Below are 144,179 nucleotides of genomic sequence, written 5' to 3' on the forward strand. Positions count from 1 at the left end.
TTCTTCGCTCATCTGTCAAATGCCTTCTGAAAATTCAAATACACCATTCCCATTGGTTCTCATTTGTCGATGTCACAATCCACATCCTACAAAAACTCATCCTAGTTTATCAAAAACGACTTTCCCTTACCTGAATCTAAGCTGACTCTGCAAATCATATCATCATTCTCCAAATATCTAGTTGTTATTAATGACCAAAAATTATAATATTTTCCTCATAACTGACATCAATTTATCCATCAGTTTATATTTTGTTGTCCCCCCCACCGACCCCTCTCTCTCTCACATGTTTTAACTATTTGCGATAACCGTTGCTACTTTCAAATCTACAGGACCCTTTCCATAATATAAAGCACTTTGACCAACTTTGACCTCCGTCATAGAGTTACGGAATTGACAGTACAGAAGGAGGCCACTGACCCATTGTGTCCATTCCTGCTCCGGACAGATCTATCCAGCAAACGCAATTCTCCAGCCCTAAATCTGTGACCCTCTCAACTCATCACTCATCTGGTCCAAAAACTTACCAAGCTTCAATACAATGAGTTTATCCCCCAGTATTTCCAGGTTAATAAATCTAATTTCTTGCAGTGCCTCATTTTCCCCAGTCACTCTGCTCCTTAATATTTCAGGAGGATGTCCTGTTGCTTCCTCGGGGGAGACAAAACCAACATATTTACCTCGCCAGACAGAGAGAGCCTCGGTCACCTCATGAATACACGAGAGGATGGCACTCTGGCATAATGGGTATGTCACCTACTCCTGCCTGGAATGTTCCAGAACAAAACCATTGTTGGAGGTTTTGAGAACAGTCCTCTCCCTGGTGTGAGACTATTGGATATGCTGAAGGATGTTCACAGCTCTGTGACCTCCACCTTTTTGAAATAAACTGGCTTCACACTTTGCATCTGGAAAAGTATTTCATTGGGAAATATTTGTAGACATTTCAGAAAACATAGTGCAGTGTCCTGCTCCTCCCTGTAGACTCAGACACTCTATAAATGCTCTGCTGACACCTTGTCCCGAGTGGGAACACTAGACACTAGAATCTCCCTGAATGATCGCAGCAGCTGACACCACAAATCCGAGAATATCATCCACAGAGCCTCCACTGACTGTCCACGACAGGAACAAGTCAAAACGCTGTAGACAGGCACAGCCACTCAATGTTAAAAAAGCTTTTCACTTCAGTTTCTATTATGGTCTGAAAATCCATAGGATCTCTGCACAGTCGCTGTACCTGAAATATTAACAGCTTTTTTCTCCAATGAAGTAATTGACAATATAACTGCACAATTTTCTTTACCTGTCATGATAATAGCATCACTGCAATTTCTGAGGGAGTTGTTGGGGAGGTGATGGTCTTGTGTTATTTTCTTCAGACTATACATCCAGCGACCCAGGTAATGACCCAAACCCGACCTTCAATCTCCCCACTGCAGATGGTAGAATTTGAATTCAATAAAATGTTTGGATGTAACAATTTAATAAAAGATTGATGGTTGTTAAAACTAAAAACCCCGGCTCACTCGTGTCACACAGGGAACGAAACTAGCTACCATCACTGGTTTGACCTCCATATTACTCCAGAACCTCAGCAATGTAGATTCTAAAATGCCCTTTGACATGGCCAAGTTAACCATTCAGTTATAACACGACAAGATGTCAAAGAAGTGAAACGAAATAGACCTGAGTACTGGCAGCCTACAACACATCGAAGTATCAGTTGTTCAGAAAGGCAGTTCCCCAACAGCTTCTCAAGAGCAAATAGGAAAGATAAATAAACTCTGGCCTAGCCAACATCAAACATGTCCCATTCATAAAGGAAAGAAGATGGCCATACTGAGGAAAGAGATCGAGGGGACTGAAGTCACTTCAAACAGGGACATGGATATATGCCCACACGTGCATGAAACTCGGAAATATGGGAGGAGGTAAAAAATAAATTAAAATAATGTCACGTTTTATTTCCAACCCAGCTGATTATCAAGAATCATTTTATTTATATATTCTATCTCTCTATTTCTCCCGTATATTTATCTCACCTCACGAACACACATTGCATTAATTCCCAGCTGCTTTCGGATCTGATACATGGTAAGTCGACTCAAAATGTCAACTGTGTTTTTCTCTCGACATAGGCTGCTCCACTTCCCCTGCACTCTGTTTCTTTTTGGTTCAGGCTTCCAGTATCTTCCATTGTTTGATTTAACATTTGTTTCCTTATTTTATGGGACGTCGGTCCTTTGAATCCACACTGACCCACTGAAAAGCATTGCACCCAGACCCACCTCATGCCCTACTCCTGCATTTCCCATGGCTAAGCTGACTACTAATCTACCCCTGCATCTCATATAGCTAATACACCGAGCTGCACATGATTGGTGGGACTGTGGGAGGAACCTGGAGGACCTGGAAGAAACACTTGCAGACCCGGGGAGAATGTGAAAATTCAATAGAAAAAGTCCTGAGGGCGGAAGCAAACTGGGTCCCTGCTACTATGACACAGCCATAACCACTGAGACACCATGCCCCCCTCCCCCATCCCCAAACCGGGTACCCAATACTGTGAGACAGCCGTGCTAATCACTGAGACACCATGCCTCCTCTCCCCCTCACACCCAAACCGGCTACCCGATACTTTGAGACAGCCGTGCTAACCACTGAGACAACATTTCCCCTCCGCCTTTCCCCAAACGGTTCCCTGGTACTGTGAGACAGCCGTGCTAACCACTGAGACATCATGCCCCTCTCCCCCTCCCCAAAAACCGGGTCTCTGGCACTTTGAGACAGCCGTGCTAACCACTGACACCCATGTCCCAATTCCCCAACCCCCAACCCGGGTCCCTGCTACTGAGAGCCAACCGTGCTAACCACTGAGACACCGTGCACCCTCCCCATCCCACTGTCCCCCAATCCGGGTCCCTGGTACTGTGAAACAGCCATGCTAATCACTGAGACACCATGCCCCCTCCCCGCCCCCTCCGCCAAAACGGAGTCACTGTGCTCTGTAACACTGGGGAAAATGTGAATAAAAGTGATGATCTTCGAGCTATGATGTTGTGGCCATAACAGAGACGTGGGTTTCTCAGGGGCAGGAATAGTTGCTGGATGTTCCAGGGTTTAGAACATTTCAAAATAATAGGGAGGAGATAAAAGGAGGAGGGGGTGTAGCACTGCTAATCAGAGAGGGTATCGCAGCTACAGAAGTTACCATTATCGAGGAGGATCTGCCTACTGAGTCAGTATGGGTGGAAATTAAGAACAGTAAGGCAGTAACCACCTCATTAGGGGTTTGCTACAGGTCCCCCAATCGAAGCAGGGAGATTAAATAAAGCATGGGTCGGCAGATTTTGGAAAAGTGTGAATGGAATATGGTAGTTGTAATGGGTGACTAACTTTCCCAATATTGATTGGAACCTCCTTACAGAAGATGGTTTGGAAGGAGCTGTTTTTGTAAGGTGTGTTCAGGAGGGTTTCCTAACTCAGTACGTTGACAGTCCGACGAGGGGAGAGGACATTTTGGATTTGGTGCTCGGTCATGAGCTGAGGCAGGCGTCAGATCTTGCGGTGGGATAGCATTTTAGTGATAGTGACCACAACTGCCTCACATTCTACATAGCCACGGAGAAGGAGATAAGCAGGCACAATGGGAGGATATTAAGTTGGGAAAAAGGAAACTATGCTATTATCAGACTGCGTTGCGAAGCACGGACTGGGAGCAATTGTTCCATGGAAAGGCACTATAGACATGTGGAGACTGTTTAAGGAGCAGTTGTTCCGACTGATGCATAAGTGTGTTCCTCTGAGACAGGCAAGAAGGGGTAAGATAAAGGAACCTCGGATAACGAGAGCGGAGGAGCTTCGCATTAAAAGAAATGAGGTAGCAAACGTAAGGTGGAGGAAGCAAGTGTCTTGCTCAGCTCTAGAGGATTACAGGCAGGCGAGGAAGGAGCTCAAACATGGTCTGAGGAGAGGCAGGAGGGGGCACGAGAAAGGTTTGGCTGGAAGGATTAGGGAGAATCTAAAGGCATTTTACACGTATGTGAGGTATAAGAGAATGGTCAAAGAAACAATAGGGCCGATCAGGGATAGCATAGGGAACTTGTGTATAGAGTCTGAGAAGGTAGGGAAGCCCTAAATTAGTTTTTAGCTTCTGTCTTTACGAAAGAAAAGGCAATGTAGTGAATGAAACCATTGAGGAGCAGGTAAGCATGCTGGTACGGATGGAGATTGAGGAAGCTGATGTGCTGATAATTTTGACAAACATTAAGATTGACAAGTCGCCAGAGCCAGACCAGATTTGTCCTCGGCTGCTTTGGGAAGTGAGAAATGTGATTGCTTCGCCGCTTTCGAAGATCTTTGCATCCTCGCTGTCCACTGGAGTCCTACCTGAGGACTGCAGGGAGGCAAATGTAATTCCTCTCTTCAAGAAAGGAAATAGGGAAATCCCGGGCAATTACAGACCAGTCAGTCTCACGTCTGTCGTCAGCAAGATGTTAGAAAGGATTCTGAGGGATAGGATTTATGACCATCTGGAAGAGCATGGCTTGATTAAATGCAGTAAGCCCGGCTTTGTGATGGGCAGGTCATGCCTCACAAATCTTATTGAGTTTTTTGAGGATGTTACTAGATAGGTTGATGATGGTCGAGCGGTGGATGTTGTGTATCTGGACTTCAGTAAGGCATTTGATAAGGTTCCCCATGGTAGGCTCGTTCAGAAGGTCAGGAGGAATGGGATAAAAGGACATTTACCTGTCTGGATACAGAATTGGCAGGTCGACAGAGACAGTGTTAGTGGAAGGAAAATATTCTGCCTGTAATTCAGTGGTGAGTGGTGTTCCACAGGGCTCTGTTCTTGGGCCTCTACACTTTGTAATTTTTATTAATGACTTAGATGAGGAGATTAAAGGATTGGTCAGCAAGTTTGCAGACGACACAAAGGTCGGAGGTGTCGTTGACAGTATAGAAGGCTGTCGTAGGCTGCAGTGTGACATTGCCAGGATGCAGACATGGGCTGAGAGTTGGCAGATGGAGTTCAACCTGGATAAATGCGAAGTGAAGCATTTTGGAAGGTCGAACATGAAAGTTGAGTACAGGATTAAAGGCAGGATTCTTGGCAGTGTGGAGGAACAGCGGGATCTTGCTGGGCAGGTACATATATCCCTTAAAATGTCCACCCAGGTGGACAGGGTTGTTAAGAAATCATATAGTGTTTTGGATTTCAATAACAGAAGATTGAGTTTAAGTGCCGTAAGATCTTGTTGCAGCTCTATAAAATTTTGGTTAGACCGCACTTGGAAAACTGTACCCTATTATCGGAAAGATGTGAATAGTCCACCTATTATAGGAAAGATGTGAATGCTTTGGAGAGGGTTCAGAGGTGGTTTACCAGGATGCTGCCTGGAATGCAGGGCTTATCTTAAGAAGAGAGGTTGACTGAGCTCGGACTTTTTTCGTTGGAAAAAAAAGCAGGAAGAGAGGGGACCTAATTGAAGTGTACAAGATAATGAGAGGCATAGATAGAGTTGATAGCCAGAAATATTTTCCCAGGGCAGAAACTGTTAACACGAGGGGTCATCGTTTTAAGCTGTTTGGCAGAAAGTTTCGAGCGGATGTTAGAGGCGAGTTGTTTACACAGGGATTTGTGAGAGCTTGGAATGCGTTACCAGCAGCAGTTGTGGAAGCCGGGTCATTAGGGATACTTAAGAGACTGCTGGACATGCATATGGTCACAGAAATTTGAGAGTTCGTACATTAGGTTTACCTCACATGAGGATCAATGGTCGGCACAACATCGTGAGTTGAAGGGCCTGTTCTATGCTGTACTATTCTATGTTCTAAACAGTAAACAGTGACAAAACATCACAGATGAGTCAGGATATGAAGGTAGAAAGAGGGCAGCATATTGAGCGTGATATGATCCTCTTCTGAAAAACTTACATTGGACTCAAACAGTTAATTTTGTTTCTGTCTGTTCAGAACCTGTACATATTTTCCTGCACTTTCAACTTAGTTACTCTATTGGACATTGGATATTTGGCTGATCTGAAAGAGAACAGTGAAGCTGCCATTTCTGTTGACGCTCAAGAATTTGGTTATGGCTTTTGAATGAAAAAATGAAAAACTATGTGCCTGACAGCTCCCCAAATACCGATAATTTATTGCCACTGTCATAATGCATTATGAAAATGTTGAACTCGGTGGTCATGGCATCACATGATCAGTGCTCTGAAAGTAACTTATTGAAGTACTGATACCAATCGTTATCAATGTCTTATCATGCTCCTGATGTCACTGGCATCATACTCATCCAGCAAGGTCTTACCTTTCCGAGAGTTTACATACAACGATGAAAACATAAAATATCTTTGAATTTTTAACAGGACATATTCATCCAGGGTTTTGGAAGGCACTAGCAAGGGCAGAGTTTATTTGTCCTCCCCAATGACTCTGGAATAAGCGATACAGAGTCGCCCAGTTTTACCTCTTCAATCCAAAGTGATGCAGATCCAGACAGAGCTGTTTGTCGGGGCATTCCCAGATTTTTAACAAATACTTGTGAAGGAACAGCAAATGAGTCCCTAGTCAGGATGACATGCAGTTTGGAAGATAACTTGCAGAGACTGATTTTTCTATTGCTCCCATTCCCAGTGCAAAATGTTCTCTAATTCCCATTAATCACAGTTTTGCTCAGGGTCCTTGATGCCACTCTCAGTCAAGTCCTGCTTCGATTGAAAGGGATGTTACTCTGATCTCACCTCAAATTACACGGGCAGATCAGTTGAAAGAATAAGGAGCAAAAGACAAGAACACTACTTGTTTGAACAATGTTCTCGCGATATTCAAAAGCAAAATTATGCATAGTCTTCCTGCATGCATTATTTCAACATGACACCACTTTTTAAACAATATTCAGAACGGTGATATTTTAATTTGCTTCCAATTCAACGGAGAAATGAGAACGTGAATTGATCATCTATAGTGTTTTTATAATCCAGAATTTGATTCAATCTTTATCATCATTGCTCTAGCTCTTTCAAACAAAATTAATGAAAAAGCCTGGGTCCACCCTGCTGATGAAAAAAAGTTCTTTCAGCTCTGACTATTGCAGCGAATGTTGTAAAGAATAAGCTGCAGGCCCACGTAAAATGAAAATGCTGCAGGGCAAGGTGCCAAACGCTGGTCCAAGATTAATTATGTCCAAGCATTATGAATAATACATGCAGAGGGGCGGGATATAAAAGCAGAATTCAGCTCCATGTCCAAAATACTGTTTGTGGCTCCCTCACAAAAGACCACAACTGATTCACGGTGTAAATTCACCAAAATAGGAAAAACAAGAGACTGGAATTCCCAATTCTGCAACCACATCGGTAGAACAGGAAGAAAATCAAGGCTTGTTTCTGAAATTCATAAATTGTGATGATAAGAATGTGGTATATGGGGGGAGGGGGGATGTTAGAGGATGATAAACAATGTTGGACGATGATAAACAATGTTGTAGATGACACAATGATTATCACAGTGAGCAGGAACGTGTTGGTTACAGGAGGGTACAAACACATTTTCAGATGGCCAGATCAATGACTGATAAAAGATAACACTGAAATGTGTCAGATGCTGCACTTTGGAAGATGTAACAAGACAAGGGAGAACACAAACTATGAAGATAGGTTAGATTTGCTTTTGGAGCAGAGAAAGGTGTGGGGTGAACCTGACAGAGGTGTATTATAGCATAAGAGGTATGGGACGAGTGAACAGACAACAACTATTCCCCGTAGTCAAAGGGGCAAAAACAATGGGAAATACGTTTGAAGTCAAAGAGAATATACTAACAGAGGATTTGTGAAATATGTTTCGAACCCAGAGCATGATGTGTCAAAAATGCATTGCCTGGGAGGATGGTTCACAAACATTATAAAACACTTGTATCAGCACTGGGTGGTGCAGACTCGACGGGCCTTGTCTTTATTACATGATTCCATGTGGTGGCAGCCATGAAATGTCTGATATATTCTGAAGCAGCAACCAATTGGACTTGGTTTGTTCCAACGAACTGTGCTCAGTAAGTGGTGAGATTACAAACAAGCATCATCTCATGGAGTCTCAGCACTTACTCAACCGACGACAGCCCAGCCATCTCTGAAATCATCCATTTTAATTCACATGCTCAGCGTAAGAATCGTCCAACGACAGCATCAAAATTATTCCAGCTGTTTGACACCATTATTTACGTTCACCAATAACATAGAAACAGACTTCGCTTCATTATTATGTAGACTTCTCATGTAAGGTTGTTATTTCTCTGAAGACTAACAAATTCCTTCCCATATATTCATATTGACAAAGAGTCTGTTATCCTGCGAGCTGTTCCTCACCAGTAATACTTACTCCCAGTTAAACCGACACATGAGATGCACTGCTGGCACTCCCTCCCAACAACCACTTGGATGGACCAACATCAACTGGAGTGGAACATCTCAAGGGCAATTAATGCTGGTCTGGCTCCATTAACATCCCAAATGAACTAAAAAGACAATCCGATTTTCTAATAATTATTAAACAACAAGGGCATTTTGTTGTTCTGAAGAGTTTGTCGCTGTTTTGAAATTGTGAGAACTGTGTTATTTTATTTTCAGTATCTAAAGACAACAGAAATGTAAAACCGAGCATCAGGAGTAAGGAATCAAAACAACTCCATCATGTGATAAGGTCGTGGATTATCTGATTGTGACCTCAATCTCACATTCCTCATTTGCCCTGACAATGTTCGTGCATCATTCTTAGTCAAAGATCTGCCTACCTCTGCCTTAGGAATATTCAATGCCTTATCCCCCATCGCTATCTGGGAAGAGAATTGTACAAAGACACAACACTCTGAGAGGATGACACCAAATCGCCATCTTCTTAATAGAGACATTTTTATGTTTTAGTCACCATCCACTCATGGTAATCTCTCACACAAGCTGATATATTGTTTTAGAATTCAACTTGAAAGACTACTTGGAATATTTTGAGGTTAAGCAAGACCACATGTTGTTCGCCTAAACCCCAGCAGATCCAGAGCCAGTCATTTGTCCTACTATGTTCCATACACCAATACTTGCCTGTTCACTTGACCCACCTTAATCTCCTTATAGACTCATGTCCTCTTCATATCTTCCTTCTCGAACAGTTTCAAGTTTTGTTTTTAGATTAGTTACAGTGTGAAGACAGGCCCTTCGGCCCAAAACGTCCACACTGACCCGCCGAAGCGCAACTCACCCAGACCCATTCCCCTACATTTACCCCTTCACCTAACACTACGGGCAATTTAGCATGGCCAATTCACCAAACCTGCACATTTTTGGACTGTGGGAGGAAACCGGAGCACCAGGAGGAAACCCACGCTGAAGTTTGTATTCTTCCGTAATAAAGACAGAATATTTGGCCAAAGAAATACACTGTGGCCATATTGCAAAGTAACTGACAATGAAATATTGTTACTTCATGTCTAAACTATAAATTTGAGACAATGCTAAAGAGTTTTGCAGTCGCATCACTCAGTTCCGTTACTTAAAATAGAGTCAGAAGGTGCGGAATGTGTCTGGGTAGAATTGAGGAACCATAAAGGTGAAAACCCGTAGTTGGAGTTATGTACAGATCGACAAATCATAGTCAGAAGCTGGGGCGTATGATAGACGAGGAGATAGAAACGATATGTAGAAAAGGCAAAGTTACAGTGTCTGGGGGGATTTCAATATGCAGGTGGACTGGGAAAATCAGTGGTAGTGGTTTGCAAGGAAAGGAATTTGTGGAATGTCTACAAGATGGCTTTTTGGAGCAGTTTATGGTGCAGGCAACAAGGGAACAGGCAATACTGGATTTAGAGCTGTGCAGTGAGACAGACTTGATAAGGAAGGTTAAGGTGAAGGAACCTTCGGAGGCAGTGATCTTACTATGATTGAACCTACTCTTCAATTTTAGAGGGAGAACGTAGAATCGGAGTTAATATTACAGCGAACTAAAGACACCTTCAAAGACACAAGGGAGGAGCTGAATAGAATTGACTGGGAGAGGAGCCGAGCAGGAAAGACAGTGGAACAATAATGGCGGGAGTTTCTCAGAGCAAGTTTGGAGTCACAGCAGAGATTTATCCCGAGGTAAAAGATGCATTGCACAGCGAGGTGGAGGCAACAATAGATGACTGGGACAGTCATGGCTGGCGGAAAAGGAAAATAGAAAGTAGATAACATAGCAAATAGCAGTGCGCAACCAGAAGATTTGGAAGCTTCAAAGATGAACAGATGGCAACAAAATAAGAAATAAGGACGGAGAAGATTAAATATAAGGTTAAGCTATCCAGTGATATAAAGGACAACTGTAAGAGTTTCTTTAGACATATAAAAGGCAAAAGAGAAGCAGACGTGGATATTGGGGCACTGGAAAATGACGTTGGAGAGATAGTCGTGTGGAACAAATAATAGATGAGAAACTGAATAACTATTACGAGAGTGGGCAAAGAAGTGAGAGATGGAGTACAACTTGAGAAAGCGCGAGATGATGCACATTAGTAGGAATAATACAGGCATAGACTACTTTGTAAGTGGAGAGAAAAATCAGAAGGCTGAATACAAAGAGAGTTGCGAGTTTCAGTTCAGGATTGTCTCTAGATAAATTTGCAGGTTAAGTCAGCAATTAGGAAGGTGTTGTATCTGGTGCACAGTGTGATTGAAATCTTATATTCAGCAAAAGAACCGAGTTAACTCTTACAAACAATATTTGTTTATTGATCACAATTAATATAGAACAATAAAACGTATTATAACGCAATGATAAACGTTACACATTATCTTATGCTTTAACGTATCTTTGGATGATCACAAACCACCCCACGAGACGTTTACCGGGCTCGACTTGGTGATGTCTTCTTGTTCTTCTGATGATCTTGGAGGTGTCTTCTCTTTCCCTGGTTATTCTCCAGTTACTGCACTGTGTGGGGATTTGTGGTGATTCTTATCCTTCCAAGTCTTCACACCCTTTTTGGAAGGTAAGGAGGATCTGTCAATGGAATGATCAGGTTCATTTACCCTGATCAATCAGACCCAACCATGGGTTGGCTCAAGGGCAACATTCCATTGTCCTATTCAGGTCCAACTTCAGGTGAGTATTAGAGGATCTGTAGTTTCAGGTTTGTTTGCAAACCGTCTGTGAGTATCTGCAGCCTGTCTGTATTCTGCACCATGTGGATTAGCACGGAGACTTTAGTCAAAGCTGGGGTTCATTTCACAGCATGCTTTAATAATTGTTCATTTTTGTAACTCCATGGTAAATTTATTATTGCCCGTTGTAAGATTATTCTTTCATGTGGCCCGTCCGGTCAGAAAGGCATTCAGCCTGAGAGTGGTTAATCTCTAGTAAGGATGGCAGTTTCCTTACCTAAAGGACATTAGTGAACCAGGTGGGTTTTTCTTGGCAATCGATTCATAACCACTATCAGTCTCTTAATTCCAGATTTGAATTCAAGCTCCCCGACTTGCTGTGGCAGGATTTGGATCCAGGTCACCAGAACATTATCTGGGCTTATCACATAAGAATTCAGTTATAACACCATGAGGCCACTGACTTGCCCAATCCTCCATAGTGTGACTAACGTGTGCAGTATGACATGCACTAGGATTAGCCTTCATTTTATCCTTGACTTCCTTATCAAGATATGGATGATTTTTTTTTGTTCTGTTATGCAACTCCTGTTCGGCCTTCAGTATCTCCCTAATTATTTGCCAAATTTCTTCATCTGCCTGCCTTTGACTATTCTTTTCTCCCACCTCCACCCACCCCCCAGTCCACCCAGGCCAAATCCTTCCTTAGGCCAGTATAATTACCATTGCCTAACACTAAAACTCTCATGTATGACTCAGTCTTCACTCTTTCAATATGAATGTGAAACTCCAGCATGTTGTGTTTACTCCTTCCAAGGCAAAGCTAATCCACCAATCCTTTCTTGTTACATAATATCACTAATTAGCCCATTCTCTGGTTGGTTCCATGCCATCCTGCTCTCAGAAATAATCTCATGCACTCCATGAATTTTAATTCGAGGATATCACTGTCAAGTTGATTAATTGAGTCAATTTGCATGTTCAAAACACCCATAGTTAAAATTGTGCCCCTGTTACAAGCCCTCACAATATTCTATCTCAGAAGTACTTTGGGGGGACAGTGGCTGAAAATTCCTCTTCCCAAGATGTTTCTTCTCTTGCTTTTTATTTGCACCGAGATGGATTTCAAATATTTTTTGGCACAAAAAAGTTTTAAAAGGTCTGAGTTCCCACTCGCACGAACAAATGTTTATTTTCTTTACACGAACCACATTTCACAGTAAATATTGAGGAATTAAGAGGCCTAAAAGTGGTCATGAGATATCTTTAGCAAACAGGGTTAAGGAAAATCCCAAAGGCTACGTTTCATATATAAGCAACAAGAGGGTAACTCGAGAACTATTTGGCCCACACAAGACAAAGGAAGAAAGTTATGCATGGAGTCAGAGAAAATGGGTGAGATTCTTAGCGAATACTTTGCATCTGTATTCACCAAGGAGAGGGAAATGATGGATGTTGAGGTTAGGGATAGATCTTTGCTTACTCTGGGTCAAGTCGAGATAAAGAGGGCGGAAGTGTTGGATATTCTAAAAGGTAGAAATGTAGACAAGCTCCCAGGTCTGGATGAGATCTACCACAGGTTACTGAGCGATGTGAGCGAGGAAATAACTGGGGCTTTAACAAATATCTTTGCAGGACCCTTGTACATGGGTGAGGTCCCGGAGGACTGGAGCATTGCTAATGCTGTCTCCTGGTTTAAGAAGGATAGCGAGAACTATCCAGGTATTTATAGACTTCAAAGTTTGTGCGAAGATTTGTAGCTCGGGTGCTCGTTGTTGTGGTTCTGTTCGCCGAGCTGGAAGTTTTTGTTGCAAACGTTTCGTCCCCTGGCTAGGCGACATCATCAGTGCTTGGGAGCCTCCTGCGAAGCGCTTCTTTGATGTTTCCTCCGGTGTTTATAGTGGTCTGTCCCTGCCGTTTCTGGTTGTCAGTTTCAGCTGTCCGCTGTAGTGGTTGGTATATTTGGTCCAGGTCGATGTGTTTGTTGATGGAGTTTTTGGATGAATGCAATGCCTCTAGGAATTCCCTGGCTGTTCTCTGTCTGGTTTGCCCTATGATAGTAGTGTTGTCCCAGTCGAATTCATGTTGCTTGTTGTCTGCCTGTGTGGCCACTAAGGATAGCTGGTCGTGTCGTTTCGTGGCTAGTTGATGTTCATGTATGCGGATTGTTAGCTGTCTTCCTGTTTGTCCTATATAGTGTTTAGTGCAGTCCTTGCATGGTATTTTGTACACTACATTCGTCTTGCTCATGTTGGGTATCGGGTCCTTCGTTCTGGTGAGTTGTTGTCTGAGCGTGGCTGTTGGTTTGTGGGCCGTTATGAGTCCAAGGGGTCTCAGTAGTCTGGCAGTCAGTAACGAGATGCTCCTGATGTATGGTAGTGTGGCTAGTCCTTTTGGTTGTGGTATGTCCTCGTTCCGTGGTCTTTCTCTTAGGCATCTGCTGATGAAGTTGCGCGGGTATCTGTTTTTAGCGAATACCTTGTATAGGTGTTCCTCTTCTTCTTTTTGCAGTCCTGGTGTACTGCAGTGTGTTGTGGCCCTTTTGAATAGTGTCCTGATGCAGCTTCGTTTGTGTGTGTTGGGGTGGTTACTTTCATAGTTTAGGACTTGGTCTGTGTGTGTGGCTTTCCTGTATACTCTTGTAGTGAATTCTCCGTCTGGTGTTCTCTGTACCAGCCACACACACAGACCAAGTCCTAAACTATGAAAGTAACCACCCCAACACACACAAACGAAGCTGCATCGCCGCTCTTAAACACAATCCCACATAATGAAAGCCAACACATCATACACCTCATTAACAACCTTATCAATGTCGGTGGCAACACTGAGGAAACTACGGACATGTACCCCAAGATCCCTGTTGCTCCACACTGCCAAGAATTCTGCCTTTAACCCTGTATGCAAATGCAACCTTTCCAAATTAAATCAGTTCACACTTTTAACGGTTAAACTCTATCTGCCACTTATCAGCCCAGCTCTGTATCCTGTCAATGTCCCGTTGCAAACTACAACAACTCACCACACTATCCAGAACTCCATCAACCTTCATGTCATCGGCAAACTTTCTAACCCACCATTCCACTTCCTCATCAAAGTCATTTGTAAAAATCACAAACAGCACAGGCCCCAGAACCGATCCCTGTGGAACGCCACTGCTCACTGACCTCCAGGCTGAAAACTTTCCATCTGCTACCACCCTCTGTCTTCTATGGGCCAGCCACGCCCGTATCCAGAGAGCCAAATTTCCCTGCACCCCATGCCTCCTTAACTTCTGAATGAGCCCACAAAGGGGAACCTTATCAAACGCCTTCTAAAATTCGTGTTCACCACATCTACTGGTCTATCTTCATCAACATGTTTTTTCACATCTTCAAACAATTCAATAAGGTTTGTGAGGCATGACCTGCTCTTCAAAAAGCCATGCTGACCATACTATGTTTTTTTTTAAGTAATTGTAAATCCTGTCTCTCAGAATCGTCTCCAATACTTTGCCCTCCACTGGTGTAAGACTGACTGTTCTATCATTCCCAGGGTTATCCCTATTCCCTTCCCTGAACAAGGGGATAACATTTGCCACCCCCCAAACATCTGGCACTACTCCAGTGAACAGTAAAGACGCATATATTATTACCAAAGTCATACCAATCTCTTCCATCACCTCCTGGAGTAACCTTGTGTATACCTCCTCTGGCCCAGGGGATTTATCCATCCTTATGTTTGTAATTCAATCAGTCTGTATTTCCCCTCAACCTGTCTACACCCTGTCCAACCAATTGATTGACTGCTTTCGTTTTCAGTGCGATATACAGTGCTGCCTTGCTGAGCACGTATGGTTCGCAACGTCCTGCAAATCACAGAATCAAAAAACGAAATGCACCAATGCCTTCCTGATAAAGAGCTCATGCCAGAACTATCGACTCTCCTGCTCCTCGGATGTTGCCTGACATGCTGTGCTTTTCCAATACCACACTGTTCGACTCTGATCTGCATCAACTGCAGTCATCACTTTCTCCATTACTGAGGGCTGTCCCCTCTGCACACTGGGGGGGGGGGGGGGGGGGAATTAACCATCAGATACTCATTGTATGTGGGGCTGACTGCTCTGTTCTGGAAAGTTGCACTTGATGAATACATTCATTTTTTTAAAAAAAATTACAATTCAACAAATATTCATTCAGTCCCAGAGTTACAATTTTGGTTCATGGTTTGGGCAGCCTGATAACAAATAGTGAATGATTGAGGAACTCCGATACACAGAGTATTCCAGGTGTTATATTCCAGCTTACATTAATGCTGGGAGTATTATCAGACAGACTGTTGTGACAATGGCATGAGTCGACATGTGGAGGTGGAATATTTTTTGCCATCATAGAGACGTGTTTGAGGGAGGTCAGGGCTAACAACTCAGTATTCTGTTGTACTGGATCTATAGTCAGGAGAGGAGAGGGTGTTAAAGAGGAGGTGGTGTTGCATTATTAATTAAAGAACAGTTACTGCAGTAAGGAGGGACGATATCTTGGACGTGTCTTCAAATGAGTCATTATGGGTCGAGGTGAGGTTCCAAACGATGACAGGCACACTGCTGAGGATATTTTATGGAGCCCCAGAAAGATGAAAATGCAGGAGCAAATATATAACCATTGCACTGAGATGTGTAAAGACCAATTCACTGAGGTGTGAAGGAAACCAGGCTGGAGATGTTACAGAGATAGGAAAGCAAAGCCGGAGATGTTACAGGGAGAGAGGAACGCAAGGCTGGAGATGATACAGAGAGAGGAAAACAAGGCAGGAGGTGTTACAGAGAGATAGGAAAGCAAAGCTGGAGATGTTACAGGGAGAAAGGAAAGCAATGTTTGAGATGTTACAGGGAGAGAGGAAAGTAAGGCTGGAGATATTACAGAGAAAAGGAAAGCAAGTCCAGAGATGTCACAGAGAGATAGGAAAACAATGTTGGAGATGTTACAGAGAGAGGAAAGCAAGGCTAGAGATGTTACAGAGAGATAAGAAAACAATGTTGGAGATGTTACAGAGAGAGGAAAGCAAGGCTAGAGATGTTACAGAGAGATAGGAAAACAATGTTGGAGATGTTACAGAGAGAGGAAAGCAAGTCCAGAAATGTTACAGAGAGATAGGAAAACAATGTTGGAGATGTTACAGAGAGAGGAAAGTAAGTCTAGAGATGTAACAAAGAGAGGAAAACAAGGCAGGAGGTGTTACAGAGAGAGGAAAGCAAGGTTAGAGATGTTTCAAAGAGAGGAAAACAATGCATGAGGTGTTACAGAGAGTGGAAAGCAAGGCTGGAGATTTTACAGAGAGAGGAAAGCAAGGCTGGAGATGTTACAGAGAGAGGAAAGCAAGGCTGGAGATGTTACAGAGAGAGGAAAGCAAGGCTGGAGATGTTAAAGAGAGATAGGAAAGCAAGGCAGGAGATGTTACCGAGATAGAAAAGCAAGGCTGGAGATGTTACAGAGAGAGGAAAGCAAGGCAGGAGATGTTACAGAGAGAGAGGAAAGCAAGGCTGGAGATTTTACAGATATAGAGGAAAGCAAGGCTGGAGATGTTACAGATAGAGAGGAAAGCAAAGCTGGAGATTTTACAGATAGAGAGGAAAGCAAGGCTGGAGATGTTACAGAGAGAGGAAAGCAAGTTTGGAGATATTATAGGGAGAGGAAAGCAAGGCTGGAGATGTTACAGCGATAGGAAAGCAAGGCTGGAGATGTTACAGATAGAGAGGAAAGCAAGTTTGGAGATGTTACAGAGAGAGGAAAGCAAGGTTGGAGACGTTATAGAGAGAAGGAAATAAGGCTGGCGATGTTACAGTGATAGGAAAGCAAGGCTGGAGATGTTACAGAGAGAAGAAAATAAGGATGGCGATGTTACAGAGAGAGCAAAGCAAGGCTGGACATGTTACAGAGATGCGAAAGCAAGGCTGGCGATGTTAGAGAGAGAGGGAAGCAAGGCTGGCGATGTTACAGAGAGAGGCAAGCAAGACTGGAGATGTTACAGAGAGAGGAAAGCAAGGCTGGAGGTGGTCGAGAGATAGCGTGGCCTGTGCATGCTAGAACATGTTATTGAGATATTTTATAATTCATTCAAAATATATGGGGAGAGGTGTAGCAGCTAGATATTAGAGAGATAGAGAGGCGTGCAGGGGCTGGCGGAATTTATAGTGAGAGGTGGGGCTGGAGTATGAGATAAAGATTGTGGAGATACGGAGTGTTACTGAGATACAAATGGATGTAGCGGCTGGAGGAGATGACAGGGAAAGATATAGAGATACACGTAGATATTTTAAAAACGGAATTATGCAATGTCTTAATAGAGAAAATATTGTAGAAATCTGTGGAATAGACAAGGCACTTGGAGGAACTGAAGGAGTGAGACCTTGGACTGTCCAATCACATGAGTCATAGAGTGAGTGTCATACAGTACAGAAGAGGCCATTCGATTGATAGTGACAAAAATTAAAAGCAGTGCAGACACTGGAAATCCCTCCTTCCAATGTCTGGGGACTAGGGCGAGATGTGGGAAAGGCATTCAACAGACTCCTCAAGCAACAATGTGACATAACGAAACCTCATGGTGTCAGATCAAACACTGAAATGGAAACCACCTGATGACTCCACTGCCTGAGCTGGTGGATCAGTGTCCCACTACATTGAACAACACTTGGATAACGCACTGACAGAGTGAATGAGCTGGGGAATGTATACTTGGTGGGCCATTTCAAACCCCACCATGAAGAGGGGCTCAGCAGCAGCATTGCTGATCGAGATGGTCGGGTCCAAAAGGACATAGCGGCTGGACTGGGGCTGCACCGAATCGGGAGGGAACGACTGACAGGCAGAAACATGCTTGACCTCATTCGCACCAAACAACCGGCTGCAGGCACATTGATCGAGGACCATATTGGGAATGGTGACAGGGCAAACAGTATTTCTACAGAGAAAGTCCCACTGTTACATTGTCAATAGTGTGTGTGCGTGTGTGTGTACACACATGCATGAGCGCACAAGTGAGAAATACTATCATCATGCTAAATGGTAAAGATTTCAAAGAGATCTAGAACACAGCACTGGCATGTGTGAGGTGATTCTGGTCATTACCAACAGCAGCAGAATTGTACTCCCGCACAATTTTCACTGTCACTGCCTGGCATATGCCCCACTTTACCCTGACCATCAGGTCAGGGGTTAAACCCTTGTTTTATGAGGAACACAGGAGGACCGGTCAAGAGCGGCACCAGGTATACCTCAAATGAAGTGACGTTACCAAACAGGACCACTTACTCACCAAGTAGCGTAAACAGCCAGTGACAGACAGATCTAACCAACAAATTATACCTAATTTCTGCAATCCTGATGCATGCAATCAGCGTGAATTGTGTGGTCAATCAACCAACTCACTGGAAGAGTAGGATCCACAAATATCACCCTTCTCAACGATGAAAGGGCCCAGTACAACAATAGAAAAGCGAAGGCTGAAACATTCACAAAAATGTTCAGACCAAAGTGTCGATGGGATGATCTATTTTAGTCTTCTCCAGATGGCAGTCATCAGCCAAGTCTATTCACTGTGTGTGGTAACTCCAAACGGCTGAAGGGATGGGGAATGCAAAGGCTGTGTGCCCTGAGAACATTCCATTCAAGCTTTTCCTGCAGGGATACAGCACTGGCACCAACCTGACAATGTGGGAACTATCAGGGTGTGTCCTGTACACACACAGACAAAACATCAGACAATAAATGAATGCCCCATTGCTCTAATTCCCAACATTAATAAAGTGATGGAAGATGTCATCTACAGTGGGATCAAGCAGCACTGCCTCAGCACCAACCTGCTCGCTGAAGCTCAGTTTGGGCTCTCATTCTTTGGGCACATTGACGCCTTGGTTTATCGATGTACAACAAGAGGACACACAGCTGAATTCACGAGTTGAGGTGACAGTGACTGCACTTAACATCATCATAACTGTATTTGACCAAGTGTCGTATTCTGGATTAACAGCAAAACTGGAGCAAAAACGAATCGTCTGCACTGGCTGAAGTTATACCTGGTACAAAGAAAAGTGGCTGGGGTTGGTGGGGAGCAGCCATCTCAGCTCCGCCGCAGGTCCCCAGGGGAGGGGTTTCCGAGTAAACCTGTAGATCAGAAATGGAAAGGCAGGGCACCATAGACCAACAGGATGATAGGGTTGTTCTCTTATTAGATAGATGCAACTAGCGGCAGTTTAACTGAACAGTCATCATGCCTCAAGCAAGGGAGAGGTTGAGTAAGACAGCCCTTTTCAGGCACCTCATTCAGTGCTGGAACTGAACCCACACTATTGGCATTAATCTGCATTACAAACTAGCCGTCCAACTGATTGAGCTAACCAAGTCCTCGCACAGCTCCTTTGGGAAGATACTGCAACATTATTCTGTTTAGCTATGTTGTTAGACAGCTTTGGAGCAGGTGGAACTGGAAGCAGGCTTCCTAGCTCAGAGAGAGGGACAGCATCAGTGAGCTGTAACAGTTCTCTCTGCCCTAGGCCCAATAATTTTCAGCTGCTTCATAAATGACCACCCTTACTCAAGTCAAGTCACAACTGGGGATGTTTGCCAATGATTGGACAATGTTCAACACCATTTGTGATTTACTCAGATACTGGAGCAGTCCTTGTTCAAATGCAACAGGTCCTGGAACTATGCAGGTGTGTGCTTAACAGTGACAAGTACCATACACATGCCAGACAACGATTACCTCTGACAGTAGAAAAGTGTACCATCTCATTTAATGTTCAATGCCACCACCATCACTGAACACCCACCTAGCAATATCCCGGGGATTACCGTTAACCAGAACTGGACAGACCATATAATTTCATTACCCAGTCCTGTGAAGGGCTTATGCTAAAACGTCGACTCTCCTGTACCTCAGGTGCTGCCTGACCTGTTGTGCTTTTCCAGCCCCACACTTTGACACATATTAATTCATTGGCGACAAGAATATGTCAGGGGCAAGAAATCCTATAGGATTGACTCACCTCAAAATTTCGGAAAGCCTGTCTCCCATCAAAAAGACTCATGTTGAATGTGTGTGTGATTGAATACCTCCATTTGCGTGTGTGAGTGCAGCTTCACCCCTCATCCACTGACACTGAGTAGCAGCAACATCTGCCATCTAAACGGTGCTCTGTCGAAATTTGCCAAGGCTCCTTACAACGTACCTCTGAACCCCCGACCATCACGAAGGACAAGGGAAGCAAATACATGGGACCACCATGTGCGCGTTCCAATCCAAGCCATTCACCGAGCTGATTGGGAAGCATATTGCCGTTCTTTCAGTATCACTGTATCAAATTCATCCCTTATGGTGTTGTAAGTCTACCTACAGCACAGGGGCTGCAGCGGGTCAATATGACAGCTCACGCCCACCTTTTCAAGGGCAACAAGGGACAGGCAATCATATTCCATGAATAAATTAGCATGAAAAATATTGTCCAGACCTGCCCAATTCTGGACACTGTACTTTGGGTTTTGTGACATACCTCCCACTGTACTGGCTGGTTGGGTCCAGGCAGTAACCTATTTGTTGGAAACACCTGAAGGAATATGCTGTTTCAAACAATCGGACAGTCTCTCAGAGGCATGGCCTGCATACCGAGCATCACACAGACACTGACAGTTACATCCCACATTACTGAGCTCCGGGACAGACAGAGGCAATTGAAAATATACTCATATCTGACTAACATGTTTAATCACACAGTGATATTGTTGCCACGAAGATGATTATGAGTGAATATTAGCAGGGGGAAAGTGAGGACTGCAGATACTGGAGATCAGATCAAAAAGTGTGGTTCTGAAAAAGCACAGCCGTTCAGGCAGCATCTGGGGAGCAAGAGAGTCGACTATTAGTTCAAAATATTAATACAAGAGAAAATAATTGTATATTTTCAAAGTCCTTGTACTTAATAATAATTTGGTCTTGGGTGTGGGAATAAGATTTATCATTTCAATGCTCCTTACTGTGAGTTGTGCACTGTTTTCATATAATGCTGTTATAAAAGTGAACGGAATAAATGGGTGGATTTTAGATTAGATTACATTACAGTGAGGAAACGTAATCTAATCTAAAATCCACCCATTTATTCCGTTCACTTTTACAACAACATTATGATGAAAACCGTGCACAACTCACAGTAAGGAGCACTGAAATGATAAATCTCATTCCCACACCCAAGACCAAATTATTATTAAGTACAAGGACTTTTGTGCTTATTGGACAATCTAAAAGTTGGTATTATGAAAAGCTATCGAAACTTCAGTAAAGGCACTTTGCTGTTAACGGTTAGAACAATGCTGCAAACATTTACACAGAGATTTCCAACTCAATTCACACACAAGATCATTGGGCTGGGATGATGCTGGCCATCAATGGAGCTGCACAATTCTGTTTGGATACTGACATTGTTGGGGCTAACATATACTGGATATGGTTTATGAGGGATTCAATGTATGATGCCATGTGCTGAAGGAGCCCATCACCTTTATAACACCTTCATTCAGGATTAGGTCCAAGGTGCAGAATTACAGAGTTTAGGTGCCATACCACAAGAGATATACTTGCAGGACATGACTATTTACAGGTCATTGTTACAAATGTTGAACTGCATCTGGATCAGCGCCATGTGCTAGTCCATTGATTAGTTTTCCCCACGCACATCTCTCCATTGTTCAGGTATGTCTCTAACTAGTCTATTGTGAGGGATTATGTCGGTAACTGCCCAGCTCCAGTTTGGAAACTCACTGGACAGATTCTGGAGATGGCCAGTGTTTTGGAGGTCATGGTGAGGGCCAGTAACACTGTGTCTGAATTCAGGATTTTCCTCAAAGTCATTTTCAACAGCTTTGCTGCCTGAAAGATGGTGTGTTCATTCATCTGAACATCAATCAGCTGTTTACTATAGTCACTGAATTGTGTAATAGTTAGGTGTGCACTCTGGTATTTCAATTATTGTTCACTTCAATGGTTTTCAACTAAAAAAACGATGTTTGGTTTATTTTAAAATATGTAAGAAACAAAGTGATATTAACTCTTCATTATACAAAATGTAAAAGTGACCTGTTGTATATATCCCACAGACTAATCAAGCAACGGTCAGATATTATCTGTAGAGAAGGAGTCTGTGAATAGGACTAATACCAGGTAACATCACCACCCTCTCTGTTAGGGTATGCCAAACTGACGGGACAAGCCAGGCAGAGGGGGACAGCTCCTTGGTATATAGTCAGTATCGTGCCCAGCATTGATGCTGCATCCTGTGGCTGCTGGACTGCTCTGCGGCAGGTTATGGGGGAATCAAAAAAAGGGAAACATATAATTGACCACATTGTCACCGATCTGCCTACTGCAGATAGACCTCTCCGTTTCATATATCGGTAGAAATGGTCACTGCACAGTCCTTATGGGGAACAGGTGCTACCTTCACATTTTACAGACTCCCCTCACCATGATATGTAGCCCCCTGGGCTTGATCAGATTGAGAAACTAATGATGATGCATCCATGAGGTGCAGTGGGCCACAGTCAGGAGCAGAATCATACTCTGTACAACAGACACAGTCTGCAACCTCACAGCACAACATAACCCCCACTGTACATTAACCATCACGGCCCAACATATCGCCCACTGTACAGTAACCATCACACCCCGACATACCTCCCACTGAACAGTAACCATCACGTTCAGACATACCTCCCAATTTCGAGTAACCAACACGGCCTGACATACCCCCCACTGTACAGTAACCATCACGGCCCAACATAACTCTCAATTTCGAGTAGCCATCACGGCCTGACAAACCTCCCACTGTACAGTAACCATCACACCACGACATAACTCCCAATGTACAGTAACCATCACGGTCCAACATACCTCCCACTGTATAGTAACCATCACGGCCCAACATACCTCCCACTGTACAGTAACCATCACGGCCCAACATACCTCCCACTGTACAGTAACCATCACGGCCCAACATACCTCCCACTGTACAGTAACCATCACACCCCGACATACCTCCCACTGTACAGTAACCATCACAGCCCGACATTCCTCCCACTGTACAGTAACCATCACGGCCCAACATACCTCCCACTGTACAGTAACCATCACACCCCGACATACCTCCCACTGTACAGTAACCATCACAGCCCGACATTCCTCCCACTGTACAGTAACCATCACACCCCAACATACCTCCCACTGTACAGTAATCATCACGGCCCAACATACCTCCCACTGTACAGTAACCATCACGGCCCAACATACCTGCCACTGTACAGTACCCATCATACCCCGAAATACCTCCCACTGTACAGTAACCATCACGGCCCAACATACCTCCCACTGTACAGTAACCATCACACCCAGCTGTACCTCCCACTGTACAGTAACCATCACACCCCGACATTCCCCCCACTGTACAGTAACCATCACGGCCCAACATACCTCCCACTGTACAGTAACCATCACACCCAGACATACCTCCCACTGTACAGTAACCATCACGGCCCGACATACCTCCCACTGTACAGTAACCATCACACCCCGACATACCTCCCACTGTACAGTAACCATCACACCCCGACATACCTCCCACTGTACAGTAACCATCACAGCCCGACATTCCTCCCACTGTACAGTAACCATCACACCCCAACATACCTCCCACTGTACAGTAATTATCACGGCCCAACATACCTCCCACTGTACAGTAACCATCACGGCCCAACATACCTGCCACTGTACAGTACCCATCACACCCCGACATACCTCCCACTGTACAGTAACCATCACGGCCAAACATACCTCCCACTGTACAGTAACCATCACACCCCGACATTCCTCCCACTGTACAGTAAACCATCACGGTCCAACATACCTCCCACTGTACAGTAACCATCACACCCCGACATTCCTCCCACTGTACAGTAAACCATCACGGTCCAACATACCTCCCACTTTACAATAACCGTCAACGGCGACACTGTGGCTCAGTGGTTAGCACTGCTGCCTCACAGCGCCAGCCTCATGTGACAGTCTGTATGGAGTTTGCACTTCCCCCCCCGTGTCTGTGTGCGTTTCCTCCGGGTGCTCCGATTTCCTCCCACAGTCCAACAGTGGATTGGCCATACTAAATTGCCCATAGTGTTAGGTGCTTTAGTCAGAGGAAAATGGGTCTGGGTAGGTTACACTTCGGAGGGTTGGTGTGGACTGGTTGGGCCAAACGGCATGTTTCCACACTGTAGGGAATCTAATCTAACCTCCAAGGTTCAAGTCATAGTTATGATGGAATAATCAATTGTCTGAATGAGTGCAGCTCCAACAGTACTCTAGTATGGACTTACCAGCGACAGGCAACACAGTTGTGTGGGGAAGATAATGTTCACAAATTTGATTGATTATTTTGAGGAAGTGACAAAATTGATTGATGAGGGCACGGGGCTGGATGCTGGCCGTCTGGACCTTAGCAAGGCCTTTGATATGGTTCCTTATGGCAGAGCCGTACGGAAGGTGAAGTGAAATGGGCTCCGCCGTCAGTTAGCAAGATGGATAGAGAACTGCTTGGTCATAGAAGACAGAATAGTCGTGGAACAGTGTTTTTGTGACTGGAGGTCTGTAAATAGATTGGTGGACTTGCAGATTGTGAGGCTGATTGCCAGAAGATACAGCAGGACAAAGAAAACACAGATGTAACTTTATCTGGACAATTGTGACGTGATGCATTTTAGAAGGTCTAATGCAGGAGAGAAGTATACAGTAGATGGAAAAACTACTGATTGCATCAACACCCGAAGGGATAAAGGTGTACAGCTCCACGGTTCCCTGAAATTTGTAATACGGGTGGATAGGATGATCAAGAAGACGGACGGCAAACTTGCAGAGAGGCATCCGAACATGCAGTATGAAAATTAGCAGGCCATATTGCAGCTGTAGAGAAACTTAGTTCGGGAACATTTGGAATATTGTATACAGTACTGATTGCCACACGATGTGGAAGTGTTGGAGAGGGTATGGAAAAGGTTTACCAGAGTGTTGTCTGGTTTGGAGGGTATTAGCCAGAAGGAGAAATTGAACACACATGGTTTGTTTGCAACTGGGCTTCATTGACTATGGGGCTACCTGATAGATATTTAAAAAAACTGTCAGAGGCATAGATAGAAGACAGTTGGAGGCTTTTTCTCAGAGTAGAAATATCAATTACTAGGGACCATAGGTTTTAGGTAAAAGGGAGAAAGTATGATAGGTAAGTTTATTTTTGCTTTTCCAGACAGAATGTGAAAGTGCCTGGAATACACTGATAGAGGGGAAAAGCTAATATAGCAAGGTTAAAGAGGGATCTTGGCACAGAGACGAAACAGCAGCGAACAGAATGACATAGAATGTGTAGAAGCATAAACCTTTGTTTTAACTTTCAAAGGGCATCATGTGTCAGTGCGGACTTGCTGGGCTGAAGGGCCTGTTCCTGTGCCGGACTGTTTTTAAGACAAGATTTGAGCGCAGCAGTGGCGAGATGCTGAATGAATGATTCCTGATGATTAACAACCACATTCATGGAGGTCGCTCTTCATCAATTTTCAGCTTCATACCCTCCGTCCCATTGCGGGGAACCTCAATATGGAGAATTTGACATGAAAGTCAGAGCTGGTTACTGGTGACTCCATCTCGCCCCTCGATCCTGCGGCCTCCTATCTTGGGCATCAACGTCTTGGGGAACACTGCACTGACAGAAGCTGCATGTAATCCACACCCACCAATGCTGGCATCTGTCACATGCCAGCCTCACCATGCAATCCCAGCACATCTCCAACCCACTACAATACACTTCTGTGCTTCAATGCTGCAGCTCAGGGTGCACTGACAACTCTCGTTGCAATGCTGCTGCAAGGACACTGTGCTCAGGGACACACACCCAGCTCATGGCCTGTCCCTCTGGGCTGTTCACTCCGTGTTTGTACACACTCAATGCTGCTGCAAGGACTCTGTGCTCAGGGACACACACCCAGCTCATGGCCTGTCCCTCTGGGCTGTTCATTCCGTGTTTGTACACACTCAATGTTGCTGCAAGGACACTGTGCTCAGGGACACACACCCAGATCATGGACTGTCCCTCTTGGCAGCGCACTCCGTGTTTGTACACACTCACTTTGATATGACTTGCATGTTCACAGAATTATTGCCTTGCCTTACTCTGCCCTCAGGAGTTTTTATCCTCAGCCAGAGCTACCAGGCTCAGCCGCCTGCTATATTGTCTTGGTGTTTAGCACAGACACAAACCCAAGAAGCTTGATATCATCGTCACGGTGCCCAGTAGTGAGACAAGTGGACTCTCAGATCCCAGTCCGGAGTTTGGACACGGTCAGGGAGCCTCTTGTGGTTTTTAGTGTTAGGATCTTTCTCCTGTGAGGGGGTGAGGAGCTGAATGTTGGGGAGATCCACGCCTCTCTTGACTCTTTCTCTCCTATTGTGGGATTGGTCCTTATGGGATGTGAAAATTAGCAAGAGGTATTAAGGCAGATGGAAACGGTTGGTGCAGTTGTTAGAGCTGGCACAGCTGGGGGAAAGGTGGCAAGGTGTCCTGAGTGAGTGAGTGGGCAGCACAGACACCAGGCAGAGTTGGGTAGAGGGGCAGAGATGAGGCTGGAGAGACAGAGAGAAGGTTCTGCATTCAGTGAGGGTGGGTAAGTTCACATGCAGTTACAGGGGTGAGGGTGGGAGAACATGAGCCTTGTTGGGAGGTGGGTGCAGTAACAGAGAGAGTGAGAGTGAGCTCACGAAGTGCAGATGGTGGCACTTACCCTGGTGGAGGGGAGAAGGTCACTGACCTCCTTTCTACACTGCTGGGCATTCACCCAGAAGGCTGGCACCTCACTGACCCAGGGGTCATCCTCGGACCAAGCTGGCATAGTCTGGTTTCATGGCCTCCCCTGCCAGTCCTGGAGGAAGGTAATGCCCCTCTCCTGCACCATGCCATCCACCAGAACCTCAGGGGCTTGTCCACAAAGTGAAGCCCCAGATGTACCCCCTCTGCCATGCCCAGGGTAGTTTCGGAGTGGCAATCCTAGAGTGTAATGAATTTTTAAAGATGGCCCTTGTAACAGGGAGATTCTGGATCAGTGGTGCTGGAAGAGCACAGCAATTCAGGCAGCATCCGAGGACAGGCAAAATCGACGTTTCGGGCAAAAGCCCTTCATCAGGAATAAAGGCAGAGAGCCTGAAGCATGGAGAGATAAGCTAGAGGAGGGTGGGGGTGGGAGAGAGTGGCATAGAGTACAATAGGTCAGTGGGGAAGGAGATGAAGGTGATAGGTCAGGGAGGAGAGGGTGGAGTGGATAGGTGGAAAAGGAGCTGGGCAGGTCGGACAAGTCCGGACAGGTCAGGGGATCGAGTTTCTGGAGGTTAGAAGCTAGGATGAGGTGGGGGAAGGGGAAATGAGGAAACTGTTAAAATCCACATTGATGCCCTGGGGTTGAAGTGTTCCAAGGCGGAAGATGAGGCGTTCTTCCTCCAGGCGTCTGGTGGTGAGGGAGCGGCGGTGGAGGAGGCCCAGCACCTCCATATCCTCGGCAGAGTGGGAGGGGGAGTTGAAATGTTGAGCCACTGGGCGATGTGGTTGATTGGTGCGGGTGTCTCGGAGATGTTCCCTAAAGCGCTCTGCTAGGAGGCGTCCAGTCTCCCCAATGTAGAGGAGACCGCATCGGGAGCAACGGATACAATAGATGATATTAGTGGATGTGCAGGTAAAACTTTGATGGATGTGGAAAGCTCCTTTGGGGCCTTGGATGGAGGTGAGGGAGGAGGTGTGGGCGCAGGTTTTACAGTTCCTGCGGTGGCAGGGGAAAGTGCCAGGATGGGAGGGTGGGTCGTAGGGGGGCGTGGACCTGACCAGGTAGTCACGGAGGGAACGGTCTTTGCGGAAGGCGGAGAGGGGTGGGGAGGGAAATATATCCCTGGTGGTGGGGTCTGTTTGGAGGTGGCGGAAATGTCGGCGGATGATTTGGTTTATGCGAAGGTTGGTAGGGTGGAAGGTGAGCACCAGGGGCGTTCTGTCCTTGTTGCGGTTGGAGGGGTTGGGTCTGAGGGCGGAGGTGCGGGATGTGGATGAGATGCGTTGGAGGGCATCTTTAACCACGTGGGAAGGGAAATTGCGGTCTCTAAAGAAGGAGGCCATCTGGTGTGTTCTATGGTGGAACCGCTCCTCCTGGGAGCAGATACGGCGGAGGCGGAGGAATTGGGAATACGGGATGGCATTTTTGCAAGAGGTAGGGTGGGAAGAGGTGTAATCCAGGTAGCTGTGGGAGTCGGTGGGTTTGTAGAAGATGTCAGTGTCAAGTCGGTCGTCACTGATGGAGATGGAGAGGTCCAGGAAGGGGAGGGAGGTGTCAGAGATGGTCCAGGTAAATTTAAGGTCAGGGTGGAATGTGTTGGTGAAGTTGATGAATTGCTCAACCTCCTCGCGGGAGCACGAGGTGGCGCCAATGCAGTCATCAATGTAGCGGAGGAAGAGGTGGGGAGTGGTGCCGGTGTAATTACGGAAGATCAACTGCTCTACGTAGCCAACAAAGAGACAGGCATAGCTGGGGCCCATACGTGTTTACCTCGTTGATTTTTACCTTGTAACAGGGAGGCCGCTTCATTCTGGGATATGCAGGCATCGTGTTAGAATCAGATGAGAAGACAACCACATGGGCAGGGAGGGTAGTTAATGAAGCAGATTGGGGATGGTGTCATGAGAAAATACACTTTACCTTGTGGAGAGAAACCCTCCATGAAACTCGACTAAAATGAGACTCGACCAAATCATAAGATGGTGTAGGCCTCTGTCTGTCTGAATCAAAATGGGTATGCAGTGTGAAATATTGGGAGCGACAAAATTGGAGCAGAGAATTATACAGGAGATTCAAATCCTGATAAAGGGGTAATACAATGTTCCAGACTGTTAAAAGGAGCTGGGGGAAATCCCCGGCCTTACAGTTACCCACATTATCCAATCCTCACTCGATGCAGGGATGGTGCCAGATGACTGGAGAATGCCGAACACTGCAGCTTTGTTTAATGTGGAGCAAGGGACTGACTGGATAGGTCGAGGCTCGAATTCTGAGACAGTGGATAAACGGTCACTGAGGAAGTCCCAGGGACTCCAGGACAGTTGGTCTGGATTTGTTCAAGGAACGTCGGGTGTAATTAATCTGACTATGTCGGTTTGAGGCAGTAATTTCTAACTGCATGTGACTTCCTTGTATTTGACGAGAGATCCCATGGCAGGTTGTTTAAAAATAGAAACTATGGGGTCCAGGTGAATGCAGCAAACAACCCAGAGAAGTGCAAGACAAGGCATTTGGGGACATCACCAATAGAGAGGAATGTACAATAAAATGAGAGTATGGTCAGTGTGGGCAGACAAATGAAGGTAGCTGAAAACATCAATAAACTTGTTATTGTAGCAAGTGGCGTTATTTCCTTTCTCAGACAAAATACTCTTCAGAGCAGGAAGCTTATGCAGGAACTATGTAAATAATAAGCTCAGGCACAGCTTGGGGACTGTGTGCAGTTCTAGTCACCCCACTACATGGAAGGATGGAATTGGACTGGAGATGGTACAGAGGAGATTCTCCACCCTGTGACAGTGGAAGTGCAGTTATGGGGAAAGATTAGAACTGAGGATGCTGACAGGAGATTTAATTGGGGTGCACATATTATCAGGACCCTGGGTAGAAAGAGAGAGGACATCTTGTTCCTATTGGACAGCTCAGTTACCAGTGGTGAATGTTTAATGTAATTCGTTGAAATATTAGTGAAGTGGTGAGGAAAGCTGTTATTTTACCCAGAGTATTGTCGGGATCTGGGAGTCACACATGGAAGCAGAGTAGAGACAGAAGCCCTCAAACAATTTTAAAAAGGTGCCAGGTTCTGTGCCCGAAGTCCTACAGCATCCGGGAAGGCAGAACTCGGGCTTTAAAAAAACAATGTTACATCTTGTCCAATGCAGACAGTGGACAGAGTAATCTCCTCTATACTGCTATTTTCTGAAGCTTTCAAAGGCTATTAATATCTAATTTGATCAATATCTTGTAGGACACAGAGATGAGGGGTGAGGGCAGGGGGAGCAGTGTGTGAATTGATTAACATCACAATAACACTGATCCCGTCCTTAATACACAATGCTACTTCACTGTGTTGGCCTGGTAATCCTTCCTGTATAAATGGGAAAAACCTTTGATTATTCTGTTCTCAGTCGTGGTCACACTGTAGCCCCATCTCCATAATCCCAGCTCCATATGACCTGGTTCACACTATTTAAAGCTACCATTTCACTGGTCTTGTTGAAACGTTCCCAATCTTGCCCCATTGAAGGCTGCTCTCAGTCAGCTAATGTTTCTCATTCTCAATTATTGCACATCATTCTCTACCATTATCCTGAACTTTACAATAAAATGATCGCTGCACCCCAAAACGCTCCTCTACTGACACTGGATCCACTTGCCCCACCTCTTTCCCAAGGACCATGTCCAATAGTACATGCTCTCTTGGGCTGGACACATACTCCTGAAGTGATCTCTCCTCCACGTAATCCAGGGACACTCGCCCCTCATGACTCTGCACCAACAGTAACCCAGTCAATATCTGGATAAATTAAGTTTCTCAGTATAACTTATCTGTAGTATTATCATCGATCTCAAATGATCCTGCATTTTTATTCTCTACATCATTTCTTTGGCTATTGGCCGACAGACTGTACCTCACAGTTTAATTGCATACTTTTTGTTCTGTAGCTCCAGCCAAATTTATTCTGTCCTTGGCGGATCCTCTTTCTCTTGGACACCTTAACGAACGCTAATCTCAGCCAATGCTTCTACCTTCATCCTTTCCCTTTACTTCGATCATTTTGGAATCCTTTATCCTCAGCAATATTTAATACCCAGTCGTGCCATTCCCTGAGCCAGCTCTCGGTGATTGGTACATCAGATTACCACACACCAATCTGCATCTGGAACTCCCCACACTCCAAGTATTTATGTCCGTGCAGAGTACCTCAGATTAAGGCTTTCTTTCTTACTCCATCTTTCACTGTTAAACTTGTTGTTGTAAATTAGTACCAACTTTATCTGCCATTATTTTGAGAATCCTGGTAGTCTCCTCTACTATTCCTTTTGGATCCTAATCACACGCCAAGCTATTTTTAATACCTCCCACACACCCCGTAAGAAATTCTGTCATGTTAGCCCATCCAGCTTGCACAGTTGCTGCCTTCCCCAGAACCAGTCCCAATGTCCCAGTAATCTGAAGCCCTTCCTGCTGCACCATCGTTCCTGTCACACTCATCTACCTAAAACTCAGAATCCTGTTCTCACTAGGACACGGCACTGGGAGTATTCCAGGGATTGCTACATTTGAGGTCCCGCTTGCTAACCATCCACCTAGCTCCCTAAATTCTGACTCCCAGACCACTTCACCCTTCGTACCCTGGTCATTCCTACCAACATGGACATGACGTTTGACTGCTCAATGTCCCCCAGACGAATGCCCTGCAGACACGGTGACATTCTTAACCAAACTATCCTAGAATTACAGACACGCTGACACCTTCTTCACTTTCCTGACTCCCTTGTGCCTATTGCTTCTCCTTCCTTCTCCCTTCCCTCCTGTACAGTCAGGCTGCTTGTGGGGCCACAGACATGGCTCTGACTGCCCTCCCCTGAGCAGCCAGTACCTTCATCAGCTTCCAAACTGGGGAACTAAATTGGGAGGGAAACATCAGGATATTCTTGAATTCCCTGACTGTTCTCTCCGATTGCCTAGTCCCCCAGACCCTTCCTTCTTCCAGGCCGTCATGTCTGCAGGGTGGTCTGCCCTGCCTGTGCCGTATCGACCTAACTCTCAGCATCACAGGTGTCCCATAGAATCTCCAGTCACTGTTTGAGCTCCAAGTCCCAGTGTCCATCTAGGACACGAGCAGGGGCTATGACTTCCCAATGTAACAGAATGTATTTTCGATCTGACAAATATGTCTTGCCACGTCCTAAAATGCATCATGTCTAGAGTAACTTAATGAATTACTTAGAATGAAGTTAACATCAGGGACATCATAATATGGTTAAGTCCCTTATTCAACTGTGGCTTACTGAGGTTAATTTATTATATTGCCTCAGAATTTCACTTCTCCCTCTTATTTCTGATTTCAATCCTTACTTCAGAAGTTAAAATATAAATTTTCTGACTTACAGCAATTAACTGACAGTCACTAAAAATTGTTTATTAATCAGCCAATGAACTTATAGTCTTTTCTGTGATGGATCTTGAACTTCTTTCAAACTCAGTGCAGGCAGGTCCCAGCAGGAGAAGGTTATTTCTGTGACTCTAATGGACGTGTAATCCTTCAGCTCCCACTCTATTCTGCTCCCTCACAGGGTCACCGTCTCTGTGATTCCCAGGTACGTCTAATTCTCCAGCTCCCACCCCACTCTGCCCCCTCACAGGGTCACTGTCTCTGTGACTCCCAGGGACGTGTATTCCTCCTGATCCCACTACACTCTGCTCCCTCACAGGGTCACCATCTCTGTGACTCCCAGGTACGACTAGGCCTCGATCCTCAGTGCTGATTTATATCCTCCCAAATTTGGTGTTTCCACCTCCTAGGTGTGAGTGAGCCTCAAGCCCCTGCTCCACGTTGCCCCCTCACATGGTCACTCCCTCTATGACTCGGTGCTGATTCCGAGCCTTCTGCTCTGCTGTTTCCCCGACTCCAAGTCTCAGTCGGCCTCGACCCTCAGTGATTTATATTCTCCCGTACTGTTCTGTTCGCTCTCAGGTTCTCTCACTTTGTGACTCCCAGGTAATGGTAGGCATCAACCCTCAGCTGAGATTTATAACAAACCGTTCCGCATTACTCTCTTGCAGGATCGCTGTTGTGCCTGGAAGACAGTGGAAAAGAGGAGGATGAGACAGAGCAGAGGGTGTTACAGTGATTGGGCGATCTATATTGGATGGAACAGGTTACCTGGGGAGCTTGGCAGACCTGTAGTGTCTAAAGCAGGTTATTGGAAGACACAGTAAGAGTTGCAAATTAACAGCCAGCAAGTGTTGTATGGTAGTGGAGACTGTTGGATGTTACACAGTTAGAAGACTTGCAGTAACTGGGGGGACGATGAACTTTTGGAGCACTGGTGGTGTTCAAGGTGCCTCAGGACATGAGGAGGTGCAGAGAATGGGAGCATTCCAAATAGTGTGTTTGTAGGGATTGGAAGTCCTGAGATGGATAAGGAGGAAAAAAAGTGCCAATTTAACAAATGCAACCATTGTAATTATAGAGATTTAAGGAAGGGAATCTGTGCTGTCATTGATTATAGTTATATGGAGAGTAACAGAAATTGAAGGGGTTAAAAATGGAGAGGTTTTAGGTAATCAGAAGTTTAAACAAGAATAACGAGATTTTACCGATCTCTAGCACTGATGGGACTGGAGGAGGTGAGACATTGTGAGGAACTATAAGAGGTATAAGTCGGGTAGGGTGTCAGATATAAAAGGGTGAGCTGCATTGTCTGTATGCAGTTACAGACGTGAGGAGTGTTGTAGCGCCTTCTGGAGGGGATACAGATAACAACAGTTCCAACAGCTGGTGCAGGGGCTCAGGAAGGGAGGGTTGTCGGGACTGGATATTACACAGATAGGGGAGAAAATGGAGCTGCAGGAGTTTATGGAGAAAGGGAGGATTGGAGGGACCGGAGATTGGGGTAGTAGCTGGAGCTGCAGGAGTTAGTGGAGGATTGTTGGTGCTGAGAATTACATGAACACGGACAATAATTGGAGCTGCAGAAGAGAGTGAGATAGGAAAGGTTGAAGCGGCTGGATCAGTTCACACTGCCAGGGAGAAGTGTAGGGATTGGACGAGCAAGAGATACTAAGGGTTGTAGGGCTGCAGGCGTTAAGAGAGTTAGTGGGGACTGTGAATGCAGGTTTGCAGCATTCCCATCAGTTACACAGAGATGTGGAGTGCTGTTCTGGAGGAGGTTACAATATTCAACAGCGTTGCAGATACTGGAAGATATTACAAAGACTGTAATATTACAAGCTGTAGTATTTGAGAAGGTTACAGCGAAAGGATGCATTGAGGAGTTGGAGGCTGATACACGTATTAAACATGCAGCAGGGGAAAAATAACCTTACATCGATCAGGGGGATTGGAAGCGCTGGAGTTAAAGAATCATAATTGAAGCAACTGGAGAATATCACAGAGATGGGGAGTAACATATGAGTTAGAGGAGTTATAACATGAGATGAGCTGTATTCAATGGAGTCAGTGAAATTACAGGGAGATCTGAAGGGACTACAGGTGATCAAAAGGACAGTGAGGATTCTCAGTGTAGGATTGGGGCGGTTTACAAAGATGGAAATATTTTATGGAATGGTGTTATTTACGGAGGTTATGAAATTGTATAGAATTGAGGAAGGAACAGAGATATAGAAGGCTGTAGTTAATGAAGACATTTGTTGATGTCGGATGCAGAGGTTATGGAAATTATATGGACCGGAAAGCTGGACAATCCGTCAGAGCTTCCAGAGACAGGAACAGCAAAAGAGCCTGGAGACACTAACACACCATTGCACACACTGGAGGGGGTTTCTGCTTCAGGGATGGTTGTAGTGGAGTGTAACGTTTACACAGATCGGGGTCTAAGAGCTGGAGAAGGTTATGGAGACGATTAGATTGATGGGGAATCTGGAGGAGCTTACATTCACAGGTCTGGTGATAGTGAAGGGAAAATGTCACATAGATAGAAAGTCTTGTAGAAACTGATCGGGAGAGTCACAAGCATTGGAGTTGTTTCCACAGATCGGGGGTGTTGCATGGACCTGAGAGGATTACGCAGATACGGAGGATTATAGGATGCTCACATTTTCAGAGTGTTCCAGGACTGGAAAAGGTTACCCAATTAAGGAGGGATGCTGGAGCTGTGGGAGTTCACAGAGACTCGGAGGTTTGAAGGATTTGGACTGTTTATGGATAGAGGGATATATTTAGGGATAGTAATATGGAATGCAGAGAGAGAATTTAGATTAGGTTCCCTACAGCATGGGAACGGGTACTTCGGACCAACCGACCCTCCAAAGGGTAAGCCACCCAGACCCACTTCTCTCCGACAATGCACCTAACACTATGGGCAATTTAGAATGGCCAATTCACCTGACCTGCATATCTTTGGACTGTGGAAGGAAACCAGAACACCCGGAGGAAACCCACGCAGACACGGGGAGAATGTGCAAACTCCACACAGACAGTCACCAAACGCTGGAATCGAACCTGGGTCGCTGGCGCTGTGATGCACCATTGCTCACCACTGAGCCACCGTGCTGCCCCAAATTGCAGAATTACACAAAGATAGAGTTTTTGGGGTGCTGGGAGGAGTGTTGGGTGTGGACGAGCAAACAGAGATGTGGACGAGCAGACAGAGATGTGGACGAGCAAACAGAGATGTGGAGTGCTGTTGTGGTTTGAAAAGGGTCTGGAGGTGTTTATACAGGTAAGGAACTCGGAAGGGATGGGAGAAGGTTATGTGGTCGTGTGGTGATATAGGCCAGGAGGCAGAAGTGTGATCGGACCTGCAGAAGGTTTCAGTGTTTTCATGTTTTCTTGGGGCTTGAGGAAGGTACACAGGTGGATAATTTGGTCCAGGCTGGAGGATTTTACAGAGATGGGTGCACTGTAAGTATTGTGCAAAACTACAGAAATGGGAATTATTGTACTGGGTGCAGGATGGAATTATTGAGATTGGGCATGTTATCCAGGCTGGAGCAATTTACACAGAGAGTCGTCAGTATTGGAGTAGGTTTCAAATATACAGCGGAAATATGGGAGGGGTGGAGGTTACAGAAATAGGAATTTTTTTGGGAATTACAAGCATTCAAGACATTGGCACAAACAAGTTGGACCGAAATACATGTTTCCTTGCTGTCTGACTCTATCACATCACAAGAGACAGTCTGAGGAGGGAATATAGAACAGAAAGATCCCAGGTTTCAATACCATCTCCTTGAGGGAGGCGTGCTTTCCTCTTTGTTGTACTAATCCTCACTAAGACAGCACAAGCCTGGATTGATAACTGTCAACTTACTGTATTTACAAGGAATGCTCAGTACAACAGAGATGAAAATTAACATGAGGGTGGGGTTTGAGCCTGGGACCATCGTGCACTGTGTTCGTTCTTCAATACTGTATCTATGTCATGTCTTCTGGACCAAAGTTCGATCCCTTAAATACACTCTGCTCTGTTAACTGTGAGCGATCTTACTGATCTGCGGGATTTACTGAAGGCTCCAGACCTCTTTCTCCATCTCTCTGACTGACCGACTGTCTTCAATGAGGTGATGAACGAAACAGGAATTAGGAATTCTGTCGAGTCAGGAGCATCCTGAGTACCTACAGGAGACAGAGAAATGAACAGAATGGGTAATTAGACTGATGTAGTGAGGGTTACACATGGAGAATGGAACTGAGTCCCACAGAGATCTGGAAAATCCCAGTCTCCATTCCTGGCCTGTCCTGCCCGTCTCACTGGAATGGAGAATTCTGTTGGCTCAGGATCTGGAGCTGCTGCAAAAGGTGCAGTCACCCGCATCAATTAATTCCTCACAGCGACAGATCTCACATGGAGATATCCTGAGTGATATCACCAGAGTGCAGGAAGGTATCAGGAGAAGCCACGGTCAGGAAGAAGGTGCACTAGAAGCAGCACTCAGGGATGAGGGAGCAATCACTGGGCCAGGCAATGGCCTAGTGTTACTCTCAGTTGACTGTTCATCCAGAATTTAATGCCAGTAGCAGGAATACCCATCTGACTGTTTAATATCTATTAAGTAAGGAAATCTTTTATGGGCTGCCGGTCTGGCCTACGTATGAATCCAGACCCAGAGCAAGGGGGTTGCCTCTCAACTGCCCCCTGAAATGATCCGGCAAGCTACTCAGCTCAAGGGCAGCTCAGGGGTGGGCAGGAAATGCTGGCCAGTCGGAGACAGCAATATCCCACGACTGAATTAAAAACAACCCTGCTGGGAGCAATGTCCTGGCCAATCATATCGGTGGGTTTATGGACAGGACTTTGAACTGATTGAGAGGATGCAGAGACAGGGTTCAGGTGAAAGGAGCTTTCCAAATCCAAATGAAAATGTGATGCATCAGAACAGCACGGGGATGTGACTGAACACAAACAGAAACGAACAGGAAGGCATAGAGTTTAACTAAAACTGTACTTCATTGAATTAGGCTGTGACAGGAAATTCTGGGAAAAAGTCAATTACAGTTTTATTTGGAATGTACAAAGTACCCGCAATAACTTGTGACACAGGGATAAATAAGATTTGCTCACCAGAAAGATGTGGTTACAGGAGAAACTGTGCTGTACTCTTCTGTGTTCTAAACAGGGGAGGGTTGCAAAGGCAGGAAGAGGTTTCCGGAGGCTGGAGATGATGGGATCTGAATGAATAGACACAATTAGGATGGTTTACTCTGAGTGCCAGAGGTAATAGAAACACCGATGGCCTGATCTGAAGCAGACGACCCAGACTGGGATGGGCGTGGGGTTTAGAGGTTTCACGGGGATGAAGGATCAGAGAGCCATAGGAGAGAACAGAAATGCGGAGGGCTGTGTGGCCTGCAGGAGTTCATGGAAATGGGGAGGTTGGGAGGGATGAGCCAGTTGACAGGGATAAGAATGTTGGTCAGATGGAGTAGTTTACACAGTCAGAAATGCTTCAGGCGAATCGAGCAGATTATAGAGATAAAGTGGGTTGTATTGACTGGAGGAACAGAGATATGGACAGTTGTCATGGCTAAAGATGTTTATAGATACAGGAAGGTTTAGGCTCTGCAGATGAGCAAGAGATGGAGGGTGTGGAGTCTGACAGATTTCCCAGAAGGGAAGTAATTTTGGTTGGAGACAGTTTCACAGATAAGGGAGCATTAGTAACCTCCTCCAGAATGGTCAAAGTGGGAAGGGTTGTATGGGATTTCCCTTCACACTAACAGTGACATACTGGATTCTTGAGATCACACTTTTAAAAGCCTCCCAATTGCCAGTTATTCATTTTCCTTCAAACAGACTCACCCATGATTTCCCCTTGCCGGTGTTGGACTGGGATGGGCAAAGTTAAAAATCACAACACCAGCTTCCAGGTGCAATAGGTCTATTTGGAGGCACTAGCTTTCAAAGTGCTACTGGAGCACAGTCATAGGACACAGAATGTATAGCAACAGGATGGCAGTGTCATGGAATATTAAACAAGTTTTGATTAAGTCTTTCATCTTTTAGAATAATCAACAGAACTTCTAAATCTAGCGCTTCCAAACACAGATGGTCCTTGATTATCCAAATATCAATTATCCGAATATCGGTTTATCCAAAGGAGAACGCGAGGTCCCGATTGAAACATTACAGCAAAGAGCTGTTTCAATCCTGATTGTGTCTTTTTTTGTTCACACTGATGAAAACTGATCTCGGCTCACTGAAATGCTGCCGAGAACAGTCCTGAACATCGAGCCCAGGTACCATCTCCAAATGACTGACCTCCCACCCTCTCTGGTTCTCCCCAGGCTTAGCCTGGAGTTCTACATAGGAGTAAATCCTAACCACCCCTTCCCTAGATATTCTCTCGAACATTGTCCTGTACAGTGCAGACGTGGAACTTTTCGCAATTTTGCAGTAAAAGGATGTGTGTGGCCATATGTACGTGTGTCTGTGTGTGTGGCTATGTGTGCGCATGTGTGTACATGTGTGCATGTGAGTGTGCACTATTTGGAGACGGAACCACCAAAGGCAGCAGTTGTCTTACTGTTGGTGTCCGCTCCGGCTGCCCAGGAGGGGGAGGGGATGATGGGGGCAGGGGTGCACAGGGGGCCAGGCAGCCGGGGGTATGGGCGCGAACGGTGGGTGGGGCGGGCGGGGGGCAGTGTTGGACGGGTTATGGACTGGACAGGGGTCACTGCTGTAGGCAGGCGGGGGCAGTGTTTGACAGGTTTGGGGGAGGGCTGAAGGTGATGTTGGAGGGTTTTAGGGGCGGGGTGGTTGGCGAGTGGAGAGTGGCGTAGCACGGTTTTGTTGGCGGGGAAGGCGTGGGTCGGTGTTGGATGGGTTTGGGGGCTGGCAGGGGCGCGATGTTGAGGGTTGGGTGGGGGCGGTGTTGGAAGGGTTTGGGGGCGAGCAGCGGGGCATTTTTGGGGGCTGGAGGGGCGTGTATTTTCCCTGACTAGTTGTTGGCCCCTCTTCTTATTCAGAGTCTGAAATCCCTGCCAAAATAGCTTAAATCCAGCCACATAACACTAGCAAATCTCCTTCCAGGTATACTGGTGCCCCTCTGCTTCCAGTGCAAACCATCCCCCTGGTGCAGGTCACCTCTAAGCCAGAAGAGATCCCAATGACCGAAGAACTGAAAACCCTGCCCCCGATACCAGCGCCTCAGCCACATATCCATCTGGCCAATCTTTCTACTTCTATCCTCACTGGCAGGTGACACTGGGAGTAATCTGGAGATCATTAACCTCAATATCCTGTTTTTTTTTACTTCTTACCTGACTCCCTGTACTCATTTTACTGGACCCCATCCCTTTGTCTACCTCTGTCATGTGGGCCGATGTGCACAATGACGTCTGGCTGTTCACCCTCCCCCTTCAGAATGTTCAGTAACCGCTCAGAGACATCCTTGACCCTGGTACCCGGGAGGCAGCACACTATCCTGGGGTCACTTCTGCAGCCACACAGTCTCCTGTCTGCTCCCCACCAGCCCCCCACAACGGTGCCTCCTATCAATATTGCGATCATTAGAGAGGATCTGGCAAACAGAGACAGGGAGAAACTACCTGTAGTTGGGTCGATATTAGGAAAGTGAGAGTAAGTAAAAGTGATGTTGCGAAAACTCGGGGCCAGTGTGGTCCTTGAAGAGTGAATACTAAGGGCAGCAAGTCCAGCGAATACTGATCAAGTGATATCGTGAGTTTGATAAAGAAAATACAGTGCAATAAAATCAGGTGAAGCCCTTCACAAGTATAGAGAGTGCAAGGGGATTGTGAAAAATGAGGGACAAACAATAGTCATGAAATATATTTGAGAGATACAACTGACGAAAAATCACAAGGTATTTCATCACCATCGTTAATATAAGAGTCTTTCCAGAGAAACAGCGAGGCCTGTTAGAAACCAAAGGGATAATCTATGCATGGAGCCAGAGGATGTAGGTGAGGTCTTCAATGAATACTTCCCACCTGTATTCACACAGGAGAAAGTCATTGTAGCCGGGGATTTCAGTTGAGATGGTGAGTTTCCAGAACATGTTAAGACCAATAAAGAGCAAGTATTAAATGTATTCACAGGCATAAAGGTGGAGCAATCCCCAGAGCCCAAGGAAATGTTTCCCAGGCTGCTATGGGAGGTAAGGGAGGAGATTGCTGGATCTCTGGTGGATATATTTACTACTTTGCTGGCCACAGGTGAAGTGTCGTCGAATGACTGGAGGATCGCTAATGTCGTTCCTTTGTTCAAGAAGGGCAGTAGGGATAGACCAGGTAATTACAGAGCAGATAGTCTGACAACAGGGGGAGGAAAGTATTGGAAACAATTCTGAGGGACAGTTTGAATTCATAACTGGAAAGGCAGGGATTGATTAGGGTTAGTCAGCACGGATTTGATACAGGAAGATCTTGTCTGATGAAATCAGTTCAGTTTTTTGAAAACTGATGTCTGAAAACATTCATGAGGGCAGTGCAGATGATGTGGGTTCCGTGGAGTTAATTAAGGTCTTTGACAAGGTCGCCCATGGAAGGCTGGTCCAAAAGGGAAGAGCCATGGGATCCAAGGCAAGTTGGCAATTTGGATCCACAATGCTGGAGGGTTGATTTTGTGATTGAAAGCCTTTGACCAGCGAGTGTCCCACAGGGATCTGTGCAGGCACCATTGCTGATCCTTATGGGCATTATTCACTCGGATATGAAAGCAGAAGGTATCATTAGCAGGTTTGCAGATGACATGAAAGGTGAGGTTGTTGTCCACAGAAAGGCAGATGGTCTCAGGCTACAGTCTGAATGTTGAGGCTGGGACAGAATTTCAACAGAGTAATTTCAATTGATAACCAGGCAAGAGCACAGCAAGCAATGCGGGAAAACTGATGAATTAAGCTGCATTTACTTTGATGCAAAATGCCTGACAGGTAAGGAAGATGAACGCAAGGCATGAATAAGAACATGGGAATGAGAAATCAGAGGAATTACAGAAACACAGCTGAGGGAGGAACAGGACGCAAATATTTGTTCCAGGAGACAGATCCAACAGGAAGGATAGAAGGGGAGACAAGAGAGTAGGGGGAGTGGAGTTTTTGATCAGTGAACACATCACTGCAGCACAGAGAGAGGATATTCCTGGGGATCGCCCAGTGAAGCTATGTTAGGAGAACTGAGAAATAAGAATGAATATCAGTTTGATATGACTGTACTACAGGCCCGCAGTAGTCAGCGGGAAATTGAGCAGCAAATATATCAGAGATCTCAGATATCTCTAAGAAGGATAAGGTTGCAATGGTCTGGGATTTTAACTTTCTAAACCTAGACTGGGATTGCCAGGGTGTTCACAGCTTGGATGGAAGGTATTTGTTCAGTGTGTTCAAGAAAACTGTCTCAATCAGTATGTAACTGGCCTGACTGGAGAAAGGGATGAAATCTGACCTCCCCTTGGGAAACAAGGTAGAGAAAGGTGTTGAAGTGTTTGTGGGGGAGGACTTTTACAAAGTCACCACAATTGTATTAGTTTGAAAATATGGAAAAGATGGAAAAGAACAGGCCTGGTCCACAAGTTAAAGATCAAACTGACCTTGCCCCAGTCCAGAAGGTATTAGACAACACTGTCCAAAAGCTGATTTGTGGAGGCTATTTGCAAGTAAAGGAACATCGGGCATGTGGGATTATTTCAAAAGAGTGATGAATAAAGATTTCAGGGCCAGCATATTTCTGTTAGTATGAAGGACAATGGTGACACAAGTGGGAAACACTGGATGACTGGGGATATTGAGGCTCTGGTCAAGACAAAAGGGGGCGCATGTCCTATATAGCCAGCTGGATTAAGTCAATCCCTTGAAGAACATTGTGGGTGTAGTAATACTCATAAAATGGAAACCATGAGGGTCTAAAGGTGAACTGGCAGAGCTTTGGCACAGAAGGTTCAGGAAAATCCAGAGAGATTCTACAAGTATATTAACAACAGAAGATTAACTCGGGACAGAATGTGACCTCTGAAAGATTAATGAATCCATACATGTGTGAACCCACAGGAAATGAGTGAGATCTGAAACAAACTCTTCACGTCTGAACTTACTGTGGAAAACACACTGGGGAAGCAGGGAAATAAACAGTGATGTTTTCAAAAGAGTCCACAGGAGTGGAGAACAGGAGGTGCTGAAGGTTTTCAAACACAATAAAATTAGACAACTCCCTGGAAACCAATTAAGTATACCCCAGGACATTGGGGTAAGTTAAGGAAGAAACTTACAACGATATTTCTATCACTGACAGCCACGAGTGGTGAGATCGGAGCCTGGAGGTTGCCTAATGTTGTGCCAGCATTTAGGAAAGACTGCGACGGAAAGCTAGGGACATAAACACCAATTAGCTTGATGTCAGTGGTGCAAATGTTGTTGGAAGCAATTCCACGGAACAGGACTTACATGCATTTGGAAAGGCAATGATTGATTAGGGATAGTCAGCATAGCTTTGTGCATACAAAGTCGTGTCTCACAAACTTGATAGAGTTTTTTGAAGAGGTGACCAAGAAGATAGATGAAGACAAATCAGTAGATGTTGTCTATCCTGACTTCAGCAAGGCCTTAAACAGGATTTAGCGTGTTGCACTGGTTAGTAAGGTTAGATCACATGGGATCAGAGAGAGCGAACTTTATTGCTGGTACAGCACAGCAGGTCATGCAGCATCCAGGGAACAGGAGATTCGACGTTTCGGGCACAGGCCCTTCTTCAGGATCTCCAGCATCTGCAGACCTCACTTTCTCCTCAGAGAGAGCGAGGCAAACAGACACAAAATGGGCTTGACAGAAGGAGACAGAGGGTAGTGGGAGAGGGTTGTTGTGCAGACTGGGGGCCTCTGACCAGCGGTGTGAATAAGCATTGGTGTTGGGGCCACGCATGTTTATTATTGACATAAACGAGAATATAAGAATTCGTGTTAGTAAGTTTTTGGATAGTAAAATAAGTTATATTGGGCAGTGAATACAGTTATCAAAGGTGATCTTAACCAACTGAGTCAGTGGGTCAAGGAATGAAAGATGGAGCTGAATTCAGGTATTGGATTTTGTTAAGACAAACCAGGGACGACTAACACAATTAATGGCAGAGTTCTGTGCAGTGGTGTCAAACGGAGAGAAACCAAAGGCGGCAGTTACATTGTTCCTTGGAAGTGGCGTCACAGGTGGACAGGATGGAGAAAATTGATTTGACACACTAGCTAAATGGATTTGGTACATCACGATACGTATCAGACATTGCTGGGACTCCAGTTGGAGTACTGTGTAGAATTGTGATCAGCCTTCTTTAGGAAGCATATTCTGAAACTGTGAATGTCGCAGATTGACGAAGATGTTACTGATATTGGAGCGTTTGACACACAGAGAGTCTGGATAAGCTGGAAAGCAACATGGGGGGAATGAGGTAGAGTTGGCAGATAAGGTTAAGGAGAATCCAAAGAGATTCTACAGCATACAAGTACAAGAGAGACAATAGGGTCCCTCAAAGATCAATAAGGCCATCCATGCCTGGAACCACAGGAAATTGGCGCGACCCGAAATGAATATTTCATGTAGGAACATACTGTGGACAAAGACTAGGAAACAAAAGGAAAGAAACAGTGACGTCTTGAAAAGAGTCCCCATTACAGAAGAGGTGGTGCTCGAGGTCTTAGAACACAAAGGTAGAGAAAGCCCTAGGTCCTGAACAAGTGTATCCCAGAACATTGTGGCAAAGTCGCAATGGGAACGTAGCAGAGATATTTGTATTATCCTTCCATTGGGTGTAGGTGGCTGAGAGGTAACCTTATAAAGGTTTATAAAAACATGAGGAGTATACATAGGGTGAATCGTGAAGGTCTCTACCCCAGGGTAGGGGAATCCATAACTAGCGGGCAAAAATATGTGGTGGGAGAGAAAATACTTAAAAGCGACCAGAGGGGCACATTTCCACACAGAGAATGGTGCACATATTGAATGAGCTGCCGCTGAAGTGGTAGAGAAACGTGCAATTACATAATGGAAAAGATATTTGGGCAGGTAAATGGAGAGGAGAAGCTTTGACGGGATAGGGACCAAACGTAGGCAAATGCGACGAGTTCAGGAACTGTGGTCGGCATGGACTAGTTGGATCGAAGGAACCGTTTCTGTTCTGCATGTATCTTTCTCCAGTTATTGGAGGAGGAGACTACTTAGATAAGGCATGTTGTAGGCACTGAAGCAAATTACAGAGATAGAGATAGTGGTCTGGAAAGAATTATATTTCAAATATGTGGAGGGACTATTGGGAAGGGAGGAGGTTACAGGGACAGGAACTGTTAAAGCAGTTAAAAATTATTGAAGACACTGGTCCATGAGATATGGTATATGTACAGTGGGTGAACATAGAACAGAAAGATTCCAGGCAGCATTCCGACACCCTCATGGAAAGCCTGCTTTCTCGTCTGTTATTAGATTAGATTAGATTAGATTAGATTAGATTAGATTAGATTAGATTAGATTACTTACAGTGTGGAAACAGGCCCTTCGGCCCAACACGTCCACACCGCCCCGCCGAAGCCCAACCCACCCATACCCCTTACCTAACACTACGGGCAATTTAGCATGGCCAATTCACCTGTTATACTGATGTTCACTAAGGCATCACAAGCTTGTGACACTCCCGATGCTGTCTCAGTACAACAAAACTTACAGTAGGGGTAGTGATTGACCTGGGGTGTGTCTATACTGTGCTCCCCCTCCAGCACTGTATCTAAGGCATGTCTTGTTAGCCGATGTCTGGAGCCCTCTCATTGCTCCCTGCTCTGTGCACGATGATTAATCTTACCTCACTGCAGGATTTATGAAACGTTCCAGATCTCCCTGCCTTTTGTCTCTCTGGCTGACCAACTATCTTAAATATGGTGATGGAGAGACACTCAGTATTTGGGAAGTCTATTGAGTCAGGAACTTCCTAATTTCCTACTGGAGACAGAAAAATAGACAGGATGGGAAATTAGACTGATGTAGTGAGGATTAATCATGGAGAATGGCAGCAATTCCCACAGAGATCTGGAAAATCCCAGTCTCCATTCCTGGCCTGTGCTGTTGTGTCCCTCTGGAGTTGAGAATTCTGTTGGCTCAGGATCAGGAGTAGCTGTAAGAGTGAGAGACACTGGCAGAGGCAGAAATTGGACCCACACAGTGAGGGATACCACATGGAGAGATACTGAGTGATATCACCAGAGTGCAAGAAGGTATCAGGATCAAACAATCATGATGGGAAAACAGGTTTAGCTCCATGATGCACTGGTATCAGCGTTCAGGGGTGAACAGCCTGTGAGCAGGTGGTGTTAGTGGTGTTATTGCCAGAGCATGTATCCAAATCCTCAGCTAATGTTCGGGGGAGGAAGTTTTGAACCCCACCATCTGAACTGGTGGCATTTGAAATAAATTATTTTTAAAATAGTAATTGACAATCCATCAATATCATTGCTGATGTACAATAAATCCAAACACTTCTCCTTTCAAGGACATCTGCCCATCCTCACCTGGTCTGAATGATATAACCATCGCAAAATGTTTGCCTCTCAATTACCCTCTGAAATGGTCGAGCAAGTTACTCAGCTGAACGGCAGCTAGTGCTGGGCAAGAAAGTTTGGTCAGCCAGACACACATATCCCATACTTGATTATTAAAAAAAATCCAATCCGATGATCCCACTGGAACTGTGCTGGGGCCAATGACCTGGCCAATAATGTCGGTAGGTTTATGGACAGGGCTTTAAACTGACAGAGAGGATGCAGGGACAGGGTTCAGGTGAAAGGAGCTTTCCAAATCGAAAGAGAAAAGGTGACGCATCAGAACAGCATGGGAATGTGGCCGGTGACAAGCAGAAAGGAACAGGATGGGGCATAGTTTAACTAAAACTGTACATCAGCGAATCGATTTGTGACAGGAAATTGTGGGAAAGAGTAAGTTATGTTTTTTCTGGAATGGACAAAGTCTCTTCGATTTGTGACACAGAGGTGAAAGAGATTTAAACACCAGAGATATGTGGTTACAGGGCGAACAAAAGGTGGAAAATAAATATTCAACGGTTCACAAACTTGTAGAAACTCAGGCAAACTGGACAACGCTAACAATAATGGATAACAAAGGCATTACAGAGAAAACATTTGGTCTCAGATCATGAAGGAGCGTCAGTCTGAATGTAAATACTGGCTACTACTTGCCAAGGACACAAGGAGCAGAAGAGATTTAGCCACCTAACAGCATTTCACTGCTCATCACTGCATTAAACAGGAACTCATTCGAACTTTTAATAAAGGTATTGTGATAATTTAGTGAAACTTCAACATTCATATAATCTTGATAATCATACTGACAAGAGTGATATTCGAAGAGGAGATTGTAGAATTATTTTTCAGTGTTTCTTTGAATAACGCATTGTGCAACTGGCTAGGGACATAACTATCTCAGATCAACTGTTGTGTGATGAAACTTAGTGACTGAGTAACGTCACCGGGAGAGATCCTTCTAGAAATTTTGATAAAGTGCAGTTTAAAGAAATGTAAAGTTTTAATGTGAATCACAGAAAGGACAAATTACAACTCGAAACAAAAGTTGCCAGTTACGTGATGTTGAGAGGAGAACTGACTAAGGTAAACAGGCTAAACAAACTGAAATATGTGTCTGAAAATGAACGGTGGAAAACATTTGAAGGGACAGTGAAAAATACTCTACAAAAGGACATTCAACTGAAACAGATCAAACCTCAGCAAAAAAATTCCCATCTGTCCCTCACTCAGGACAAAGTGGATCATATTAGATTATCAGGCTGAGAAGATCACCAAAAAGTACTTAAAATCCTGAATGAGAGAATGTTTTAGGAGTAGGTTTTAAAGGGATTGCAAAGGGTCTGCTAGCAGGAGGAGGGCAGTGGGAAGGGGAATCATTGTCAGGGTTTAATGACACAATAGGAACAGGGAGAGGTGAAGATGCTGGAGGTGGTGAGAGTGTTACAGAGAGCGGTCAGGGCCTGAACGGTATTACAAAGCCAGTACGGATTGCTGCAGCTGGAGGTATTTGTAGAGGTAGGGAGGGACTTAAGTGGGTGTCACTGATTGGACCAGCATTCTTTGCCCCATTGCGAATTGCCCAGAGGGTAGCTCAGAGTCAGCCATATTGCTGTGGGTCTGGAGTCACATGTTAGCCAGACCAGGTTAGAATGTCAGATATCGTTCCCAAAAGGAGGTAAGTGAACAAGATGGGTTATCCATACGATTAGCAATGCTTTTACGGTAACATCACCAGTGTCTTATATAGATTCAACATGGTAAAAACAAAGGCTGTAGGTACTGGAAACCAGAATCTAGATTATAGTGGTGCAAGAAAGGCACGGCAAGTCAGGCAGTATCTTGACATCTCAACTTTTACTCTCAATGTTCTGCCCAATGAAGGTAACCGCCCCAAACGCCTGCTCCACCAGCCTGTCTACCTGGGACACCACTTTGAAAGAACTGTGTACCTGCATCCCTGGGTCACTGACTGACAACACTACCCAGGGCTCGAACATTAACTGTACAAATCCCACCCTGGTTTATTTCAGCAAAATGGAACATTTCACCTTTATCTAGTTAAACTCCATCTGCTATTCTTCAGTCCACTATCCCAGCAGTACTGTTAATCTTATTGTATCATATATAATCATCTCCACTAACCAATTCACCACCAATGTCAGTGTCACCTAAGAAGCTTACTTACCAGGAAACCGATATTCCCATCCAAACCATTTATCCAACAACAGGGGACACACTACACCGGTGGTCACATGCCTCCAGTCAGAAAAATAACATGTTTCCCATCACCCTCTGTCTCCTACCATCAAGCCAATTTCGTATCCAGTTCAATAGCTCCTCCTGAATGCCATATCATTTTTACACTGATCTGAGCTTATTACCCAGTTTACCAGACAGAACATAGAACACAGAACAGTCCATCCCAAGACCCTTAAGCCATGATGCAATGCCAACCTTGTATCCGACTGTAAGATCAAACTAACCTACATAGCCTTCATTTTATTATTATCAATGTGTCTGTCCAAGAGTCTATAAAATGTTCAGAATGTGTCTAATTTTACTACCACCATTGGCAGTCCATCCAACCACCTACCATTCTCTATCCTGTTATCCATCCTCCAATCACGTTAAAATTATGCCGCTTTGTAATAGCCATTTATGCCACAGGAGAAAAAGTCTCTGACTATTCACTCTCTCTGTGCCTCTCATCACCTTGTTCACCTCTACCAAGTCACCCCACCCCTTCTTCACTCCAATGAAAAAAGTCTTAGCTCTCTTAAACTTTCTTCATAAGAAATGCCCTCAATTCCATGCAGCATCCTGGTAAATCTCCTGTGTACGCTCGCTAAAACGTGCATATCCTTCCTGTAAAACTGAACACAATATTCCAAGTGTGGTCTCACCAGGTCGTTATAAAGATGCAGTAAAACCTCACGGCTCTTAAAATCAATCCCCTTGCTAATGAAAGCCAACACAGCATAGACCTTTTTAACAACCCTATCAATGTGCGTGGCAACTTTGAGGGATCTATGGACATGGACCCCATGATCTCTCTGTTCCTCCACACTGCCAAGTATTCTGCCTTTTAAACCTGAATTGTGTATTCAAGTTCAACCTTCCAGAATGAAATACTTCTCACTTTTCCAGACTGAACTCCATCTGTCACTTCCAGCCCAGCTCTGCGTCCTGCCAATATCCCATTGCAACCTACAACATTACCCACTACTCCACCAACCTTCATGTGATTTGCAAACTTACTAATCCACTCTCCAATATCCATATCCAAGTCATTTACAATAATCACAAAGAGCAAGGTCCCAGAACCGATTGTTACAGAACAGCACTGGTCACAGAGCTCCAGGTTCAATACTGTCCATCTACTGCCATACTCTCTCTTCACTGTGCCATCCAATCCTGTATCCAGACAGACAGATTTCCCTGTATCCCAATCATCCTTCTTTTCTGAATGAGGCATCAATGTATTCTGTCATATCCTCAAAGAATTCAATAAGGTTTGTGAGGAATGACCTGAACCCTCACAAACCCATGCTGTCTCTAATTTAACTATGGTTTTCCAAGTAGTCATAAATCCTGTCTTTAGAATCCTCGCCAATAATCTGCACTTCATAGACATAAGACTAAATCTGTAATTCCCAGAATTCTACCTCCGTAACATGGCCCGGACTCTACAAATCTTCCCTCCTCTGCCATGTTCCCCAGAAGGGCACTGGAGGGTGGTGGAGGTTACAGAGTCATGGAGGGATATCAGGACAGGAGGACTTTGCAGACATTAGGAGGCTTGCAGTGCCATAAGGAGGCTTCATTATTGTGAGGTTTCATGGTGATTAAGGCATTTGAGGAGGGAGGGAGGGAGGATTGTAGGGAAATGAGAGGTTTCGCAGTTTAGGTGCTTTGTTAGGACTGCAAGAGGTTACTGAGTTGGGGAGGTTTAAACACTGGTGGATATTACATAAACATGTGGTTTTGGTTGCAATGCAGAAAGAGGATGCAGCAAGCTGGAGAATATGGGGTCTGAACGAGGTTACACAAATGGAAAGGATTGTCAGGAGTGGAGGTGTTTGCAGAGACAGCAATGGTCTGATATGGAGCAGAGGACCCAGATTGGGAGGGATGTGGGGACTGGAGGTGGTTTTACAGGGAACGAAGACCATAGGCCCACGGCAGGTTACAGAAATGTGGAGAGCTATAGGGCTGACGGGCTCATGGAGTTGGGAATGTTGGGAGGGATGGAGAAGTTTACAAGGATAAGGATGTTTGTAGGACAGGGCTGGATTACACAGACAGGGACTGTTTTAGGGAGCTGAGCAGATTACAGAGATAAAGAGGTTTGCATCACATGGCGGAACAAACAGAGATATGGATGGTCATCGTGACTGAAAATGTTTATAGATATAGGAAGGGTAAATTCTGGGGGTTATTTCGACAAGGAAGCTATGGAATCTGGATTGTTTTTTGAGAGTTTGGGGGAGCGAGTCTGGTTGGAGACAGTTTCACAGATAAGGGAGCATAGCACAAACAGGAGGAAGTTCCTGCGGTAGAAAGTGTTCGAGTGGAGAGTGATGTTTACACAGATAGGGGAGTAAGAGCTGGAGAAGGTTATGGAGATGGATAAATGGATGGAGATACAAGAGGAGCTTACATTTACACGGTGGGTGATAGTGACGGTAGGATGTTACATAGTTAAAGAGTCTTGTAGGAACAGGACCGGGAGAGGAATAGGCATTGGAGTGGGATTTACAGTCGGGAGCGTTGCAGGGACCTGAGAGGATAACACAGATAGGGATTGTGGTAGGGTCACCACAGACTGATGGCGTTTTAGGGACTGGAAGGGATTATGTCGACAAGGAGGGCTGTAAGAGCTGCAGGAGCTTATGGAGAGTTGAAGAGTTGGAGCATTTCACAGAGGGAGGGTTATCTGACAGGAGTAGGTTACAGATAGTGAGCTTTGTGTGGCCTGAGAAAGTTTAAAGAGAGGGAAGTGTTCGCGTCTGGAAGATATTACACTGACAGGGACAGTTGAAGAGACTGAAGCAAAAATGCATGGAGAGGTTTACACAGATAGGGAGGTGAGTAGGGACTGAAGGTGAATACACAAACATGGAGGGTCGTATTGTTAGAGCTTAGAGGGATAGGGATTGGTGTAGGAATTTACACAGATAGGGAAGGTTGTGTTTTTGGTGAAGGTTACACTGATACAGACAGCGTTATGGAGTGTTTAATGGACGACAGAATATTTCAGAGAGAATGGATTATGGGGAGTAGAGGAGATGACAGACACTGTCGGTTTGAAAAGACCTTCTACAGGTCCTCAGTGCTGTAAGGCTGGAGGGAGGTTACAATAATAAGGTTTACCAACATTTAATTACTTTTTTGATATAGAAAAGGTCTCAGCACGGGACTGTCAAAAGGAAGTAGAGACAGTCCAGATGAGTTTACAGAGATATAAATGTTTTTGGGGGTTTCAGGTTGGAACAGTGATTGGGAGTGATGTAATGAATGGCAATAGTTATAGGGAGGGTTCTAAAAGTAGGAAGAGGTGACAGTCATATCGATCGTGGTAAGGGCTGGAGAAGCTTACATCGCCAAGGAGTGTTTTAGAGACTGTTGGAGATTACACATATAAGGAGAGTATTGGAGATGAAGCAAGGTTAAATGAAACAGGGATGGTTGACAGGACTGGACAATAACCTGAATAGAATCTCCACAGTGTGGAAACAGGCCATTCGGCCCAACAAGTCCACACCAACCCTCGAAAGAGCATCCAAACCAGACCCATCCCTCTCTCTGTCCAATAAACCCTGCATTCCTCATGGTGAAGTCACCTAAACCACACTTGCATGAATACTACGGTCAATTTATGATGGCCAATCCACCTATCGTGCAAATGTTGGGCTATGGCAGAAGAAACCCACACAGTCAGCGTGGAGAAAATACAAAGTCCACACAGACAGTCGACCAAGGCTGGAATTGAAGCCAGGTTCCAGGCACAGTGAGGCTGATTATACAGAGTACTGCAGAAGTTGGACCAGTTCACAAAGTTCATAGGGTTTATTGGGACAGGAGGAAAATATAGTTAGGAACAGGAGAACGTTACATAGATGGTGTCCATGAGAGGGACTGGAGGAGGTTAACGCAATAGGGAGGTTTGTGGATTCTCTCGAGAATTAGAGGTAGGGACGGTTGAGGAGACTCGATGAAATTAGTATACTCACAGTTGCACACACTGGGTAAGGTTAGCGTGTTAGCAAGGGTTCTATGGACTGACTGAGGTTATGGACAGAGGCAGTTGTGGGAATGAGATTTGTTACAACAATTGAGACGATAATTCAGGCACATCGATTGTTTTAGTGGCTGCAGGATGTTCGAGAGCTAAGGAGGCTAGAACTGACTGCAGGTGGTCAGAGGTAAGGAACATTGTAGTGATGGGAGTTAGTCACAGAGACAGAGAACATTGAAGAGAGAGAGAGGGCAAGGTTACAGATCTCAGGGGCGTTCAGGTGGCTTCAGAACAGTACGCAAAGGGAGGGTTGGCAGGAAAGGCTGTAGGAACTGGAGGACTCTGTACGGAGAGGGAGGTGAAATGGATGGTGGAAGGTTAGAGGTAATGAGGTGCTGTCGGTTCTGCAGAAGGCTACAGTGACATCATGTGCTGGAGAGGCTGGAGGTAGGTACACAGATGGGGAGGTCAGTAAGGGCTGGATGTTACAGACAGAGTGAGCTGTCGGTGCTGGATAAGATGACAGACATAATGTTTTTTATAGTGTTTTGGTGACAGTGGTCATAACATTCGGTTGTAAACTCATTTTGGAAAAAAATATAAAGATAGGGCAGAAGTGAAGAGGCCAAATTTGTGGAAGCCCCCTCATCATTAGAATATCACTGTCACTGTGCATTATCACTATCACGAGACAGGATCTGACAAACACAGACTGAGAGGAACTATTTGCAGGTGGGTTCATATTCGGAAAGAGGAAGTATGTCAAAGTGATACAGGGAGAATTCAAGGCCAGTGTGTTCTGTGAAGAGTGAATGACAAAGGCAGTAACTCCAGCGAGTACTGGTCAAGCGATATCCTGAGCTTGATAAAGGAAGTACAATGCGATGAAAACAGGCAAAGACCGACCAACGTATAGAGAGTGCAAGGGGATCCTTAAAATGACGGGCAAACAATGGACATGAAATATCCTTGGCAGATACTGTTAAGGAGAGGCCACAAGGTATTTAATGATTATAGTTAGAGGAATAGGATTCCCAGGTAAACAGCGAGGTTTGTTAGAAACCAAAGGGACAATCTGTGCATGGACCCAGAAGAAGTCGGTAAGGTCTTCAACGAATACTTCCCATCTGTATTCACGCAGGAGAAAGACATTGTAGCTGGGGATTTCAGTTGGGACTGTGAGGTGCTAGAACATGAAAAGATGAATAAGGAGGAGGTACTAAATTTTTTCACAGGCATAAAGGTGGAGAAATCCCCAGCCCAATGAAATGTATCCCAAGCTGCTATGGGAGGGAAGGCAGGAGATTGCTGGGGCCCTAGTGGATATATTTAATACTTTGCTGGCCGCAGGTGAAGAGCCGAATTACTGTAGGATCGCTAATGTGGTTCATTTGTTCAAGGAGGGCAGCAGGGATAGGCCAGATAATTACAGAGCAGATAGTTTGACAACAGGGGGAGGGAAATTATTGGGAACAATTGTGAGGATGAATCAACACTTCCAAAGGCAAGGATCACCTCGGCAGCATCAACACGGATTTGGGAGAGGGAGATATACTGTCTGAGGAATTCAATTCAGGTTTTTTGAAATGGTGTTTTAAAATATTGATGAGAGCAGTGCAGATGATGTGGGTTACATGGACTTCAATAAGGCCTTTGACAAGGTTCCTCATGGAAGGCTGGTCAAAACGTAAAGAGCCATTGGGATCCAAGGCAAGTTGTTAAATTGGATCCACAATTAGTGGATAGACATCTTCGTGTTTGAAATTCTTTCAATAGTAGATGTACCACAGGGATCTGTACAGGAACCATTGCTTGTTTTTATGTACATTAATAACTTGGATGTGAAAGCAGAAATAATCATTAGTAGGTTTGCGGTTGATATGAAAGGTGAGGAGAATGGACTCAGGCTGCAGTCTGATGTCCATCACATGATAAACTGTGCAGAGTAATGGCAGTTGGAGTTTAATTCTGATCACTGTGAGGTAATGCACTGTGAGAAGTCTCATAAGCGAAGGATATACATCATGAATGGTCCTCCCGGAGTGCTGAGGAACACAGCGACCTTGGTAGGCAAGTCCCTGGATGTCTGAAGGTGTCAGCACAGGTAGACAGGGTGGGGAAGACACCTGAACTGGGAGCGGCAGGGGGACCCATATCCTGGTGGGGCTAATTGTTAGAGCTGCTTGAGAGGATATAAACTAATCTGGCACTGTGTTGGACGTTAAACATTCGTAATGCCAGACAGAAGATTGAGGCTGGTGCACAAGTTAAAGAGAGCAATTTCAGCAGACAAGGCAGGCAAGAACATAGCAGGAAATGGGAAGAAAACTGACGATTAAACTGCATTTATTTCAATGCTAGGGGCCTGACAGCTAAGGAAGATGAACTCAGGGCATGGATTGGAACATCGGATTGGGAGGTTATAATTATTACAGAAACACAGCTGAGTGAAGAGCAGGACTGGCAGCTCATTGTTTCAAGATAGAGGGACTGCAGGAAGGGGAGGCAAGAGAGGGCACGTGATGGTGGGTTTTGATTGCATGGATCATCACAGCAAGATTTAGAGAGATATTCCCGTGGGATTGCCCACTGAAGTTATGTTAGTGGATCTGAGAAATAAGAATGAGTCATCAATTTGATACGATTGCCCCACTGACCCCGAATAATCCGTGGCAGACTGAGGAACAAATATATCAGGAGATCTCAAATATCAATCATAATAATAGGGTTGTTATGGTTGGGGTTTTTAAACTTTCCAAATCTAGACTGGGACTGCCAGTGTTCAGTGTTTGCAATGGAGGAATTTGGTAATTGTGTTCCAGGATCTCCCAATCAATATGTAAATGGCCTGAAAAGAGAAAGGGTCAAAACCTGACCGCCCCTTGAGAAACAAGGTAGGGAAAGGGACTGAGGTGTGAGTGGGAAAACATTTTGCAAAAATTACCACAATTCTATTAGCTTGAAAATAGCATTGAAAAAGAACAGGTCTGGTCCACAAGTTCAAGTTATGAAATGGGGCCAGACCAATCCTGATAGTATTAGTCAGGAACTTTCAAAAGGTGATTGGGGAGTCGATTTGCAGGAAAAGGGAAGTCTGGCAACTGAGAATATTTTAAAAGTGAGATAAATTGAGCGATCACCACCAGCATGTACTTGTTTGTGTGCAGCTCAATACTGTCAGCATTCGGAAACACTGGCTGTCTATTGAGGGTCTGGTCAAGGAAAAGGGGCACATTTCAGGTATAGCCAGCTGGATCAAGTGAATCCCTGAGGATCACAGGGGCTGGAGGAATACACTTTGGGTGGAAATCAGGAATGCAGAAAGGCTACATGAAATAGCCTCGGCAGAGAAGGATAAGGAGAATCCAAAAGTGATTGTTTAAATATATTGAGTAAAAGAGCAAAAAGCTAAAAATGTGTTGCTGGTAAAGCGCAGCAGGTCAGGCAGCATTCAAGGAACAGGAGAATTGACGTTTCGGGCATAAGCCCTTCTTTCTGAAGAAGGGCTTTTGCCCGAAACGTCGATTCTCCTGTTCCTTGAATGCTGCCTGACCTGCTGCGCTTTTCCAGCAACACATTTTCAGCTTTGATCTCCAGCATCTGCAGTCCTCACTTTCTCCCTGAGTAAAAGAGTAAATCGAGACAAAATAGTGTTCCTTAAAGATCAATGAGATCATTGATGTGTGGAACCGCAGGATATGGCTAAGACATTAAACACATTTTTCACTCCAGAACTTACTGTGGAGAAATACTGGGGAACTCAGAGAACAAGAGTAATACGTTAGACCACAAGTGGAGTTCTCTGCAATTCCAGTCTTCCTGCCATAGGAAGGATGTTGTGAAACTTGAATGTGCTCAGAAAAGATTCACAAGATGTTGCCAGGGTTGTTGCTAAATAAGCTGGGGCTACTTTCCCTGCAGCATCGGAGACTGAGGGGTGACCTGACAGAGGTTGAGATAAACATGAGGTGTATGGATTGGGTAAACATTTTCAAGATCTTTTTCCAGGGGTTAGGGAGTCCAAAACTAGAGTGCATCGGTTTAAGGTTAGAGGGGAAAGGTTTAAAAGGGATTGAAGGGATAGCTTTTTCATGCACATGGTGATGTGTGTATGGAATTTGCTGTGAGAGAAAGGAACATAGACTGATACAATTACAATATTTAAAAGGTATCTGGTTGGGTATATCAATAACAAGGGTTTTGAGGTACATGGGCCAAATGCTGGTATATGGGATGGATGTATTTAGATCTTCTGGTCAGCATGGATGAGTTGGACCGAAGGCTCTGCTTCCATGCTGTCCATCTCTTTCACTTGAAAAGAGTGCATTTTATAGAAAAGGCGGTGCTGGAGATTTTAAAACTCAAAGGTATGGAAAGCCCTAGGACCGCATTGAGTGTATCACATGACATTGTGGGGTGCTAGGCAAGAAATTGTGTAGCTGCGAGCAAAGGTATTTGTAAGTTGACAGCCATGTGTGATGGCTGGAAGACTGGAGGTTGGAATGGTGCACAGTAAAGGAGGTTTGCTAATGTTACAAAGAGATCTTGATAATGTGGGTGAATGGGCTGAAATGCTGTTGATCAAATTCAATCTGCATAAATGCAAGGTAATGCATTTGATAAAACAAACAAGGGTAGAGCTTATACAATTAATGTTCGGACCTCAGTTAGTGTTTTAGAGCAGAGGGACCTCCGGGTTCAGATACATAATTCTTGAAGTTTGCATCATAGGATGGATAAGACAGTACTTGGCATGCTTGACTATTGCTCAATCCATTGAGTGTAGCATTTGGGACGTCATGTTGAGATTGTACAGGCATTGGTGAAGCCTCTTCTGCAATACTCTGTCCAGTTCTCGTCGCCCAGTTATAGGGAGGATATTATTCTGCTGCAAGGGGTTCAGAAGAGGTTTACCAGGATGTTGCTGGGTATGAAAGTGTTGAGCCTATCCAGTCATTTTTTTTTACTGGAGTCTGGAGGATGAGAGTTGATCTGATGGAAGTTTATGAAAAAGATGAGGGATATAGATAGAGTTAATGGCAGTTGCCTTTTCCTCAGGATGGGGGAGTCTCAAGGAGAGGGGCCACATTTTTAAGGTGAGAGGAGGGATATGTTAAACGAAAACACATGGGGGCTAATTGTTACACCGAGGGTGGTTTGAGAGTGGAATGGACTTCCTGAGGAAGGGGCGAATGTGGGTACAAATACAATGTTTAAAAGACATTTGATTAAGTATGGGAATAGGGAGGGTTTAGAAGGATATGGGCCAGCAACAGGCAGCTGGGATGTATTTAGTTTTAGGTTATGTTTGGTACCAACTGAAGGGTCAGTTTCCATGCTATACGGCTCTATGACAAGAATGTGATTTTATTCCATTATTTAAGAAATGCTGTGATGGAAAGTCAGGGAACTAAACACCAATTAGTCCAACGTCAGTGGTGCATAAGTTGTGAAATTGATTCTGCCAGACAGGAGTCACATTCATTTGGAAAGGCAGGGATTGATGAAAGATAGTCAGCACAGCTTTGTGCATTCAAAGTCAGATCTCTCTGACGGGATTGCTTTCATTGAAGTTGTGACCATATATTTTCTGCACCAACGTTAGATCAGATTAGATCACATGGGATCAGGGAGAGCTCACCAAAAGGATACAAAATTGGCTTGACAGTAGGAGACATAGGGTGGTGGGAGAGGGTTGTTGCTCAGACTGGAGGCCTTTCACCAGCAATGTGATATAAGGATCGGGGCTGGGTCCACTGATGTACATCATTTACATAAACGATTTGGTTGAGAATATAGGAATCATTGTTCGTAATTTTGTGGATAATCAAATTAATGGTGTAGTGGGCAGTGAATACGGTTATCAAAGGGGATCTCGAACAACTGGGCTAGTGGACCAAGGAATGAAAGATGGAGTTGAATTCAGATGTTGTTATTTATTAAGTCAAACCAGGGATGACGAACACAGTTAATTGCAGGGCCCCGGGCAGTGTTGTCGAACAGAGAGAGACCAAGGGCTGCAGTTACATTGTTCCTTGGAAATGGTATCACAGTTGGACAGGGTCGTGAATGCAGCATTTAATAAACTTGCCTTCATTGGCCAGCACTTTGATATATGATTTGGAGATATTTGTAACATTGTCCAAAATATTTCCCTTGGGCAGAGGAGGCTATGGGTTGAACTTTTCAAGGTTTACAAAATCTTGCGGGCCCTGAGTAAGGTGAAAAGCCAAGGGTAGGTGAGTCCAAAACTAGAGGGTATAAACAGGAGGTGAGAGAGCAAGGGTTTAAAGAGGGAGCTGAGGGGCAACATTATCCACAGAGGACGGTGCATAGACGGAACGAACTGCCAGGGCCACATAGAGAAACAATAACAATTACAACATGAAAAAGGCATTTGGACAGCTACATGGAGAGGAGTACGTTTTAACGGATATGGGCCAACCACAGACTGAAGCGATTCGTTCAGTTTGGTAAACCTGGTTAGTACGGACTAGTCCGACCAAAGTTTATGTTTCTGTGCTGCATGCCTCTGTCTCCAGTTATTGGAGGAGGCGACTACAGAGATAAGGCATGTTGTAGACACTGAAGCAAGTTACAGAGACAGGGATGGTAGTTGGAATACAGCAAATTTCAAATATGTGGAGGGACGAATGAAGAGAAGGGAGGAGGTTACAGGGACTGGAACTGATGCAGGAATTACACACTTTTGAAGACACTAATCAAGGAGACATGACATAGATACAGATTTGGAGAGGGAGAGCAGAACAGAAAGATCCCAGGCAGCAGTCCCACCCTCTCGTGACAGGCCTGCTTTCCCCTTTGTTATACTGGTGCTCACTAAGACAGCACAGACATGGATCGATACCTGTGACACTCCCGATGCTAACTCAGTACAAAGTAAGTTAAAGTAGGGGTGGTGATTGAGCCTGGGGTGTGTCTGTACTGTGCTCCCCCTCCAGCACTGTATCTGAGTCATGTCTTGTTAGCCAATATTTGGAGCCCCCTCATTGCTCTCTGCTCTGTGCATGTGAGTGATCTTACCTCACTGCAGGATTTGTTGAAGGCTCCAGATCTCCCTGCACTTTGACAATGGTTGGTCAGCCAGAGAGAAAATGAGGTGATGGACGAAACACCCAGCAGCTGGGAATGCTACTGAGTCAGGAACTTCCTGAGTACCTACAGGAGACTTTGAGATAGACAGATTGGGAAAGTAAACATATGCAGTGAGGGTTATTCAGAGAGAATGATACTGTATCCCACAGGAATCTGCAAAATACCAGTCTCCATCCTTGGCATGTGCTGCTGTGTCCCTCTGGAGTGGAGAATTCTGTTGACCCAGGATCTAGAGTAACTGCAAGAGTGGGAGGCACTGACAGAGACTGCAATTAGACCCACACAGTGAGGGAGACCACATGGAGAGATATTGAGTGATATAACCAGAGTTCAGGATAATTTCAGGATCAAACAAATATGTAGGAAAAACGGGTTTAGCTTCATGATGCACTTCATGATGTATCACTGTTCAGGGATGAGCAACCGGTGAGCAGTTGAATTGCTGGCCCAGTAGTATTATTGCTAGAGCATGTATGCCAAACCTCAGCGAATGTTCTGTGGAGGCAGGTTTAAATCCCACCATCAGAAATGCAGAAATTTGAAATCAATAACTAAAAGAAAAGGTAATTAACAGTCGATAAATACATATGAAACCATTGCTGATGTAGCAAAAAAAAAGGCCAAACGCTTGTCCTTTCAAGAAGGACAACTGCTCATCCTCACGTGGTCTGCACGACATACCCACAGCAAAGTGTTTGCCTCTCAATGACCCTCTGAAATGGCCAAGCACGTTACTCAGCTCAAGGGCAGCTAGGGCTGGGCAAGAAAGGCTGGTCAGCCAGGGACACCCACATCCCATACCTGATTTAAAAAGATAATCCACTGGCATGGTCCCACTGGAACTGTACTGTGACCAGTGTCCTGACCAGTCATGTCAGTAGGTTTATGGACAGGACTTCAAACTGACAGAGAGGATGCAAGGACAGGACTCAGGTGAAAGGAGCTTTCCAAATCCACAGAGGAAAGTTGAAGTATGGGAGCAGCATGGGAATGTGACTGAAGACAAGCGGAAAGGAACAGGATGGGACTGAGTTTAATTAAAATTGTACACCAGATAAACGTGGGAAATTGTGGGAAAGAGTTAATTATGTTTTTTTTTTGGAATGGCTAATATCTCTTCAATAAGGTAGATTGATTTGTGACACAGAGATAAAAGATTTAGACCCCAGTGTGACGTGGTTACAGGGTGAACAAAAGGGGGACATAAATATTCAATGGTTTACAACCTTGCGGAAACTCAGGAAAAATGGGTAGTGCTAACAATAATGGATAACAAAGGCATTACAGAGAAAGCAATTGGCATCAGATCATGAAGGAGAATCAGTCTGAATGTAAATTATGGCTACTACTTGCCAATGACACAAGCAGCAGAACAGTTTTAGCTACTGACTAGCATTCCATTGCTCATCACTGTCTTAAACAGGAACTCATTGGAATTTTTTTAACAAACACATTGTGATAATTTTGGGAACCATCAATATTCACAAAATGTGGGACAGTCACACTGGCAAGAGTGAGATTGGAAGAGGAGTTCAGAGAATTAGTTTTCAGTGTTTCTTTGAATAACAAATTGTGCAACTGGCTAGGGACTTAACTATCTCAGAGCGTCCAATTTGTGATGAAAGTCCGTGAATGAGTAATGTCACCTGGAGAGATCCTATGCGAAACTGTGATAAAGTGCAATTTAAAGAAATATAAAGTTTTAAAGTGAATGACAGAAAGGACAAGCTACACCTAGAAACAAAAACAGCCATTTACATGGGTTTGAGATGAGAACTGACCAAGGTAAAGAGGCGAAACAGACTGAAATGTGTCTCTGGAAATGAACAGTGGAAAACATTTGAAGCAACAGTGTAAAATACTCAACAAAAGAACATTCAATTGAAACAGACAAAACCTCAGCAAAAAATTCCCACCGGCCCCTCTCTCAGTACAAAATGTATCATATTAGATTAGGAGGCTTAGAAGATCACCAAAAGTACTTAAAATCCTGAAGTGAGAGAGTGTTTTAGCAGAACGTTTTAAAGGGATTGCAAAGAGTCTGCTATCTGGAGGCGGGCAATGGGAAGGGGAATCATTGTCAGGTTTAATGTCACAAAAGGAACAGGGACAAGTGACGGTGCTGGAGGTGGTAAGAGTGTTACAGAGAGTGGTCAGGGCCTGAACAGTGTTACAAAGCCTGTACGGATTGCTGCAGCTGGAGGGGTTTGCAGAGGTATGGAGGGATATATGTATTTTTATTTATTCATTCATGGGATGTGGGTGTCACTGCTAATTACCCAAAGGACAGCTCAGAGTCAGCCATACTGCAGTGGATCTGGAGTCACATGTTAGCCAGACCTGGTTAGAACGTCAGATGTTCTACACAAAAGGAGGTCAGTGAACCAGATGAGTTCTTCACACTGATCAACAATGCTTTTATGGTGACCTCACCAATCTCTTGTACAGATATAAGATGACATCCCAATTCCAACTTTCAATGTTCTCCCCAATGAAGGTAACCATCCCAAACACCTGCTTCACCAGCCTATCTACCTGTGACACCACTTTCAAAGCACTGTGTGCCTGCATCACTGGGTCACTGACTGATAACACTAACCAGGGCCCGAACATTAACTGTACAAGTCCCGCCCTGGTTTGTTTCACCAAAATGGCACACTTCACATTTATTTAATTAAACTCCATCTGCTATTCTTCAGCCCACTATCCCAGCAGTACTGTTCATCCTGTTGTATAACAGATAACTTCATCACTGTCCAGTCTACGATCAATTTCGGTGTCACCCAAAAAACTTACTTACCAGGAAACCAATATTCCCATCCAAACCATTTATCCAAATGACAAACAACAGGGGATCCACTACACCGCTGGTCACATAACTCCAGTCAGAAAAACAGCATGTCCCCCATCACCCTCTGTCTCCTACCATCAAGCCCAATTTTCTGTCCAGTTGACTAGCTCCTCCTGAATGCCATACCCTTTTACACATATCTGAGCTTATTACACAGTTTAGCATACGACATGTAGAACACAGAACAGTAAGGAACAAGACCCCTCAGCCGTGATGATATGCCAATCTTTTATCCGACTGTAAGATCAAAAGAAAAAGTGGCAGATAGAGTTTAATTCAGATAAATGCGAGGTGCTGCATTTTGGGAAAGCAAAACTTAGCAGGACTTATACAGTTAATGGTAAGGTCCGAGGGAGTGTTGCTGAACAAAGAGACGTTGGAGTGCAGGTTCATAGCTCCTTGAAAGTGGAGTCGCAGGTATATAGGATAGTGAAGAAGGCGTTTGGTATGCTTTCCTTTATTGGTCAAAGTATTGAGTGCAGGAGTTGGGAGGTCATGTTGCGAATGTACAGCACATCGATTAGGCCACTGTTGGAATATTGCGTGAAATTTTGGTCTCTTTACGATCGGAAAGATGTTGGGAAACTTGAAAAGGTTCAGAAAAGATTTACAAGGATGTTGCCATGGTTGGCGAATTTGAGCTCTATGGAGAGGCTGAACAAGCTGGGGCTCTTTTCCTTGGAGCGTCGGAGGCTGAGAGGTGACCTTATAGAGGTTTCAAAATTATGAAGGGCATAGATAGGGTAAATAGACACAGTCTTTTCCCTGAGGTTGGGGAGTCCAGAACTAGAGGGCATAGGTTTAGGGTGAGAGGGGAAAGATATAAAAGACACCTAAGGGGCAACTTTTTCACACAGAGGGTGTTACGTGTATGGAATGAGCTGCCAGAGGAAGTATTGGAGGCTAGTACAATTACAACATTTAAGAGGCATTTGAATGGGTATATGAATAGGAAGGGTTTGGATATGGATGGGTGCTGGCAGGTGGGACTAGATTGTGTTGGGATATCGGGTCCGCATGGACGGGTTGGACCGAAGGGTCTGTTCCGTGCTGTGCATCTCTATGACTCTAACTTCCATATCCTTCATTTCATTATCATCCATGTGCCTATCCAGAAGTATATTAAATGTCCCTAATTCATCTAATTTTACTGCCACCGCTGGCAGTGCATTCCACTCAGCCACCACTCTGTATGTAACGAACCTACTTCTGAAATCTCCCCTTAAGCATCCACTAATCTCCCGAAAATTATACCCCCTTGTAATAGCTATTTATGTCAGCGTAGAAAATCTCTCTCTGTTCACTCTATGACTTTCGTCACCTTGTTCACTTCTGCCAAGTCACCCCTCACCCTACTTCACTCCAATGAGAAAAGCCTTAGTTCCCTCAACCTTTCTTCATAAGACATGCTCTCCAGTACAGGCAGCATCCTGGTAAATCTCCTCTTTACCATCTCTAAAGCTTCCACATCCTTCCTGTAATGAAGGGACCAGAACTGAACACAGTATTCCAAGTAGGGTCTAACCAGGGCTCTGTACAGCTACAGCATAACCTCACAGCTTTAAAACTCAATCCCCAAACTAATGAAATCCCACACAATATATTCCTTCTTAACAAGCCTATCAGCTTGGGTGGCTACTTTGAGGGATCTAGGGACTTGGAACCCAGGATCCATCTGTTCCTCAACACTGCCAAAGATCCTGTCTTTAACCCTGTATTCTGCATTCAAATTCAATCTTCAACATGAATAATTTCACACTTTTCAACATTGAACTCCATCTGCCACTTCTCAGCCCACGTCTGCATCCTGTCAATGTCCCGTTGCGACCTACAACAGACCTCCACACTTTCCACCAATCCACCAACCTTCGTGTCATTGGTAAGCTTACTAACCAACTCTTCCACTCACACATCCACGTTATTCATAAAATCACATAAAGCAGATGTCCTGTAACCACTTCCTGCAGAAAACCACTGGTCACTAAGCTCCAGGATGAATTTTTTCTATCTATCATCACCCTCTGTCTTCTGTAGGCCACTAATTCCGTATCCAGACAGACAGGTTTCCCTGTATCCCAGGCCTCCGTACTTTCTGAATGAGTCATAAAGGTGTTTTGTCACATTCTCAAAAGATTCAATAAGATTTGTGAGGTATGACCTGCCCCTTACAAAAGCATGGTGACTATCTCTAATCAAACTTTGGTATCCCAAAGAATAATAAATCCTGTCTCCCAGAGTCCTCTCCAATAATCTGCAAACCACAGACAGAAGACTAACAGGTGTGCAATTCCCAGGATTATCCCTTTTCGCTTTCTTGAACAAGGGAATAATATTTTCCTGCCTCCAATCATCTGGTCTGACTCCAGTGGACAGTGAGGGTGCAAAGGTCATCACCAGGTGCGCAGCAATCCACACCCTCGCTTCGTGTAGTAACGTTGGACGCATCCAGTCTGGTTCAGCGACTTATCTATCCTTATCTTTTACAAAATTCTCTGTACATTCTCCTTCTTAACATCCACCTGTTCACGTACATCAGCCTGTTTCACGTTGTCCTCACAAACGACAAGACCATTGTCAGCAGGGAATACTGAGGCATTGCATTCATTAAGGACCTCGCCTACCTCCTGTGACTCCAGGCACAAGTTCCTTTCACTACCCCAGATTGGCCTTATCCTCACTCTGACCATCCTCTTGTTCGTCGCATAAGTGGAGAATGCCTCACGGTTTTCCTTAATTCTTCCCAACAATGCTTTTTCATGCCCCCTTCTAGTTGCCCTAAGTCCATTCCTCGGTTCCTTCCTGGTATCTTCAGAGAATCCCTACAGTGTGGAAACGGGCAATTTGACCCAACACCTCCATATCAACCCTCCAAACAGTATCCAACCCAGCACCATTCCCCCACCCTATTACTCTCCATTTGCCCTGACTAATGCGCCAAACCTACACATCCCTGAACACTATGGATAACGTAACATGGCTGAGTCACCGACCATACATATCCTTGGGCTGTGGGGCGAAACCGGAGCACCTGGAGGAAACCCACGCAGACACGGGGAGAATGTGCAAACTCCACACAGACTGTCGCCTGCGGCTGGAACAAAAATGGAGTCTGTGGTGCAATGAGGTAGCAGTGCTAACCATTGAGACACCGTGCTGCTCCATGTTCCCCTCTAGAAACCTGTCTGACTCTTGCTTCCTCAATCTTACGTAAGCTTCCTTCTTCCTCTTGACTAGATGCCAAAGTCCAAGTGGACAATGTTCACTGCTCTGCCTTCATCTATCTTTGGCCACCTCCTCAAAGAGTCAATCCGGTTTGTGAAACCTGGTTTTCCACTCACAAAGCCCTGCTGCCCATCTCGAATCAGCCCTTGCCTTTGTAAATGTAAGAAGCTCCTTTATCTCAAAATCTCCTCCAACAACTTCCCCATCACTGGGCTCACGGGGCTGTAATTTCCTGGCTTTTCCCTGCAGTCCTTTAGCGATGGAACAGCATTAGCCGCCCTCAAGTCTTCCAACACCTCACTGTGCCTGTTGATAATATAAATATCTCTGTTAGGGACACTGCTTTCTCTTTCCTAGCTTCCCACAATATTCCAGGATCGACCCAATGAGCTACTGAAGACTGATCTACGTTTATTTGTTTTATGATTCCCGCATTTTCTCTTCTCTGGTGAGGATTCTTTCCAAGACATCACTATGTATTTCCTCAAGTTCCCAAGCTTCCATGTCTTTCGCCACAGTAAATACTGACAAGATTATTTTGTCTAATATCTCACCCATCTCCTCTGATGCCACACATGGGTGACCTTAGTGATCTTTAAGAGGCCCTATTCTCTAAAAAGTTACTCTATAGCCCTTATTGAAACTTGTGTAAAGGCTTCTGATAATTCAAATGCACCATATCCCCTATACCACTACATCCCTCCTGCAAACTTACAATTCTGCCATTTATATTCACACCAACAAATTAAATCCATCAGGCTCAAAAACAAATTCTCTTTTATCAAATGTATTTCTAAGTGGCCAGTTATTGTATATTGACATACCCTTTCTAATAATTTCAGTCTGTTCCCGACTTACTGTCAGGCTAACACTATGTGGTTTCAGACTGGTAGCAGAAAGGGCTGAGGGAGTTCTTGTTTATCAATCTGAAAAAGGTAGCTCACAGGGTCAGCAGGTAATAGAGAAGGCAAATCAAATGCTGGCATTTATTACAGAGGGAATGGAGTCTAAAATAGGCAGGTCTAGCTACAACTATGCAAGGTACAAATCAGACCACACCTCGAATATTATGAACAGTGTGAATGCCCGAAGGAAATATATCGTCACATTGGAGGCAGTCTAGATAGGGTTCACTCGGCTGATCCTGGGAATGGAAGGATTTTCTAATGAGAAGAGATGGAGGAGGTTGAGGTTGAACACATTGAAGTTTAGATAATGAGAGAGAAATGGAATGAAACATCCAAGATTCTGAAGGGCTCTGGTCGGGCAGGTGCTGGAAAGTTAGCAAATAGAACAGTAGAGCACAGCAGGCCTATGCTGTCTATGCTGTCCAAGATACTATTTTAACTGATACCATCTGCTTGCACATGGGTCCATATCCCTCTGATCTCTGTCTGTTAATGTTTCTGTCTAAATTCCTGTACTGCGCTGTATTTTTCTGTGTCCTATGTTCTATGTTCAAACTCATTATATCCTGCATAATATTATGGGTCTCTGCTCTCAAAACTATTTTATATTGGGATTATTGGATATTTATTAGTACACAGCATTTAATCAACAAATATGATATGATGTTATATAAAACCATCTCACATACAATCCTGTACACCTTTGGATTGTGTGATGAAACTGGAGCACCCAGAGGAAACCCGCACAGACACGGGGAGAACGTGTAAACTCCACACAGTTGCCTAAGGCTGGAACCAAATCCAGGTCCCTGGCGCTGTGAGTCAGCAATGCTAACCATTGAGCCACCTCTGCTTAAAATCTTCTCCACCTATTAACCTCCCCACGCCCCACTTGGTTGAATCTATATTTCTTACAACAGAAAATCACGTTGTGGAAGCAGATGTGTCAGTAAAACCCAGTGACAGCCCATATGTTCTGTGTATCTGAATGGGGATCCTATACACAACATCACCCAGTCCACAATTTTCTTTCACTTTCCTGAGACAGGGCTCCAGTGGCTTCATTGGGACTACAAATCCCACAATCCCTGAGGCAGGGACCACACGTGTGTGGGGAAACCCGGCACTGTACATGTACAGAATGTGGGTGGGTTTTGGAGATCTGCTTTGGGTAAGTATACTTTGCAGAAAGTATTTCACACTGTGATTGGCTGGAGGAGGAATGTATCTGCTTATAGTATTGATTATTGGGGGTTGGAAGTGTCACTACACGCATGTAGCCCACTCTCCATCCCCAATTTATTATAATGCTGGGAATCAACTAATGGGGAACAAAGAAGGATCTGACCCATTCTCCCAGACTGACGGTTCCTCTTCTGTACAGGATCTGCCACCTCCCTTTCTGTTTCATTTTGTTTCATTCTGCTATTACATTATTGATTTGCAACAACTGAAGGAAAAGGAAGTGAACCCAGAAAGGGTGCACAGTCGAACCAGGGATGGGAAGTGGTGGCATGGATCTGTTTATCAGTAACTCCATGAGAATGTGGAGGGTGTCCATTAGGGGGTAGCAGAGTCAGAATGGTGGGAGAGAGTAAGTGGGCTAGAGGGTTACAGCATTGAAGGAAGAAAGGGGAAAAAGTTTTTCCAGAGAAACGAGAATTGTCTGTTCTGAATTTCTAACCTGTACATATTCCTTTATACAGGGTGCTAGATGGTGAAGATTTGCAGACCGAAATCTCAAAATTACGTGCAGATCGTGATAAGGTTAACCAGCATTTGAAGAAGCAAAGATGGAGAGTCACGGGGCCAAAATCCTGCAACACTCTCTCTCCCAGCATTGTCGATCTATCTGCACCAATTGAACTGCGGATAGTTCAAGACATCAGCTCACTACCATCTTCTCAAGGGTAACTAGAGATGGGGAATAAATGCAGGCTGAGCCAGTGATGCCCATGTCCTAAAAATGGTTTCTATCTCTAGTTGCTGAAACCCGGTTGATGTTACTAGGATGATGAGAGATGCTGAGTACATCCTCCAGTAGGCAGCACCATCACATTACCCCTGCCTACACCACAGTAACACAGCAACGTCACTGGAACAAAAGGCAGTGAAGGTAAAGGAGGACTTAGATATAGTTCTTCGAGGTAAAGTCATGAAAGGGGATTGGAACACAGCAGGGACAGGAGACTGAGCTGGATGGTCAGCTGTTTCCCATTGAATGGTGGAGCAGGATTGAAAGGCTGAATTGCCTCCTCCTGCTGCTGCTATCTCCCAGGTATGCATATAGACATGGAGCCTGGGCAGGAAGGAGTAGGCAGGGATTCTCCAGGAGATTGCACTTCCACAACAGTTTTCAGTGAGGGATGGTTTGATGGATTTTATTTAACATTTTTCTTTAACACAAGGTCTGTAAATTTTAGTTTTAAAATGTTGTAAAGATTTTTTTGCACGGCAAATAAAATTAAAGAAAATAAATTAAACTGACTGAATATAACAGTTTTAAAACCTTCAACCTCCTGTAAAATAAAATCCTGTCTATTCCCGGACCCCATCACTTTCCAGCTACTCAAACTCCGGGAAAATATCCCCGCCCTGTCTGAACCTTTGTTTTGATTTAACTGCTTTTCAGTTCTCGTTCTGTGAGCTGTGAAGCGATCTTTTTCCCTATTTCTCCAACCTAGAAGTGTTAGCACAGCAACCTTCCCACTATCATTATGTCATTTTGCTTTTGGTTAACATATAATCACCAGTGGTGCAAAAGTGAGGACCGCAGATGCTGGAAACCAGAGCCTCTATTAGAGTGGTGCTGGAAAAGGGATTTTGCCAAAACGTTTATTTTCCGGCTCCTCGGATCCTGCCTGACCTGCTGTGCTTTTCCAGTATCACTCTAATCTAGACATATAATCACCAGCAGTAAACCATTTGTGTTACCAATTGAATATTTATAAACAAAGCCCATTATGGGCCAAGCAAACCATTACAAGTGACAACATGGGAAGGGACTAAATCAAAGTAGAATTGGGGGCAGGATGGGGCAGTGGTGGAGATAAAGCACTATATCTCCTGTGGTGCCCACCTCCATCTGAAGGCAGAGAAAGCATTGATACACACCACATGTTCCTTCTCCAAGGACACCCTGCTGTGTAGCCTTTATCCTCAATCATAGAATAGAATCCCTACAGTGTGGGAGGAGAGCACTGGCCCATCAAACCCCACCGACCATCCGAAGCACATCATGCCCAGAGCACTCAATCCCTGTAACACTGCATTTCCCCTGGCTGAATCTTGGACACTGTGGACAGGTTAGCACGACTGATCCACCGAACTATCGCATCTTTTGGGCTGTGGGAGAAAACCAGAGCACCTGGAGGGGACCCACACTATCATGGGGAGAATGTGGGAACTCCACACAGACCGTTGACCAAGGCTGGACTCCAGCCTTGTAACTGATGCTGTGAAGCAGCCATGCTACAATCACAGTTTAAATCAAAGCAGATGATCCCTGCTCATTGTCACATTGCTGTTTGTGGAGAATTACTGCCCAGAGAGACATCCTGAGGTTCAGAAAGTGGCAATCTAAGTTCAGTCAACTCCAGCCCAGTTATTGTGGCTAACAACAACAACATCAATACTCCAACAGTGTCATCATGTACAAGGTCCACTCCTGACTCTGATGAACAGTAACATTAGAATCAGAATCCTGCAGTCCGCACGGAGCAGGGGGATGACCACTTCCCTGTGAGCACTCACTGGTCTCTCAATCGTGTTGAAGACGCAGCAAATCCCTTGTCACACAGAGGGGTGAACAGCTCCTACCCAGTGTGAACCCGCTGGAGGCTCAGAGGGCGGGATGAATAACTGAATCCCTTCTCCTACACTGAGTTTCTGAATGGCCTCTCCCCCTGTGTGGGCTCACTGGGACTTCGCAGGTGGTGCATTTGTGTGAATCTCCCCCCACACTGGGTGTGAATCTTCCCCTACACTTTCCCCATAGTTAGCTCGCTGGTGTTTCAGCAGGTCACTGAGCAAATCCTTTCCCACAAACTGAGCAGGTGAATGACCTCTCTCCGATGGGAATGCACTGATGTCTCCGCAGGTGAGAGATTTGAATGAATCCTTTCTCACACATGGAGCAGGTGAAGGGTCTAAATCCGCTGTGCCATCTCTGGTGTCTCAGCAGGTTGTAAGATCGAGTAGTTCCCTTCCCATACATGCGGCAGGTGAACGACATCTCCCCAGTTTTCTGTGTCAGGCAGTGTCGCACTGGGAGGTGTCAGTGAATCCCTTCCCACAGTCCTTTCAGTTACACAGCCTCACCCTGATTCAAACACATTGGTGTCTTCCCAGATCACATGACCGGTTAAATATTTGACCACATGGATAACATAGGAATGATTTTTCTGGGCTGGGAATGCTGCTTTCCCCTTCCATATTAACGATAAGGATCAGGACCTGCAGAATTGGACAACTCTGCACTTGATGTGATGTTAAAGCTGAGTTTCACTACTGGGAACTCTCTCTGTCTGTAAAACAAGGTTTCCCCTATCATTGCTACAACTCCCAACACCAGCTCTCCCTTCAGTTCCCCTGAATTTCCAAATTTGGACTAATGCAATGACCTACTTAATGTGCCTTTCTCTCACTTATATCTGAAAGTAAGTTGGGGCCATTTTGAATAACTTTGTACACTTTACCAGCGGAACTCGTACTTACTCTGCCATTTATGATATGTAACCCATGGGAAATTTGTTACCATCTCCGATGACCGTTATAATGCTCTGACCACTTCTCCGGAGCCAGTGCAAGTCAATTCTAACAATTACTAAGAGATTGTATCTGAACGGGATGCCCCAACAACAATAGGAGCTCTGACACGCGATGCCCATCATTTAAGTTATTTTTCTTAAAGCCCCTCATGTGTCTGGCAATCTGGCAATACAATCGAAGATATTTTATACAGTAACTTTTCAGTCTCAATTGCCAGTTCCAGTCCATGAAGCAGCCAGTAACATGCCAGTGAATTGAATTCTAACAACAGCATTGCCCTGGCAGAAGAGATTGAGGAGAATGAAACTGTCTTCTCTGGACTATCTAAACATGAAACACTTCAAATGAACAAAAATCTTAAAGAGATCAATATAGTAGACACATCAAGGATGTGTGCCCTGGCTGGTGTGTCTGGAATGAAAGCAGCACTAATTGTGGTATCTTTCCCCAGCATCCCCTTTAGCTGCATAAATGTTTAAGATATATTTGCTGCTCTAATTCCACTCTCTTGATCACTTCCACTTGTAACTGCTGTAATGTTGGTGACCATGCAAATTTATAACATTTGATTTATTCCATCCCAAAACCTCTCTGTATAGGTGTCTCACTTTTGTTCACCTAGATTCTCATTCAATCTAGCCTCTTCACAATCCCTGCTCTGGTAATTCCTTAAAGGGCTCAGAATGAAATGTTCACAGAAGGACAAAAGGAGACTGATTGACTCACCAGCTGTCCAAAGGATCACCTCACTGAATGCCATTCTTTACCTTTACCCCATAAACATTCCCATTCATCCCCTTCCAATAACTCTTCAATTCTATTCTCTTCATTGTACCTGGCTTCACCTCGCTCTATGGCAGTGCATTCCATAAACTTTCTCTGCATGAAACCATTTTGTCTCATGTCACATGTGCTTCCTTTGTCAATCCCTTTACATCAGTTCCTCCTTATTATTGATTCTTCCATGCATATGAACAGTTGCTCCCGATCTACTCTCACTAGATCTCTCTTGGAGGTATCTTTACCCAGTATCCCCTGGGATGGTGAATATCATCTCTCCCGGTCCCAGAAGACCAGTGAGAGACCATTCAGGTGCTCTCACTGTGGTACTGGGTTCAGTACACCATCCAGCCTCACTGTACTCCAGCAAATACACACTGGTGAGAGGCCATTCACCTGCTCTTCGTGTGGGAAGCCACGCAATCAGATATCCAGCTTGATGAAACATCGGTGAACTTACAAGTAACCACAACGATTGGATTTGTTTTGTTTGTTCATGGGATCACAGCATCACTTGCTGGGAGAGCATTTGCCATCCATTCTAACTGCCCAGGAGATGGTTCAGAGTCAACCACATTATTCAGGATTTGGATTCACATGTAGTCTGGACGAGGTCAGAATTAGCACAATTTCCGAGACCCAGTGACATGAAGATTTCTGGTCTATTATCCTATTTCAGAAATATTAATGAACAATGTTTGCAGTTGAATTAAAAGTGAAAGACTAAAATGTGTTTTATTCTGATTGAGCACATCCTCCTGTTTTCTCAGTTGTTATTGACAATCTCATTCCCCCCGGAACCAGAACCTGTTCCAGTGTTACAGAAAAGGCAGAATGGTCAGCTGCAGCTGGTCACCTGACCCATCACTAGTCCTAAAGGTGCACTCTCCACAGATGCTGCCAGATCTGCTGAATTTTTCCAGCAATGTCTGCTTTTGTTCCTGATATCCCAGAATTAGCAGATGATCAGTTTTTCAATATTCATCATATCTGTTGCAGAGGAGTTTATTGATGAGTTTGGAGGGTTTTGAAAATTGCAAGTTCGGCCACAAATCAGCCATGATCATCCTGAATGGCAAAGCAGGATTGAGGGACTGAATGGCCTCCCCCTGTACCAATGAAAGTTGTCCATCTGCAGCTTGTGGCAACATTTCCTCTCACTGTTCACTTCACATCCTGTGTTTGAACTAAACCTGTTCATGTTCAGTAGCTCCCTCTCCGGCCACACGCCTTTAACTCTCATCATGGAATGCAGTCTCGTATTACTGCGGGAATGCTCACAAGGACTAATCCTGGAGTCTGTATCCCCTGGGATCCACAATCACCGTTTATTTCCTCCTTCCTCTTTCACTCTGGCTATTGAACTGTCAGTTTCAATCCATTCTTCTGTCATGCTCTTCAATATGCCCATGTGGGTGGACTATAGGCAGCTGTGATTTAATGAAGGGAAATGGGGATTAGGCAGAAACACTAAGAGAGGTGACAGCAAAGAATGTTGTCATGATAACAGCAAAGTTTCTCCGTGATCCAGTGAGTGGTGAGGCACCTGAGATTGTGGGGGAGGCAGATTCAATCAGAGATTCGAGAAAACACTCAGACAATGACCTATCCATCTGATTGTTAACTCAGACAGATAGGCAAAAAGAAAGATGCACATTTCGATAGCACTTTGATAACCTGGGGCAATGAAACATGCTTCCAACCCAATGGTTTCAACCTCAAATCTCTGAAAACACAGACACAAAGCTTCCTACTTGTACCAGATTGTCTCTCAGCCTCCTCTTTTCTTAAGAAAAGAGTTTTAAGCTGTTTAGCCATTCCTGGTGATTATAACCTCTGTGTTACTGTCAGATTTGAGACTGAACCTTTATTTTCCTGTTGTGAGTGATGCTAGTAGCAGAAACAGTTCCTGACTTGTGAGGGATTTCGGTTGGAGTATTTAATATTTACAAATTCATTCTCACCCTCACATACAGTGTGAAATTGATGTAAAGCTGAAGGAAAGGAATGAGTGAGCACCCACAGAAACACAAAACTCAGCATGTGTACCTGAGCTGAATGAACCTGACATGAGGAAAATGTGACAACAATCACAATAAGAATCACAGCATCCCTTCGGCACACAAACAGGCTATTCGGTCCATCGAGTCTGCAATGACCTGCTGTCCCATCCTACCCCCATAACACCACATTTACCCAACCCACCTAACCTACACACTACAGGCCATGTTAGCACGGCCAATCCATCAAACCTGCACATCTGTGGGAGGGTCTCAAATTATGTCTAAGTGCTCAGAATTGTGGATGAAGGATCAAAATACTTGACTCTGACGCAAATCCTCTTTTTTTCAAAATAAAATCTAGGGGAAACTGCAAGCAGAAAGATTTCCGATTATCTCATGAGGAAGAGAATTCAAAACTCGTGCCACTGACCCAGGGGGCGCAGTGAAGTCACAGAGGTCTGGGAATCAGAAATGTAACAGGTTGTGTGCAAGATGGGGGTGAGACAAGGACAAAAAGACAGTCTGTCACACGGGGAAGGCAGGAGAGATTAAACAGCAGAAATGGTAATCCCTCAAGGCCACAGGGAATGGAGTTAGGGCTGGGAAAGAAACCAGGAAACCAGGTATGTAGCTGTGAAAGATATACCTTATAAAAACAGATTACAACAACATAGAGGGCAGAGTTCATAGTCTGAAATTGTTGCTCTCGTTGGTGAGTACAGAAATCTGTAAAGCCTGTGTAGTTCTATCGCAGCCAACACATGCAGGATGGATCACGTGGCCTCAATCTGTGCTGTAACTTTCTGATAAAGTTATTCTGACATTTGAAATTCAGGTCGGATGATGTTCATAAATTCTCAAATTGGACTTGACTTTAATATTCTGAAGAAATGTCAAATGAATCACAATGATCCCATTCTTCAGACTTTAGTCCGCAGCCATGTGTGCTCCAGCGTTTCAGTTACATCCATGTCCTTTTATTCTAATGTGATACTGGTTACTGCCTCTGCCCCACCCCACCAATGAGTTCCTGCTTCCCACCATCTCCGAGTGAAATGAATTCTTCCCTCCCCTTCTTTCTGAGAATTAGTTTCAATCTAAACCCTCCAGTTTCTGACCTCTGGCTTAATGAATAGCTCCTTCCTATCCACTCGATCTGGATTCCTCAGCATTTTGTCACTTCAATTAAATCTCAAATCATCCTCCTCGGAAATCATTCCCAATCTATCCAACCTTTCTTCAGAGCAGAAATTTTCCAATTGTAGAAACATTCTGATCAATCTCCTGTGTACACATCAACCCTGGAATAAGGGGATCAGAAGTGTGTGCAGTACTTTAACTGTGGCCAAACGAGTGTTCCTGACATTTCCCGTGTCACCTCCGTGTTCTTGTGTTTGTCGCTCAGACAGGAAGTGTCCTAGTTTTCTCACATGGAACTGGATGTGCACTCCATGGGGCTGGGATTCCCTACCATGTGTTTATTTGTTAACTAATCCTAAATTAACTTCAGATTAAAACATGATTATCAGCTACCCACCAATCACCTTCTTCCATGATATTCAAGTCACCTTACCTTTTAAAATATCTTTAAACTTATTACTATCTGAACACAACAGGTTTTAATTTGCTGAACAAGTATTCAGATGTCTTCACTGTTACAATCACTTGAAGATTATCTTTACTTCAGCTACATTTGGTGAATTGAACACTGATTGTAAATATATGAATATCAAACGGACTTGAGTTCTATGGTAATCAATCCAGTCTGACATTCTTGTTGGTTAATATCTTGAAGAGAACTGTCCTCAGAACTCAAGCTGTGCTCTGACTTCATTCACAACTGGATGTGGCTGGATTGCAGATCTTAGATCTGTTCTGTTGTTTCCCGGATTGCTTCGCCTGTCTATCACTTGTTGCTTATGCTGTTGGGAACACAAGTAGTCCTCTTTGCTAACTTCATCAGGTTAACACCTCATTTTTAGGTATTCATGCCGCTGTTACTGGCATGTTGTCCTGAATTCTTTCAGTTGAATGAGGATTGATCCTCTGGTTTGATGGTAAGAGGCAAGTTGGGGAATATGCGGGGCCATGATTCTGTAAGTTTTGTTGGAGTACAATTCTACTTCTGTTGGTGGAAGGAAAGAGCTAAACTGTTACACTGTCAGCCCTATACACAAGAAACTACATGAACGCTGATAGGCCAAGGCATGAAATACGAGCAACACTGTACAATGATGCAGGATCACAACTGAAGAAAGGGGAGTTTAAGATCCAACTTGGCATAGGAGTTGGGAAAGAAGCAGCTGATCAGATTGTCTCATTCATAATCATAAAGAGACTCTGAGATTATTGTACTGTTGGAAGTGAGGATGAAGAGCCCTTCAAAAGAAACTAATCTGTCTGAGAGTTATGGGATCAGCTTGATTGCGATGCATTTAACAGAAAGCTAATTGAAACTGTTTTTATCCCCAAAAGATAACAAGACTGATGGTGCTTCCAATAATCATCAGAAACAAACCCCAGAATACATTGTTCATAGATGGACGTCAATAGCCAATCAACATCCAACTCCTGCAATTATTCAACAAACTTATGTGTGATGAACCAGAAAATCGCTGTTCACTCTGTGCAGTTGGACAGCGATGTGGGGAAGGATTGGCCTCGTGGTATTGTCGCGAGATAGTTAATCCAAAGCCCCAGATAAAGTTATGGAGACCTGGGTTCAAAGCCTACTGCAGCAGATGGGGGAATTTGAATTCAATTAAAAAAAACTCGAGAATTTAAGAATCTAATGATGACCATTAATCGATTGCGAGAAAAATCCATCTGGTTCACTAATGCCCTTTCAGGAAGCAAGCTGCCATCCTTACCTGGTCTGGCCTATATTGAGACCTCAGACCCACTGCAATGTGGTTGAATCTTACCTGCCCCCTGCACAATTAGGGATGGGCAGTAAATGCTGCCGGGCCAGCGACACCCTCATCCTGTGAATGAATTAAGGAAAAATAAAGTCTCTACCCAGTGTGAGTCTGTACACGTTCAACGATGTTGTGAATATTTCCAAAGTTAAGATCTCTATGTGCACAACTTTATGCGCTGCCAAAACCATTGTTCATTCCTTGGTGTGAAAAAGAGAGAAAAAAATATACTTCAGCTGTGGTTATGAGTAAATTCGTTGGTGTCTCAGCAGGATGGATACCTGACTGAATCCCTCGCCTCTCCCCCCGCCGCGCCCCCTCACACACACACACACACACACACAGCAGGTGAACAGCTCCCCAGGCTGAGTGGTTTGGCCAGTCTCCAGGTGGGATGAGTAAAGAATTCCCAACATTTTCAGAGTCTGTCCCTTGTGTGGCTGCACTGGTGTTTTGCCATTTCAGATAAATGTTAGCATACTGTTACACACACCATAGCCCCCACCACCACCCCGACCCCCCCGTCCACCCACAAGAACCCAGCATAAAGCAGTAAACATTATTTCCTGCTGTGGAGGGACAGCCTTTATTTGTCTGAGTAGGAACACTGAGCAGATTTACCTCAATGACAACTTCATCGGTGACCAGAGCAAGTTAAGCAAGTCCAAATAAAATGCATTATAGCACAGAAAGAGGCCCATCAAATCCCAGCTGGCTCTCTGTAGCAGAATCCCATATTTCACCCCCCATACATCCCCCAAACTTTGCAAGTTTATTTCCCTCTGATCTGATATAATTGTTTTTATCAATCATTCATCTTCTCATCTGCCTTTACCACCATAATAGGCAGCATGTTCTGCATATTTCCAGCCAATACAGTCAGCAGAAACACTTGCTCATCTCCCGCTGTCTCAAAACCTTACATCTGATTTTAATTCTTGTGCCATCACCTATCGAATACAGATACTTTTGTCTGCTATATCTAGGTCTGTTATAATCTTATACAGCTCTATCAAAAATATATTCTACTCCTTCACTTCAAAGAAAATAGCAATTTCTTCAAATGAATCCAGTGACTGCATTTTCTTCATCAGTGAACCACTCCAGTAAGTCTGTACTCTACGCTCTGAAATCACTCATATCCTTCATTGTTGATTCCTATTTTGTTCCACAAATCCAGATGATGCACGTTTTCTGCACAACAGCAGTCAGTAGCTTTATTATTGGACAGCCGGCGAGAGTTTCAAAGGATCTCTAAAGTAGCTGAGTGTCTACTTGGAGAGATTCTTCTTCATGAATCTCTGCCTTACCCACAGAGACAGTATATTTAATAGGAATTAGACAAAGGCATATCAGTCACATGGGCGATTGTCATTATATAGTTTAAAGCAAGTTATTATGACCTTACAAAGCTTGATGAATAGCGATGTTCTGTGATAACGTGTGATGGATTACAGAAACTGATTATCGTATTGTTCATGTTTATGTGTTGATGGGAAGAGATTAAGGCAGAAGAGTTCTTCCTTCAGTAAATGGGGGATTCACTTACCTATGCCAATACGGAGGGGAGGTAAGATAATGGGAGCGGGAGGCAGTTTAACAGGGTTGTTCCCAGGGCTCTCAGTCTTGTCTGGAAAGGGCAAATTCCTCTGTCTGTGGTTACGGGGTAATCTACATATGTGGCTGCAATACGTTCTATTTTGAGATACTGTCAGCCTCCCCCCTTCTGAGGTATTCTGTCTGTATTGTAAGAATACAGGCCGTCAGTTGATGAAATAAGGCCTTTGACACGGGAATGTTTAATCCTTGAGACCCCACGGTGTCCTGAAAGAGAAGCAAAAGGTATGAACCTGGCCCGTGTATGGTACTTTAACTTATCAGGAATCTGCTGACCAGAATTGAATGCAATGATTGACTGTGATCTAACTAGAGCTTTGTCAATGGTCAGCAACTTTTCTGTTGTTTGTTATCATTCGCCCATTAATGAAGCTCAGCATCCCATTTGTTTTACTCAAAACACTTCCTGTTTTCTCTCCTTTAATGATTGGTACACATTGTCCCCCATTCCTGCTGTCCTGCTCTCTGTGTCTGTGCCACTCAAATATATATTCCCTTTCTACATTGCTTCTCTCAAAATGCATCAACTTACTGTGTGTTCGAAACAAGAGACATATTCCACTAAAAATATTATCTCTCCCTCCACACATTCTACCTCCTGGAAAACAGAACAGTACAGCACTGGAATAATTGGCCCCCCATGTGTGTGCGGATCATGATGCTATTCCAAACTAATCTGCCTGTACACGATCCATATCCCTGCCAACCCATGCCTGCTTATGTGTCTGCCCAAATGCCGCTTAAACGTTGCAATTGTTTCTGATTTTCCCATCTCTCAGTAAAGTACATTCTTTTCACTTACCACTTTGTGCATAAGAAACTTGTCTGACACAACTCCCTTTAAACTTGCACATGTTGTTGGAAATGCTCAGCAGATCATGCAGCAACTGTGAAGAAAAATCAGTTAATATTTTGGGTCTGGTCACCGTTCCTCAGAAACATTAACTTGAATTTATCTTCATAGAAGCTGCTAGACCTGCTGAACTTGTCCCGAAAATGTTTTTGTTTCTGGTTTACAGCATCTGCAGCTGTTTTGGTTTTCATTTCCTTTAAACCTGCCCCCTCTCCCCTTAAATTTATGGCCTCTAGAATTTGCCATTTTCACCTTGGAAAAAGATTCAGATTATTCACTCTGTCTGAGCCTTTCGGATCACCCGCAGCCACTGACTTTCCCAAGTTAAAAATCCATGTCTTTCCACCTCTCCCAATCCAGGCAACATCCTGGTAAACCTGTTTTCATGCTGTCCAAAGCCTCCACATCCTCCTTTTTATGTGGTGATCAAAACAGCACACAATACTCCAAAGGTGGCCTAATGACAGTTTTATATTCAGTCCCTGACAAAAGAAGGCAAGTATGCCGTACAGATCCTTCGCCACTTTCAGGGAGCTGTGAACTTTCCCTTGAAGATCCCTGTGCACATCAATGCTGCTGAGAGCCCTTCGGTTTAGTGAATACATTCCTCTTGCAATGAGCCTCCCAAAATACATCACCTCACACTTGTCTGGATTAAAATCTATCTCCGTATGGGTTTTCCAACTGATCTACTTCTTGCTGTATCCTTTGACAACATTCTTCATGATTCACAACTTCCTCAATTTGTACGAACTAGAAACTTGCTAATTAAATCGTTTACATATCCATGCTAATCATTGATATATGTTACAGACAATAGATGTTCCAATTCTGATCCTTGTGGAACAACACTGACCAAAGAACTCCAGCCAGCAACATGCTGTGGAAGGAACATATTTCATTTATTCAGTCAGTCGGAAAGCATTTCAGGTATTGGTGTGGCACTAGATATTCCAAGATATTCACAATCCTGGTTAAAACATCCTGGAGCAGATTTTCAGTTCTGCGTACCCTACCTGGGGACTCCCCCAGAACCAAGTATAAAGCAGTAAACATTATCTCCTGCTGTGGAAGGACAATCTGTGTTGGTCTGAGCATGAACAAAGAGCAGATTTACCTTAATGATAATTTAACCCCTGAAGAAAAATAACCAGAACAAGTTAAGCAAGTACAAAAAAATGTGTTATGGCACAGAAAGGGGCCCAAGAAATCCAAGCTGGCTCTCTGTAGCAGAATCCCTTATTGTCATTCTCCAACTGTCCCCAAAACCCTGAAAGTTTATTTCCCTCAGATCTGATATAATGGTAATTGTTAATCATTGATCATCCCTACTTGCACCACCATACTAGGCAGCATGTTGTGCATATTTCCAGCCAATACAGCCAGTGGGAACACTTGTTCATCTCCCACTTTCTCAAAACGTTATATCTAATCTTAAATTTTGAGCCATCACCTATCAAGTGCAATTTATTTTATTGTCTGCTCTATCTAGATGTGTTATAATTTTATCCATTTTAATCTATCAAGATATATTCAACTTGATTTCTTCAAAGAAAATAGCATATTTTTTCCAAATCAATCCAGTGACTGGATTTTCTTCTTCAGTGCACCACACCAATAAGTCTGTACTCCACACCCTAAAGATCACTCAGATCCTTCCTGAGCAGGAATCTGTTGACCTGAATTGGATACAACGATTGACTGTGACCTACCCAGTCAATGAAATTGTTTAATGAAACCCAGGATCCCATATGTTTTGATCAAAACACTTTGATTATGTCCTCTCTCCTTTAAAGAATTGTACCCATTGCCCCCCCCCCCTTCCCTCAGTCTCTACTCTTTGTATCTGTGCTATCCAAGTATATATTTCCTTTCTACATTGCTTCTCTCAAAATGTATCAACTCACTGTGTGTTCTAAAAAAAATATTAACTCTCGCTCCACACATTGTACCCCCTGGAAAACAGAACAGTACAGCACTGGAATACTGGGCCCATGATGTGTGTGCAGACCATAATGCCATTCCAAACTAATTCCACCTTCCTGGACATGATCCATATCCCTGCCAACCCCTGCGAGCTTATGTGCCTGCCCAAATGCCTCTTAAGCATTGTGATTGTTTCTGCTTTTACGACCTCCCAGGAGAGTACATTCCAGTCATCTATCACCTTTTGCATAAGAAACTTGAGTGATATAACTCCCTTTAAACATTCACATGTTGTTGGAAATGCTCAGCAGGTCTTGCAGCATCTGTGAAAATATAAATCCGTTAATGTTTCGGGTACTTCATCAGAAACTTGAACGCTGATTTCTCTTCACAGATGCTTCCAGACTTGTTGAGCATTTCCAGAAGCTTCTGTTTTTGTTTCTGATTTACTGCATCTTCTGTTCGTTCGGTTTTTATTTCCTTTAAATTTCCCCCGTCCCCTGAAATCTATGGCCTCTAAAATTTGTCATTTCTACCTTGGAAAAGGATTCAGATTATAGAACATAGAACATAGAATAATAAAGCGCAGAACAGACCCTTCAGCCCTCAATGTTGCGCCGACCCGTGGAAGTTTCTCAACTCGTCCCCCTCAACTATCCCAAAATCATCCATGAGCTTAACTAAGGATTGTTTAAAACTCCCTAATGTGGCTGAGTTGACTACCTTAGCTGGTAGGGCATTCCACACACTTACCACTCTCTCTGTGTAAAGAATTTGCCTCTGACATCTGTCTTAAATCTATCACCGCTCAATTTGTAGTTGTGCTCTCTCATACAAGCTGACGTCATCATCCTAGGAAAAAGAATTTCACTGTCTACCCTATCTAATCCTCTGATTATCTTATATGTCTCTATCAAATTCCCCCTTAGCCGCCTTCTTTCCAATGAGAACAGATCCAAGTCTCTCAGCCTTTCCTCATAAGACCTTCCCTCCAGACCAGGCACCATCCTGATAAATCTCCTCTGCACCTTTTCCAATGCTTCCACATCCTTTTTGTAATGGGGCGACCAGACTGTACACAACAATCCAACTGTGGCCACACCAGCATTTTGTATAGTTGCAGCATGATATTGCGGTTCCAGAACTCAATCCCTCTACCAATGAAACCTGACACACCGGATGCTGCCTTAACAGCACTATCCACCAGGGTGACAACTTTCAGGGATCTATGTACATGGACTCCAAGATCCCTCTGCACATCCATACTACCAAGAATCTTTTCATTGATCCAGTACTCTATCTTCCTGGTATTCTTCCCAAAGTGCATCACCTCACATTTAGATGCATTGAACTCCACTTGCACCTCTCAGCCCAATTCTGCAGTTCATCTAAATCCCTCTGCAACCTGTAACATTCTTCCAAACTGTCTACTACTCCACAGACTTTAGTGTCATCTACAAATTTACTAATCCATCCACCTAAGTCATTTATAAAAATGACAAACAGCAGTGGTCCCAAAACAGATCCTTGTGGAACACCACTAGTAACTGGGCTCCAGACTGAATATTTTCCATCACCCACCACTCGCTGCCTTCTTTCAGAAAGCCAGTTTCTAATCCAAACTGCGAAATCACCCTCAACTCCATGCCTCTGCATTTTGTCCATCAACTTACCATGTGGAACCTTATCAAAGGCTGTACTGAAGTCCATGTATACCACATCAGCTGCCCTAGTCTCATCTAAATGCTTGGTCACCTTCTCAAAAAACTCAATGAGGTTTGTGAGACAGGACATGCCCTTGACGAAACCATGTTGACTATCTGAAATCAAATTGTTGCTTGTTAGATGATTATAACTGTTATCTCTTATAATCCTTTCCAAAACCTTTCCTGCAATGGAAGTAAGGCTCCCTGGTCTATAATTACCTGGGTCATCTCTGCTGCCCTTCTTGAACAAGGGCACAACATTTGCCATCGTTCAGTACTCGGGTACTAAACTCATAGACAATGATGACTCAAAAATCAAAGCCGAAGGCTCTGCTATCTCCTCGCTAGCTTCCCAGAGAATCCAAAGATAAACCCCATCCGGACTGGGTACTTGTCTACTTTCACTCCTTCTAGAATTGATAACACCTGTGCGTAACTAACCTCAATCCTTTCTAGTCTAATATCTCGTACCACATTTTTGTCCTCTATAATATTCTCCTTTTCCTGTGTAAACACCGATGAGAAATGTACATTTAGCACTCCTCCGATCTCTGCAGGGTCCAAACTCAACTTCCCACTTCTGTCTTCGATTAGCCCTTTTCCTACCCTAATCATCCTTTTATTCTTCACATACCTATAGAAAATTTCAGGGTTATCCTTTATTCTGTTTGCTAAAGACTGCTCGTGTCCTCACTTTGCTTTTCTTAACTCTCTCTTTAAATCCTTCCTAGCTGATCTGTAACTCTCTATTGCTTCAACTGTACCATTTTGCCTCATCAACACATAAGCCTCTTTCTTCTTCTTAACAAGATATGCAATTTCTGTAGTAAACCATGGTTTACAAACTCTGTCTGTGCCAGTTGGGTCACCCCACAGCCATTGATTTTCCAAAGACAACAATCCAAGTTTTTCCAACCTCTCCCAATCCAGGCAACATCCTGGCAAACCTGTTTCCACTTTCCCAAAAGCCTTCACATTCTACCTATAATGTGGTGATCAAAACGGCACACAATACCCCAAAGGTGGCCTGATTATAGTTTTATATTCACTCAGAAGAAGGCAAGCCTGCCATTCACCTCCTTCACCACTTTCAGGGATCTTTTAGCTCGCAACCGAAGATCCCTCTGTATATCAGTGCTGCTCAGGGCCCTTCCGTTTATTGTATACAATCCTCTTGCCCCCCCAACACCATCCAACACCGTCCCCACCCCCAACCCCACCCAACACCGCCCCCTCCCCATCCCCATCCAACACCGCCACCTCCCCAAACCCCGTCCAACATCGCCGCCTCCCCAACACTGTCCAACACCGCCCCCTCCACCAACCCCGTCCAACAACTCCCCTCCACCAACCCCGTCCAACACCGCCCCCTCCCCATCCCCGTCCAACACCGCCCCCTCCCCAACACTGTCCAACACCGCCCCCTCCCCAACCACGTCCAAAACCGCCCCTCCCCCAACCCCGTTGAACCCCGTCCAACACCGCAACCTACGCAACCCCGTCCAACACTCCCCCTCCCACAACCCCATCCAACACCGCCCCCACCCACATCCCGTCCTAATCCGCCCACTCCCCAACACTGTCCAACACTGCTCCCTCCCCAACCCCATTCAACACCGCCCCCTCACCCATCCCCGTCCAACACCGCCCCTCCCCAAACCCGTTCAACACCGCCCCTCCCCAAACCCGTTCAACACCGCCCCTCCCCAAACCCGTTCAACACCGCCCCCTCCCCAACCCCGTCTAACACCGTCCCCTCCCCAACCCCATCCAATACTACCCCCCCTCACCAACCTCGTCCAACACCACCCCATCCCCAAACCCCGTCCAACACCGCCCCTCCCCCAAACCCCGTCCAACACCGTCCCCTCCCCAACCACGTCCAACACCGCCACCTCCCCAAACCCCGTCCAACACCACCCCTCCCCCAAACCCGTTCAACACCGCCCCTCCCCAAACCAGTCCAGCACCGTCCCCTCACCAACCCAGTCAATCACCGCCCCTCCCCAACCCCGTTTGACACCCCCTCCCCAAACCAGTCCAACACCGCCCACTCCCCAACCCGGTCCAACACCGCCCGCTCCCATTCCCGTCCAATACTACCCCCTCCCCAACCCCGTACAACTCCGCCCCGTCCCCAATCCCGTCCATCACTGCCCCTTCCCCAACCCCGTCCAACATCGCCCCCTCCCCAACACCGTCCAAGACCGCCCCCTCACAACCCTGTCCAACACCGCCCTCCCCAAACCCATCCAATACTGTCCCCTCCCTAACCCCATCCAACACTGCCCCCTCCCAGCCACATCCAGCTCCGCCCCCTTCCCCAACCCCATCCAACACCGCCCGCTCCCCCAACCCCGTCCAACATAGCCCGCTCCCATTCCCGTCCAACACTGCCCCCTCCCCTAAACCCCGTTAAACACCGCCCCCTCCCCAACCCCGTCCATCACTGCCCCTTCCACAATCCCGTCCAACACCGCTCCCACCCCAACCCCGTCCAACATCGCCCCCTCCCCAACACCGTCCAACACCGCCTCATAACAACCTTGTCCAACACCGCCCCTCCCCAAACCCATCCAACACTGCCCCCTCCCAGCCCCATCCAGCTCCGCCCCCTTCCCCAACCCCGTCCAACACTGCCGCCTCCCCAACCCCCTCCAACACCACCCCGTCACCAACCCCGTCCTTCACCGCCCCCTCCCCCAACCCCGTCCAACACCGCCCCCTCCCCAATCTCCGTCCAACACCGCCCCCTCTCCATCTTCGTCCAACACCGCCCCCTCTCCATCTTCGTCCAACACCGCCCCCTCCCACAACCCCATTCAAATCTGCCCCCCTCTCTGTCCGCCCCTCGCTCTCTCACCCCCTCTCTCTGCCCCCCACACTTTTTACCCCCTCTCTGTCCAAAACTTTCTGTCCCCACTCTTGTTCCTACCCCTCTGTACCCCATCTCTGCCCCCTCTCTCTGACCCCCACTCTGACCCCTTCTCTGTCCCCCTCTCCGTCCCCCCTTTCTCTCCCCCTCTCTCTGTCCCCTCTCTTTGCCCCCATCCCCATCTCTCTGTCCCCTATCTCTCTACCCCTTTCTCTGTCCCCATCTGTGTCTCCCTCGCTCTGTCCCCCCGTCCCCCCTCTCTGTCTGTACCCGTCTCTCTGTTCACTCTCTCTCTGTCCCGCTCTCTCTGCTCCCCCTTTCTCTGTCCCTCCTTTCTCTGCCCATTCTCTCTGTCCCCTGTCTCTCTCTGTCGCCCCGTCTGTTCCCCACTCTCTGTCTCCATCTCTCTCTCTCCCCCTTTCTCTGTTCCCCTCTCTCTCGGTTCCCCTCTCTCTGTCGCATTTCTCGCTGTGTCCCCTCTCTCTGTCGCCCGTCTCTATGTCGCCCCTCTCTCTGACCCCCCTCTCTCTGTCCCCCCACTCCCTGATCTCTTCTATCTCCCCCCTCTCTCTGTTCCCCTCTCTCTCTCCCCCTCTCCCTGTGCCCCCTCTCTCTGTTCTCCCCTCTGTCCCCCTTTTCTGTCCGCGTCTATCTACCCCTCTCTCTGGCCCACTGTCTCTGCCCCCCTCCCTGTACCCCCTCTCTCTGTTCCCCTCGTCCCCCCTCTCTCTCTCTGTACCCCTCTGTCTGTTCACTCTCTCTGTCCCCTCTCTCCCTCCCCCTCTTTCTGTTCCCCTCTCTGTCCACCCCTTTCTCTGTCCCCCTCTCTCTGTCCCTGTCTCTCTCTGTCGCTCCTCTTTCTCTGTCCACGCCACCTATCGCCCGCTCTGTCTCCCCTCTCTGTCCCCATCTCTCTGTTCCCCTCTCTCCATTCCCCTATCTGTCGCCCCTCTCTATGTCGCCCCTCTCTTTGTTTCCTGACGTCTTCTATCTCCCCCTTTCTCTGTTCCCCGTTCTCTGTCCCCCGCTCTCTTTCCCCCTCTGTTCCCCTCTCTCTGTCCCACTCTCTCTGTGCCCTCCTCTCTGTCCACACCTCTCTGTCCGCCTCTCTGCCCCGCCTCTCTCCCCCGCGCTCTATGTCCCCATCTCTCTCTCCCCCTCTATCTGTCCTGCCTCTCTCTGTCCCCCCTTTCTGTCCGTCTGTCTCTGTCCCCCTCTCTCTGTCCCCATCTCTCTCTGTCGCCCCCCTCTCTCTCTCCCCTCCCTGTGCTCCCTCTCTCTCTCTGATCCCTCGTCCCCTCTCTCTCTGTACCCCTCTCTCTGTTCACTCTCTCTCTGTCCCCCTCTCTGTCCCCCACTCTTTTTCCCGTTTCTCTCCCCCTCTGTCTGTCCTGCCTCTCTCTGTCCCCCCTTTCTGTCTGCTCTCTCTGTCCCCCTCTGTCTGTCCCCCTCTCTCTCCCCTCTCACTGTCCCCCTCCCTGTACTCCCTCTCTCTCTAATTCCCCCGTCCCCACTCTCTCTCTGTACCACTCTCTCTGTTCTTTCTCTCTCTGTCCCCTCTCTCTGTCCCCGTCTCTCTTTTCCTCCCCCCTGTCCATCCCTTTCTCCGACCCTCCTTTCTCGGTCCCCCTCTTCCTGTCCCCTGTCTCTCTCTGTCGCCCCTCTCTCTGCACTCCGCCCTCCTCTCTGTCGGCCCCTCTGTCCCTCTTTCTGTCCCCATCTCTCTGCCCCCCTCTCTTTCTCCCCTCTCTCTGTTCTCCTCTCTCTGTTCCCCTGTCTCTGTCACCCTTCACGCTGTGTCCCCCTCTCTCTGTCGCCCAACTCTTTGTCGCCTGTCTCTCTGACCACCCTCTCTCTGTCCCCTCACTCCCTGACCTCTTCTATCTCCCCCTCTCTGTTCCACTCTCTCTTTCCCCCGCGCTCTTCCCACCGTTCCCCTCTCTCTGCCCCCTCTCTCTGTGCCCCCCTCTCTGTCCACACCTCTCTGTCCCCCTCTCTGCCCTGCCTCTCTCTCTCCCCCTCTCTCTGCCCCCCCTTCCTCCTTCCTGTCCCCCTCACTCTGTCTCCCTCTGTCTGTCCCCCTCTCTCTCCCCCTCTCTCTGCCCCCCTCCCTGTACTCCCTCTCTCTCTGATCCTCCGTCCCCTCTCTCTCTCTGTACCCCTCTCTCTGTTCACTCTCTCTGTCCCCTTCTCTGTCCCCACTCTCTTTCCCGTCTGTCTCCCCCTCTATCTGTCCTGCCTCTCTCTGTCCCCCCTTTCTGTCCGCGCTCTCTGTCCCCCTCTGTCTGTCCCCCCTCTCTCTCCCCCTCTCACTGTCCCCCTCCCTGTACTCCCTCTCTCTCTAATCCCCCGTCCCCACTCTCTCTCTGTACCCCTCTCTCTGTTCTTTCTCTCTCTGTCCCCTCTCTCTGTCCCCCCTCTCTGTTTCCCCGTCCACCCCTTTCTCTGTCCTTCCTTTCTCTGTCCCCCTCTCTCTGTCCCCTATCTCTCTCTGTCGCCCCTCTTCCTCTTCCCCCCGCCCTCCTCTCTTTCGCCCCCTCTGTCCCTCTTTCTGTCCCCATCTCTCTGTCCCCCCCTCTCTCCCCCTCTCTATGTTCACCTCTCTCTCTGTTCTCCTGTCTCTGTCGCCCTTCTCGCTGTGTCCCCCTCTCTCTGTCGCCCGTCTCTCTGACCCCCCCCTCTCTGTCCCCCCACTCCATGACCTCTTCTATCTCCCCCCTCTCTGTTCCACTCTCTTTCCTCCGCTCTCTCCCCCCCTCTGTTCCCCTCTCTCTGCCCCCTCTCTCTGTGCCCCTTTTCTGTGCACACCTCCCTGTCCCCCTCTCTGTCCTGCCTCTCTCTCCCCCTCTTTCTGCTCCCCTCTCCCTATCCCCCTCACTCTGTCTCCCTCTGTCTGTCTCCCTCTCTCTGTCTTCTCTTACTATCCCCCGTTCCCTATCCCCCTATCTCTGTCCTCCACTCTCTGTCCCCCATCTTTCCCCCTCTATCTCTGTCACCCCCTCTCTGTCCCTTGCTTCTCCGTTCCCCCGTTCCCCTCTCTCTCTGCCACCCTCTCTATCCTGCCTCTCTCTGACGCCTCGCTCTCTGATCCCCTCTCTGTCACCCCCCTCTGTCGCCCTCTCTTTATCCCGCCCCTCTGTCCCCCTCTCTGTCCCCTCTCTGTCTGCCCCTCTCTCGGTCCCCTACTCTCTTTCCCCCTCTCTCTGTTCCTCTCTCTCTTCCCCCTCTATCTCCGTTGCCCCTCTCTCTGTTGCCCCTCTCTCTGTTCCCCTCTCTTTGTCCTCCTCTCTCTGTCCCCTACTCTCTGTCCCCTCTCTCTGTCCCCCGCTCTCTGTTCCTCTCTATCTGTACCCAACTCTGTCCCCCTCTCTCTGACCCCTCTCTCATTATGTCCTCCCCTATTTCCCTCTCTCTCCCTCCCTCACGTTATCTCTGCGTTGCCTCTCTCTCTCCGTCTCTCTCTCTCACTCTCGCCCTGCTCTTTCACTCTCTCTCCACCTTCTCTCACTCTCGATCCCCCACCTCAGTCTCTCTTTCTCCCCACCTCGCTCTGTTTCTCTCAGACCAAATGTCTGTCCCTCCTGCCCGTCCCTCTCTCTCTGACACATTTTGTCTCTCTGACGTCTCCCTCTTCCTCTAATCCAGACGGGGGTGGGGGATGGTGGGGAAGATTGGTGCTTTGGCTGCATGTGGTTCGAGGGGTGCTTGTGAGATGATAGAGAGATATGGGAGGTGGGAGGAGGGGGGAAATGGAGTAGAGACAGAATTGTGGGAGGGAGGCAGATGGCTGGAGAGAGTGAGTGCTGGGTTGTGGGAGAGGAAAGAGTGGAGGCAGGTGGAGAAATCAGGGTTAGGGATGTGTGTGTGAGACAGAGGGTGGACGAGGGAGAGTGAAAGGGAGAGGTGGTGAGAAAGAGAGTGCAGTGAGAGAGAGGGAGAGAAATGAGGAGAAAGAGTAGGGGAGAGGTAATGGGGAGGTCAGGTTGGAGTGGGGGGGACAGAGGGAGTTAAACACAGCTCTTGAGCTCAGGGCGCAGTGCCGTCCCCTTCCCTGAGGACCAGGACTTGGGGCTGAGTCTGTCTCTCTCCAGCTCAGCTTCTCCAACACAAAGACACACAACAACTTCGGCCACTCTGCTGCTTGGCACGCTTTAATCAACATTTTTATTGTTTACAAATGGAAGTGATGGATACAATCAGTGGGATGGTGCCTTTTCTCACTGGCCCCTGAGTTGTGAGAAACATTGAAATGTTTCCCTGTAACCCCCTTGTGGGATAAGGATGGACAACCCAGCGCTAGCCTCAGTCTGTTACCATAGCGACAGGCTGCTCCATCGCTGAAACACTGAACTGAAATGAGAAAATCCCGGATGGATTGATTAACGAGGGAATTTGATGGATGGATGGATTTGGGTGAAGGGATATTTCAGCACATTCTTCAGCTGCTGCCTGAACTTAGTCTGGGTCACGGCATAAATCGCGGTGTTTGTGCAGCAACTGAGGAGCTGCAGCTTGAAGCCCAATTCCAGCACAAAGCCATCGAGATACACAGAGTCATACCCAATCCAATACATCCGGCTCCATATAGAATACAGCATTAACATTGACCATAACAGGATGAAATTGGCCGAGATCACAAACAGTAAAATGATGGATTTTTTTCGGTTTCGCATTTCAGTGTCAGACTGAGCGTCCCCATTGGTGTGAGCGCGGAGTCTCCTGCGGGCTCTGCTGGCCACTAAAATGTGTCTGATGGTGATAAAATTGAGCAGCAGAATCAGGAGAAATGGGACACACGGGGTTAGAATGTTGTGGAGGAACTCGATTGTGACCCAGATACTGGAGGATAAAGCAGCGGCTGTTACATCACAAAACCAGGGGGAGTTCACCAGCCGATACCGAGCCTTGAGCATAAAATACCAGGAAATGTTCTTTAAACAGCTCAGCACAGTCACTGCTCCCAGAACCACAGCCGCCGTTTTCTCACTGCAATATTTACTTTTCAGCTTCGGGCAACAAATGGCCACAAACCGATCAAAGGTGAAAGTGACGGTGAACCAGACAGAGCAGTCAGTGGCTGCATAAAGCAGGACGGCGTGGATATTACACACGGGGACGGAGTCCATCAGGAAATAAAACTGTTCCAGATAAACAATGGGAATGTGTCTCAGGATCAGGTCGAGGATAATGACCAGGAGATCTGCCGCTGCCATGGCCCCCAGGTAACGTCTGACACATGGAGACAATCCACAATCTTTATAAAGCAGGACGTAGATGGTCACTACGTTAACTGTGAGGAAGGAAAACAAACCCATTATCCATCAGTCTGGAGGCAAAGGGACCCGTTTGATCGGGGACCCAGTGAGATTTTCAAATGTGTCCCTGTATTCAGGGATTTATTAAAATAATTGGAGCTAGAATAACAACTGGGAAGTTCGGAATTACTGACAAAAATGTCAGTTTTGGAATGTTGGGGGCAGAACGTTCCGGGATCTCCTTCAACTGTCCATCACCTTTCCCCTCTACCCACCCCACCAGCATGATGTACTGTGCACAGGGTACATATCTGTCCAACACGGGGAGCTGCACTGACCACATCATTGCATTATCGATAAACCTCAACCAGATAGTCTATTCAGCACAGCGACCTGTGCAGTGATCATCCGTGAATTAATCTATAAACCAGGAGCAGTTACCCTCCCAGCATGTAGGAAAGTGTACACCACCCCAGTGCATTGATCTGTAAACCAGGAGCAGTTACCCTCCCAGCATGTAGGACTGTGTACACCACCCCAGTGCATTGATCTCTAAACCAGGAGCAGTTACCCTCCCGGCATGTAGAGCTCTGTACACCACCCCAGTGCATTGATCTGTAAACCAGGAGCAGTTCCCCTCCCGGCATGTAGAACTCTGTTCACCAACCCACTGCATTCCTCAGTAACACTGTGTTATATCCCTGCGCAGTATGGGGAAACTTGCAGCCCATGCTGGAAGTGACAGGATGTACAACTCCCACGCATTTACAGCTCCATCTCTCCATTGTACCATGACAAGTGGGTGCTGTGGGTGTGAACATCACTGCCAGAGAGGGATGGCGGGGGAATCTGTTAATTATCACCACATGGGAGAGTTTGGGAAATAGACAGAGAGGGGGAGACTGAGATATAGTGACATGGAAGGATGTGTTCCCAGGTTTCAGAATGCTGAAATGTAGACACTTCGATAGCATCCTGTAACATGAACCTGTCTTCCCAGGAAAGATGGGATAAAAGGATATTTGTGTGATGCCAGATGAGCATTTGTTCGGCATCTTTGTTACTGGAATTGCTTTCAACCAAATCTATGACTCATTGGGCACATTCTAACAATAATTTATCTTTGTTTGATTTTCCTTGAGTGTGACAGAGGGATCGTCCGCACGAGGCTGAGCTATTTCCTGGTGCTATCGTATCGGACTCATCTCATTAACTACCCAGCCCACCCCATGATGTCTCTCTCATTCAATACCAGCCTGATCCTCCCACCCATCATGACGGGTGGTACTCACCATCGCCCGGATGCCCCTGGATATTTCGTGATCCCTGTCATTTGTGCCATCTTCAAAAGGCCAATGGACACACGGTTGTGCTTTCTAAGTTCGGAGCGGCCCTGCACAGTTTACCTCGAGCATGGCAGATCATGGGCAATTACACCCCGGTTTGTCGACAGGAGCACGGAGGTGCTGGTGGATGAGCAAGTATAGAATGAGACCATTCTCTTTCCAGAGGAGGCCACACCACCAGACCCACCGAGCATGGTCTGAGCTCTCCACCTACCTCCGTGCAGTATCTGCGGTCTGAAGAAATGCCCAGCAATACAGGACAAGCTTCAATAACCTTCCCCGCTCTTTCAGGATAAGGGTCACCGTATTCTCTCTGCTCTCTCACACTCACTGTATATCTGTTATAGCGCCGACATCCGAACAAGGCTCAAGCTCCACCACTCTCACTGCTGCATGCAGCACCTTCGCCACGCCCCCCTTCCTTCCACTTTACCCCGCTCCCCTACACTAATAATGCTGCATGCATACAACACTGTGGACTGACTCCCTCCGGACACCTCAGCATGACACCGTCTCCCCACCTACACCGACACTAACAGCAGGGCCACCCGCTCCCACACTCCCTCCCTCCCTTTCTCCCATTCCAGGAGAAACAGCCTGGAATAGGACAGAAAGGGCCAAGCCGGGTGGTGGAGTTCCCGATATCCGTTCCCTCACCCCCTCCCCCGCCATGTGGGGATGACCCTGGTAGGAGCCAGAGAGAACCGGGATGCCTTGTGTGGAGATTCTGAAACACCCACCTCCTACCGACCGAGTAAGGAGCAATGTTCAGTGAAGGGCAATTCTCACTTTAAACCCACTGGCAGCTCCGTTTCCCCCCGGCACAACGTAGAAGCTGTGGCCCTGACACCATCTCCCTTTTGTGTCGAGCTGGTACAAATGGAATCCCCACGGTCTCGGTGGGCAGGAGGGTGGGCTCACAACACATCGTCACCACCACCTCCCAGGAAGGGAGCACGGAGGCTCCCTCCTACACCTTCCCCTCTAAACAGCTCAGATACTGAAACTAATTTGTGATAGTTACTGCTATCCCCACTTGTCCTGATATCTTCAACAACCTGTGCTCAGATACACCCAGGACTCTCTGCTCCTGCACCCCCTAATTAAACGGTACGGCCTGTTTTATATTGTCTTTCATTGTCTTTCCTACCAAAGTGCCTCACCTCACACTGCTCTGCATTGATCCCCAGCTGCCATACACCTGAACACAACACCAACGTGTGATTGCACTGTTAGAGTTCCACACTGTCCTCCATGGACTTCAGAGTTTTTCCAGGTTTGGTGCCATCTACAAACATTGAGATTGTTATAGCGTCACAGTTCCCATGCAACAACTGAAATTCTGCGACACTCACTAGTGTGAGCAAATGAAATACCGCTATATTCCCACGGACAGAGTCGAATAATGACATGCTTTCAATGGAGCAACAAAAGTCCTGATACTAACCAGATGGAGTGAATGAAATATTGATAAACCATAGAGAAGAGAATTCCAGATTGGCTCCAAGTTTCTGTATTGACATCAGGATATTAATGTCATGATGTCGAAAGTGTGTATGTACCTTTAAGAGAGAGGGAAAGCTGTTCTGAACTGAGAGCTTCCAAGCACCTGTGATATGAGAGTATGGCAGACCCAGAGTGTGAAGGACAACTGAAAATAGTCACATTTGGGTGTGAAGTAGATCCCTAAGATGGTTGCTCCTTGGACAACAATTCGAATTTTACCAATCAGTTTAAATTATGCCACAGGATAAAACCAAATCAAGTGTGAATGTATTGGTTTTCGGAAGTTGAACCAATGAGATGATCCGACTTTGTGCATATTAAAAATGCAGGCATTTAGAAAATTGCAGACAGAGTAAATGCCATTAACACTGATCCAAGAGATTAGGAAACACTCTCTATCAAAGGTACCGTTTCATATGGAACATATTCGCAGTAAAAAGACAGAAGATGACCCAGGGAGATCGATGGCCACAAGAAGACACACAAACAACAGCTGCTGTGTGATTTTGAAATTAAATGAGTGCAATTTTAATAAGCGTCTTATTGAAACAGTATATCATTATAGAGTTGGAGTGGGGTAATAAACAGTTAAGAGAAAGAGGGTCTCAGAATTCAGAATGCTTGATGTAAAATGTTCACTTTCAGAGTTAAAAAATAAATTGATGTTATGAGATAAACAGTGGAATTTGGGAGTTCTCTGTCACTCATATTTATCAGTTTACAAGGCAAATTGAACATTTCTTTATGTTTAGTTTAAGTGACCAGATGAGATTCACGCCACGCCCTGACAATTCCTGTGTGTGTGTGTGTATCTGTGTGTCTCTGTGTGGGGCAGGTCTGGCAGTCTCTGTGGTGCTTAAAGTAATGAAATGCCACCCCCTCCTGGCCTCTCCACGCCATTGCAATGGCATTGGCAGAGGGTGAAAACCAACAGAGATTCATTCAGAGAGGGTGAGGGAAGAGGGCAGCTGCTCACAGCACCATCCAAACTGATGTCTTATCCATGTACTGATCTAAATGTCTTTCAAACATTGTAACTGTCCCTGCTCTCACCACTTCCACACATAAGCCAGATTCTGACTAAAATAATTACCTCTCATGACTTCTGTAAATCTTTTTCCTCACACCTTAAAATATCCCTCAGTTTTGAATCACCAACTCTAGGGAAAAGACATCAGCCCTTCAGCTTATACGCACCCCTCTGTAAAGTTACCCCTTAATCTCATACTCTCCATTGAAAATAGTCTCAGTATACCCAGCCTCTCCCTCCATTCCCAACAACATCCAGGTTAATGTCTGCTCAATCCTCTCCAGCTTAATAATATCAAGGTCAGTAATATTAAAGTGAATAATCAAGGTATTTACTATGGGTGGGGAGACCAAAACTAGACGGTACAGGTTTAAGGTGAGAGGGGAACATTTAAAAGTGACCTAAGGGGCAGCTTTTTCACCCAGAGGGTGGTGTGCCTATGGAATGAGCGGGCATGATGACCAGACTGGACACAGTATTCCAGAATAGGTCTCACCAATGTCCTGTACAACCACAACATGACATCCCAATTCCAATACTCAAAGGTCTGACCAATGAAGACACCTCCTTAACCATACTATCTACCTGAGATACAGATTTTAAAGAATTATACCTGACGGCCTAGGTCTCTGTTCTCTAACACTGCCAAAGGCCCTGCTTTTAATTGTATAGGTCCTGCTCTTGTTTAATTTACCAAACCCAATACCTCGCATTAATCCAAACTAAACTCCATCTGCTACGCCTCAGCCCAGTGATTGATATTACCACCTCTTCACTCTCCTCCTTTAAATTATCCTCCCCGTCTCCAGGAGGCCTGCACACTCCGGCCTTGATTTTCACAAAGACCCTGAGCTTGGTTTGCCTTGTGTGGTTTGGGGGAGGAGGGACAGATTGCACACATAGTCAGTGGGGAGGAGAGGCTGGACAGTAATCAGCGGCCGAGTGTCATTTCATTGTTTTAGGAAGCGGGCAGTCGCGAGTTAGAGGTGGGTAATAGTGATCGGTGTTTTGGGACCAGAAATTATGCTTTTTCGTTGTCTGTGGTGTTCAGTGATAAAAATCTATTCGAGACCCTTCATTGGGCAGACTGTGACTGCAGGCTTTCTTTCGTTAATATTGTAGATTACAGATAATAGCGATTGAAGACGTTCATAGTTAATTTCGATGGCACAGCACGTGCACTCAATATCCGACAGTTGAGACAAATACCTTGCATTTGTTTAACAATACAACGTGTTTTGTGTCGCTCAGTGATGGTAACCTGATTATAATAAATCCACACCGAGCTGAAAGCTGGCACTTAAAATATGACCCAAGTCTGGGTATGGTAGTGTAGTGGGTAGTGTCCCTGGCTCTGAACCAGAACTCTGGATTTGATTTTAATTCCTGAACTTGTGTGGTAGTGTTCCTATCTCTGGACTAATAGGACTGGATTCAAGTCCTGCCTGTTGCAGAGGTATGTCACAGCATGTCAGAACAGGCTGATGAACAAACACACAGGAGAATAATGTTACAGCTTTATGGGTATTGCTCAGTGATGCTAGTGTCCCTACCTCCGGGCACAAAGGTATCGGTGTCAATCCCAACGGAGTGTCTCCTGATACATCTGATCAAACTGATTAAACTGGTTGTAGAATTGTGACCTGATGGAGAAAGAAGTGTCAGAATTGAATTTCAGAATTTCGGCCCAGAATGATTGAAAGCAAAGCTATTCGTGTTGATTGGAGTCACATCTTGCAGCAGTAGAGGTTTATAAAATCAGAATGGTCATGGATAGGGTGAGTAGTTAGGGTTTCCCCCAGGTTAGGGGCGTTCAAAACTAGAGGGCATTGATTGAAAGTGAGAGGGGAAAGGTTTTGAAGAGGCCTAAGAGGAACCTTTTCACGCAGAGGATGATTTGCATATGGAATGAGCTGCCAGAGGAAGTGGTGGAGGCTGGTACAACTGCAGCATGTAAAAGACATCTGGGTACTGACAGGCCTGCCGAGCATTACCAGCAATTTATGTGTTTCTTGAAAAAATGCATTCATTTTAACACAGGTATTCTAAATACATTAAACATTTTATTTTTTTAATGACGCAGGGGCATATAAACATATTTTCAAATTGACCAAGACCATTTTCTGCTAAGGGTATCGCTCTGTGCGAGATGGCAACAATGATGCATCGACATGGAACAGGGAATGTGATGGAGACATTGTTTGGACATTATACAAGGTGACCTCACATGATCCATCTTGGGAGAGGATGACGTTACTGTGTGATTCAACTCAGAGAGGGAGACAATGTAATCTTCCTGAGAAGGAGTGGCCTATTACACACACTCTCTCTCCCTCATTATTCCTCATCAAAGCAATGTGTGTGAGCTAAAAAAAACAACACCTATACGGTCATCATTACCATTCTCATTGTTAAAGAATTCATGAAGTGTGGAAACACGCCCTTCGGCCCAACACGTCCATATCAAACTTCCAAACATTAACCTTGCCAGGCCCGTTCCCTGAGATTTACTTCTGACTAATGCACCTAACCTAGAAATCCCTGAATACGACAGGCAACTTAGCATGGCCAATCCACCTAATGTACACAGTTCGAGCTGTGGGAGGGAACTGGAGCACCTATTAGAAGCTCACGCAGTCAAAAGGAAAATGTACAAACCCCACACAGATAGTCGCCCGAGGCTGTATTAGACCCCCTGTTCCTAGTGCTGTGAGATAGCAGTGCTAACCACTGAGCCACTGTGCTACCCTTTGGGTGATTACTGACCAGAATTCATTGGAATCTTCTCACTGCCTAATGCAAAGGGAATTCAGCCAAATCCAACTGTTCCAGGATGAAATCCCATTGCTAGCAGCTTGTGTGAGTAAAACATCTTCAGAAGCAGAAGCACATTTTGGACAATCTCTCAATTTTTTTCTTTTGTCATAAGTTACACTAATATTTGGACAATGTTCTTTCAACTTCAAATTGCAGAGATTGTGTGTGTGTGTGTGTCTCAGCATTTTAAACAGGGAAATATCGATTATATATTTGCAATACCCAAACAGTTTGCCATTCATCTTTCCATCATAGTTTGAGTAACGTTGCTCTGGATCATAAACGTGCTATTTGAGCAGATTAAAGAAACTAGCCTGATTTGTTCCTAAAACTGACCCTGACCCAATCTGAGACCAATATCATCGGCCATATCAGCAACCTGGTTACATTTAACATTTGTTGTGAGCAATGGAGGAGTGGGACTAGGAAAGGAAAGAGTGACCCAAAAAGTCGGGGAACTATTGACGGGTGAGCCTTATGTCAGTGGTGGGTAAGTTGTTGGAGGGGATTCTAAGGGAAAGTATTTACATACATTTGGAAAGACAAGGGCTGATTGGGGTAGACAACGTGTCTTTCTGCATGGGAAATCATGTCTCATTAATTTGGTTGAGTTTTATGAAGAGGTAAAAAGGAAGATTAATGAAGGCAATTTGATAGACATTGTATATATGGACTTCAGCAAGGTGTTCATAACATTCCAATTGGTAGACAGATTAAAGGATCGGTCACATGGGACACAGAAGAAGCTAGTCACGATTGCCTTGAAGGAAGGGGGATATTTTTCAGACTGGAGGCTTGTGACCAGCGGTGTGCTGCAAGAATCAGTGCTCAGTTCGCTGCATTTCATCATTTATGTAATGAACTTAGGTGTGGATATCGGAACCATACTTAATAAGTTTACAGATGACATCAGAAATGTGGTGTAGTAGATTATCTCAGAGTACAACGAGACCACAATTAGATGGGACAAAGGGGCAAGGTGTGACAGATGATTTTTATTTAGATAAATATAAGGTTTTGCATTTTAGGAAGAAGTTATACACTTAATGGCAAGTCGTGGGGAGTGTAATGGAACAAAGGGACCTCGGGCTTCAGGTACATTGTTCCTTGAAAGTGGAGTCGCAGGTAGACAGAGTGGTACTGAACATATTTGGCACATTTGCCTTAATCAGTGAGAGCATTGAGTATAGGGTTTGTGGTGGCATGTTGCATCTGTACACCGTGTTGGGAAGGCCACTGTAGGAAAACTGCAGACAAGGTAGTTGTCTGCAGAAAAGATTTACACAGATGTCCCAGGGAGAGTTTGATGAGGTTGAGGTGTTTCTCCCTGGAGTGTCAGAGGCTGAAGGGTGACATTATTGATGTTTATAAAATCATCAGGGGAATGGATATTCTGAACAGCCACGTTCTGCTCTTCAGGGTAGGGGAGACCAGATTCAGAGGCATAGGTTGAAGAGGAGAGGGCGAATGATTTAGAAGGGACCTGAAGGTAAATGTTTCACACAGAGAGTGGTGTGTGTACAGAAAGTGCTGTCAGAGGAAGTGCTGAAGGTGGTTACAATCGCACATTTAAAAAGTATCTGAAAGAGGAGGGATATTGGACAAATGCTGGAAAATGGGACTGGATCAGATTTGATATCTGATCGGAGTGAACATGTTGGACTAACGGGTCTGTTTCTGTTCTGCATGACTCTCTGATTGTATAAGAAGGATGACGAAAAATTCTAAAATGACCTTTCAAATGGGAATTCTCTTCACTGGAAGTTTATCGTGCCTCTATGTTCACATTGATTGAAATCTGCATTACTAAATTTTTGACAGGGAATTAAGTCACGGATATTAGGATACAGACAGGAAAGTGGGGCTGAGTCCACACCTGATCATCCACAATCGTAGTTCCTGGTGGAGAAGGCTTAAAGTGTCTAATGACCCACTCCTGCTCCTCAGTCCCATGTTTCTGTGTTCCATTCAGCCCCTCATACCTGCTAGACAGGGACAGTTGGAGGCCACTTACTCCTATAATGTGGTGCACAGAAACAGAGGAGACCATTCAGCCTCTCAAGACTGTCACACACGCTTTGAAATGATTTGGGAAATGTAATTGGAAAATCCAGGCACAGGTAGGAAAGAGGCCCCTCATCTCTCTTCATAGAGCTTCCCCTCTCTGCAACTTGTGCTTCATTTGTTGGTCATGCTGTAGACGCAGATTGACTCTGAATACAGCCCATATACTCACCAGAGATGGCTCACAAAATCATCTGTTCTCCCTGACTGCAATATTCAGTAATTGCACATTTATGACAATAACACCCATTAAACTCTCCAATAACAGAATGTGAGAACATCAGAAGCTGGGACAGGTCGTTCACTCCCCAAGCCTGCCTTGCCCTTCACTAAGATCAAGACTGATCTGCTCTTAGTCTCAAATCCTCTTTCGTACCCAATTCTTCATCGTCCTCAACTCTCTGTCAGGTCAATATCCACCTACATCTTCTTCAAATACTTTCAGTCGTCATGCTCCCTAACATTATTGAGAAGAGAAACCCTGACATTCAATACCATTTGTTTGAAGAAAACACATGTTGTTCCTATACCATGGCCTATTGATATGAACAAAAGAGGTTGACACAAGGATTCAGGTAAAAATGACTGGCCCTGATATCAAGGCAGTGGTTGGCTTTTGTTGACATCAAGGAGCTGAACAAAACTGGACTTAATGGGAATCAGACTAAACTGTCCAGTGTTTGGAGTCACACCAGGCACAAAGGAAGATGTTCACCATCTCAGTCCTGGGTCACCTCTGTGGGAGATCCTCAGGGTAGCTTCCTCTTCACAAACAGCTTCAGCTGCTTCATCAAAGTCTTCCCGCCCCCACCCTCCCCACCATAACATCAGAAGAGGGGATGGTCACTGAATATTCCACAATGTTCAGAACATTTGTCGCCCGTCAGTTCCTGCAAGACCCAGACACCAGTCAGGTTTGTGCTGTTAAATGGTCTGTAACATTCATGTAACAGCACTGCCTGGCAATGCACATTGCCACAGTAAAATAGAGTTCATTCAGCAGCTCACGCTGCTTTCACAGGAATATGAGGAAGTCATTCAGCCCATTGACACTATTAGAGTAGAACAGGGACAGCCTATTCGTTGCCTCCAGCCTATTACTCAGGAAGAGAAGGAGTCTAGTGTGATGGACCACACCAGAGCCCCTCGAAAATATTTGAAGGCGGTAGCCTTGACTCTAACGTTTTCGTATTTTAAAGGAAATGCAAAGTGTCTGTTCCAGATGCAATTTGACTGGTCAAACTACTCGGTGTGAAGCAAACACCATTTATTAAAACACGGAAGATAAAATGAAACCAAACAAACAGGAATTTCGAATAACATAATTCTATTAGACAAGTTAACAGAATAATAGATCATGGAACGATTACTAATAAACTGTTCCAATACAGGGAAATCCCATAAACACAGCCCTTGGCAAAAAGGAACATTCAGACACAGATAGTCACAAATATTTCTCCAACCCAGGAATTAAAAACAGCATCAAGAGAAAATTCAGACAGAGTAGCAGCCAGGAGACATTCACTGAAGCTTCCAACTCTGTGTAGACCCCAATAGTTTCTGATGTTACTAAGAAACCAAACCCAGAGATCTTAATCTGTGAGAGCTGGCCACACCCATTCAAGCTGCATTAAAATAAACCCAAGGCCTCCCTCGCTGTTTACCCAGTGGTCTTAACTAGCCAGCTGGTTCAATCTCTCTCTTAAAAGAAACCAGGACAAAATAACCTCTTAAAGTTGCAGCATCATCACACTTGTCAGCACATCGAGCTGTCAAACAGGAACCAGGGGTAACCCAATCCGGCCCTTGGCCCTGTCCAATTGGACAAGGAAGAAGTCATTCAGTCCTTTGAGTCAATTACACAGAAACAGAATGAGGCCATTCAGCCCGTTGAGCCACTTATATAGGAACAGGAGGAGGCTATTCAGTCAGTTGAGCCACTTATATAGGAACAGTAGGAGGCCATTCCCACCTCAATGCACTTACACAGGGGCAGAATAGGGCAATTGGTGCTGATCCTGATGAATGGCTTATGCCCAAAACATCGGCTCTCCTGCTGTGCTTTTCCAGCAAACCACTGTTTATTCTGATCTCCAGCATGGGCAGTCCTCACTGTCATCCTAATTGATGCTCTAACATGATGACCAATTGGAGCAGAGGCTGCACAGACAGATTACTCCACGTTGTACCTCGTGGCGCCACCGCTCATGATGCACACGTGGGACTTTAACGTGGTTTACTAGCGGTGAGGAGGGAAGCCTTGTGTGAAGTCTCAAGAAGGCATGTTCCATCTCCGAGGTGACAGCCTGGTGTTCTCTATGTAGGGCGGAAGTTGGTGGGAATGGCTACCTGTTTCAGATGGAAGGTATTGTGGCTGTTGTTGGGAACTGTGAACAACACAACGGGTTCACACGCCGATTAGATTAGATTATTTACAGTGTGGAAACAGGCCCTTCAGCGCAACAACTTCATAGCGACTCGCCGAAGCTCAAACCACACAGATCCATTCACCTATACCTACCATTCACCTAACCTGCACATTTTTGGAGTGTGGGAGGAAAGAGGAGCACCCGGAGGAAACCCACGCAGACACGGGGCGAATGTGCAAACTCCAAACAGAGAGTCGCCTGAGGCGGGAATTGAACCCGAGTCTCTGGCGCTGTGAGGCAGCAGTGCTAACCACTGTGCCACCGTGCCGACTTCGCATTCATGTGGGGAGAGTTAATTAAGGCATATAAACTATTAGGAAAGTCACGTTAGACTGATGAATGGACTCTCTAAGTTCAAATAATGCTGATCTTATTCATGTTGATCTTGTCTAGTGCACGTCCTGTTCAGTGTATCCTGTATGCTTTACTCTGTCCAAGCCAATTTCCACTCTATGATCTGTCTGGCCATGCTTACTATGATCTTCCTCCACTGATCATAAATACAGTGTTTCCCTGTACTAAGGTACAGCTGACAATAAATCAAACCAATCAATCCTGAGTAAAGTATGGAATTTGTCACCCTAACAATGTCTCTTTTGGAAATAAGTGATCGCTGCCACTCCTCATGTTTCAGCATCGCCATTTCTTCGTCTCTCACATCTCTACCGATTAAGCGCTCTGCCAATGTGCCAAAAGCCTTTTGCACTGCCCTGTCTACCTGTGACTCCACTCTTAGAGAACCGTGCACTGAACACCAAGGTCCCTCTGCCCACTACACCCCTTAAGACCCTCCTATTCACCATGAAACTCCTACCTTGATTTGAGTTTCCAAAATGCAAGACCTCACACGTCTATATTAAACTCCATTTGCCATTTCTCAACCTACATCCCCACCTGATAAAGGTCAAGCGGCAATTTCTGATAAACGACCTTCAGCTGGTATCTGTGGCTGTACTTTCTATTCAGCAAAACCCGTTCTGTCTTAAAGTGACCAGACATGATTTCGGCTTCATAACACCTGCCCCCTTCAGGGAGAAAAAAACATGAAACAGCAGAATGAAAAGATGGCTTCATTTCTTTTCTTCTAATTCTTAATCCTATTATTATGAATTACAAAAGTATTAATCTCAGCTATACCATACATATTCATTCTGCACACATAACTAACATTGCAATAAGTCAAATCTTATCTAAACGTTTTCCTTTAAATCTGCGATAAAACATCTGCTACCACATTTTAGGACCCACAGCATGTTTATTTTGTAAGTTTAAAGTCGGTAAAATAAGACTCCAATGAAATACTCTCATATTCTGTTCTTTGAATATTCAAAAACCTGCGAGAGTTTTGTCGTTGACCACGATCATCTGTGACAATATGTTTGTCATATAAACATTAAAATATTGTCAGTCCAGTGCGAAACTTAATCATTCTTTTTCAATAATGGAGATGTTGCTTTTTTTTTCTGGTGGATATTGAGTTTTTTCGGCAAGTAGCTAATTAGCAATTCAATTCCATCATCATTTTACTGTATCAATACATCTCCGAGCCCCATATCCCGAGCATCAAATGCAATTTTCAAAGGTTTTCAAAATATTTGGTTCAGCTAAAATTGGTGCTGTGATTAATCCTGCTTTAAAATTCTCAAATGCCTCCTGACATTGTTCTGTCCATCACAATTCTGTGTTCTTCTTTCATAAATCCATCAGTGGTGCCAATACGCTGCTGAAGTCTGGACCAAACGTCCGATAGAATCCACTTCGTTCCAAAAATCGAAGCACCTTTTTCTTCGAGGATGGTTGTGGAAATTCCTCAAAGACCTTCGTCTTTGTGTTCCATGGGGTCAACCTTCCATGTCCAATGTAATTTCCCAAGAACGTCACCTCTGCCTTCGAGAATTCTGTTTTCTTTAAGTTTATTACCAAGTTTGCTTCTTGTAATCGTTCAGCATGGTCTGCCAGCTGTAACATGTGAGCTTTCAATCACTTGCTAAAGAACACGACATCATACAGATGTACTACACAATTTGTACATCTGGCCACAACTCTGTTCCTGAGTCTTAAATGTGTCTGGAGCATTATTCATTCACATGACGTACTCTAACATTTTTTGTCATCTCCGATATCTTTACCAGATAGTTGAACTGACTCAACACTTTTTTTTTATTTGAAAGGGGCCATTAAACCTGGCTTTGAAGGGATTCCCTACGACTGTTGGCAATACTAATATGTCATCCCCACGGGAAATCGTCAAAGTTTCAGAGTTTTTATCTGCCACCTGCTTCATTCCATGCTGTATCCTCTCCAGGTGCTGTTTAGCTAACTTGCCTACTCCATCTAATCTTTCCCTCACCTCAGATACTTAATCCAAGTGTGAGATCTTCGATTTCGGTCCTGTCAGTTTATAGTTAATTAATTTCAAAGGACCTCTCACTTCATATACGAATATTTACTCAAAGGAAGTAAAGTGAGTAGATTTATTTGGGGCATCTCTAATGGCAAACAATATAATGAAACACCTTTATTCCAATCAATATTTCAGCCCACTTGTCCCCCCGCCACATATTTTCCCAAAGTTTCTTCCTTCAACCCCCAGCACTGTGTGTCCCAACTTACTGCAGTGAAAACAACTTTTCCCAGTGCCCTTCTTAAACCATCGGCACTGTTATTTTATGTGTTCCACTCCATTATAGTGAGAGCACCTGAGGCCTTTCACCACCTTTCAACCCCCTTTGGCTTCTTTTTCACCGGTGGTAAACTATTGCCAGTGTGCTTTTCTCTATGTTTTGTAGTGTAGGATCTCCCCTTCTCCAAATTTCTATCCATCAACAGGATGAAAATCCTCCCAGAAGCTAAATTTCATCTCATGCACCAATGCATACTTAACTGCCATTTCTGCTGCACTTCTCACTTCATGAAATTCCTGTTCATTCACATGAATTCTTACCGTCTCTGGAAGTGAGTCTTTAAACTCGTCCAGCAGAATAATCTCCCATCGGGCCTCACAGGTCTTATCTTTTTGTAAGGCTTGCACACATTTATCAAAATGACTGTGGTTATTTCTTTCAATCTCAATATAAGTCTGACCTGGTTCCGTCTCTAGATTTCTGAAGCGCTGTCTATATTCTTTTAGTACCAATTCATAATCACTCAAAATAGCTTATTTGATATCTGCATAATGTCTTGTTCCCTCATGTGACAGCAGTGCACATACCTCTCAAGCTGTGCCAACCATCTTAGTCTGAACTAGCATTACCCACATGTTCACTGTACACGCCATCTGCCGAGCCAACTTTGCAAATGAAATATAAAAGGTTTTGGAATTTTTCTCACCGAAATATTGCAATGTATTAACACAGTTGTATACATCCCAACATTCTCCCTTCATCTTCATTCTGCTAATTTACCTTGCTTATCTAATTCGAAACTTCTGAATTTCAAATTCTCCCCATCTTCCTTTTTCCTCACTTTCTCTTTCGCTATCTTCTCTCTCTTTCTGTCTCTCTCTTTATCTTCTAACTCCAATTGCTCCACTTAGAATTTAAGTTTTTTCTAACTCGACTGCAGTTGCCTGCTTCTCTGATATACCACAGTGCTTGACCAAATCCATTATGGTGACAGCTTTCCTTTTGTCCCTGGTGAAACCCAATTCTAATCTATATGTCAATTCTAAAAGGATGCCCTTCCTTTGTCTTTATAAACTTTGTCGGCACATTTGTAAATCGTCTTCAAACCTCAGAACCTCTTTAGTAATGTTAAAAGCCATTTCTTTTAATTTAACCAACCACAAGGAAATAAAATTAAATGAATTTTGTCACCTGTTTTAGTTGAAGATCTAGGTCACTAACTGCCAAGTGATGGAATCTACTGGGACCTTTTGCACCCCAAATCTCTTCAAATCTGTCCAAACCCTGTACGATAAGCCCTGAAACCGTTATGATGGTGATATCGAACTCCCCTGTTAATTAAACCACACACCCAGAAAAAACTTACCTCGCCTCGCACTCTGTTAAAACATGAGTGACAGAGAAGTCCCAAATTCGACTATTAAGAGAAAAATAACCATTTATAAGTATGCAAGTTAGCTCGCTGAGCTTGAAGGTTTGTTTTCAGATGTTTCGTCACCATGACTAGGTATCATCAGTGAGAGTCTCTGGTTACGCACTGGTGGTATGTCTCGTCTTTCTATTTATAGGTTTTGGTTTCTTAACGTGCGCGATGTCATTTCCAGTTTTTGTTCAAGGGAAGGTATATAGGATCTAAATTGATGTGATTATTGATGTATTTCTGGCTAGAATGTCATTCTTCTAAGAATTTTCGTGCGTGGCTTTGTCCTAGGAAGTGTGTCATAGTCAATGTTGTCATAGTCAATGTTGTGTCCTTTTTTTGTCTGTATGTATGGAAACGAGTGATAGTGGGTCATGTCTTTTGGTGGCTAGTTAGTGTTCATGTATCCTGGTAGCACAACAACAAAACAGTTCAGCAGAATTAGAGTATGAAAGTGGAAGTATTTCCACATCAGAAACCAGGTTAGGTTACTGAGTGCAGGGCTGATGGGCGAATGCGTCTCAGTGAGAATTGGAGAACAGACAGCAGAATTGCATTGCAGATATTGCAGCTCGAAACTGCGTATTCATGGAGTGCTGCAGACCACAACATCAGGAGAGGCAGACATGCATTAAACCACAACCTGCAACACTGTGCCACCATTAGTGGGCGGCACGGTGGCACAGTGGTTAGCACTGCTGCCTCACAGCGCCTGAGACCCGGGTTCAATTCCCGCCTCAGGCGACTGACTGTGTGGAGTTTGCACGTTCTCCCCGTGTCTGCGTGGGTTTCCTCCGGGTGCTCCGGTTTCCTCCCACAGATGTGCAGGGTCAGGTGAATTGGCCATGCTAAATTGCCTGTAGTGTTAGGTAAGGGGTAAATGTAGGGGTATGGGTGGGTTTCGCTTCGGCGGGTCGGTGTGGACTTGTTGGGCCGAAGGGCCTGTTTCCACACTGTAATGTAATCTAAAAAAAAAAAAAAAAAAATTGCCAGGATTACACCTCAGTATGCCATTACCATCAACACTATCTATGGCTCAGTGACGAGTGTGGGTGAACATATCAGAGTCAGAATTACATGAACCTTAACCTGATGCTAACTCATTAAATCTACCGGACTTGACCAACAGATCTGAACGAAGCCCTGTAGTTCTGCTACAGTCAGTCATAAATGGTGATGGACGATTAAACAAATGACGGAGGAAAGGGCTCCACAAAGACCCCTATCCTAAATAATGGAGCAGACCTGCACATCAGTGTAAAAGAGAAGGATCTTTTATCTGCACCATCCTCTGCCAGAAGTGTTGAGTCGATGATACACCTCACCCTCAACATGATGCCCACAAAATCACAGATGCCAATCTTCAACCAATTCGATTTGCTGTACATATCATGAAGAAACAGCTGAACACAAAGGCAATGGGCCCTGACCCCATTCCTGCAATAGGACTGAAGACTTGTGCTACACAACAAGCCATGTCCCTGGGGAAGATGTTTCATTCCAGATACAACTCTAACATGTCCCTGGCAATGTGGAAAATTACTCAGCTATGTCCCATTCCCTAAGAGTGGATTAATTACAATCTGACCAGTTACTACCCCCTCAGTCCCATCACGACAGTAAAATTGGTGGGAGTTCTTTTTGATGGAGCCGTCAAGCAGCACAGAAATAACCTGTTCAGTGTGGTTTCCGACAGGTTCCCATGTGGAGATGGTGCTGCTGTGGAAATGTCACTGGATTACTAATCCAGACCAGGCTAATGCTCTGGCAGCTGGTGGAAGTTAAAAAACAATTAATAAAAAATCGAGATCTAAAATCTGGTGTCAGTAATAGTGACCTTGAAGCCAATATTGATTGTAAACAGAATTTCCTTCTCCAATATACTTTTAGGAAGTGACTCTCCCGTGATTTCCTGGGCTGGCCTAAAACTGACTCCAAAGACCCTGACATGTGATAAACATTTTAATGGTCTCTGAAACGGCCAAACAAGAGCACTCATTTGTATCAAACTACTACGAGTTCTGAAAGGATGAAACCGGACTGAACATCCAGCCTCAGCACCAGTGTCGGAAAAGGGAATGGAAACACAGTCCTGTCGACCCTGCAGAGACCCCGTTCCTAACATCTGAGAGCTTGTGACAACATTTCCCATAGACTGCACAGAAACAGCGGGAAAGGAGTAGGTCATACAACACTTTGAGCCTCCCCATTCTAGTTCAAGGAAAAAATCCCCTCAATGCACTTACCCCAAATGATATATATATCCGTTAATGTGAGTAAAATAGAAAGTGCAGTAGTATGTTTGGTCCATCGTGTTTGCTACCCAACTCAATATAATGATGGTTGGCCCTTCATTTCCACACCGTACTCCTGCTCTCCAACCATCCCTTTACTGTCTCTAAATCCTTATTTATAATCAGTGTCTTGGTTTCCAGGTGCGAGAGAATTCCCCATATTCACCAGTCAGTGAGTGAAGAATGGCCTGTCTGTACCTAATACTCTGGCTCCTTGTGTTAGACGTCCCAGCCAGGTGAATTATCATTCCTCCTTTCAATCTGTCTCACCCTGTCAGAGTTTGGTATGTTTCACTGAGATCTCCACTCATTTTCCTAAATCCCATGGAATACTGGCCCAGTCACCCCAAACTCTGCTCCCACAACAAGCCTGTCATACCAGAGATCAGTATGGTCATCCTTCACTGCTCTCTATCAATGTCAGGTTTGTCCTTTATTAGGTACGGAGATCAAAACTGCCCACAATACTGCACAATGTTTGAGATGATGTCTCACCAAGTCCCGGTACAGCTACAGTAAGACACCCTTTCTCCTGGACTCAAATCCACCTGAACTGAAGGTTAGCACACCATGTATCTTCTTAACAGCTTTCTTTCCTGCAATAATGCTTTCAGTGACTGGTGTACAAGGAGATCCAGATCCTTATCAATGTTATAGCTCCCCACTTGCTGGTTCGATGTACACTGGTCAGCGTGGCAATGTCATTCCTAGTGTTGACTTCTGGTTACAGAACTCACTGCACTGCAGGAAGCTTAGATGTTTATGCAGAAGGAAACAACAAAAAGGAACATACGTCCCTGTGTAGATCAACATATTTCAAACAATCCCTTTCAAATGTTAGACTGCCAATTTATCATTTCCATCAAAGGGCACACCGTCACCTCTATCCACATTGTTCTCCCTCTGTCACGTATTTACCCATTCACTCCACTTGTCTTAGTCTTCTCGGTGCTTTTTTACATCCTCCTCACCCACTCACAATCCCACATCCGCTAGTGCTATCAGCAGGTTAGGATATATTGTATCTGATTCCAGCAACTAAATGTTTAAAGGGCATTGTGAATAGCTGGGCCCCAAGCACTGATCCCTGTGACACCTCAGCAAACCTCCTCTGTTAATTTCTATTTATTTATTTCGTGAATCTGGGTGTCACTGGCTGGGCCAGCATTTATTGCCTGTCTCTAATTGCCCTTGAGAAGGTGGTGGTGAGCTGCCTTGTTGAACGCTGCAGTCCACCTGCTGTTGTTGACCTCCAATGCTATAAGGGAGGGAATCCCAGGATTCTGACCCAGTGACTGTGAAGGAGCGGTGATATATTTCCAAGTCAGGATGGTGAATGCCTTGGAGGGAACCTAAAGATGATGGTATTTCCATACATCTGCAACCCTTGTCCTTCTAGATAGACGTGGTCGTGAGTTGGGAAGGTGGTCTCTGAGGATCTTTGGTGAATCATTTCATTGCAGCATGTGGATAGTAAAACACTGCTGCTGCTGAGCGTTGATGGTGGAGCATTGTGGATGAAGGGACAGTCAGACTGGTTGCTTTGTTCTGGATGGTATAAAGCTTCTTGAGTGTTGTTCGAACTGCACTCATCCAGACAAATTGGGAGTCTCCTATTACACTTCTGACTTACGCATTGTAGATGATGGACAGACGTTTGGAAGTCAGGATGTGAGTTACTCGTCGCAGTATTCCTAGCTTCGGACCTGTTCTTATAGTTACTGTGTTCATGTGGCGAGACCAGTGAGTGTCTGAGCAATGATTACCCACCAGGAATCTGATACTGGGGGGTTCACTGATAGTAACACCATTGAATGCCAAGGGGTGGGTTAGATTGTATTTTATTGGTGATGGTCATGGTCTAGCATTCGTGTGGGCTGAATATTACTTGCCTCTTGTCAGCCTAGATACTGTCCAGATCTTGTCGCGTTTGTACATGGACTGCTTCAGTATCTGAGGAGCCACAAATGTTGTACAATCATTGGCGAACATTCCCACTTCTGACCTTAAAATGGAGGGAAGGTCATTGATGAAGCAGCCCTGAAGAAGTTTTCGGCCACTGCTCGAGGGACTCCTACAGACTTGAAGCTGAGTTGACTGACCTTCATCAACCATGACCACCTTCCTACGTGTCAGGTATGAATCTTACCAGAGGGAAGGTTGCCTCTGATAACCATTGATTCCAGTGTTGCGAAAGACCCTGATACCACACTTGGTCGAAAGCAGTCTTGATTGAAATGGCTATCGCTCTCACCCCACCTCTGGAATTCATCTCTTTTGTCCATGTTTGAACCACGGTAATGAGGTCAGGTGCTGAGTGGCCCTGGTGGAGCCCAAACTAGGCGCCATTGACCAGGGTATTCCTGAGCAAGTGCTGCTTAAAAGCACTGAGATCTTCCACCACTTTACTGATGATCGAGAGTAGACTGATGCGGTGGTGATTGGCCGGATTGCATTTGATCTGCTTTTTATATATGGGAGATACTTGGGGTAATTTTCCACATAATCAGGGAAAGCCATTGTCGTTACTGTGTTGAAACAGTTTGGCTAGGGGAGTGGCAAGTTATAGAGCACATGTTTTCAGTACTGTTGCCAGAATGTTGTAAGATTATGGACCCTTTGGAGTATCCAGTATCTCCAACCATTTCTGGGTATCGCGTGGACTCAGTCGAATTGGTTGATGACTGGTAACTGAATTGCTGAAGACCACTGGGGGAGGCTGAAATGGATCATGCACCTAGCCCTTCTGACTGAAGGTTGTTGCGAATGGACCAGTCTTATCTTTTACACTGAAGTGCTGGGCTCTTGCGTCATGGAGGAAGGGGTTATTTGTGGAATCTCTTCCTCCAGTGAGTTGTTTAATTGTCTCCAACGTTTCTCGACTGGATGTGGAAGGACTGCAGAGCTTAGATCTGATGCTTTGCTTGTGGGATGACTTAGCTCTGTCTATCACTTATTGCTTATGCTGTTTGGTGCACAGGTTGTCCTGTTTGGTGGCATCACCAGGCTGACACCTCATTGTCAGGTATGCCTGGTGCTGCTCCTGCCATCCTGCTCACTCCACTGAACCAATGTTGATCCTCGTGATTGATGGTAATTTTTGTGAGGGGGATATACCAAGCCATGTGTTTGTGTGGTGTACAATTCTGCTCCTTAACCACAGCACCTTATGGACACCCAGACTTGAGCTGCCAGATCTGTTCGAAGTCTGTCCTATTAAGCACCGTGATAGTACACCCACAATGGTGGAGGCTATTCTCAATATGCAGGTGTGAGTTTGTCTCCACAATTACTATGAGGTGGCCACTCTTACCGATACTATCACGGACCGCTACTTCTGCAACTAAAAGATTAGTTAGTCTGTGGTCAGTATGTATTTTCCTCTTGTTGGTTCCTTCACCACTTGCCAGTCTAGCAGTTATATCCTTTAGGACCCGGCCAGCTCGATCAGTAATGCTGTAGCTGAGATGTCTTGCAGGTGGACATTGAAATCCGCTACCCAGAGTATATCTTGCGTCAGTGCTACCCTCAGTGTTTCCTCCAAGTGTTGATCAACATAGAGGAGTACTGATTCATCAGTTGAAAGAGGCTGGTACATGGTAATCAGCAGGACGTTCCCTTTCCCATGAGACTTCATGGGATACGGAGTCACTGTTGAGGACTCCAAGAACAATTCCCTTTCAACTGTATCCCAATATGCCGCCGCTTCTGCTGTATCCGTCCTGCTGATGAGACAGGAGATATCCGGGGAGTCTGGGACATAGTCTGAAATAGATCATTCACTCAGTACTTCTGACTGAAGATTGTTGCGAATAAATCAGCCTTATCTTATACACTAAGATGCTGGGCTTTTCCATCATGGAGGAAGTGGTTATTTGTGGAATCTCTTCCTCCAGTGAATTGTTTAATTGTCTCCAACGTTTCTTGACTAGATGTGGAAGGACTTATACCTTACACAATCATACCTTATAGACAATGTCAGGCTGTTGCTTGATGAGGCTGCTTATTTCTATTCACTGTTTCCTGCCAGCTGTCCCATTCTAGAATCATGCCCATACATTAGGCCCAATCCACTAAGATTTGATTTTGCAAACTGGGCTTGGAGCTTTACCAAAATTTTTCTAAAAATCAAAATGTTTAACATCCGTTGCTTCTCTTTCATTTGTCTCCCAGTCTGTTTCTCAAACATAATTCCCATTTCAAAAATTATGTTAGTGTTGTCTATGACCATTACTTTCAGCCCCAATACTTTCTCCGCAACCATTTACTTACTATATTCTATGTTGCACGTACTCTACCATTTTCCCACACCAGACTTGTTTTTCCATGTATTGTTTGAGATTTCTGTGAAGACAGAACGGAAGTAGTGGCTTCATAGTTCTGCCATTTCCCTGTTCCCCATTCTCCATTCTCTTGTATCAAACTGTAAGGAAACTGCACTTGTTTTCTCATATTTCTCACATTGACATGATTTAACAAGTTGTTACAGTTCACTCTTATAACCCTTGTGAATATACTCTTCAGAAACTCATCAATTCTTGCCTTGATAATTGGCCTTCCACACCATACACTCACATGAGCATCGACTCTGTGCCTACAGAAGTATAGCACGATCTATCTTAGTCCCACTTTCCTACAGCAGGCCCATAGCCTGGAATGTAATGACACTTCCAAGTTCTAGTCCAAGTATTTTTTAATGATTGTGAGGTTACCTGTTATCATTTCCCTCTCAGGAAGTAATCCCAGAACACAACACGCTCTAGGTGAAAAAATGTTTAAATCCTCTCTGAACCTCAAACGTGTCGCTTTAGAAGTGTGCTCGCTTGTTCTTGACCCTCTGACTAAAAGGAACATCTGCTGTCTATCCACCCTGTCCGTGTCGCTCATAATCTTATCCTTCTGAATCACATCCCCCCCCCCCCCCCCCCCCCCCCCCCCCCCCGCCCAGCCTTCTCTGCTCCACAGGAAACAACCCGAGTTTAGCCAGCCTCTCTCCATAGCTGATATGCACCATCCTAGGGGACATCCTGGTGAATCTCCTCTGCAACATCTCCGGTACAATCACATCCTTCCTGCAATGTGGCTCCAAGAAATACATACAGTGCCCCATCATGGACTGAACAAGATCCTGTATAGCACTTACAATCTACGCCCGATTAGGAAACACAACATCCAAGTTCCAATTCCTAACTAGCCCATTACCCTGTCCAGACACATTCAGGGATGTGTGGAGAAGCACACTCTGAGCTTCCCAGTGTGCTGCCATTCATTGAGTCCCCTCCTGCCTGGTTCCTTCTCCCAAAGTGCATCACCTCATATTTATCAGGTTTACATTCTATCTGCCATTGATCTGCCCATCTGACCTTTCCATCTGCATCTTCCTGTAACTTAAGGCGTTCCTTCTTACTGCTAACCCCCAGCCAATCATTATATCAAAAATACACTTACTTATCATACCTCTCACACTCGCCACCTCGTCCCCTCTACATTCGCATTTATATTTTCTATGAATAACATAAACAATAAGGGACACAGCACTGATCCCTGTGGTACATCATGGGACACTGATCTCCAGTCACACAAACAGCCTTCTCCCACCACCCTCTGTCACCTGCTACTAAGACAATTTTCATTGTAACTTGTCACGTTATCTTTCATGTTGTGAGATTTTACTTTATTTTTCAGTTTCCCAGCTGGAAATTTGTCAAAGGCCTTCCTACAAAACTAAACAATCGACCTCCTCAAACTAATTCAATCAAATCCATTGGATGTGACTTACTTCTGATAAAGTCATGAAGATTATCCCTGATCAAACCTGTGACTCTGATTGGAGTTCGATATTCTCATCCCTATTTTATCCAGTAGTTTCCTTAACAGTGATCTAATACTCGCTCGTCTATAGTTCCCTGGACTATCTCCCACCCTTACTGTGAAGTGGAATCGTATTAGCAGTTCTCCGGTTTTCTAGTACCTTCCCTATGGTCAGATTCTCATTAAAATATTCAGTCAGGGTCTTTCCTCCCTTGACCCCAACAGCCACCAGTGGTACAACTTATTCAGACATGGAGATTGGTCCACATTTACACAGAACAAAGCTTCAAATTCTTTCTCGTATTTTACATCAATCTGTTCAAGAGTTTTCCAGTCCACCGTTTTGAATTCTGTACCTGCATCCTCCTTCTCCCAAGTAAAATAGATGTGAAGGTCTCATGTAACAATCCATCAATGTTCTCTAGCTTGACACACAGATTGCCCCTTTGGTTTCTAATGGACACTAACTGTTTGCTGATTATTCTGTTCTACTTCTCCGTGTTGAATATTGTGGGATTCTCCTTGATCTCGTCTACTTGTACTTCTCCATGTCCCTCTGTTATTCAGTCCCCGCTATGTTTCACTGCAATCACCTCTCATGTTTTGAAACTCGAGACCACAGGCTGAGTTTCCACATCAGGCAATTTTGCCATCTTAGGGATTAATCAGCATAATACCTTTTGCAGTTCCTCTGTAGTCAGTCCATTCTTTTTTAGATTGGGACTCCGAATGATACACAATACTTTAAGTTTAGTCTCACCAGCACTCGATGCAACTGGTGCACGACATCCTCTATATTCGAAATTCATTCCCATGAATGTAAATCTAATTTTTACTTTCCCATTTGCATACGTTGTTCCCAATACCTCTCACTTTAACTTTCTTGTGAGCTTACCGTGTGAGTTCATAAAAAAACTCATGAATATCTAACTATACGTTATACATTGGTTCTTCATTGCCGATGACCACAAGAATCATCTTCATACCGTTCCAAACAAAAAAATTTGCCACTTCTAGTTTTCCGTTTTTCGATACATTATCATACTCCCCAGTTATGTTATTACCTTCTAAATATCTAGTAGCATGTTCTTTGTAATCGAGTCCAACCCGGCTGCGGATGACAAGATAACTGGTCTGTAGTTCACCACTCTCCAAATTCATCCTTTCTTAAACTATTGGATAATATTTATAACCTTTGCCTTATCCATATTGGCTAAATGCCTTTCGGGAATGTGTTGGAAAATAAAGTGAAAATCCACAATGCAATCAACAAGTCTATTGCTGTTTCCTCTGAAATTCTTGTATGAAGTACATCTAGTCTGTTAGATTTATAAATACTCAATCCAGCTTTCTTTTCAAAGATAACCCCAACACTGATAAGAATGATGTTAGACTTTACTTACACCAGTCCCATGGTCACTTGGTATTTCTGGAAGAATTTCTGGACATTCTTCCATGAAGATAGACACAACGAAACTGTTTCTTTTCCCATGCGATTTCTCTGTTCTCTGCAATACATTATCCTGAACGCACACCAACTGTTCCACGTTTGACCTTGTTTTTATTTTTTTTTCATACATTGATAGACGCTTTTTAGCAGTCTTTATGTTTTTCTTTCATTTGCACGCGTTTTCTCTTTCTGAATTTCTTCTCAGTTTCTTGGTGATCCTTTGCTGGGTTCTACATTCCTCAGAATCCACTGGCTTACTGCAACACTTGGCATTTTTCTAAGCTGCCTCCTTTCATCTAATAGATAGAAGAAGGTGGGGTTGAAAGTGATAGTCGAGGGGAGGGTGGACCAGATTGATAGGAAGGACTGTGGACATATAGGAACATTCAAAAAGGCGGTGCTGACTTGGAAGGTTGGAGTGGGATAAGGTGGAATTAGTGGAAATGGGGAAATAGGGAAATCCACTATAATCCCCTGTGGTTGGAGGGTCCCAAGGCAGAAGAGGAGGTTTTCTTCCTCCAGGCTTCTGGTGGCTCCGGTTTGGCGATGGAGCAAACCCAGGACCCTCATGTCCTTGGCAGAGTGCGAAGGGGAGTTAAAGTGCTCAGTCACAAGGCGATGGAATTGTTCAATGTGGCTGTCCCAGAGATGTTCTCTGAAATGATCCACAAGTTGACCTCCTGCCTCACCAATGTAGAGAAGACCACATTGGGTTTAATGGATGTAGTAGATGAGGCGTTTTCTCTCCCTTTATCACCTATCACTTTCAACCCCACCTTCATCTACCTATCGCATTCCCAGCTACCTCCCCCCTGCCGCACCCCCTTCCCATTTATCTCCCAGCCCCCTTGGCCCATAAGCTTCATTCCTGATGAAGGGTTTATGCCCGAAACATCGATTTATCTGCTCTCAGTATGCTGCCTGACTGTGCTTTTCCAGCACCACAGTCGTTGACTCTGATCTCCGGCATCTGTAGTCCCCACTTCCTCCTCACACCTTCATGGCTTGTATGACTCAGATTTATATCGGTTACTTCAAATAAAACAAAAACTGTCATGTACTCAAACAGCGTAAAAGAAAACCAATACATTGTGGTCACTGTTCCCAAAAGGTCATTTTCAGCAAACGTTTGAATTAGCTCTTCTGATCACTCAACACCAATTCCTAAATAACCTGATCTCGAGCTCAGTGCTCGTCATAATGTTCATGTAAACCATCTCACACACGGTCATGAAATCCATTTTCCCCAGCATTAGCATTCAATTGGGTTAACACAGTTTAGATATAATTTAAACAGTACATTATTACTGCAGTACCCACAAATGTGAATATCTCATTTCCTGTTTTATAACATGTCCAGCATTTGTACTGCAGCTTTCACTTTGATATATAACTCCCATCAACGTTTGCTGTTTTTGCGCACCACCTTACTAGATTTTATGGAATCTGAGCGACGTAGGCTCTGGGGAGATTAATGGTAGATTCTGGATTAGCGGTGCTGGAAGAGCACAGCAGTTCAGGCAGCATCTGGTCTCCAGCGTCTGCAGTCATTGTTCTTACCAGATTAATGGTAGAGATAATTTCGCCACATCATTTATGATCTTCTGAAACTTTAATTTTTCCAGATCTCCCGTTATGCTGGTGGAGGAGAGAAGGACAATGATCGTTCAGCGATGCTGTGTATTCCCCCAGAGAGCTGAGACAGCTCTAACCTGGGTGGGAACCTTACTGCAGGCTGGTAAAGTGTTGCTGCTGCTGTACAGGGTCTTAGTGAGATCACATCTGGAGTAGTGTGTAAAGATTTAATCTCTTCAATGAAGAAAGGATGTTGTTATATTGGAAGCAGCTCAGAGATGGTTCCCTCAGCTGATTCCTACAATGAAGGTGCGAGCTTATAACGAAAGGTTTATCAGGTGCACCCAGTAGCCATTGGAGTTTACATAAATTAAGGATGATCTTATTTCAACATAGATGACAGAAGGAGTCAACAAGTGAAGCGAATTACACAGATAGTGGAGGAATTCATTCCGTTCTCCAGCCTGTTACACAGGAACAACCGGAGGATATTCAGGCCTTCGAACCTGTTACATCAAAGCAGGACGAGGCTATTCAGACTCTGGAGCCTGATATACATTTACAGAAGGAGGCCAATCAGCCACTCGAGCCGATAACTGTAGGCCATGCTGCACCAGTATCCTGTTAAACAGGAACAGGATCAGTCCATTCAGGCTCCTCATGTCTGTAACATACGAACTAAAAGCGGTCACACAGTGACTGGAGATTGTTACACTGAGATAACAGGAGGCCATTCAGACCCACCGAGCCTATTGCAAGGGAATTGGATAAGGATAAAGACTATCTGAGACTTCTTTCATGAGAAAGGAAGAGGTAATTTAGACACGTGTCTGTTATATGGGAACAAGAGAAGACCAATCAATCCCTCGGTCCCATCTCTGGGATACATGAGGAGACCGTTCAGTGTTTCCACCCGGAATGGCGAAGTATGAGAAGACCCATTAACCCCTCAAAATGTTACACAGCAACGGGAAGATTCCGTAATCTCCCAACCCTCTAAAGCATCAACAGGAGGAGGTCATTCGGGCCTTGGAGATGGCAACATGGGAACACCAGAAAGACGTCAGCCCATCGAGTTTGTACACCAGCAGGATGATGAGTCCATTCAGTGACACATGGCTCTTACACAGCAATTGGAGCAGATCTCTTAAAGTCTTGTGCCCATTAAACAGGAATTCAAAGAAAATATAAAGGTTTTCGAAAGGAAAGAACTTATACTAATGTTATACATTAGGGACTAAAGTGTAACAATAAACTATTGTAATTTAAGGCAAATTGTTTGAGTCCATGTGCAGGATAGGGGACTCTGCGACCCCCCATCAGGCACTCTGCTTCCCTTCCCAAGAACAAAGACACGGAGGAGTTCGTCCAAAACTATTTATTCAATTCTGCAGAACCGGGTGTTACCTCAATGGCTTCCCACGAGGCACACACACAGATTGTAATCCCCGCACGTTATATACATGTAGGAGTGGGCTGGGCCTTCTACTGTCTCAGCCAATGAGTGTTAAAGTTCCCCACTGTCCTCCTGATGGATGAGATTATTTGGTTATTCACCCAGCCAATCAGTGTTCGAGTTCCCCGCTTCTCCCTTATATGGATGATGACGTACAGCCGCGGTTGTGGGCGGTCCCTCAGCCACGAGGAAAGCTGTTTCCATTGTTCCATTCATGAAAATCTGGGGGAGTGTCTGCTCGTGCTTACTACAAGGTAGAGAAGACTAAAATGGTGGCTTTGTACTTACTATGTGCTTACTACAGCAGTTAATGATTTAAAAATTACACCACCCCCTACAAATCCCCCGTGTCTTTTCTTACGGTTTGTAATTTTTAAACTGGGAGTTTCTTCTCCAGGGCGTCCAATAGCTCCCGAGCTTGTTTATCAAGCTGCCCGTCTCTAATGCTACCACCCCCCCCCCCCCCCCCAAGAGGGATTCAGACTGTTCTATCTCGAGGTTCATCCTTTCGACCTGCCCATAAGGATCATCACTCTTAGTAAGGGCGGTTTCGATCAGTCGCTGAGTTAACCCCCTGGCACAGGGAATGATGCAACACCCGAGGGCAGTTAGTACCCCTGCCACCACTATACATGAGACGAGAAAGGAAACGACCACCCCCTTCCATTTACCGAACCAAGCTTCCAACCAACCCGTGAGGCCAGAATCGATGCCCGAGTTTTCGGCGAGTTCATCCGCCAATGTGGTGAGCCCATCCAGGGCGCGGGTGATGGACCCATCAGGGGCTGTGTTGTTGGGGATGAAAGTGCAGCACTGAGTGCCTATCATGACACAAACACCCCCCTTCTCTGCTAACATCATGTCCAGGGCCAACCTATTTTCCCACGCCATTCTGCTAGTGGCGTCTAGTTGTTCTGCTATTCCCTTCACTGCATCCCGAGTATAATTAATGAACCTCTGCTGATTGTAGTAAATATAATTAATCCAATCCACGTTCTTATTGATGGTAACCCACCAGAACAGTGACGACTCAAAACCCGCCGCTATCTGGTTCCTAGCCTTGTATTCATCAGGAACACCCCTGGGGACCCCTATGACATCTAAATAAATGTTATCATCAAAAGAGGTCGCCAAAGCCCTCTTAGTTCTTCTACTGGAACGGGGTTGCTCTTCTTTTTCGAATGCCAGGGTGAATGGGATGGCCAATTGAACGATTGCACAAGTGCCCGCCCATTTTTGGGGCAGGGTCGGTCGCAGAATCCTCCCACCACAGTACCATCAGTGGTCTGCCCTAGGCACATGAATGTGGGAGTAATTCCTGCCCCCGGTAGTTTCGTTGACCCGCCGAATTGATCCGCTGCACTTGTCAAATGTCCCCACATCATTGTCCCATTGCGGTCCCGTCCGAGAGACGCAGGCTTGGTGCGTACCCATTACCCCTGTGAATGACGGAGGGCGGGGCGCCCCTTTAGACCTGACGGGAGGAAACTTCAAACTTAAGGGTCGACAAGTGGGGTCGTTCCAGGCCTTTCGGTCCTGGTACAGCCTTACCATGCAGTCCAAGGCTTGTGGATGTTTCTCCCATCCCAGCGGGAATGGGACCACCTGAGGGTTAGGACGGGCACCCGTGCACGCGTAGCAATCACTCTTTTTCATGCTCCTTACCGTATATTTGACCCATTCCATCCAGGCATTCGCCTCCCCGTATCCCGTTTCTATTTCAAAGGTCCTTTCCAAGTCCATCACCTCAATTATCCTAACCTTTTCCTGCTCATCGGGGGTGGATGAGGCCCCAGACTCAGCTTCAATGACCGTGATGGTTGTGCAGCACAGCTGCAACCCCTTCTGTCCTGCCTGGCCCCCAACCCTCATACCCAGGATCGTTCCATTAAGGCTCGTCCCGTTGTTCCCCAAGGTCTTTATGGTCAGATAGAGTGGATTGCACTGATTCTGCTCACAATTCCGCCCAGGGGTGATGGGATCACGGACAATTGATACCATAGCCTGGACCCCGGGGGCTGGAGGCCTATTGATGCCTTCTTTGCCATGCAACTGTAATACTAACTTCTGACCCTGGAATCCCCTTTCTCTCTCTAGGTTACGCTTAGTCTGATTCAGTTCACTTTTAGTCGCACAGGGCACCAACCCACATAGGTCTAAACTAAGTGTCTGTGTTGGCTTGTTGGCGGGAACGGAGATGGAGAGCCACTGACGGTCCTCTGCCTGTTTTTTTCCCAGAGGCCGAATTGGGTAACACGCAAACTATGACCCAGCAGAAGGATAATGGCAAAGCAAGTTAACAATACGATTGACTGCATTTTGTTGCAACACTCGTGTCCGGCCGGAGGACACAGTCCTTTAAACTCGCCAAAGTCCAATTAGTCTGTTCTCAGGGTCTCTGTTCCTTAGATGCCTCTGTCAGAGAGGTTTGTTCGTCCTCCGTCGGTTGTGGCACCGGTCCCTTGATCCGAGTATAATGTGTCCAGCCCTTTTCGGCCGTGTGGACAGCCGTTTCGGTCGTCAAAAGTACTAGGAAGGGACCGTCCCAAGTTGGTTCGAGGGTGCGTTGCTTCCAGTTTTTAATTAGGACCCACTGACCCGGCTTGATGGTGTGCACCGCGAACTCGAGGGGCGGCGTCTGTGCAAAAAGTCCCTGTTGGCGTAAACGAGATAGAGCAGACCCAGAGCCACCACATATTTTTGCACAAACATGTCCCGAGACTCGAATAAGGGAGGTTCTCCCTTCGGCCCATGGAACGGGAGGCCAAACAGCATTTCGTAAGGGGAGACGCCCAAATCCCGTCTTGGCTGGGTGCGAATTTGCAACAGGGCGAAGGGTAGGCATTTGGTAACTGTCTTCAGGCCCTGCCTCCCTTCCCAAGAGATGGGGTATTGGCGCACTCTGACGTCGGGGCTCTGGGGCTTTTATTTTACCTCCACAGGTCGAATTGCGAGCACCCCGGTTCCCTTTGGCGACCCAAACCCTAGGGTCTATCTCTGTCAATCGGGACTCACTAAGGTATGACATGGTAATGGCTAATTCATCCTCTTCTCCCACTTCTATTCGTAGTCCGAAACGGACTATTAAATCCCGTCCCAACAACCCATAGGGAAGGTGCGGGAGGTGAAGGAGTTCCACTGGAGCTCCTCCTCCTCCAGCCGCAAGGGTTGTGGTTCAAATATTCTTGCACTGAAAACCCCACCCTTTACTCCTGAAATGTTTAATGTTTTAGCCTGGAAGCCAACCCCCCCATGATGGAGGGGGATTGAGGACCTGCTGGCGCCTGTGTCAACTAAGAAAGTAACATCTTGTCTAAATGGGCCCACCCGTAAATTTACCAAGGGTTCTTGGTAGGCCCGTGTTCCGATCCTCCCCTGACTTCCCTAATCCATTTGTTCGCGCTCCATTTCATACACCCCTTCTCGCTCCCTTTTAAAATCGGGACAATCCCTCTTGAAGTCTCCCAGTTTCCCGCAATGGTAACATCCGGCCGCCTGAGGCCGTTCGATTCCATAAGATCCTCCTCTCCCACTTCTGCCCTGTCTCGCTCCTCTCCCTCTCCAACTTTCCCTCGACCTTCCTCTTTCCATCCCATAACCTTCTCCCCCATTCCGGTAGATTTACAAGCTTCCCGTACGGCTGCCACCATCATTTTTGTCTTCTGTTTCTCCCTTATTACATCCCTCTGAACGTACACCTTCTGTGCTTCCCGTAATAATTCTGCAACATCTTTTTCAGCCCAATCCTCCACTTTCTGTAATTTCTTCTGAATGTCAGGCCATGATTTAGTCACAAAGTGCACCTTAAGCATGCCCTTGCCTATTTCCCCATCGGGGTCTAAACCTGAATACTTTCGTATGGACTCCCGCAAACGGTCTAAAAACTCACTCGGGGATTCATCCTTTTTCTGTCCAACTTCGAATGCTTTCGCTAAATTCCGCTGTTTGGGCATGCAGGTTTTGATTCCCCTGATTATAAGGTTTCTGAGGTCTGTCATATTAGCCCGTCCCCCCTCGTCATTATGATCCCACCGGGGGTCCTCTAAGGAGTACTTCTGCTCTCCACACTGAGGGCCATCCTGATGCTCCCTATCCCAAATGGCCATTGCACTATTCTGGATCATGACGATTTCATCGTAATTAAATAGTATTCTCATCATGGCCTGCAATTCGGCCCATGTGTATATACTGGGCCCCAGAAATTGATCTAATTGTGTTCCCACACTGACAGGGTCGTCCAGTAGACGGGGTAGTTCATTACGGAGTTGTCGGATATCCCCAGAATTTAAAGGTTGTACTACGAATCCGGTCCGTTCGTTCCCAAACGGCACCTCTCGTAAAGGGTTCATCTGTTCAACATTGTTAACCCTGTCAGCACCCAATCTCTCTTCTTGATCTCTCCGCATCTCAATTCGGGCTGATCTCCTAATGCCTGGGGTGGGCTCTTCTTCCCTTCCTGTGTCCCCCCCAGCAGGCACTCCCTCACTGAGCATGACCTGCCGGGAACCGGGATTATCCGACGCAGGAGGGAGGTCCGCGCTGGACGCCTGGCCGTGCGCGGGTTGTACATACGGGGGCGGGGCAGAAGGGGGCAAACCGTTGGTGAGGACGTCCCAAGACTTCTGGGGCTTTCTCGGGTCTGTTTGGGGAATCAGAGGATAGAGACTCGTGGGGTCCCCGCAGTCACTCGCCAACCAGGCGGCGGCGTATTTGCTCTCTTCTGGGTCAAACGGTTGTTTTCTGTTAACATATATATTTAAGAGTTGACACACCCAGTCTTCATCAGACCCATACTCGGGCCAAACTACCGAGGGGGCGCGGATAGGTTCTTTGGTCCATATAAAACAACAATATTTTATCATAGTCTCTTTCTTTAAGTCCTTTGTCCTACTGCTTTCCGTCCATAAACTCAATTTCCGACATAGTGGACTATCGGGGGGTATTTCTTTTACATTTACAGTCCTCCCTGACTTGTCCTTAGTGGACCTAAAAGTCTGATTTCCCATGGTCTATCTTCGGTCCTGGTCTTAAACGCCTAAAGCATTTTCACAGATAACCGTCAAAACCACAATTTCCCATGGTCTATCTTCGGTCCTGGTCTTAAACGCCTAAAGCATTTTCACAGATAACCGTCAAAACCACAATTTCCCATGGTCTATCTTCGGTCCTGGTCTTAAACGCTTAAAGCGTTCTCACAGATAACCGTCAAAACCACAATTTCCCATGGTCTATCTTCGGTCCTGGTCTTAAACGCCTAAAGCATTTTCACAGATAACCGTCAAAACCACAATTTCCCATGGTCTATCTTCGGTCCTGGTCTTAAACGCTAAAAGCGTTTTCACAGATAACCATCAAAACCACAATTTCCCATGGTCTATCTTCGGTCCTGGTCTTAAACGCCCAAAGCGTTCTCACAGATGACCGTCAAAACCACGCGGCCAACAAGGAAGAACAAAAAGAAACTCTCACCTTGATTCGTGCACGAAGTTGTCTGGCCTTTTTAACTGTGTGTACCCCCGCGTATAGTCACTAACCGGTCGTCCCAGCACTCGTCCGTGTGTTCCTTTTCTCGGGATCCAAAATTATTTTAATGAGCCGGGTCACTCTCTTGGCCGACGGCTGACGGATCAAGCCGATCCAGTGAGCAGTATACATATATACCAGACGCGTCTTTTTGGATCAGACTTGATCCACGAGCCGAAGAGAGCCCCGGCAATAATTATTGCATCCCGGACGAGCCCCCAATTGTGCAGGATAGGGGACTCTGCGACCCCCCATCAGGCACTCTGTTTCCCTTCCCAAGAACAAAGACACGGAGGAGTTCGTCCAAAACTATTTATTCAATTTTGCAGAACCGGGTGTTACCTCAATGGCTTCCCACGAGGCACACACACAGATTGTAATCCCCGCACGTTATATACATGTAGAAGTGGGCTGGGCCTTCTACTGTCTCAGCCAATGAGTGTTAAAGTTCCCCACTGTCCTCCTGATGGATGAGATTATTTGGTTATTCACCCAGCCAATCAGTGTTCGAGTTCCCCGCTTCTCCCTTATATGGATGATGACGTACAGCCGCGGTTGTGGGCGGTCCCTCAGCCACGAGGAAAGCTGTTTCCATTGTTCCATTCATGAAAATCTGGGGGAGTGTCTGCTCGTGCTTACTACAAGGTAGAGAAGACTAAAATGGTGGCTTTGTACTTACTATGTGCTTACTACAGCAGTTAATGATTTAAAAATTACACCACCCCCTACATCCATTGTTCAGGACATTTGCAAACTTAAAATACAATCCGTCAGAGTCAACATGGTTTTACAAAGGCTAAATCGTGTTTGAATTGTTTGCTTGAGTTATTTGAAGATGTCACAAACGATTCATGGGAATCTTGGAGCTGGAACATATTTGGTCTTCCTGAAGGCATCGAATTTGTCACTTCTCCAAAAAGTAAGTGGTAAGATCAGACAACATGGGTTTAGGAGTAATTTATTAGCTTGGATGGAGGATTGGTTGACCAACAAAATGGAGTCAGATGGAATAAATGTGTCATTTTCTTTTGGCAAATGCAAATTGTGGGGTGCCATTGATTTCAGTACTCATGTCTCAACTATTTGCGATCGATGGTATTACTGTATTCGGTTGACGGGATTGAAAATACATTTTCAGATCACACTAATATCGGTGGGAAATTACTTCGGAATGATGATGCAAAAGATCTTAAAACTATATGGATAGGTTGGGTGAATGGACTAACATTTGGCTAAACCTTGGACACACTGAATACTTCCCATTTACCACAACCCTCTGTCTTCTATGTGCTAGCCACAGGTTACGGCTATAAGAAGCCGTTCCTCGTATGTTAGACATCCATTCCAGGCGTCATCCGTGTGAATCTCCACTGGACACGCTCCAGTGCCAGTATGTTCCTCCTGATGTGTGGGGACCAAAACTGGACACAGTACTCCAAATGGGGCATAACCAGAGCGTTATAAAGTCTCAGTAGCACATCGCTGCTTTTATATTCCAACCATCTTGAGATAAATGTCAACATTGCATTCGCTCTCTTAATCACGGATTCAACCTGCATGTTTGCCATTAGAAAATCCTCAACTAGCACACCCAGATCCCTTTGCACTTTGGCTTTACGAATTTTCTCACCGTTTAGAAAGTAGCCCATGCTTGTATTCTTTTATCCAAAGTGCAAGACCTCGCATTTGCTCACATTGAACTTCATCAGACATTTCCTGGACCACTCTCCCAAACTGTCTGGATCCTACTGCAGCATCCCCACTTACTCAGTACCACCTGCCTGTCCACCTGTCTTCGTATCATCGGCAAATTTCGATACAATGCCCCCAGTCCCTTCCTTAAGATCATTACGTGAACAGCTGCGGTCACAACACTGACCCCTGTGGGACATCGCTTGTCACCAGCTGCCATTCCGAAAAAGAACCTCTTATCCCAACTCTCTGCCTTCTGTCAGACAGCCAATCCTCAATCCATGCCGGTAGCTCACCTCGAACACCATGGACCCTCACCTTACTCAGCAGCCTCCCGTGTGGCAACGTATCAAAGGCCTTTTTGGAGTCTAGACAGATCACATCCACTGTGTTTCCCTGGTCTAACCTACTTGTCACCTCTTCAAAGAATTCTAAAAGGTTTGTCAGGCACAGTCTCCTTACTATATCCATGTTGATTTGTTCTAATCCGACACTGCTCTTCCAGCTGCTGATCTGCCTGGGTCATGTTTTTCTTTACTGAAAGTAGGGTTGACATCAATATGTATCTTTGCTCGAGATTGTTTGAGCTGACCGGTTATCACTCCTGCTCTACAGCAGAACCAACTGGAATCCTGAGTGTCCCCCCTTCAGTCTGTCCATGCTTCAACACCTGTTTCTCTCAGTCTGACGTCCCCTTCTCTCTTTGTCCTTCTCTCTCCCTGTCTGTCTCTTTCTCTCAATCTGCCTTTCTCTCACCCCCTCCCTCTCACTGTCTGTCTCTGCCCCATCTTTCTCTCATCCCCTTCTCCATCCCCACTCTCTCTACCTCTCTTTTTCTCACCCTCCCTTTCTCATTTACTTTATTTCAGACCTGAAAGTGCTCACCTAATTTTGAACCCCCTAAAAACAATTGCCCATCATTTTCACTCTCCTCCCAAATTTATTCCCTTCCCCAAATACCTTCCCTCCAAAATACCTACCTCACCAACTGTGCCCCCCTCAAATATTTTGCTGCCCCCCCCAACATTGCTGTGAGCCCCATTCCCTGGGGCAGAGGGAGTTGAGTGGAAAAGTGTGGAGCTGGAAAAGCCCAGCAGGTCAGGCCTGAACCATCGACTCTCCTGGCTGACCTGCTGGGCTTCTCCAGCTCCTCACTTTGTAACTCTGACTCTCCAACATCTGCAGTCCTCACTTTCTCACACCGGTAAATGAGTCTGGGTTGACTGACTGACCTGTGACTTATTTTAATGTACAGCAAGATTCCAGCCCGAGAATTACAGAAGGTTTGCATCACAGATGGAGTCCTTTCTGCCCATCATCCCCCTGCCCCATTAAATGATCCTGGTCCTCTTCAGGATCCTCAGGATTGGCCCCTGAATGGCCTCATTGACTATCCTTCGTGTGAAGACTTCTTCTCTACCCTGTCTCAAACTTTGCATCACATGCTATCCCTCCCTTCATCTCTCTATGACAACAGTCCCTCCTTTCTCCACCAACCCCAAAACCCCATCAAACCCTCCCCCTGCCTCTGGCTGTCCCATTCCCTCCGTGTCTCCCACTCTCCCCCTTCCCATGCAGACTTACAGCACCTGGGCTGGAGGACATAGTGCAGAGACTAACTCGCCTTTTGACACTGACTGCTGTAATGCACGGCAAGATCCCACTCTAAAACCATCGCCAAGTACACACACTGTCCTTCTCCCTCCATATATGTCCTTCTCACACTCTCTCTCTCTCCCTGTCTCTCTCACTCTGTCCTTTTCTCACTCCACCTCCCTGACTCTCACTGCCCATTTCTCTCTCTCCACTTTCTCCATCTCCACTCTCTCCATGTCTCTCTCTTTTTGTCACTCTCCCTTTCTCTTTCTCTTTTTCTCTTTTTCAGACGCACTCAGAAAAGTACTTCATGTTTCTTCCATTCACTCCCTCCCCATAGTCGGGGTAAATCCTGGGAGAGACCAGGCACTGAGGCAAACTCTTCCCAATGCCCCTTCCCCAGTCATTGGGACAGAGCAGAGGGGTCCAGGGAGAAAGAGGGAGAAAAACTACCGGAGAGAAAGAGAGATGGACGGACAGACAGCGTGAGGGAGGGAGAGAACAAGACAAAGACAGACGGGAGGGGGAAGGGGGAGAGGAAGTGAGAAGAACTGAGAGAGAGCAGGACAGAGAGAGACAGAGAGAGAGAGAGAGTGAAACTCCAGGAAGAGAAATACAATGTCAGACAGATACAAGGCAAAAATGGGGAGAGAAAGGCAGGGAGAGAAGTTCAGGCAGACAGCAAGACGGAAATCCCAGGGAGAGAGATAGGACAGAGAGAGAGAGAGAGAGAGGAGCTGCAGCAGCAGAGAGATAGAGCTGAGAGAGTGGGGTGGTGGTGGGGGCTGTGATGTGGCTAGAGTGATGTACATACAGGAATAGCAAGATCCCACAGAGCTGTCAGACATGCAGAGAGAGATTTGCAGAACACTGGGAAATGTACATTGGACAGAGATGTGAAGGATGTTGAGAGATAGGGATTGAAGGAAAGATGTGGGAGAGAGAACTGGGAACACAGAAATAGACATGAGAGCCGCAGAGAGAGAGGGAAGCAGTGAAATCTATGGGATCAGATCCCTCTCTGGCATTTTGCTCCTTTGTCTCTCCCTGTTCCCACAGACGGCCTGAATCCCACTGTGCGTGTTTGTGTGTGTGTGTGTGTATGCGTGTGTGTGTGTGTGTGTGTCTGTGTGTGTATGCGTGCGTGCGTGGTATGTGTGTGTGTCTGTGTGTGTGTCTGTGTGTGTGTCTGTGTGTGTGTGTCTGTATGTGTGTGTCTGTGTGTGTGTGTGTGTCTGTGTGTGTGTCTGTGTGTGTGTCTGTGTCTGTGTGTCTGTGTCTGTGTGTGTGTGTGTGTGTGTGGGTGTGTCCGTGTGTGTGTGCGTGTGTGTGTGTCCGTGTGTGTGTGTGCTTTCGTCTGATGATTCCTCATGGCAGAATAATTTGATTCTCTGTCTCTGTATTGTCCTAGTTTCAGCTCCCAAATCGAATGTTGAATCATCCATGATCCTATTGAATACCAGAGCAGGCTCGAGGGGTTGGATGGTCTCCTGTTCCTATTTCGGATGGTCTTATGTTCTTAACACTACCTCCCAGCTCTTGGCCCACACACTGGAGGTTAGACGACACAAGGGCCTGATCTGTAGAGTGCTGCCCTCTTCCGTGAGTCTCGGAGCGAACCAGCCTGATTTGGATTGGAGTTGCAGCCTCTCAGTGAGAAGTGAAATCTCCTTGAGGTTCCCCTCAGTCTCTCACTGTAAGGTGGAGCAGGCCAGTCACGGGGAAGCAAACAGCAGGCCAGATGTGCTCTGTCCTCCAGCTCCATTTCAGACGGCCAGATGGGAGGGGCTGGTTTCATCCATCAGCTTCCCGTGCTCTCCCTCCTGGGTTAGGGTGGGGCCGAATGGCCTTGCTCCTGCTCCTATTGAGGTGCAGGCTGGCTATGAGTGGGTTATACAGGGCATGCCCCTGGAGTGAGGTTGGTTAGCTCAGTTGGCTGGGCAGTTAGCTTACCACACTAGCTAGAGTTCCTCTGAAGGACTCTCCTTCCAAACCTCTCCCCTCAGCCGGACCATGGTGACCCTCTGTTTACATCCCCACCAGACACCGCTCTGTAATGAGGAGCTGTCCCATGCTCTGGTAAGGCTATGGTGACATTACATTGGTTTGTACCTGGAGCACTGTGTGCAGGACTAGTCACTGCATTGCCAGAGGGATGTTAGTGTGTGGGGAAGGTTTACTGGATGAATCCCCACTGGAATGAACAGCACTCTCTTTCCCCCAGTTAAGTCACTCTTACAGCTTTTGTGTCTTTGGAGACACAAGGACCAATTCATCTGAAACAGCAGCTGGATTTTATATTCACGGGCACCCAATAAGATTGGCTCGTTTACATACACACACACACACTCCCTCAAACACAAACACAGACACACTCTCACAAACACATACACACAGGCACAACTCTCTCTCACACACACACACACAAGCACACACTTTCTCTCTTACACATACACGCACAGACATACGCTCCCTCAAATACACACATGGACACGCTCTCTCACACATACATGCAGACACACTCTCTCTCTCTCTCTCACAGAAACACTCTCTCTCACACACACAGACACTCTCTCTCATGCACACACAGACACACACTCTCTCTCACACACACATATACACACGCTCTCTCATTTACACACACACTCTCACACACACATTCTTATTCTCTCACACACCTACTCACTCTCACGCACATAGACACACTCTCTCTCTCTCACACACTCTCTGTCTCTCACACACACACTCTCTCTCACACACATACACACAGACAGACACACGATCCCTCAAACACACACAGACACTCTTTCTCACACACACAAAAACACACAATTACACTCTCTCTCACACACATACACACGCAGATACACACTCCATCAAATACACATAGACACACTCTCACACACATGCACACAGACACACACTCTCTCACACACACATACACACTCTCTAGCACACAAGACAAACTGTCATACACACACATAGACACAGATACATTCTCTCACACACAGACACACTCTCACACACACACACACTCACACACACATACACACAGACACACTCTCTCACACACACCCTCACTCACACACATGCACACAGAGACACACACCGTCAAACACACACACAGCCACACACTCTCACATGAACATGCACTTTCTCTCTCACGCACACATATACAGACACACAGAGATACACATGCATCCACTCTTTCACACACACAAACACGGGCAGTCTCTCTCTCTCTCTCACACACACACACACACACACACAGCTGTAAAGACATGGTTGAGGTTTTGATGGAGAAATGATTTCTCCGAGGACTGAGCCATGATCTCACATGATGACTGCTCCAGGGGGACAGACAGCAGCTACAGAGACTTGTTGGATCTTCCTGTGCCCCACCTCTTGCATCGACAGCATTAGTCTGTTTGGGTGCCTGATTTTCTAAAATGTCTCCAAGAAACGAGTAACAATAGATTGATGAAAGTTTTCCCCCAAACCATGTTTCAGACACATGCTGCTGTTATTTTTCACTGATTGTGTAAAATGATCTGGATCTGCTGAAATGGGGAGTGGCTTCCATTTCAAATTACGACACCAGAGTGCCTCGGGGACCCTGAGGAAATGATCAGGGAATTGCATCTGTTCCTTTCTATCCTCTGCACTCTGTACCACCAGACAGTGCACCCTCAGTACCTCAGATAGTTCTCCCTCAGTACCTCAGATAGTGCTTCCTCAGTACCTCAGATAGTGCACCCTCACTACCTCACATAGTTCACCCTCAGTACCTCAGATAGTGCTTCCTCAATACCTCAGAAAGTGTCCCCTCAATACTTCAGGAAGTGCTCCCTCAGTAGCTCAGAAAGTGCTTCCTCAGTACCTCAGATAGTGCTCCCTCAATAACTCGGAACATGCTCCCCCAAAACCTCAGATACTTCTCCCTCAATACCTCAGAAAGTGCTCCCTCAGGACCTCAGATAGTTCTCCCTCAGAACCTCAGAAAGTGCTCCCTGAATACCTCAGAAAGTGCTTCCTCAATACCTCAGAAAGTGCTTCCTCAATACCTCAGAAAGTGCTTCCTCAATACCTCAGATAGTGCTCCCTCAATAACTCAAAGTGCTTCCTCAATACCTCAGAAAGTGCTCCCTCACTACCTCAGATACTTCTCCCTCAGTACCTCAGAAAGTGCTCCCTCAATACTTCAGAAAGTGATCACTCAGTACCTCAGAAAGTGTCCCCTCAATACATCAGGAAGTGCTCCCTCAGTAGCTCAGAAAGTGCTTCCTCAACACCTCAGAAAGTGCTTCCTCAATACCTCAGAAAGTGCTCCCTCAGTTCCTCAGATACTTCTCCCTCAATACCTCAGAAAGTGCTCCCTCAATACCTCTGATAGTTCTCCCTCAATACCTCTGAAAGTGCTCCCTCAATACCTCAGAAAGTGCTCCCACAGTACCTCAGATAGTTCTCCCTCAGTACCTCACATAGTGCTTCCTCAGTACCTCAGACAGTGCTCGCTCAATACCTCTGAAACTGCTCCCTAAATACCTCAGATAGTTATCCCATAATACGTCAGATAGTTCTGCCTTAAAACCTCTGAAAGTGCTCCCTCAATACCTCAGAACTTGGTCCCTCAGTACCTCAGAAAGTGCTCCCTCAATACCTCAGAAAGTGGTCCCTCAGTACCTCAGAAAGTGCTTACTCAATAACTCAGAAAGTGCTCCATCAATTCCACAGATAGTTCTCCCTCAATGCCTCAGAAAGTGCTTCCTCAATACCTCAGAAAGTGCTCCCTCAGTACCTCAGATAGTGCTCCCTCAATACCTCAGAAAGTGCTCCATCAATACCTCAGATAGTTCTCCCTCAGAACCTCAGATAGTGCTTCCTCAATAACTCAGAATGTGCTCCCTCAGTACCTCAGATAGTGCTCCGTCAATACCTCAGAAATTGCTCCCTCAGTACCTCAGAAAGTGCTTCCTCTATACCTCAGAAAGTGCTTCCTCAACACCTCAGATAGTGCTCCCTCAATACCTCAGAAAGTGCTTCCTTAATACCTCAGAAAGTGCTCCCTCAATACCTCAGAAAGTGCTCCCTCAGTACCTCAGGTAGTGCTCCCTCAATACATCAGAAAGTGTCCCCTCAATACTTCAGATAGTTCTCCCTCAGTACCTCAGATAGTTCTCCCTCCATACCTCAGAAAGTGCTCCCTCAATACCTCTGATAGTTCTCCCTCAATACCTCTGAAAGTGCTCCCTTAATACCTCAGAAAGTGTCCCCTCAGTACCTCAGAAAGTGCTCCCTCAATACCTCAGAAAGTGCTCCATCAATACCTCAGACAGTGCTCCCTCAATACCTCTGAAACTGCTCCCTAAATACCTAAGATAGTTAACCCACAATACTTCAGATAGTTCTCCCTCAAAACCTCTGAAAGGACTCCCTCAATACCTCAGATAGTTCTCCGTCAATGCCTCAGATAGGGCGCCCTCAATACCTCAGATAGTTCTCCCTCAGTACCTCAGATAGTGCTCCCTCAATACCTCAGATCGTTCTCCGTCAATACCTAAGATAATGCTCCCTCAATACCTCAGATAGTTCTCCCTCAATACCTCTGAAAGTGCTCCCGCAGTACCTCAGGAAGTGCTCCCTCAATACCTCAGAAAGTGCTCCCTCAATACCTCAGATAGTGCTCCCACAGTACCTCAGATAGTTCTCCCTCAATACCTCAGATAGTGCTTCCTCAGTACCTCAGAAAGTGCTCCCTCAATACCTCAGATAGTTCTCCCTCAATACCTCAGAAAGTGCTCCATTAATACCTCAGAAAGTGCTCCCTCAGTACCTCAGATAGTTCTCCCTCAGTACCGCAGATAGTTCTTCCTCAGAACCACAGAAAGTGCTTCCTCAATACCTCAGAACTTGTTCCCTCAGTACCTCAGATAGTGCTCCCTCAATACCTCAGAAAGTGCTTCCTTAATACCTCAGATAGTGAACATAGAACATAGAACATAGAAGAATACAGCGCAGTACAGGCCCTTCGGCCCTCGATGTTGCGCCGATCCAAGCCCACCTAACCTACACTAGCCCACTATCCTCCATATGCCTATCCAATGCCCGCTTAAATGCCCATAATGAGGGAGAGTCCACCACTGCTACTGGCAGGGCATTCCATGAACTCACGACTCGCTGAGTAAAGAACCTACCCCTAACATCTGTCCTATACCTACCCCCCCCCCCTTAATTTAAAGCTATGCCCCCTTGTAATAGCTGACTCCATACGAGGAAAAAGATTCTCACTGTCGACCCTATCTAAACCCCTAATCATCTTGTACACCTCTATCAAGTCACCCCTAAACCTTCTTTTCTCCAATGAAAACAGCCCCAAGTGCCTCAGCCTTTCCTCATACGATCTTCATACCATACCAGGCAACATCCTGGTAAACCTCCTCTGCACCCGTTCCAGTGCCTCCACATCCTTCCTATAGTATGGCGACCAAAACTGCACACAATACTCTAGATGCGGCCGCACCAGAGTCTTATACAACTGCAACATGACCTCAGGACTCCGGAACTCAATTCCTCTACCAATAAAAGCCAGTACGCTATATGCCTTCTTCACCACACTATTTACCTGGGTGGCAACTTTCAAAGATTTGTGTACAGATAGTGCTACCTCAATACCTCAGAAAGTGCTTCCTCAATAACTCAGAAAGTGCTTCCTCAATACCTCAGATAGTGCACCCTCAATACCTCAGAGAGAGCTCCCTCAATACCTATGATAGTTCTCCTTCAATACTTCAGATAGTTTTCCCTCAAAACCTCTGAAAGTGCTCGCTCAATTCCTCAGATAGTTCTCCCTCAATACCTCAGATAGTGCTCCTCAATACCTCAGATAGTTCTCCCTCAATACCTCTGAAAGTGCTCGCTCAATTCCTCAGATAGTTCTCCCTCAATACCTCAGATAGTGCTCCCTCAATACCTCAGATAGTTCTCCCTCAATACCTCAGATAGTGCTCCCACAATACCTCAGATAGTTCTCCCCCAGTACCTCAGGAAGTGCTCCCTCAATACCTCAGAAAGTGTTCCCTCAATATCTCAGAAAGTGCTCCCTCAGTACCTCAGATAGTTCTCACTCAGTACCTCAGAAAGTGCTCCCTAAATACCTCAGAAAGTGCTCCCTCAGTACCTCAGAAAGTGCTTCCTCAATACCTCAGATAGTGAACATAGAACATAGAAGAATACAGCGCAGTACAGGCCCTTCGGCCCTCGATGTTGCGCCGATCCAAGCCCACCTAACCTGCACTAGCCCACTATCCTCCATATGCCTATCCAATGCCCGCTTAAATGCCCATAATGAGGGAGAGTCCACCACTGCTACTGGCAGGGCATTCCATGAACTCACGACTCGCTGAGTAATGAACCTACCCCTAACATCTGCCCTATACCTACCCCCCCCTTAATTTAAAGCTATGCCCCCTTGTAATAGCTGACTCCATACGTGGAAAAAGATTCTCACTGTCGACCCTATCTAAACCCCTAATCATCTTATACACCTCTATCAAGTCACCCCTAAACCTTCTTTTCTCCAATGAAAACAGCCCCAAGTGCCTCAGCCTTTCCTCATACGATCTTCCTACCATACCAGGCAACATCCTGTTAAACCTCCTCTGCACCCGTTCCAGTGCCTCCACATCCTTCCTATAGTATGGCGACCAAGACTGCACACAATACTCTAGATGCGGCTGCACCAGAGCCTTATACAACTGCAACTTGACCTCAGTGTTCCGGAACTCAATTCCTCTACCAATAAAAGCCAGTACGCTATATGCCTTCTTCACCACACTATTTACTTGGGTGGCAACTTTCAAAGATTTGTGTACAGATAGTGCTACCTCAATACCTCAGAAAGTGCTTCCTCAATACCTCAGATAGTGCTCCCTCAATACCTCAGAATGTGGTCCCTCAATACCTCAGAATGTGGTCCCTCAATACTTCAGAAAGTGCTTCCTCAGTACCACAGAAGGTGCTCCCTCAATACCTCAGATAGTTCTCCCTCAGTACCTCAGAAAGTGCTCCCTCAATACCTCAGATATATCTCCATCAGTACCTTTGATAGTGCTTCCTCAGTACCTCAGAAAGTCTCCCCTCAGTACCTCAGAAAGTGCTTCCTCAATACCTCAGATAGTGCTCCCTCAATACCTCAGATAGTTCTCCCTCAGTACCTCAGAAAGTGCTCCCTCAATACCTCAGAAAGTGCTCCCTCAATACCTCAGAAAGTGCTCCATCAATACCTCAGAAAGTGCTCCCTCAGTACCTCAGAAAGTGCGACCTCAATACCTCAGAAAGTGCTCCATCAATACCTCAGATAGTGCTTCCTCAATACCTCAGATAATTCTCCCTCAATACCTCAGATAGTGCTCCCTCAATACCTCAGATAGTTATCCCTCAATACCTCTGAAAGTGCTCCCTCAATACCTCATATAGTACTCACTCAGAACCTCAGCTAGTGCTTCCTCAGTACGTCAGAAAGTGCTCCCTCAATACCTCAGAAACTGCTCACTCAGTACCTCAGAGAGTTCTCCCTCAGTACCTCAGATAGTTCTCACTCAGTACCTCAGATAGTGCTCCCTAAATACCTCAGAAAGTGCTCCCTCAGTACGTCAGATATTGCTCCCTCAATGCCTCAGATAGTGCTCCCTTAATACCTCAGAAAGTTCTCCCTCATTATCTCTGATAGTTCTCCCTCAGTACCTCAGATAGTGCTTCCTTAATACCTCAGAACTTGTTCCCTCAATACCTCATAAAGTGCTTCCTCAATACATCAGATTGTGTTCCCTCAATACCTCAGAAAGTGATTCCTCAATGCCTCAGATAGTGCTCCATCAATATCTCAGAAAGTGCTCCATCAGTACCTCAGAAAGTGCTTCCTCAATACCTCAGAAAGTGCTCCATCAATACCACAGATAGTTCTCCCTCAGTACCTCAGATAGTGCTCCCTCAATATCTCAGAACATGCTCCCTCAATAACTCATAAAGTGCTTCCTCAATACATCAGATTGTGTTCCCTCAATACCTCAGAAAGTGATTCCTCAATGCCTCAGATAGTGCTCCCTTAATACCTCAGAAAGTGCTCCCTCAGTACCTCAGATAGTTCTCCCTCAGTACCACAGATAGTTCTCCCTCAATACCTCAGAAAGTGCTCCCTCAATACCTCATAAAGTGCTTCCTCAATACATCAGATTGTGTTCCCTCAATACCTCAGAAAGAGCTTCTTCAATACCTCAGGAAGTGCTCCCTCAATATCTCAGAAAGTGTTCCCTCAATATCTCAGAAAGCGCTCCCTCAATATCTCATAAAGTGCTTCCTCAATACATTAGATTGTGTTCCCTCAATACCTTAGAAAGTGATTCCTCAATACATCAGAAAGTGCTCCCTTAGTACCTCAGATGGTGCTCCCTCAATACCTCAGAAAGTGCTCCATCAATACCTCAGTGAGTGCTCCCTCAATACCTAAGATAGTTCCCTTCAATACCTCAGATAGTTCTCCCTCAAAACCTCTGAAAGTGCTCGATCAATACCTCAAATAGTTCTCCCTCAATACCTCAGATAGTGCTCCTCAATACCTCAAATAGTTCTCCCTCAATACGTCAGATAGTTCTCCCTCAATACCTCAGATAGTGCTCCCACAATACCTCAGATAGTTCTCCCTCAGTACCTCAGAAAGTGTTCACTAAATACCTCAGATAGTGCTCCCTCAATGCCTCAGATAGTGCTCCCACAATACCTCAGATAGTTCTCCCTCAATACCTCAGGTAGTTCTCCCTCAGTACCTCAGCAAGTGTTCACTCAATACCTCAGATAGTGCTCCCTCAGTACCTCAGATAGCACTCACTCAGAACCTCAGCTAGTTCTCACTCTGTACCTCAGAAGGTGCTCCCTAAATACCTCAGAAAGTGCTCCCACAGTACCTCAGATATTGCTCCCTCAATGCCTCAGATAGTGCTCCCTTAATACATCAGAAAGTGCTCCCTCAGTACCTCAGATAGTTTTCACTCAGTACCTCAGATAGTTCTCCCTCAGTACCTCAGATAGTGCTCCCTCAATAACTCAGAAAGTGCTCCCTCAGTACATCAGATCTTGCTCCCTCAATGCCTCAGATAGTGCTCCCTTAATACATCAGAAAGTGCTCCCTCAGTACCTCAGATAGTTTTCACTCAGTACCTCAGATAGTTCTCCCTCAGTACCTCAGATAGTGCTCCCTCAATACCTCAGAAAGTGCTCCCTCAATACCTCATAAAGTGCTTCCTCAATACATCAGATTGTGTTCCCTCAATACCTCAGAAAGTGCTTCCTCAATACCTCAGAAAGTGCTCCCTCAGTACCTCAGATAGTGCTCCCTCAGTAGCTCAGAAAGTGCTCCATCAATATCTCAGATAGTTCTCCCTCAGTACCTCAGAAAGTGCTTCCTCAATACCTCAGAAAGTGCTTCCTCAATACATCAGATAGTGCTTCCTCAGTACCTCAGATAGTGCTCCCTCAATACCTCAGAAAGTGCTTCCTCAATACCTCAGAAAGTGCTCCCTCAATACCTCAGAAAGTGCTTCCTCAATACCTCAGATAGTGCTAACTCAATACCTCAGAAAGTGCTCCCTCAAAACCTCAGAAGGTGCTTCCTCAATACCTCAGATAGTAGTGCCTTAATACCTCAGAAAGTGCTCCCTCAATACTTCAGAAAGTGCTTCCTCAATACCTCAGAAATTGGTCCCTCAGTACCTCAGATAGTTCTCACTCAGTATCTCAGATAATGCTTCCTCAGTACCTCAGAAGGTGCACCCTCAATACCTCAAATAGTGCTTCCTCAGTACCTCAGTAAGTGCACCCCCAATACCTCAGGTAGTTCTCCCTCAATACCTCGAAAGTGCCCCCTCAATACCTCAGAGAGTGTTCCATCAGTACCTCAGAAAGTGCTCCCTCAGTACCTCAGATAGATCTCCATCAGAACCTCTGATAGTGCTTCCTCAGTACGTCATATAGTGCTCCCTCAATACCTCAGAAAGTGGCCCCTCAGTACCTCAGAAAGTGCTACCTCAATACCTCAGAAAGTGCTCCATCAATACCTCAGAGAGTGCTCCCTCAATACCTAAGATAATTCTCCTTCAATACCTCAGATAGTGCTCCCTCAATACCTCAGAAAGTGCTCCCTCAATACCTCAGAAAGTGCATCCTCAATACATCAGATAGTGGTGCCTCAATACCTCAGAAAGTGCTGCCTCAATACTTCAGAAAGTGGTCCCTCAGTACCTCAGATAGTTCTCCCTTAGTACCTCAGATAGTGTTCCCTCAGTATTTCAGATAATGCTTCCTCAGTACCTCAGAAAGTGCTCCATCAACACCTCAGTGGGTGCTCCCTCAATACCTAAGATAGTTCTCCTTCAATACCTCAGATAGTTCTCCCTCAGAACCTATGAAAGTGCTCGCTCAATACCTCAGATAGTTCTCCCTCAATACCTCAGATAGTGCTCCCTCAATACCTCAGATAGTTCTCCCTCAGTACCTCAGAAAGTGCTCCCTCAATACCTCATAAAGCGCTCCCTCAGTACCTCAGATAGTACTCACTCAGAACGTCAGCTAGTGCTTCCTCAGTACGTCAGAAAGTGCTCCATCAATACCTCAGAAACTGCTCGCTCTGTACCTCAGATAGTGCTCCCTCAGTACCTCAGATAATGCTTCCTCAGTACCTCAGAAGGTGCTCCCTCAACACCTCAGATAGTGCTTCCTCAGTACCTCAGAAAGTGCTCCCTCAATACATCAGGTAGATCTCCCTCAATACCTCGAAAGTGCTCCCTCAATACCTCAGAGAGTGTTCCATCAGTACCTCAGAAAGTGCTCCCTCAATACCTCAGAAAGTGCTCCATCAATACCACAGATAGCTCTCCATCAGTACCTCTGAAACTGCTTCCTCAGTAAGTCAGATAGTGCTCCCTCAATAGCTCAAAAAGTGTCCCCTCAGTACCTCAGAGTGTGCTCCCTCAATACCTAAGATAGTTCTCCTTCAATACCTCAGATAGTTCTCCCTCAGAACCTCTGAAAGTGCTCGCTCAATACCTCAGATAGTTCTCCCTCAATACCTCAGATAGTGCTCCTCAATACCTCAGATAGTTCTCCCTCAATAACTCAGATAGTGCTCCCTCAGTACCTCAGATTGCTCTCCCTCAGTACCTCAGAAAGTGCTCCCTCAATACCTCATAAAGTTCTCCCTCAGTACCTCAGATAGTACTCACTCAGAACCTCTGCTAGTGCTTCCTCAGTACGTCAGATTGTCTTCCCTCAATACCTCAGAAAGTGCCTCCTCAATACCTCAGATAGTTCTCCCTCAATACCTCTGAAAGTGCTCCCTCATTACCTCAGATAGTTCTCACTCAATACATCAGATTGTGTTCCCTAAATACCTCAGAAAGTGCTTCCTCAATACCTCAGATAGTTCTCCCTCAGTACCTCAGAGTGTGCTTCCTCAATACCTCAGAACTTGCTCCCTCAGGACCTCAGATGGTGCTCCCTCAATACCTCAAAGTGCTCCATCGTACCTCAGAAAGTGCATCCTCAATACCTCAGAATGTGCTTTCTCAATACCTCAGAAAGTGCTTCCTCAATACCTCAGAAAGTGCTCCCTCAGTCCCTCAGATAGTGCTCCCTCAATACCTCAGAAAGTGCTCCCTCAATACCTCAGAAAGTGCTTCCTCAATACCTCAGATAGTGGTGCCTCAATACCTCAGAAAGTGCTCCCTCAATACTTCAGAAAGTGGTCCCTCAGTACCTCAGATAATGCTTCCTCAGTACGTCAGATAGTGCTCCCTCAATACCTCAGATAGTGCTTCCTCAGTACCTCAGAAAGTGCTCCCTCAATACCTCAGGTAGTTCTCCCTCAATACCTCGAAAGTGCTCCCTCAATACTTCAGAGAGTCTTCCATCACTACCTCAGAAAGTGCTCCCTCAATACCTCAGAAAGTGCTCCATCAATACCTCAGATAGTTCTCCATCAGTGCCTCTGATAGTGCTTCCTCAGAACCTCTGAAAATGCTCGCTCAATACCTCGGATAGTTCTCCCTCAATACCTCTGAAAGTGCTCCCTCAATACCTCAGATAGTTCTCACTCAATGCCTCAGATAGTTCTCCCTCATTGCCTCAGATAGTGCTCCGACAATACCTCAGATAGTTCTCCCTCAATACCTCTGAAAGTGCTCCCTCAATACCTCAGATAGTTCTCCCTCAGTACCTCAGATAGTTCTCACTCTGTACCTCAGAAAGTGCTCCCTAAATACCTCAGAAAGTGCACCCTCAGTACCTCAGATAGTTCTCCCTCAGTACCTCAGAGAGTGCTTCCTGAATACCTCAGAACTCGTTCCCTCAGTACCTCAGATAGTGCTCCCTCAATGCCTCAGATAGTGCTCCTTCAGTACCTCAGATAGTTCTCCCTCAGTACCTCAGAGGGTGATTAGATTAGATTACATTACATTACAGTGTGGAAACAGGCCCTTCGGCCCAACAAGTCCACACCGACCCGCCGAAGCGAAACCCATCCATGCCCCTACATTTACCCCTTACCTAGCACTACGGGCAATTTAGCATGACCAATTCACCTGACCCTGCACATCTTTGGACTGTGGGAGGAAACCGGAGCACCCGGAGGAAACCCACGCAGACACGGGGAGAACGTGCAAACTCCACACAGTCAGTCGCCTGAGTCGGGAATTGAACCTGGGTCTCAGGCGCTGTGAGGCAGCAGTGCTAACCACTGTGCCACCGTGCCGCCCCAATATTGTGGGTGCTTCCACAATACCTCAGAACTTGTTCACTCAGTACCTCAGATTGTGTTCCCTCAATACCTCAGAACGTGCTTCCTCAATACCTCAGAAAGTGCTCCCGCAGTACCTCAGATCGTGCTCCATCAGTGCCTCAGAAAGTGCTTCATCAATACCTCAGATAGTTGTCCCTCAGTACCTCAGAGTGTGCTTCTTCAATACCTCAGAACTTGCTCCCTCTGTACCTCAGTTATTTCTCCCTCAATGCCTCAGAAAGTGCTCCCTCAATACCTCAGAAAGTGCTTCCTCAATACCTCATATAGTGATGCCTCAATACCTCAGAAAGTGTTCCCTCAATACTTCAGAAAGTGGTCCCTCAGTACCTCAGATAGTGCTCCCTCAGTACCTCAGAAAGTGCTCCCTCTATAACTCAGAAAGTGCTCCCTCTATACCTCAGAAAGTGCTCCCTCAATACCTCAGGAAGTGCTCCCTCAGTACCTCAGATAGTGCTCCCTCAATACCTCAGAAAGTGCTCCCTCAATACCTCAGATAGTGCTCCCTCAATACCTCAGAACTTGCTCCCTCAGTACCGCAGATAGTTCTCTCTCAGTACCTCAGAAAGTGCTTACTCAATACCACAGAAATTGCTCCCTCAATATTTCAGAAAGTGGTCCCTCAATACCTCAGATAGTGCTCCCTCAATACCTCAGAACTTGCTCCCTCAGTACCGCAGATAGTTCTCTCTCAGTACCTCAGAAAGTGCTTACTCAATACCACAGAAATTGCTCCCTCAATATTTCAGAAAGTGGTCCCTCAGTACCTCAGATAGTTCTCCCTCAGTACCTCAGATAGTTCTCCCTCAGTACATCAGATAGGACTCGCTCAGAACCTCAGAAAGTGCTGCCTCAGTACCTCAGAAAGTGCTTCCTCAATACCTCAGAAAGTGTTCCATCAATACCACAGACAGTTCTCCCTCAGTACCTCAGAGAGTGCCCCCTCAATACCTCAGAAAGTGCTCCCTCAGTACCTCAGATAGTGCTTCCTCAATACCTCTGAAAGTGCCCCCTCAATACCTCAGAAAGTGCTCCCTCAGTACCTCAGATAGTGCTTCCTCAATACCTCTGAAAGTGCTCCCTCAATACCTCAGATTGTGCTCCCTCAATACCGCAGATAGTGCTACCTCAGTACCTCAGATAGTTTTCCCTCAGTCCCACAGAAATTGCTTCCTCAATACCTCAGAAAGTGCTCCATCAATACCTCATAAATTGCTTCCTCAATACATCAGATTTTGTTCCCTCAATGCCTCAGAAAGTGCTTCCTAAATACCTCAGAAAATGCTCCCTCATTACCAAAGAATTCATCACTTTGTTGTGTTTAACCCCCAAAGCCCCTTAGACAGTAGCTCCACAAAACATTCACATCCTCAACACTTCAGGGCTCAGGGATCAGCCCAGCTCCCCCCTCAGATTGTGTTCAAACCCCTTCAGACTGTAAGGACCCACATCCATCCCTGTTCAAGATTGGAGCCCAGGTCCCCAGAACATTACTTGTCACTCTGGATTAATTTTAGAATTCCTACAGTGTCGAAGCAAGCCATTCCGTCCATTGGCTCCACACTGACTGTCTGAACAGCATCCCACCCAGACTCACATCCTCTACTCTATCCCTGTAATGCTGCATTTCCCATGGCAGCTTTGGGCGGTGGGAGGGAACTGGAGCAACCGGAGGGAACCCGCACAGATACAGAGAGAATGTGTAAACTCCACACAGACAGTCACCGGGAGTTAGAATCAAACCACTGAGGCACCGTGCTGTCCTCTCTCCCTGGATGCCATCTCATCTAACCTTTTACCAAGCAGTCTCCCATGTGAAACCTTCTCATCTGTCTCCTTGGTCATCCCTTCAAAAGCTCTATCAAGTTGGACACATTATTTCCACAAACAAAGCCAAGCTGACCATCCCTAATCAATTCTTGCTTTTCCAAATACATGTAAGTTGTCTCTCAGAATGCCCTCCAACAGCTTACCCACCACTGCCACCAGGCTCACAGCTCCATAGTTCAATGGCTGTTCCTTGCAGCCTTACTTCAATAATGGTCCATCAGTAATCACCCTGCAGTCTTCAGGCACCTCACTTGTTGTCACTGATCGGTCCATCTGACACGGCCATCTACATCCTTCTGTAACCTAAGGCTATCATCCTCAGTATTTATCACCCAACCAATCCCCATATCATTCATGACCCCACTGATTAACCATCCACCATTCAAATCTAAATCTTTTCTATCAACCACATCAGCAAGACCCCAGCAGTGAGACATGAGCAGACAGAGATTTCTAACTGGGCCATCACTGTCTGCTTCCTGCCACTCAGCATTCTGCGCCAAATTCCTTGGATCTTGAGTTTTTATGTTCACTATCAGTTTCCCATATGGATCCTGATAAAAGCCTTACTGACCTCCAAGCAGACGACAGGAAAGTATTGCCCTTATTTACACAGCTGGTCACCTCCTTAAAAAGTGCAATCCCATTGGTCAGACCTGACCTCCCCTTAACACAACCATTCTGACTGTTCTTCATGAACTCCAGTCTCTGTAAATGCTGATTAATTCTATCTCCCAAAATTGCTTCCAACAGACATCCCACCCACGATATTCGCCTGACTGGCCTGTAGCTGCCTGGTATACCCCATGTTCCTTCT

The sequence above is a fragment of the Chiloscyllium plagiosum genome, unplaced genomic scaffold, assembly GCF_037043375.1.
Source record: "Chiloscyllium plagiosum isolate Xiang-an unplaced genomic scaffold, Cpla_swu_hap1 HiC_scaffold_51, whole genome shotgun sequence".
NCBI classification, from domain to species: Eukaryota; Metazoa; Chordata; class Chondrichthyes; order Orectolobiformes; family Hemiscylliidae; genus Chiloscyllium; species Chiloscyllium plagiosum.